The sequence below is a fragment of the Crinia signifera genome, chromosome 11, assembly GCF_055691185.1.
Source record: "Crinia signifera chromosome 11, ASM5569118v1, whole genome shotgun sequence".
Classification (NCBI taxonomy): Eukaryota; Metazoa; Chordata; class Amphibia; order Anura; family Myobatrachidae; genus Crinia; species Crinia signifera.
In genome coordinates, this window is record NC_139227.1 from 33,440,531 (window position 1) to 33,584,709 (window position 144,179).

The 144,179-nt window shown below is 46.9% G+C and overlaps 2 protein-coding genes across 5 annotated transcripts; one reads left to right on the forward strand and one right to left on the reverse strand.

The window, feature by feature from the left end:
* Window positions 1-13,391: 13,391 nt before the first annotated feature.
* Window positions 13,392-85,205, forward strand: LOC146045434 (hepatocyte nuclear factor 4-beta-like). Of its 4 annotated transcripts, none has more exons than XM_083164241.1 (10): window positions 13,392-13,422; window positions 56,177-56,348; window positions 59,675-59,787; window positions 71,607-71,713; window positions 73,919-74,074; window positions 75,958-76,045; window positions 77,090-77,242; window positions 80,460-80,696; window positions 81,650-81,772; window positions 82,912-85,205. In XM_083164241.1, exons 1-10 carry the CDS (start codon window positions 13,407-13,409, stop codon window positions 83,025-83,027), a joined length of 1,281 nt encoding a protein of 426 aa, XP_083020367.1. In that variant the 5' UTR covers window positions 13,392-13,406; the 3' UTR covers window positions 83,028-85,205. The 4 variants fall into 4 exon arrangements, with proteins under 4 accessions (XP_083020367.1, XP_083020366.1, XP_083020364.1 ...); XM_083164240.1 differs by lacking the exons at window positions 13,392-13,422; window positions 82,912-85,205 and adding exons at window positions 28,193-28,397; window positions 82,165-82,885; XM_083164238.1 differs by lacking the exon at window positions 13,392-13,422 and adding an exon at window positions 28,195-28,397.
* Window positions 85,206-89,042: 3,837 nt separating this feature from the next.
* On the reverse strand, window positions 89,043-113,714 carry ZDHHC7 (zDHHC palmitoyltransferase 7). The gene is made up of 8 exons (XM_083164242.1): window positions 113,556-113,714; window positions 104,233-104,313; window positions 96,770-97,090; window positions 95,058-95,182; window positions 94,655-94,751; window positions 92,761-92,842; window positions 91,328-91,458; window positions 89,043-89,568 (listed from the first exon to the last, which is right to left on the reverse strand). Exons 3-8 carry the CDS (start codon window positions 97,073-97,075, stop codon window positions 89,395-89,397), a joined length of 915 nt encoding a protein of 304 aa, XP_083020368.1. The 5' UTR covers window positions 97,076-97,090; window positions 104,233-104,313; window positions 113,556-113,714; the 3' UTR covers window positions 89,043-89,394.
* Between the last annotated feature and the right edge of the window lie 30,465 nt (window positions 113,715-144,179).

The following is a 144,179-nucleotide window of genomic DNA, read 5'->3' on the forward strand; positions in this document are numbered from 1 at the left end:
TGTTGCAGGTCACTAGATAATATATTTATATGTAATACACAGATTTGAAATGTTGGCATACTGTACATCTGCTTCTGACTGCTTGTAACGGAGTGCCATTGACTGTCTGTATACTTTTGTACACACATGTGTGAGTTTGGTATGACCAGCGATCGGTGATATCGGCTAGCGATGGTGATGTCCCAGTTTGCAGCCCTGTTGCATATGGAGGAAGATTGGCAACTATACATACCTTTATAGGCTTCATTACATCACCCAATTGTGATTTGGTTACGCTAATGTTCTCCCCTATATATGGTGGAGTGGATGCCTACATCTATCCCAGCACCTGTCTTGGATTTCCTACACGTAAGGGTGTTACTGTACTTTGGACATACTAAACCATGAGCCATTTCATATTTCCCATTTTTTTAAGGACAATTGATTGACAGACATAAATTAGATTTATGGACATTTTATATCTCTAGATTTATCAAGTTTGTATTATTTTAGGATCAAAATCAACATTTCCATGTAGGAACAAGGCCAAGCACCATATCTGTGGTTCTCTGTGTAATACAGTCATTCTATAGGAATTGGTGTCCTGAGTTACAGGTGGCAGCATAGGATTTTTCTTTGAGACTTGGGAATTTTCTCATTTATATTGTAATAATTTTGACTCTGTATCTGACTTTCTGGTTTGGCCCACATCAAGGGTATTTAACAAAATAGGACACGCCAGCTTTTGTGGAACCACACATCCCAGCATGGCCAGCAAGAGTTTTACATGCTCATACAGCAAAACTATGGCAGAACATGCTGGGATGTGTAGCCCTCTTCTTTTTATCCTCGTTTTTCTCAATGTCTCATTTCACAGTACCTCTAGTCCCCCCCTTACCTCCTTTTTATCATTCACAGATCCCGTTTATCAGGGTTACCACCTCATCCATTTAATTCGACACATTAATTACACATGTTCTGGGGCTGATAAAAAAAAAAACAGGTGAAATGGAGTCTTGTTGTCAGCCAGCCACAGAACCTGTGTAATTAATATGTGTCCGAAATGAAAGGGATGAGGTGGTTACCCTACTGTTTATATGTCTCAGCCCTCCTTCCAAATTTCTCTTTGAATAATTAGTGACTATGCCTGCCTTACAGTGAGAATGCTTATTTTTTTAGCCCATTTATTCCTGGTTAATAAACTATGGTAAAGCACATAAATCATTACATGCAGTGGGGGTAAGCAGCCAGAGTGAGGCTGATGATGTCACAGACAGCCTTTGTGATGTCACAGCCAGTGTGAAAGAAAAGGCCCTGCTTGGGGACAGAACAATCACTCATTGGATGAGAGTGAGCGGTGTTGGATGCTATACACCTGTGTAGCTGTATACACTAGTTTTCTCATTACTTTAAATTCAAGTGAATTCTTGGAACATTTACAGAAAATGTGGCTGCCTCATTTTGGGCTGACACAACAACACAGAAGTAAGATTCTGAAGGGCCGCAGTTTGACCGGCGGCCTTATTGAAACTGCTCAGCAAATACTGCGCCAGCAATTTCATGTACAAGGATTGCAATCAATTTTGAAAGGTGCGAATGAATCCTTTGATGCCATCTCGGGGTTTGCAGTACAATTACACGCAAATAGAGATAACCGCCACTGCTTTATGTCTTGTTTCCGGAATGGACAAATACAAGTTGCAGACAGCTTGGATTGGCAGCTTACCCCCTCTGCTAGCAGACAACTACAAGAACTCTATGGGAAGGTTGTTCAAAAGGACACCCTGAAAAACATCAAACTCCTGGATGTGGAGAAACAGGACCCATACTCAAGAGACTGTGTAGTATTTTCTATAGCGAATGCTGTGGAACTTCTCTTCACCGGCGATGTGAACATCTGCAGATACAACCGTCCATTAATGAGGCCACATCTCATACAGTGCCTGGAGGATGGAAAGTTCACACCTTTTCCAAAAATTGGGAAAAGAAGACGCATAGAAGAGGAGTATGGAAGTAATAAGCGGAGGAGACTGAATCTAGCTTTTACCAACTGCAGAGAAGAAACTGAAATAGTGCCACCACCTCCAAAAAGACAGAAAACAAAACATGCTGTCATCAGTATGAACAGAACAAACTGAGGTAACTCTTTCCGGCAGTTATTATCTGCAGGTCCACATCAAATCCCACATGGCATCATATTAGACTGAGCAGAAAGGAAAACTGGGGATTAGGGCTATTGGCGACACCCCAAAAACAAAAACGACACACAGCAGCCACCTCATGGGTGTGTTGGAAGAGCTGCTAAGCTGCTAATTATTATTATGTTGTCAGTTATATCAAACTCATTGATAACTTAATCACATGAAGATATAAAACCTGAATACTTTAGCTAGTAAACAAACAAAAAATCATGTTAACATAGGATGCTAGGTGCCACCTGTGACCTTATAATTTTCAGCGACCTTAAATATGCCAACCGTAACTAAAATCTGCAATCTCTCTCTTAATACTAGTACTTTTACTTATCTGTTCAAACATGCAATGGGAACTCCAATTCTGACCCCCTCCCCCCCACCACACATACAATTATGACCCAAACTCTCTTTCTCACTACCAGCATATATCTCTTTAATTATCCCAAAATATCTCCCATCTCGACCACTTCAATCTGCACAAGATCTGCGTCTCTCTTCTGCATGGATCACTAGCTCCCATTCACTATTACAGGACTTTATTGGGCTGCTCCCACCCTATGGAGTGCCCTTCCACGCACAGTAAGACTCTCCACTAGCCTCCAAACTTCCAAGCGTTACCTGAAAACTCACCTCTTCAGGCAAGCCTATCATATTTAAGTTCTACACGCATAACCCTCTGAGGCACTTATGTATTATATAGCTTCCCTTCTGGACTTGTAACTTGGTGGGACTGCTATGCTATTACTGGTGCCTGTCCTTGTGTTTCCCTCCTTTGTCCCTATAGATTGTAAGCTTGCAGCGGCGCCCTCTAACCTCCAAGTATGTCCGTTGTTACCCAGTTTGTTTTATCACTGTCTACATTGTAAAGCGCAACGGAATCTGCTGCGCTATATAAGAAACTAAACAAATAAACAAATAAAAAAACAGAGAAATACTGTAAGTGATCCCAGTGGATCATGTATGGCGGAAAGACAGAGTTGGTTTAGTGTTCATGTCGGAGATGAATACAGGACAAATACTAGAGGTGTTGATCACAATTCTGCGCGCCCCTGCTGCCTGTATAAGTTATGTACCTACGAAAGGCTCTCCTTAACCCTTCACCAAAGTGCACAAGATAATAAAGAAAGTTGGTACATATCCTTCCAGGCGCATATGGGTTCAAGTTCTCTCTATTCCTCGGAGTTGCTGGAACTGACAGGCAGTTCATAAGCGCATGTGTTATATGTCCCGGGGCAGGTAACACTGGTCAGCCTCCAACAGCTCCTTCATTCAGTCAGGTCCACACCTGGGGTCCACCCGCTCCACCAACGCGTTTCGACTCAGACCTGAGTCTTTTTCAAGGTTTGTGATAGCCACAAACCTTGAAAAAAAAAAAAAAAGACTCAGGTCTGAGTCGAAACGCGTTGGTGGAGCGGGTGGACCCCAGGTGTGGACCTGACTGAATGAAGGAGCTGTTGGAGGCTGACCAGTGTTACCTGCCCCGGGACATATAACACATGCGCTTATGAACTGCCTGTCAGTTCCAGCAACTCCGAGGAATAGAGAGAACTTGAACCCATATGCGCCTGGAAGGATATGTACCAACTTTCTTTATTATCTCATGAATACAGGACAAACTGCAGGAGGAAGTATTACAGCTCCAGTAGGATAATGTTTTATGTTGATAAATTTAATAATAATAATAATATTTATATAGCACTTTTCTCCCAATAGTGCTTTACCATTGTCTTTACCGCTCAGAATACAAAACAAGCTTAACAGTAGATATCAGTAAAATGCTTGAGCAAATAGGTAGGTTTTTAGTCTATTTTTAAAGGATTCTACAGTGGGGGCATCTCACACTGTGCGAGGAAGAGAGTTCCATAGAGTTGGAGCAACAAAGTTGAAAACTTTTAGTTACGCCACTGACAGCGCGCACTATATTTCAAATGTCCACTCCGCTGGAGGGGAGCAGGAGTGTGCTCTGCACTGCGCCCTGCTCCTCTCCCCATAGAAGCAGCTGCACCGCTCTCCATCTCTCCCTGCAGCAGCAGCAGCGAAGGCTGGGCCGGCTCCTCATATAAAAATTTACAGGGTACTTGTGTATTATCACGGCGCCCACGAAATCGGCCGCAAATCGCATGGAAAAATCGGAAGCGATTTTGCGGCCGATTTTCGACCGATTTTTCACTTTTTTCGGCCGATTTGCATGCTGTTCCATCATTGCACACCTTGCACACCCCCGATTTCCATCGTAGTGCATCGCACGCAATATAGTGGCATGTGATGCATGCCATGTGATGCATGTGAAGCGATTCCATTTGTAATTGTACAATCACCCTGATGGGTGCTTACAATGTTAAATGCACCGCTATTGTTAACGCCATCCCCACTATCAACGCCAACCCGAAGCGTGGCGAGCCCGCGAGGGGCAGCGGTACGCGTCCTCCGACCTTTTCATACGCCCACTATCCACGTCGGCGTGGAGTTGATTTTAGATAGTGTGGCGAGCGCAGCAAGCCACCGAGCCTGAAGCGTGGCGAGCAGACGCGGAATACATGTAAAGTATACATGTAAAGTAATCCGCGTCTCCTCGCTGGGCTCGCCACACTTAGGGTTCGGTGGCTCGCTGTGCTCGCCACACTATCTAAATTCAACTCCACGCCGACGTGGATAGTGGGGGTATGAAAAGGTCGGAGGACGCATACCCCCGCCCCTCGCGGGCTCGCTGCGCTCGCCACGCTTCGGGTTGGCGTTCATAGTGGGGGTGGCGTTAACAATGGGGGTGCATTTAACATTGCGAATCACATCGCATGCCACTTGCTGGCATGCGTTGCTGTGCGATATTTAATTGTACAATCAGGGGCATTTTCCCGAAAATCACATCGCATAGTACCTGGGGGTGTGCAAGGATGGAATAACATGCAAATCAGCAGGAAATGGCAAAAAATCGGCCGAAAATCGGACGCAAATCGGACGTAAAATCGCATCCCAGATCAAATCGGCCGATAAATCGGATGCGATATCGGATGCGTTTTAGATAAAATCGGGCGCCGTGATAATACACAAGTACCATTTTTGTCCATTGCTTAAGGGACACTACTAGTGGCGGCATGTGGGGGCATTACGCATAATGTGTGGCTTCATGTGTAAGGGACATTACGGTGTGCAGCATCATGTGGAAGGGGCATTATGTGTGCAGCATCATGTGTAAGGGGCATTATGTGTGCAGCATCATGTGTATGGGGCACTATGTGCGCAGCATCATGTGTAAGGGGCTTTACGGTGTGCAGCTTTATGTTTAATGGGCAATTCAGTGTGCAGCAAGTGTAATGAGTACTATGGTGTGTGGCATCATGTGTAATGGGTACTATGGTGGCATCAAGCAAGAACCCCCTAGCAATGAGCACGTAGGTAAGCGGCACTTGTGTGGCAAATATGTAATGTGCATTACAGTTTGTTATATAGTATGTAATGGGCATCATTATGTGTGGCACAATGTGTAATGGGTATTATGGTGTGTTGCCTTATGTGTAATTGGCATTATGGCGTGTGACTTTATGTGTAATGGGTATTATGGAGTTTGCTAAAATGTGTAATGGGAATTACTGTGTATGGTCTAAAGTGTTATACCACACCCCTTTTTGTGATGCCATGCCTCCTTCTCATGAGGCCACAACCCCTTTTTTTCCACGCAGCTTCGCCGCGCAAAGGTCCCCCTGCTTCTGTGTCTGAATTACCATAATTCTAGATTCGCCTATGTGTGCAGGGCCTGGTCAGTGCCCAGTGGGGGTCAACCGATGCCGCCAGTGGGGAGTTGTAGCTGCAGTGTACCTATGTATAAACAACTGTAAGCGGTTCCAAGGCTGGTGGTAGGACCTGATGGTGGCAGAAAAATCCCCTCCCCTCTGTGGGTACTTGTGTATTTTGGCGGCACCCATCGCATCGCATACCATAAGGCATACGATGGTATGCGATGCGACGCGATATTGTACAATGGCATACAATTTTAAAATTGTATGCCATTGTATATGGCATACAATGCCATGCGATGCGATTAAACATTGTATAAGCACCCTAATGGGTGCTTACAATGTTAAATGCACCCCCACGCCACCCCCGAGGGGCGGCGGTACGCGTTGTCCGACCTTTTCATACCCCCACTATCCACGTCGGCGTGGAGTTGAGAATAGAAAGTGTGGCGAGCGCACGCGGACACCTGTGAAGCCCGCGAGGGGACGCGGATACCTGTGAAGGTATCCTCTTCCCCTCGCTGGGCTCGCCACGCTTCGGGCTCAGCACTTTCTATTCTCAACTCCACACCGACGTGGATAGTGGGGGTATGAAAAGGTCGGAGGACGCGTACCGCCGCCCCTCGCGGGCTCGCTGCGCTTGCCATGCTTCGGGTTCACGTTTATAGTGGGGATACACATCGCGCGATGGAGATCGGGGGCGCCGCCAAAATACACAAGTACCCCTCTGTGTAAGTCAGTAACAGGTGGTTACTGATGATAAGAGGGAATCCCTTATTATTCCACGGCCTTTCAGACCCAAGACAAATCTTTAATCGCCTAGTGCAGGCAGCAAAGTTTCACCATTGACCATATTGAACATCCCCATATATTTATCTCATTAGAAATCAGTGGATTAGTATTAGGATGCATAAATCCTGACTAATATCCAGTGGAGCCCATTACTCAACAGTCCCTTCTTTTTCCTCCATTCGCTATGTAGTTATTCCATTAGCATATCGGGTTGCGAGGAGTTATGGAGGTTGCCATTACAAACATATGATATGACGGACAATCAAGGTTAGTTAGGGTTCCAGGACATTATATTTCTTTCATATGTCAGTAAAACTGCTGAGTTCTGGGCTTGTCTCTGGCCTGCAGACTTCCCCCATATATCCTGCAGGTGCTAAGTAGATTTTGGTTGTGACCTCCCGCATACCTCCCAACTTCGGAAGCTCAGCAGGCGGGACGCTGGTCGAAATTTTCGGGGCGTGGCCTAATTTGGGGCGTGGCCTATACCCGCGGCTCTTCCGCGAGGCCACGCCCCCATTTTGCTGCTATGGGGGCATGACCCAGAGGCTCTGTGAGCCTCTAGCCATGCCCCCAGCCCCCTGGCTGCGGGAATAGACACTGTGCGCATGCGCACAGCGTTTATTCCCCGCTGCTTAGCAGCTGACAGGGGGAACTCCCAACAGCCCCCCCACACTGTGGGACACTGCCGCCCGCGGGTGGGACAGCGGGACAGGCCCTGACAATCGGGACTGTCCCGATAAAATCGGGACTGTTGGGAGGTATGCTCCCGGCCAGCAGCAGCGCTAAGGGGAATCGGCAGATGAAAAGCTGGCGATACATCAGAAAGATCGATCTTAAGATCGATTGCGCTCATGATTGTGTACAATTTCCCTTGAAATCCCCGGCAGTCCTTGGTGGTTTTTGGACATACAATCTATTCACAATCCATCATACAATCCATCTGCTGCATGATTGTGTACAAGAGATGTGCACACAATCTGCACACAATCTGCATACAATCCATCTTACAATCAATTATGATTGGGTACAATATCTTTCTGATGTATGGCCACCTTAACGCTCATGTTTGGTGGCTGGGGTTCTGTGACGGATCAGTATCACAAATCAAAATCAGTATCCGAAATGTAATCACTTTGTACAGCTGCGTGTGCTGGTAATGGAACTGGATTAATTATCGCCAAATAAGATAAATCCAGCCATATACTCCCTGGGGGTGCACAAAGAAATGTGGGATTTAGGATATAGGAGCCTGCTGCATCTTCTAATACCCCCTTCACACTGGCCACTTGGCAATTACCCGGCATTTTTGCCATGGTGCAGTCTGACCCCAATTCACAGCACCCACAAATTACCTGGTTAAAGCTTTTCAACCCGGGAATTTGATGAAAAAACTCAGGTTTTTCTGTGGTGTGAAAGGGTCAACTCGGGTCTTAAATCCCGGCACACTGACTCTGGTCAAGAGCAGGGTCAGAGTGCCGGGTTTTAAGAGCCATGTTGAACCTTTCACACCACAGAACAACCCGGGTTTTTTCAGCAAATTCCCGGGTTGAAAAGCTTTAAGCCGGTAATTTGCTTCTGGTGTGAAAGGAGTATAAGGAGTCCAGGAAATTGTGCTTCCTCTGCCTTCCATATAAATATCTCCCCAACAGATGCCAATGGGCATTGTATTGGCCCATTACCACCTAGCTCTGTGGATTTATTCTGCACCGCTATAGAATTATGATGGAGTTTATATTGTTGTGTGAAGTCCTGCATATAAGTGGACTCATTCATTCTGTTGAAGGCACACATGTGGGAAAGTGACCTCATATCTAAGTAGGCACGAGCGGGCAGCTACATCTCTTCCAGCATCACTTTGTCCATCGTCCTCTGACCAGATTTACTGAATAATCATCGGAGAGGATAATGTGGGACACGCTGGAGTCGGCAGGCTAACAAACAAAGGTTTATAGCTTTATGGGGGTAAAATGAACAGAGCCAGTATATCTTAACCCAGTGAGCAGTGCCTGCTGAAGACCTCATGGTTCTGTAGGCGCCATTTTTAGTTTGGTTCCCCTGGCCAAGAAAATAAAATAAAAATAGGTTAAAGTAATCTCCTCTGTCCTTGGGTTACCAGGCCGGAGCCTAGTCACATAGTGGAAGATCCAGCTCTGCCAGAGTGTTAGGTTTAGTGTGAGACGATGGATTCTGGGGTACTTGTCTGTATCACCTGCTGTAGTCCCCCCAGGATGACGCGTTTCATCATGCAGTTTCCACCCTGAGGGAGTCTGATTCATTTATCAGATGAATGAATTATGTTTAGGAAATGACCAGCATCAGAGGATGCATCAGCCTCGCGGCACAAGCCTAGGTCACCTCTGCAGCTTACGTGCTTATTGGTCATATTCAACACATGAATTGTTATTGCAGAAATGGATATTGGCCAATGTGCCATTACCTTATTGGCTGAATGCCGGCATGAAGTCCAATCTCAGTGTCCGCCCAGTAATTGACTGTATGCCTGACTGTGACGATGACATCATAGGCCATTTTGGAGTGGTCCCTTCAGAAGTCTCTCTGTAAGGAGAACAGTATAAAGTCTGGTAATATCCTACCTGCAAAATACTAATGCATACCTCCCAACAGTCCCGATTTTATCGGGACAGTCCCGATTGTCAGGGCCTGTCCCGCTGTCCCACCCGCGGGCGGCAGTGTCCCGCGGTGTGGGGGGGCTGTTGGGAGTCCCCCCTGTCAGCTGCTAAGCAGCGGGGAATAAATGCTGTGCGCATGCAGCAAAATGGGGGCGTGGCCTCGCGGAAGAGCATAGGCCACTCCCCAAATTAGGCCACGCCCCGAAAAGTCCCGCCTGCTGGACGGCCAAAGTTGGGAGGTATGCTAATGTAATCTGAAAAACGACACAAGCACTAGGTCAACAATGAGACGGTCGACAGTCAAAAGGTCGACATGATTTTTTAAAAGTCTGTGTGCCGACATGCGGTATTTCATACCCTACCATCCCCTAGGGCGTGGAGGTAGAATATAATAGTGTGCCCAAAGCATGGCGAGCGCATCCGTAAACACTGATACAGTGTCAAAATTTGGGACACAAACCGTAAAAAACGCATGTCGACCCAATCACCCAGATCCCTATTGCATTGGATTGTAAGCTCTGATGACCAAAGCCTTCTCTACCCTGTCTTATGTCTGCTTCTTTGTTATTCTGACTGTCCAGGCTGCGAAACTACAGATAATTGTGGATGTTTATTGCTAATGAACCCTGAAATGGGGACATTAATGAACCCTGATAAATATATATACTGTATATCCTCCTTCATTTGTTGATATGTGAGTGGAGCATTGAGTTGGTTTTCATGTTAATGAAGGCTGCAGCGCCACCTTGTAACAGACTTGCTGTACTGCAGGCATGTGCAGTGACTATACTCTGTATTACCAACAATATTTTATTACAAGGTACTGTATTTATACAGTTTATCTATATTTGCCTCGAGATACACAGATCTTAGTTATATTGGCAAACAGGAAAGCATACCCATTTCAACAAAAATATAAATAGAATAACTATAATCAATGTACAGTAGTCATTGCAAATGTTTTCTGAATAAAGTGAAACTATTTTCTTACATTTTAGGAACCACGGCTTTTTGTGAACTCATTACTACAGTATGTTATACCACAGCAGAGTTAGCCTCCCACGTAGTAAGGTTGTTTGGTCACTAGGGGCGCTGTTGTGTGCTATGGATGAAACCTCTTCTTATAATAGTATACAATACATTGATACAGTAATATAATGTTGCTTGTGCTGAATGACTTCTATCATATATTTGGTTGCATTATCCCTGAAGGAAATACCGCACCTCATAACATGTAACAGGAGTGACAATCATTAGATCATGAGAAGCTCATTGTGTTCGGGCAGCAGGTTTATGAGTATATGGCAGTGATAGATAAGTAAGCTGGGGACTAACAGATAAGGGCCGGCACATACACTATCTACAGGTCCTGAGTATCTGTGTGGGAAGAGCTGACATGAAGGCGCGTCAACCCTAGGAAACTCCCTTATGGATTCCACATTCATCAGTGCTAGTCAGGTCCTACAATGGTCTTATTGTATTTCTGGGCTCTTACCAGACACAGACCTTATTCTCAATGATATTGATAGTGACATAATGCTACTGTACTCATATCCTCAGTGGTTTCACAACTGGGTGCCACAGGGAACTTGCAGGGGTGTCCTCGGTTGGTGATTCAGGAACAATTCAAATCATTTATGGACAATGTAACCAGTGCTTTTAGCTTCCAGTAATATACTATGGCCAAACAGAGGCGAGTCCTGTCCCTCACCACATAACGGACCCTAAGGATTTTATATAACTATATATATACAGTGTGTGTGTGTGTGTATATATATATATATCCAGGGGGTCAGATGACACTCACTACTAAAATCCATTAGTGCTGGGGTGTACACTCAAAACATCCTTTTGTGTCAAAAGGGCATTCAATATATACGTGGGTACAGACAGAGGCCACTCTCCAGACTGAAAGTAGATGCAAATAAATGCTTTTATTTGATTACGCTGCCATCACACTGGTCAACGTTTCGACCTGATACGGGTCGAAACGTTGACCAGTGTGATGGCAGCGTAATCAAATAAAAGCATTTATTTGCATCTACTTTCAGTCTGGAGAGTGGCCTCTCTCTGTACCCATGTAGATATATATATATATATATATATATATATATATATATTACACACACACATATCAAAAATAGATGAAAAAAACGCACACTCAAGAAGTTCAAAATTGCAGGTGCTGGCGCATACAGCATAAATATATCCAATTATCCAATCCAATTGCAGGTATGGAAACACGAGCCAGCACATGACCAGTTAAATGCAAATATCCTTTAGTGAAAAATATTTCAATTAAAATAGCCACAGATATTATTCCAAATACATAGTTACTTATCAGCTTCGGGGAGCCCGGTCCTGTACAGCTTAACCTCTCATAGCCCGACAGCTGTTTCGGAGCGTTACCTCCTTCATCAAGAGCATACAAACAACTAGTTCCTTCTGAGGCTGAAATAGGGAGTAAGGTGCCCGCCAAAACTGCACACATGCCCCTGTAGCTCACCTGTCTTTCTTAATCATACAGGACTTGTAGCGCCATTCCGGCTCCATGTAACCACGCTGAAACGCGGAAGTATGCCGGTGGACCGCATAGGTCACTTCCAGCACACGCTTTCCGCTCACTCCGTGCTGGCGTCTGCGGTTTGTCCCGGCAACCGTCGGGTAAGCATGTTCCCTACCACACCGACGTCATCGGGTTTAAGGGGGACACCACAGTCCTGGAGCCAATGAGTGAGTCACACCCACTGCCCCTGGGCGAGCGTACAACCCCACCTACCGCACGCTCAATGCACTAGTTAACCATGCATGTGCTGTAATTCATCAAATCATAGCAACAGCAGTATTATCTGCTGGTTTCACAAACAGTACCCGGTGCAAGCCAAGGTATAGTATGTCGTCTGACAGGCACCCATACCCCCTTTACATCCGTATCTGGAATCAGCTATGCACAATAAATGGTGGTACACTCTCAATCGACATTCTGTAACAGCTCATTACACTGATACATCAATTCATATCAGGGTAACAATAATCAAAAATTTACCAAAACACAAGTATATACATAAAGATGATGTCATCCCCATCATAAGAAGATATTGAGATTTAATTAAGATTTAATTTCATTAAGACCCAATGGAGCCAACGCATTTAATTTGTAGATGTATTCGCTCTCTTTCTGTAAGAGTTTGAGGTGTCGATCACCACCTCTCCTTAGGGGCTGGATACTGTCCACTGGCATAAACTAAATTTGAACTCCTTCATCAAGTGTCCAGCCTCAAAAAATGTTTTGCTACTGGTGGTGTGCTCAAGTCCCTAATAGTAAGTGCTCGTTTTACCGAAGAAAGGTGCATAGCTATGCGTTCTTTTAGCATTCTTATTGTCTTGCCCACATAGATTTTCTTGCAGGGGAAGACAATGATGTATATTAAAAATTTACTCTCGCATGTCAGTCTCTGTTTAATCGCATATTTGACCCCTGAGATTGGGTGAATGAATGAGTCTCCCATGATCAGATGCAGCAATTTCCAAAGTGTAGAAAGAATTTTATTGTAGCATAGCCTCAACGGCTTGTTTCAGGGTTACAATCCCTTTCTCAAGAGGCAAAAGCATATACAATGCATAACACAACAGGGCCGGCGCTGCCCGCTCAGCAGAGTCTGCAAAGCAGGGAGGCGCCAGACTATGTAGGCGCTCTCCCTACCCTGCGACTCTGCCACTGTGAGTGTGCAGTGCAGGCATGTGTGGTGCTGCTGGCTGCCGCTGTCAGTGTATGACAGGCAGCAGCAGCGCTGGCAGCACAGGGGAGAGAGGAGAGGAGGGGACACTGACTTACATCACATGCTGTGACTGTCGGAGTCTGTAGGTGGTAGAAGCAGCAGCAGCAGGGGAAGTCCGACTTCCTGCACTTCCCTCACTGCGGTGCCGAGATCCTCCCCCTCATCTCAGCATCAGGGGTCAGAACAGCTTGTGCCGAGCTGTGATTGGAGGAGCTCGGCACATGCTGATTAAAGGAGCCCCTGATTGGAGGAGCGACATGCTTCTTTGATCCCTGAAGCAAACACTGAGGATCTTACAGCATGGCTCCCTCTGTGAGTATGTATACCCTCTGCTTTGTCTATGTAGCTCCTGCCTCTCCCTGCAGCTTCTCCCATTTTCTTTCTCTCTTCTCATTATATGTGCCCCTCTCCCTGCCCATCAGCTGTCCCCCTCTCACTGCCCAGCATCAGTCCTGTCCCCCTTCCTACTCACCATCTGTCCCCTTCTCCCTGCCCATCACCTGTCCAGCTCTCCCTGCCCAGTACCTGCCCCCTCTCCCTGCCCACAGTATCTACCCCCTCTCCCTGCCCATTATCTGTCCCACTCCTCTCTGCCCAGTATCTGCTTTCCTCTCCCTGCCAAGCACCTGTCCTGTCTCCCCTCCTGCCAATCATCTATCCCCCTCTACCTGCCCAGTATTATTATTATAATTTTATTTATAAGGCGCCACAAGTGTTTCGCAGCGCCGTACAAAGGAACAATACAGGGAGACAAAGCTTGGCATAACATTGAATAAATAACAAAAATACAGTACAAATAAAGAGCGCCACAGTACACATTACAGCTTAAATATAAGTAGTGAGGACTCAATCAACATACAACTAGAGGCTTGAGGCCAATGATGGAGATGAGTATGCAGACGAAGATGGTCACTGAGGGCCTTATTTTGGTTCATTCTTTCTGACAAAATCCTTCTTAGATGGACAAAACCATGTGCACTGCAGGGGGGGGGGGGGGGCAGATGTTACTTGTGCAGAGAGAATTAGATTTGGGTGAGTAATATTGTTTCTGTGCAGGGAAAATACTGACTGCTTTATTTTTACACTGCAATATAGATCTCACTTTGAAGTAAAACCCCACCCAAATCTAATTCTCTCTGCACATGTTACATCTGCCCCACCTGCAGTGCACATGGTTTTGCCCATCTAAGAAGGATTTTGTCAGAAAGAATGAACCAAAATAAGGCCCTGAGTGTTGGAGTATAGGAGAGCTGTGAGTGAAATGTGAAGAGAAGTGGGCTTTGACAACAGGAGGGAAGAGGGCCCTACTCGGAGGAGTTTACAATCTAGTAGGAAGGGGAGACAGACAGATTACAAGAGGTGCAAGCGAGTGGGTGGTGGTTAGATAGCAGTATGTAAACAGGCAAGGGGTCGGAGAACCAGCTAGTTTATGCAGTGGAAGGGTATGCTTTGATGAATAGGTGAGTTTTCAGTGCCCGTTTGAAGCTTTGCAAGGTCGGGGAGAGTCTAATGGAGCGAGGGTGTGCGTTCCACTGAAGGGGTCCAGCACGGGCAAAGTCCTGTACTGTAGCATGGGAAGGCAGCATCTGCCTTCCTCTCCCTGCCCAATATACGCCCCCTCTCCAGTGGCGTAACTACCTATTTTGCGCGCGCCCCCCCCCCCCGCCACAAAATTTTGTGCGCCCCCACTCCCCCTCCCCTCGGCTTCCCCCCCATGCCTGTACCTGCCTGGCCGCATCTGCGGTCACGGTCCCGTCTCTCCCGGCACACCGGCTCATGCTGCTATAATGAAAAGTGACTCTTAGAAAATGGCTGCCCCCATACTGCAGACAGAAAACGGTCTGCAGTATGGGGGCAGCCATTTTCTAAGTGTCCATTTTCATTATAGCAGCAGGACTGGAGCCAGCGCTGGGAGAGACGGGACCGTGACGGCACGGCAGCAGGTACCGGCAGAGACAGCACAGCAGCTGGTAACTATAGCCCCGCAGACCCCCGGCGCACAAACTTTCTCTGCGCCTCCCCGCCACCGCGGGGGCTGCGGAGCTATAGTTAAGCCACTGCCCCTCTCCCTGTCCATTATCTGTCCCACCCCTCTCTGCCCAGTATCTACCTTCCTCTCCCTGCCCAGCATCTATCCTGTCCCCTCTCCTGCCCACTACTACTGAGGGCATTATGTGCATAAGGTGCTTTACTACTGTAGACTTTGTGTAATGGGCACTACTGTACTGTGCCCACACTACTTTTGTGGGCATTTTGTTTATAATTAAAACTACTATGGTAGTTATGTATAGGGGCAATACTATTGTGTTTTTTTAAGTGGCACCACAGTGGGCATTATGTTAAAGGAGCACTATTGTGGGCATTGTGTATAAGGAACACCTTCTGCGATGTAATGTGAATAAGATTTTGATACTATATGTTGTAATTGAATATGAGATGGAGGGCGCAAATATAGAGTTTGCAGGAGGGCGCCGGACAGCCTAGCACCGGCCCTGTAACACAACATCCTACCTTTAAACAGCAGTAGAATTGGCGCCAACAGCTCACATCGGTATTCACTGACAAGCCAGTCCACCTGTGCACGAGACACATAGCAATGATGCCCATGCCTCACACCCACGGCGTCATTGCCATGGTAACCTGAAGCACCGGCTGGCTGCCAGCGCCTTCTCCCAGCATCAGCATCCCTGCCCCACATGTCATCACACAGCGTCGGACGCGGCTCTCACCCGCGTCCTCGTCGCCATGGTCACCTGCCGGGACAGTTAGCTAAAGCCGGACAGAACATGGGCATGATGACTAATAAAACATTGTATGGTTGATGCCCTTTGATGAAGGTGGTTGGACACCGAAACTGCCCGCCAGGCTAAGCCTGTGGATATAAGTGTATTGCTGTCTTCGGCTACTGCCACGGATGTGTTGAGTATGATGAATCCCTGCACTCTGCTTCATTAAATTGATTTTACTGCATGTTACATGCTGAGGTGTGCTGGACCTGTCTGTCTCAAGATTGGATTGATCTGTCTGGGGACTGATATACAATATATATATATATATATATATATATATATATATATATATCTTATATATTTAGCCAGATCTGTCACTCATCCCCTGTGTATATAACGTTCCCGCCCCCCCCCCTAGAGAAAAGACCAGTGTTTTATGTGTATAACGTTTTCATGTGTATAACGTTCCACCCCCTTGACATCACCGCCCCCCGCCCAGCCAGTGCTACAGTACATGCCCACCATCCACCATAACTCCACAGCCATTATCCACCATTACTCCCGCACACCCCCCCCCTGTGATAGGACCCCCGCGACCCCCCTCCTGCGATTCGCGGGACTCCCGCGACCTCCCGCGATTCGTGACCCCCCCCCCGCGCGCGATTCGCGGGATCACTGCAACTTCCATGACTCGTGGGACCCCCGCAACCCCCTCCCGCGATTTGCGGACCACCGCTCCCGCCCCCCCCCCCCCCGCAATTTGCAGATCCCCTCCCGCGATTTGCGGACCCCCCTCCTGAGATTCATGCCCCCCCTCACGCAATTCACGGCACCCCCCCTCCTGCGATTTGCAGCCCCCCACGACCCCCCCTCCCACAATTCACGGACCGCCGCGCCACCCCCACTGCGCCCCCCCCTCCCTTGATTCACGGCACCCCCCACGCCCCTCCCGCGATTCACGGACCTCCACACCCCCCTCTCCCACAATTCACTGATCCCAACAACCCCCCTCCCGCAATTTACGGACCCCCCTTCCCGCAATTCAAGCCCCCCCCTGCGCCCCCTCCACGATTTGCGGTCCCCCAATCCCCGCACACACACCCCCCCCCCGCAATTTGCAGACCCTCTTGACCCCCTTCCGGCAATTCCACCCCCAGCGCCCCCTCCAAGATTTGCGATCCCCGCACCCCCCCCCCACCCACCCACTGCCGGGAGCTGCATACTGTCCCCCACCCCTCTCCAGTTCTAGGTATGCCCATCGACCATCAATGATTTCAAATTATCGATGGTTTATGGCCAATGTTGAATACTTTTGCCATCGATGTGGGAGGACCAGATGCTTTCCCTACATCGATGCCTCATAACCCAGCCTCCTGCTCTCATGCACCCTAACTCCCACCCAGTAGGTAGAGACACTGACTCAGGGGCACCGTCCTGTACTTCTGTGCTGCCACGCTGGACCCTCACCCACTGGCAGAAGCTGCACAGTGTCCCCCACCCTCTTTAGTCTCCCGTATGCCCACACACCCAGGGCCAGTGCAAACCTTGCCAGCTCCCTAGGCGACCCCCAAATCGCCCGCCCCCCTCCCCTCCTCCGCCCGCCCGCCGGGGGGGTTGTCTAGCGGGCACCAGACCCGCCACGCTCTGATACTGCAGAGGGGACTGGGGAGACCAGGAAGAAAGCAGCTGGCAAGTATGGGGGGATGGGGGATTGCGGGCATGGTAGTGGTGGAGGGGGGGTGGGGGGGGGGTCACCTGGGGCGCACTGCGGCTGAGCAGCAGGGGGGGCAGCACATTGCAGGGAGGGGGGGGCGGGGGGCGTAAGGACTCACCTGGCAGCTCCCTGCTTGGTTGAATTCCTGGCTGGGTGTCCCGCATGCTGCTGCAGCTTTCTTCCTGGTCTCCTTGGCGGGTCAGTACAGCCCTCCAGTGGCCTGCACACACCCCTATCACTACCCAGCCTCCTGTTTTCCTGTGTCGTGACCTCAAAAACACCCTACTATACTATTGCACACACACACACACCTAAGCAACACGCACGCACCCCCCCCACCCACAAATGTCACTGTACCCTCCACACTATCAATGTACATCTTACTCTGTAACCGCTTTTTAATTACACAAAACAATACACACCCCCTTCCACATCATATGCTCTCTATTTAACACATTTCACCTATAACTCAAGTTGCAATACAGGAATCTTTCATACAATTCTAACCATATGTCTCACAATACAAACGTTCACAAATTAAGGGGGCGCAGCCCCTTACGCCGGCGTGAAGAGCGCCCGTAGGGCGTGATGAATCACCTAGTGTATATATATATAGGCTCCCACAAGATGCCTCTGGTGTGGTTTTTTTCTGAGTGCCGCCGCCAGGACCATTGTACTAGTAGGATGTTCGCACCTACTTTTTCAGAAGGCACCAGCTTTTTTCGGTACTTGTTTCCTAGCACGGCGCCCATCGCATACCATTACATAAGGCAGGCTTTCCCAACCACGGTCCTCAAGGCACACCAACAGTGCAGGTTTTAGTGATATCCAGGCTTCAGCACAGATGGTTTAATCAGAATCACTCAGGTACTAATTAAGTCACCTGTGCTCAAGCCTGGATTTCTACAAAACCCGCACTATTGGTGTGCCTTGAGGACTGTTGTTGGGAAAGTCTGACATAAGGTATGTAAGTACCCTTTTTTCTATTGCATTTCTGCCTAGTCTGCTTTGCCTGCTTATAGAGTGCCACCTCAAGGAAATATATATTCACCAGTTGGCTGGCACTCTCATGTCCAAATTTATTGCTGGGGTGACATTCCATAAAGGGCCAAGGAGTAGTCCAGTGCAAATGTACAAGAAGTGAAGCAGCAGTCACTCTCCAGTCTTGCAGCTAGGAAGTTTTCCTAGCTGCAAGCATTTTCAGCTCCAGGCCCATAGACCTTAATCTGGCACTGCACATCACTTCTGTAATGACTTGTGGTAACTTTAGGGGTGGATAAAAGTGTCTATAGAAAGCAGATTTGGGTAGGACTAAACTTAGGAGAGAACCTTTCTTAACCTTTAATAATAATAAAAACTTTGCTATTATCTTTTAATTGAGCTACATTTATACTGTACCAATTTGTGTCAAGGCTGCTAAACTATAAAGTCCCTTATCACCTGTCATGTGCATCTCAAGGAACAGAACATGAGATAGGTTATCTAATTATACAGTGTGTAATGCTCAGTGTGTGGGTTACACTGCTATACATATGTGTGACAGTGTGTGTGATACTCAGTGTGTGGGTTACACTGCTATACACATGTGTTACAGTGTGTGTAATACTCAGTGTGTGGGTTACACTGCTATACACATGTGTGACAGTGTGTGTAATGCTCAGTGTGTGGGTTACACTGCTATACACATGTGTGACAGTGTGTGTGTAATACTCAGTGTGTGGGTTACACTGCTATACACATGTGTGACAGTGTGTGTATTACTCAGTGTGTGGGTTACACTGCTATACACATGTGTGACAGTGTGTGTGATACTCAGTGTGTGGGTTACACTGCTGTACACATGTGTGACAGTGTGTGTGATACTCAGTGTGTGGGTTACACTGCTGTACACATGTGAGACAGTGGGGGTTATTCTGTTTGGTACGGTGAAACGTACGTACGGTCCGTCACACCGTACGTTTTCCGTACACTCACGGTGAGCGTAAGTCCGCCCACAGAACAGCCGCACACAGACGGTCACAAACACCGACAATGGGGAGTGGCGTACACTTGCGCGTACGCCACCGTGTACAGACAGATCTCCCTCTTAGCCACCTCCCTCTTGGTGGATAGAGGACAAAGGAGAGTATTGCGTGATGATAGGATAGTGGGGTTCAGAAACCTGAGATTGCATATGTTGAGGAAGGGTCAGGGCGTGGGGTAGAGAGGAGGAGATGAGAGGGGGAAAGAGAGTAGGGGGTGGTCAGAGAGGTGGAAGGGAGAGTTGGAGAAGTCAGATGGGTCATACCGGTGAGTAAAGACCAGGTCAAGGGAGTGGCCGAGTCAGCGAGTGAGGGGTGATAGAGAGGGTGTACTGAGAGGCCAGGAGAAGGAGATATCAGGAAGGTAAGTGGATGCCAAGTTAGTAATGTCAATAGGGATGTTAAAGTTGCCAAGGATGATGGAAGGGAGGTAAGGGGAGAGGAAGTGGGTAAGTCAGGCCATGAAGATGTCTAGGAATGGGGAAGAACTTATGAAGAACGTGTGAGTTGTCGTTAGAGAAGGAGAACCAGGTTTCGCTGATGGCATGACAGTTAACAAAGTGGTAGATAAAGAGGTGGATAGCGGGCAGCTTGTTGCACATTAATCTGGCATTTCAGAGGGCACAGGAGAAAGGGAGAGAAGGAGCAGGTGACATGTGAATCAGGTTGGCACAGTTGCTGGTGTATGGGGGGTGGTAGATGTAAATACGGATATTACATTGATCAGAAAGCAATGAACATGAGCATAAGCTCTTCTGCCCCATACACACTTTACGAATTGCTGTACCGCCAATATCTTTAACCATATCGGCGGTGCTGCAAAACGAACTATCCGCAGGTTAAACACTGAATGATGTCATTAACACTATTGTTCAGTGAAGACTCTGGGACTCCGCCGAACATGCTGTCACTGCCAATAAAATATGCACAATGACATTGTTAACGTGCATATAATTAACGTAAATGGTGTATTGTGTACCCAGCCTTAGAGACACGCAGGCGGGGAGGTCAGTGACGGGCAGATGTTGGAGGTGGGGAATTAGTAACTCACTATTGTATGTTGATCCGTTTGGAGGAGGTTAGATGGTTGTCCTACTGTATCTCTGAAATTGATATTAGTATTTCACCACGCTACCACACTTCACAGCTACACATGACTTTACATCCATCCATGTCCATCCATCCATGTACCACACTTCACAGCTACACATGACTTTACATCCATCCATCCATGTACCACACTTCACAGCTACACATGACTTTCCATCCATCCATCCATCCATCCATGTACCACACTTCACAGCTACACATGACTTTACATCCATCCATCCATGTACCACACTTCACAGCTACACATGACTTTACATCCATCCATCCATCCATCCATCCATCCATCTACCACACTTCACAGCTACACATGACTTTACATCCATCCATCCATGTACCACACTTCACAGCTACACATGACTTTACATCCAGCCCTGTCCATCCATCCATGTACCACACTTCACAGCTACACATGACTTTACATCCATCCATCCATGTACCACACTTCACAGCTACACATGACTTTCCATCCATCCATCCATCCATGTACCACACTTCACAGCTACACATGACTTTACATCCATCCATCCATGTACCACACTTCACAGCTACACATGACTTTCCATCCATCCATCCATCCATCCATCTACCACACTTCACAGCTACACATGACTTTACATCCATCCATCTACCACACTTCACAGCTACACATGACTTTACATCCATCCATGTACATCCATCCATCCATCCATCCATGTACCACACTTCACAGCTACACATGACTTTACATACATCCATGTACGTACATCCATCCATCCATCCATGTACCACACTTCACAGCTACACATGACTTTACATCCAGCCCTTTACATACATCCATCCACCCATCCATGTACCACACTTCACAGCTACACATGACTTTACATCCATCCATGTACATCCATCCATGTACCACACTTCACAGCTACACATGACTTTACATCCAGCCCTGTGTATAGTGTATATCATGTCACACATACTGTACGTACAGGAGGTCATTCTGATTGTTTTGCATTTTGTTTCTGCGCATGTGCAGGCTCTGTGTGTGAACGGATGCGGCGACTGGCGTAGTTACCGGCCTGTTCGTAAGAAGCAGTGCGGGCGTGGGGCGACATGGGCATTCCCATGCTAATGGTGGCGTGATGTGGGTGCCGGGGGCTGGCAGCTGACGACACCACATGTCAGCTGCCCGTCCTGTTCACCTGGCTGGGAGCCGCAAATCAGAGTGAGAGTGACTTAGATTTGCGAGCGCATAAAAAATCATTCGATGGTTGGCAAACCCGCACGCAAGGCTGGGAATGGATGTTTATGCAAAACATCCATTCACATGCCTGCGGGGGAAGACTGGCGTGCAAGCAGGTGTGTGTGTAATTGTACACAGTGTAATATTCAGTGTGCGGGTTGTGTACAAGGTGTGTGTGAGCTAATCTATGAATCAGTTTCTAAAATGTATTGGATGAATGAAAGCATGTTATTGGTTGCTATGGGTAACAGTCCCCCAGGCTTGTTGCCAAGAAGTGGTGTCACATAGGAACAGTCTACACCACAATAAGAGTGACATTAGCGTCACATCTCACGTGCCCTGCTATAATTACCTGATGACTGAGCTGTTCGCGTTCCTGTAAGACGCAGGGCAGAGTCCAAGGATAAGTGTAATATCTCCTCTCCTTATCTGATCCGGGACTCATTTACCAACTGCGGCGCTTATTACACAATTTGTTGGTAGAGAAACGGTTTTATTTGTGGCATAAACGATAATGAAATATCCATTGTGGGCGATTTTATTTCCTTTAACTCCATGATTAGATAAATTTTAGGTCTGATTAGTCTGACCTTTAACACCTAAATATATAGGGCAAAGTGTATTGGATGATATCATATTACTAAAACAGAGCTAGCGAATTCATTTGTATAATAACCGCTGATAGTGCGGAATGATTGATTGAAAGATTGTTTGCTGGAAAGTGAACCTTTTACCTACACAAAATTGCACTATATACAGATATACAGATGCCATCCAACTATCTCACAGACACTAATATCCGTGAGGCTTTATAGTTATAAGCAGCACCCCCGCAACACCCTCCCTGAGCGCTAATCCTGGTGTATGGTTAGATGGAGGATAAAAAGCAGGTAATGGAACCATTCCTATGCTTCCACCATATAGTGCCAAGATGGCGTTGGCCTCTTCATCCTTATCCACCATCTCCAGAAGTATTGGGCAGCAGGGACAGTGTGATGGTTACTTCCTCACCGAACGTCATGGGTTTGATTCCCACCATTACCCTAACTGTGTGGAGTTTGTATTTTCTCCCTGTGCTTGCATGGGTTTCCTCCCACGATCCAAAAATATACAGGTAGGTTAATTGGCTTCCAACAAAATTAACCCTAGAATGTCTGTGTGTGCGTGTACATGTGGTAGGGAATATAGATTGTAAGCTCCACTGGGGCAGGGACTGATGTGAATGTTCAAATATTCTCTGTACAGCGCTGCGGAATATGTGTGCGCTATATAAATGACTGGTAATTAATAAATAAAAGCCTCAGAACCAATCTATTGAATCCTTTCTGCTGAAATTATCTTCTTCAGGAATTAATTATTAGCGGATCATTCACCTAGCAACTGCAAACCAATAAGCTTCTTTCACCTTCTTCCACCTAGCAACTGCAAACCAATAAGCTTCTTCCACTTCTATGTGGAACCATTAAGATTTTGATGATGACTTACTGTATACCACTTTAAGACATACAATCCTGGAATTTCTCTGCGTAGACCCTGGTCTTTCACTTCAACAAAATACGGGTTTTTGTCTGAGACACCCTTCCACACAACGGAGACCTGTGATTCCCAAGTCATCCCCTTTCAGACATACAGTAAGATGGGTCAGCTAGGCTGCTTTCACGTCACTCAATCATGTCATATGTACACGTCACACTCATGCACATACATATATTGCATGAGAAATCTAAATCAAACCAATATTTGGTGCGACCGCTCTTTGCCTTTAAAACTGCATCAATTCTTCTAGGTGCATTTGCATAAAGTCAGGGATTGTTAAATTGAGAAAAAGCAGTTGCTGCGATCAAATAGTCGCCACCCAGAAAGAAAGAAAAAATGCCCATTGCAGAAATTGCAAATACATTCATCCTCCGATCCATTTGCAAAAACATCGAAGAATACCTTTCATCTGCACCAGATTAAGGCATCCACAATTCATCTAAGCCTTAGAGTCTAATGTAGGGTACACACCAGGACGACCCGCTCACGATGCACATCGTGAGCGGGTCGTCAGTGTCTCGTCCGACCCGCTCATGGTGACGCGGGGGGGCACGACCCGCTCACGATGTGGACCGTGAGCGGGTCCGATGGCGACCCGCACCCGGCTGTATGGTCGTCATTGAGATCCTACCTGCAGCAGGTAGGATCTCAATAACGACCGACCCGCGGGACCACGCATCGGATCGGTATCGGTCCACACCAGGTCAGAAAAGGGCCCAATCAGCACACAATCTACATCCAATTGATCGGAATTGGATCTAGATTGTGGGGATCGGGCCCTAGTCGTCCTGGTGTGTACCCAGCATTAGGCAACAGGCTGGAAGTGGACATCGCAAATGTCAATGACCCACCCGAAAAACTCATTGGCGCTTGTATTTGGACGCAAACACCCCTAAATGCTGGCTTCTGTGTAGTCATTCGATGATCGACTGGATTGCGTTTTCTCAAGTTAGAGACCCATGCTGAATTATGTCCATAGTCAGGTGCCTGAGTAGCCAATCATAAGAAACAGGTGATAATGATCATCATTTCCATGTAGAAACACAGTCATTAACATGAATTCCCACCAAAATATCCATATACTAGTTTGTAGTAATAATTCTCCTGGCCTGGATAACCTCTTAGTACTGTACAATTATTTATGTGTAGACATCCATTAGGGTATAGTTGATAATGTGGACATCTTCCCCGCATTTTCTTTAAATATTGTGGTGGTTTAAGGTTAGGAGATGGTAGTTTGGATATCTGACATGCTAAAGATCTCTGGGGAAGGCAACGTGGAAAGCCATTGTGTGATCTGCTGGAGATCTGAGGAACTTTGTGAGAATGCCCAGTTTGTTTCTTCCTGGAGAACTGAGAATGTGTGTCACCAGAGAATTCAAGGGAATAATCAGTATTAAGCCATTTTATGTTTGGCTGGAGATCTGAAATGACGTGCCGAGACCGAGGACGTCTGGGGAATATTCAGTGCGAGGCCATTGTGTGTACTGCTGGAGACCTTAGAAGACATCACTGAGGAGCTCTGGGGAATGCTCAGTGTGAAGTGATCATGTGTCCTGCTTGGAACCTGAAACAATGCATCGCTGAGATGCTCGGGGGAAGGCCCAGTGTGAGGCTATTGTGTGTCCTGCTGTAGAGTTAAGAAGACATGTCACTGAGAAGCTCTAGGGAAAGGCTCAGTGTATGGCCATTGTTTTCTGCTGGAGACCTTGGATGACATCTCACTGAAGAGCTGCTGAAAAGAGCTACTGTGAGGCCATTGTGTGTCCTACTGGGATAATCTGTTACTGAGGAGCTCCGAGGACGGCTATTGTGAGTGTGGGGCTATTGTGTGTCCTGCTAGAGACCTGAGATGACGCATGACTGAGGAACTCTCAGTAAGTCCGATTGTGAGGCTATTGTGTACCCTGCAGGAGACCTGAGATGACATAGGACTGAGGAACTCTCGGTAAGTCCGACGGTGAGGCTATTGTGTGTCCTGCTGGAGACCTGAGGTGACATATGACTAAGGAACTCTCTGTAATTCCGAGTATGAGGCCTTTGTGTGTCCTGCTGGAGACCTGAGATGACACATGACTTAGGAACTCTGGGTAAGTCTGAGTGTGAGGCTATTGTGTGTCCTGCTGGAGACCTGAGATGACATATGACCTGAGGAACTCTGGGTAAGGCCGAGTGCAATGCTTTATTTGTGTCCTGCTGGAGACCTGAGATGATATAGGACTGAGGAACTCTCGGTAAGTTAGAGTGTGAGGCTATTATGTACCCTGCAGGAGACCTGAGATGACATAGGACTGAGGAACTCTCGGTAAGTCCAACGGTGAGGCTATTGTGTGTCCTGCTGGAGACCTGAGGTGACATATGACTGAGGAACTCTCTGTAATTCCGAGTGTGAGGCCTTTGTGTGTCCTGCTGGAGACCTGAGATGACACATGACTTAGGAACTCTGGGGAAGGCCGATTGCGAGGCTTTATTTGTGTCCTGCTGGAGACCTGAGATGACATATGACTGAGGAACTCTCGGTAAGTTTGAGTGTGAGGCTATTGTGTGTCCAGCTGGATACCTGAGATAACATAGGACTGAGGAACTCTCGGTAAGTCCGAGTGTGAGGCTATTGTGTGTCCAGCTGGATACCTGAGATAACATAGGACTGAGGAACTCTCGATAAGTCCGAGTGTGAGGCTATTGTGTGTCTTGCTGGAGACCTGAGATGACATATGACTGAGGAACTCTGGGTAAGGCCGAGTGTGAGGCTATTGTGTGTCCTGCTGGAGACCTGAGATGATATGTCATTGAGGGGGACCGTGGAAGACCCAGTGTGAGGCCAATGTGTGATCTACTGGAGACCTGTCACTGGCTTGATGCCATTATGTATCCTGTTGTCTTTTCTCCCCCTCTGCAATGTATGTGAGCCATGTGTCACCCTCCATGATGCACTTGGATGCTGTGGCACCCTCCACAATGCAGAGAATCTCTGTAGTGGCATCCTGTGAAATGGGTGTAGTATATTAGGTTCACAGTGTCGATATTGGAAAAAGGTCGACATAAGGTTTTAAAAAAATTGAAAAAATGCCCCGGGATTGGCATCCCTAACTGCAACCCTTATCTGGCTGCGGCGGATTGTTGGTGACAGGAAGAAACTTGAGCCGCCCTTTCATGGTAAACTATGGTGGCACCCACCCCACAGCAGTGCTGAGACCTGGGCCCCAGTCTGTTGGAGGTGCCTTTTGTGGCCCCCTTTTAGCTGGCAGCAACTCTTCTTAACCCAACACATGCTGCTGTGTGCTGGGGTGCAGTGAGGCCAGGGAGGTGGTTAAAGTGCTATTTTTTCTGTATTTTATGCTAAGGGTGCATGACGACACCCCCTGCAATTAGGCCACGCCCCCTGAAAAGTACCTGGGCCCAACCAAGCTCTCTACTGCCCAGATCCCCCAGGCTAAATAGGCCCCTCACTGTGCAGATAGAGTGGGGACATCTATATAAATTTTTAGAAGCAATTTTGTTTGTAGAGTAACGAGGCGCTATACAAGAGATCTGCCTGGTCTATACCTTAGGGTGTGTATCCCAAACGCCCCAGAATTAAACAGTGGGGAAAAAATGGATGGTGTACACACCTCGGCGCTCCCCTTTGGTTTGGACAAATAGTCTCACAATATATTTTTAGAAGGTTACTTCCCTTATGGTCTATGTCAGGGCTGGGCAACACCGGCCCTCCAGATGTTGATGAACTACATATCCCAGGATGCTTTACAGTAGTTTTGCTATGTGGCCATGCTGAAACTGATGCAATGCATGCTGGGATGTGTAGTTCATCAACATCTGGAGGGCCGGTGTTGCCCAGCCCTGGTCTATGTGGTATCTTTATCTTTGTTTTTCCGACCTTCGAGAATGACAAAACCAGAGGACAGAAGAAGAAACCACAAGAAAACATCACAGGAGACCACATAGACCATAAGGGAAGTAACCTACGCTGCGTATGTTTACAGCCTAGCAAACAGGTAAACGCCAATCCCCCCCCGCCGCACGAATCCCCTCTCTAACATGCAAGCTAATGTGTTCGCTAACAACATTCCCTCGCAAGCGGCCGAATGGCAGAGGAATCATTCGATGGTCACCATCGAATGATTTTTATCACCTTCGGAAATAAGTCAGTCTAGAATGACTTTTGTTCTAGCTGCTCTCCGCTAAATTTAGGGCGGACGTTGATGTCATGTGATGTCACCCTCTACCCCGAGCAGGCATCGCCACGCCTGCATTCGTAGGGGAACGCTAAGCGTTTTCATGGGGATGCCCGCAAAACACTGGGCATACCCCTGTTGCCGCCTACCTGCCCGCCCACGCCCTCCATTCCCCTCGCTCCCAGTGTTTGCATATGCGTATAATCGCACATTCGCAAACCTCGGGGACGGGGCTGATTCGGCCCCTGAATGTAGCTCTTCTCCGCAGGCTCTCTTCCTGCCAGTGCTGGCAATAGTGTACAGGCGCTTACAGCTGACCCCCAGCCATTTTCCCAGGAGAGTCACTGTAGTCATTACCTGGTGAAACCTCAGCCCACGGCTTTCCTGTGATAGTGATTAGTTTAATGGTGTTTGCATAAGGACTGTGGGGTGAGGATGGAATCTGAGTTGGTGCACCCAGGGCCTTATCTCTGTCATATAACCATATTGTGACACATGCTGGCTGTGACTGGCTGCGTTGGAGGAGAGGGCTAGAGGACAGTCTCTCTCTCTCTCTCTCTCTCTCTCTCTCTCTCTCTCTCTCTCCCATTCATCTCCCTGTGGAGAGGTCACCACCAAAGGTGATTGGCAGCTGGGCTGTTTGGATTGACCTGGCGCTGTTGATAGATAATAATGAAGCTTTCTGAAGCGATGATGGATTTGGAGCTGCCGGACTACTCGGAGACGCTGGACTCCACTTATACAATGCTGGAATTCGACAGTATCCGAGTGCTACCTAGTAATACAGGTGAGTTCCACCTGCTGTTCTCCGATCCAAGCACAGGGCGTATGTTTGTGGGGGGGTGATATTGTGGTACAGCAAGGAGGACATCTACGGCACTTCACATACAAAGGGTATTCCCGACTGGGCATGCTGAGGCTTGTAGTTCTGTTGCAGTCGCATGTTGCCTAATACGTATCAGACAGGAGACAGATAGAGCGGAACGATGTTCTGCAGGTCTCTAGACATGTGGAGGGTAATAATCTGCACGTTAATTCAAAATAATCAGCAAATAGATAAAGCTTCAGTCAGGAACATTTGTGTCATTATTGTGTGTATCACAGATTGGTGTTTTATAACCTATACATTGTTTTATTATACACAGTAGAATTTATTTAAACCATATGTAATAGGGGAGATATAAACTGTCGCACAGATGTCGGTGAACAGCGTGAGTGTAACACAAATGTAGATCCATAGTCGGATTTTTATGGCCTATGTGACACGCAGGGTAAAGGCTGCTGTGATTGTTATGCCGTAGGTGCCTGGTCATATATCCACCTGTCATATGAGGTATACAGAGTATATTATAACACATTCTGACTCTGTGGGCCTATTCGATACAGAGGTGCTCAACATGTGGCCCTCAAGCTGTTGTGGAACTACACCTCCCAGCATGCCCTGGGACAGTTCTGGCATTCGTTAATAGCAAAATATGCATCAGGGCATGCTGGGATATGGAGTTCCACAACATTTGGATGGCTGCATGTTGAATACCCTAGTTACAGGAAACTTTTTGTTATGTGTTTCACTGCTACATACGTGTGGAAATCATGGTTAAAGAAGTCAAGCGTGTATATGGTGTGTAGATGTGATTCAGAGAAACATCTACATTCATGGTATACACACCCAATGTTGGTGCCACCAGACACACCAGGATAATAGGCCATAATACGCCACTATTCAGTAATATGGCAATGTGTCCTTTCCTGTAAAGGATGTTGTGTAAACTTTACACACCTATAAGGTGTGTACACACACATCAATTTACTTTCGATTCAATTTGCTTTTGATTTGGCCTTTGCTTTACATTCTATTTTCCGAGCTTTTGCATTCAATATCGATATCGATTTGCATTCAAGGCACAGTGTACACATTTGATATTTCCTTGCCCGCACAGTCTATTTTTCTTTTTGATATAGAGAAAACGGGAGCGTGTAACGAATCGAATGTGGATCGAATACATCTCAAAAACCATTCGATTTTAATTCGATTTTGCTTCTGTAAGCAAACTCAAATCAATAACCTGTCAAAAACGAAGCGTATATGCACACCCCTATAGATGAATTTTATAGATTGGTGTAAGCAACTCTCCCAACTGTCCCGCTGTCCCTCCTGCAGGTCGTGGTGTCCCGCGGGAGCAGGGCAGGTTGGGGGAGCCGGGTAGGTAAGGCCTACCACCTGTCCCGATTTTTGTCCTGTTTTTTTGGGGACCGTCCAGCATCCAACCTGGGCCAGCAGTATCCCGCTGTGTTGGGGGGACGCTGTGTGCATTCTTTCAGCATTTATAGAGGGACAGGGGGTTTGGCCAGCAGCTCACAGCTGGCCATGCCCCCCAGAAATCTTTTTTTATGTAAAGCCATGCCCCTTTCCCCACTACCACACCTCTTTTCAGGAACATGCGACTAGACCAGTCATGTCCAAACTGTGGCCCTCCAGCTGTTGTGAAACTACAAATCCCAGCATGCCTTGCCATAGTTTTAGCATTCCCATTTAGCAAAACTGTGGCAAGGCATGATGGGACGTGTAATTTCACAACAACTGGAGGGCCACAGTTTGGACTAGACCATGTGTAGGAGTCTCGAACACCGCCACGCAAAAGTTGGGCGGTATGGGAAAGGTCTGGTGCAAGTTGGAGCTTTTGACATTTTTTAGAAGTAAGGGGTTTATTCAGTAAGGATATCAAAAGCAAAATCTTTCTCTAATAGGCAAATCCTGCAGGTGGGGCAGATGTAACACATGCAGAGACTTAAGGCCCATACACACTAGAAGATTATCTTTCCAATCTGGCTGGTAGGAATGAAAAATCTGGAAAATTATTGGAGCAAACGACGATTGACCATTTGCTCCTAAACATGGTAAACAGAAATTGGTCCTACAGACAAATTGGTCAATTTAAGACGCATACACACTAAAAGATGTCATCGCTAACAATGAATGGGGGGGCGCATTGTTAAAGATATTAGGCATACACACTAGAAGATATTGCCATCAATATCTTTCAAAAGCCCCTTTCTGAACGAGATTGGTGCCAATATCTTTTAGTGTGTATGGGCCTTTATGCAGATGACGGCTTTTGTCCATTTTCCAGCTTTTGGGAGCAAACGGTCAATTGTAATTTGTTCCCAGAAATCTCCAGATTTTCATTCCAACCAGCCAGATTGGAAAGATAATCTTCTACTGTGTATGGGCCTTTAGATTTGGGTGGGGTGTATCCAAACTGAAATCTAAAAATAGCCAGTATTTACTCTGCACTAAAGATGAGCGGGTTCGGTTTTACTTGATTCTGATCACCAAATTATCGGTTCCGATTGGCTGTTTTAGATAGCCGATAAGATTGAGATCCGAGTAAATCCGATGAAAACCGAACCCGCTCATCTCCAGTCTGCTCAGAAATATAACTCACCCAAATCAAACGCTCTCTGCACATGTTACATCTGCCCCACCTGCAGTGCAGCATGGTTTTGTCATTAGAGAAAGATTTTGCATCCCCCCTGGATAGAAATTGTTGCTCAGACAAGTTGATGAAATCAGTTTTATATAACCAGCTTGTTGGAACGAGTGTTGGTCTGTGTTCCGGGGTTTGGGAACAGACAGCTGATTGCTCCCATACAGTACCAAATACCTAATTGGAAGGTTGGAGAAAAGTTGGCCTAGTCCAAAGGTCCCTAAACTCTGTGTTAGAGGTGGATGGAAATGCAGGAGATGTCACAGGCTCTGATGCAGCACCATGATGGCCAGCTCAGCCAGTAGGCCTCATCTTGTGCAGTTGGCCAACAGAAGCAGGGTCTGCACGGCCGGCAAGTCTGCGCGATGACCCTTCCCTCTGCCCTCCCAGAAAATGGGGGAAAGGCTACATTCCTCAAATTGGGAATTCCCCCTTCTCCCGCCATCTCCTTCACACCGCTGCCTTTTACAATTGAAAAAAGTTCTGTATATAGCGCACACATATTCCGCAGCGCTTTACAGAGAATATTTGGCCATTCACAGCAGTCCCGACTTTTCAGCTGCCCTTTCCGGGAGAGGGCAGCCAGCTCTGGTAGGCAGGGGGGCGGGGCCACATCCGGGAGTGAAGAGGCGGTTCGGGGGTGTGGCCACACAGATGCTGCCTTGTTGGGGGCGTGCCTATAGTGTTGCGTCATTTTAGCCCCCCCCCCCCCCCCCCAATGCCGGTATTTCAGGCATTGCACGGCGGGGGGCGGGGCTAAAAAGCCGCAATCGCAGCATTTTACCCGAGGACCCCCCCCCCGCCGAGGGATACATCGCGGGAGCTGGGGGGGATATGCGGGAGGATTGCCACCCTTTCCTGGGGGGCCGGGAGGGGGACCCCCTGGCAACCCTGAGCAGTCCCTGCCCCAGTGGAGCTTACAATCTATATTCCCTACCACATGTACAGGCACACACGGACATTCTAGGGTTGTCTTGTAGTGATTATAGGAAACAAATGATGAACTGCGATGTATCTGCCTATGGTACTTTTGGTAGGAGTAAAATGTGTATTCATTTATTACGGCTGATGTAGGTAACAGAGGGCTGATTCAGACCTGTTCACACAATGAATTCGGCAAGCTGCCCCGGATGGTGAACAGAGGAAAAATCATTCAATGTTGAGAAACCATCAAATGATTTTTCCTCTGTGCGGCGGATGGGAGTGGATGTGTAAGAGTACACATCAGTACGCAGCATACCGGGCGGCGTTGTCCTGCCTGCTAGGCTCCAATGCTCCAAGTATATGCAGCCTAGCAAGCAGATCTGAATCGGGCCACAGAGTCTGTTTCTGTGCCCAGCCACTGTTATTCATTACCCTGCCTGCGGCCCCAGTGTATGCTGTCCCTGGCCTGTTATCTGTGCACAGGGAGGGTATGGAAGGTAAAATCACAGCTGCCAATCAGCAAGCAGATGTTATAGTGTGAGTCAGAGACTATAGGAAGGAAGCCTCTGATTGGTGGCTTTATTTCAGTAGAAGGTGCTTCCTCAGGCAATGAGCCCCATATGGATTTTGTGTGTTGCATTGTATTAGTTACAATGTAAGCGGGACATTTAGGAAGACAGAATTTTTGGGATCTGCTGGAATTGGCAGAGTACATTCCGGATAGATAGTGATAGCTGGGTCAGGTTTGTTTTGTACTATTTGTTCTGCAGTTAATCAGTTACCTCCTGCGCCATCCCGCCTGGAAAACAGCGTGTTTATCTCTGGTGATTACCGCAGGTTTACAGCACAGACACATAAATAAAGGAAGGTTATACAGAGATTTAAAGGGAATTTCTCATTGTTAAAATGAATTTTAACTGTGTCTGTGTCTCTTCCGTTGCGGATATACCATCGCTTTATGGTGCATAGTGACCCTGTGTGAGGCCGCTGTGTGCTAGGGTGACACCTGCTTAGTGTACACTGGTGACGGACCACCTAGTGGCAAGGCATGTCCCAACCAGGAGAGCCGCCGGTGCGTTCTCTCACATTCCTGTCCTGATGGGGTACAGACAATATTTTAGCGCCCAGGTTGCTGGCAGTCAAAAGAGCGACCCCAGGATCCTGATCAGGAGAATCCCAACCGGGGCTCTGTATGTATCCTGACCCTCTCCTTCCACCAGCCTAAGGGCAATTTCACACGCTCCGGCTCCTGCCTGCCGGCGAAATCCTGCACGGCCGGGAAGCCGTGCCGCACACAGTAATTTAAAATGGTGGGGATGCCACTGCCCGGCAGCCGTCCCTTCCAGTGGTGGGATCCGGCTGCAACTGGGCGGCCGGGCCGTGGCCGTCCTGTGTAAATGGATACATTTGTGTCCATTATTAACTGCTGTGCGCGGCACGGCTTCCTGGCAGGAGCCGGAGCATGTGAAATAGCCCTAACCCTAATCTTCCCTTATAGCAGCCTAACCTACCCCGCAGTGTGACCCTAACCCTCCCCGTTAGTGCCTAAACCAGTGGTTCACCAACTGTGTGCCTAGGCACCCTGGGGTGCCTCAGGACACTCACAGGGGTGCCTTGGGTTGGTGGACCAGGATTAATTCATATTAGTTATGTGCAATATATGAATGAACGGGTCCGATCCGATGGCGACCCGCACCCGGGAGTATGGTCGTTCTTCAGATCCTACCTGCAGCAGGTAGGATCTGAAGAATGGCGACCGACCCGCAGGACCGCGCAATGGATCGGTATCGGTCCACACCAGGACAGAAAAGGGCCCAGGCACCACACAATCTACATCCAATCGGACGGAATTGGATCTAGATTGATGGGATCGGACCCTTGTCGTCCTTGTGTGTACCCAGCATTAGAGGAGACTGAACGCTCCTGTAGAGAAGTGACAATTAAACAGAGCAGGAAGTATTCCGAGGGCTGTACGGTTACTAAGTTACCAAGAGGAAGGTCGACATGCATTGGGTCCACCACTGAAGGTAAACACGCATCAAGGTCGACATGTCTTAAGGCTGCTGAATATTTTAAAAAGGACTGGCTGGATGTTGATTGGCTGAGAGTCTCAGTAATGTGCTAATGAATATCACAGATGGGAGGGGTGCCAATTTCAAGCAGGTGGTGTCTCAGCATTCAAATGTACATTTATAGAGAAAAACAGGAAGGGGGCTTGGAACGTAAACCTTAATTTTAAACATTAGTAGGAGGTTTTATTTAAGCCTGCTCTAATGAATTTAGCAAGATGATTGTTATACTATACACTTATAAGACCATAAACGTATTATTTACACACAAAAATCAGAATGGTGCCAATCTATACTCAAAAATCAATTTTGACATGTGATTCGTTACATACGGATGTGACTCATGTTACATTTCTTTCCCCAGTCAATGGGCTGTGATGCACATGACTCAGACCTATGGAATCCAGGTGAATGAATCAGTGTAGGCATGTTTATTTGCCTGATAACTGTGAAGATTACTGTCACCTAAATGCATGAAGGAGCTTTTGGAGCAGTTATCGTGAAAAACTGCCCCAACACCTTTGCTTGACGTAATTTAATTAACCTGCTCTTATTTCCTCTGCTTATAATGCCAAATTTACAACAAAACAAATGTAATTGTGAAAAAATACCACAGTGAGCCCTGTGACAATAACACCAGCTGCAGCTAGCGTACTCACAGGCAGAGATGGAGCCAGTGTGATCATCTGTGTGCCCAACCTATCATGTCAAGGTGAACCTAATTAGATGGGTCCCTAAAGGGGCCTACACACAGGGAGATGCTGACGTGTTCTGAGTGATGCTAGAACGCTTCAGCAAGATCGTTCAGCACACAGCGATTTCACAGTGCCAAGTGAATTGGTGTGAAAATTGCCAAGCAAACATTTGTATTCATCATAATGACCTGTAATGTTTAACTTATATAGGAAATGCAATCTTGTTTTACACAACATTTTTTATTTAACAAATGTGGGAGACGCTGGTATTTTTATTTTTAGCAAATATTTTGTGTATCTCTTACAGAGATGTTGGCACTAAAAGGGTTAAGAGATTGCTGGACATTAACCGCCGGGCATAGGCGTGCGCAGCACATTTTATTAGGGGGTGCACTGTCAAAGTGGTGTGCCTAGCACCACCTATTAGGCATGTCTTACACCGCCATTGGGTCTGTCTAGCACCGCCAATCAGGCATGCACTCACTACAATATAAAACGTCTCTCAGCCACACCATTATATCCTACCTACAGTATTTCAGTTTTAATCTTCTAATTACTCAGTGTAACAGTACATGCAAATAAAGTCAAAATCATATCTGGATGACACAGATACTGTATGTAGTGATACTGTATGACAATGGTGTAATACAATTAATAATGCAAAACACACATACTGTAATTGATTGATGGGCGCTTGTTTTAATGGAATACAGTCTTTGGTAAAAGGTATTGCTGGTATTACTAGCAGCAAAGAGTGTGGGGGCACAGCATTAGGGGGTGTCTGTGCACCCTTAGCACTCAATGTGCGCACACCTATGTCGCCGGGCGACAGCGATGTGTGTAGGCCTCCGTAACATCCCAAATACTAATATATATATATATATATATATATATATATATATATATATATTTTTTTTTTACTATTCGTTATTTACCTCTGGTCTGTCTATAGTAAGGGTTTTAACAAGGTACAGGTGGGAGACATTCTTCACAGGAAGAGGAGCAGCAGAACACGAGGACATGCACTGACACTAGAGGGAGGAAGATTCAGGGGAAATTTGAGGAAGAATTACTTTACAGAAAGAGTAGTAGATAAGTGGAATAGCCTCCCATCAGAGGTGGTAGACGCAAATACAGTAGTACAATTTAAACATGCTTGGGATAGGCATATTGATATCCTTACAAAAAAGCGTCTCAGGGCTCCATGCGGGTTGGTAGGATTGGGTTCTACCATCTGTGCACCCCCAAGCGACACTGATGGTTTGCAGTTCCCTCCTCTCCCACCCCCTATGAAATTTCCACTAGACTAATCAAAGATTCACCCAGACCTCTGCACCACTGAATCTGAATTTCAAGTACCTGTAATGGAATTTAAAATATATCTAGAAATAGTTGACATCTTTTCTATCGACACATCCATATGTCATACCTCTGTATGCATAGGAGTGTAATTATAGAATATTTTGATTATATACTGATACAAAAATATATATCTCTATCTAACTCTATAATATGATATATAATAAAATCCACTACTCTAGCATTACATAATTATATTCTTTCTTCAAAATCTATATCTTTCTCTTTAATATGTATATGCATCCTATTGAATCCTTATATCTACATTTGTTTAACTTTTTGCGATATAAAATCTCTCTTAATAAGATATCTTCTTATATAACTTATTTTACCTATATTTTGATTAGTGCCGAATTTATATATAATTATATATGAGCCGATTATACAAATAGACTCCAACCGTTATCGAATATCGTGTATTCTCTTTATATGCTGTCACTCTCTATGTTCTAAATGGTTTTTATTTGTCTTGCTGACAGAAATAACCTATGGATTAGAACCAGGTGTATCGATGAATTAGATTGTATACTTATATTATGCCAAATAAGCGCTATGCTTTTTCTATTGCTCAAAATACAAATATGATACAAATGAAATTATAAGCAATATATTGTATTATAACTATCGGACACACTGCTCTGTATATATAGTTTTTATATATATATTATTTTTTCTTAATTGCACTTAAGTTAATAATTGGATAATCCAGAATCATGTGAGCCAATTCAGCCTTTAAATAGCCTCCCTACCAAGAAGTGTTACCTGTCTTAAGGTATCTACCGGCTTTTCGAGACAACAAACAGCCGGTGGACTTAACACCTTATCCCGCCCACCCAGGACCGGACTCAAACTTTCAGTAGGTGAGCACATTATCTGCAATCGACATTGAATTGTGGACATACGATCCATGACATAAACCATCTGTCCAAATTGTGCTATCAGCTCCATCTCTAAATTACTGAAAATCTGCGTGTTCTGCCTATATGCTAACAAGGATGGACTGTCTGCACTTCACATAAATTTTATGTTTGGACTGACGCTAAATCCTACTGATTTGCCCAGATTTATTTGCTGCTAACTAAAGCACTTTAGACCGGCATAAAAGTAACAACAGGAGACCCACATCATATATATACCCTCATCTATAGGGAATAATTATCATGATATTCGAATCTTATTATTGGCTGTCATTTTTATGGCATATTATGCTTTTCCTTTTTTTCTTTTATTAACTGTATGTATTGTGAATTTCTGTGTGCTTTTAATTTACTATAAAATTGTTACATTTGTAGCAGTGTGTCCGAACTCATTTCTTTTTAGTGGACAAAAATCAGCATTTACTCTTCCAACAGCGCAATAACATCCAACTGTAAATTTTCTAGTTTTCTCTATCATCCGGCAGGGGACACTGGCGTTCACGCTGGGTAATAGAGGTGGATGGCTGGGAACTGGCACACTGTAACTTTAAACAGCTGGCTCCTCCCCTCTAGTACCCACAATCCCCAGTTAGAAAAATTGTGCTCGGGAGCTGGCCACGCAGGAGTTCTCTCCTGTATTTGCATCTCTTTTGGGCATTTTTTTTCTGGCATTTTCCCTGCTAGGGAATTTATCTCAGTTTCTGAGTATTTTTCGCATCCCTGCTAGGGAGCTTGGCGCGCTGGTTAGCCAGCACTGACTGTCAGGGTCTCTGCTAAAAGACGCCTGCCAGCCTAACTGTGTTCCTGCGGTCCCCCACCAAAGGGACCGTCAGACACCTTCTGCCTGCCTGTGACGCCGGAGAGCCCCAGGACACAGTCACTAACAGTGAGTACCCTTTCAGCGGGGCGTGCTGTTTGTGTTTCACACAGCGCGCCGCATGTTAACCCGCTGTCGCGTCTCCCAGCAGGTGCAGAGGGGTTAAAACCTTGCTGGCTGGGAGGCTCAGCGTAGCGGGGATATAGCGGTATATCGCTGTGTGAGGCTGCTCAGACGCGGTACCGCACGCGGCGGGCGCCATTTTAAATGTAATGCCGCGGTGAGGGGGACTTGGCAGTGCTTAGTTTTACAAATGTGGGAATATTGCTGTGTCTAGCTATATTCTGAGGCATTGTTCTGCTTGTCACCTCTCTCCTGCTTAGGTGTACAAGACAGTGGGACGTTAACCCTTGTATCCCCTCTGGTGGCTTTATAGCTTTGTGTGGGGGGAAGGTTTTTTGGGTTGCTATCAAGGGGGCTTAGTCTTCCCTCTGGTACCTACAGTCCCTGGGTCCTTACACCCCTCCCTGTCTTATCTGTGTGTGAGGTGTGTGTAAGTGCTTTGAAAACATGACTGGCAAGGCATCCACTAAGGCTGCTCAGAAAGCCTTCATATGCATCGCTTGTGGTGTAAAGTTTACACAGTCCTCTGCTGAGGGTAAAGCTACTACTTGTGAAACATGCAGGGGCATATCACAGGGTCCTTCTGAGGTCCCTGTTGCTCCTCCTGCATGGGCTTCCACATTAGTGGGGGCCATGTCTCAGCTTTCCTCTGAACTGGCTGAATCCAGAGTGGCTCAGCCAGCCTGGGTCTCTTCTCTAACTAGATCCATGGATTCATTTGTTTCTTCTATGTCTGTTCCTTCTCTACAACAGAGGCGGCCAAAACGGCCGTTACTTCTGCGGGACTCTGATGATTCCGCGGAGGAACAGGAGTTTCTAGCAGACGACATAGATCCGGACCAGGATGATGATCAGGTCCAGCCTGCAGCTGAGCCAGAACAAGCCCCGGCAGGGGTGGAGGCGCTTATAGTTGCTGTTAAACGGGTCCTTAACTTCCCGGAGGAGCCGGAACCCGTGTCCCAGGATTTAGAGCTGTTTGAGGTACGTCCTAAGCAGCTGGTGGTTTTTCCTTTTCCTAAACAGGAACAACTTAATTCACCATGGCAGAACCCGGATAAACGGTTCCAGGTTCCGAAGAAATTTCTTTCCTTATACCCGTTTCAACCGTCTGCGCTAGCGCAGTGGGTGACGCCTCCTCCTGTGGATGCCTCCTTTTCGAGGTTGTCCAAGAAGACTACCCTGCCGGTTCCGGGGGCTACGTCCTTAAAGGACCCTGCGGATAGGAAGCTGGAAAATACGCTGAAGGCCATCTATGTGGCAGCAGGAACCCAGTTGCGACCAGCGGTGGTGTCAGCCTGGGTAAGTAAGGCCATTTCTAAATGGGCTGACCAGCTAGTTCAGGGTCTGGATGCGGGTGTTCCCCGCCAGGAACTGAAGGTACTGGCGGAACATATCCGCGAGTCGGCAGATTTTCTTACAGACGCATCCAAGGACATCACTACGGTTGCTACCAGGGTATCGGCCAACTCTATCGCCGCCAGAAGAGCCTTGTGGTTGAGGTCCTGGCAGGCGGACATGGAGTCAAAGAAGGCGGTAGAAGCTTTGCCTTTTACTGGGGACATGTTGTTCGGCCCTGAGTTGGACAAATGGATTTCCCAGGCCACGGGAGGTAAGTCGGCTTTTCTGCCATCTGCTCCTCCTCCGGCGAGACGTCAGTACGCGGGGCCCTCGTTCAATTCCTTTCGCCCGCAGCAGTCCTTTCGCGGCAGGGGAAGAGGTTCGTCCTCTTCCTTTCGTGGGTCCCGTGGAAAGACAAGAGGTCAGCCTGCGGCCAGGGCCCAGTTGCCCAAGCCCCAGGAGAAGCCTGCAGCGTGACTATCCTCCAGCCATGCTGGGGGATTCCCAGGTTGGGGCCCGTCTTTTGGAGTTTCGACAACAGTGGCTTGCCACCACGTCGGATCCTTGGGTCCGTCTGCTCATTTCAGACGGATACAGGATTCAGTTTGCGGGTCCCCCACCTTCAAGATTTTTCACAACTGCTCTGCCACGCGAGCAAGAGAAGAGAATACAGTTGCAAGGCGCTATGGAGAAGCTCTTGAAATCCAGAGTGATTATGCCGGTGCCGTTCGAGGAGAGGGAAAGAGGATTTTACTCAAATCTATTCACGGTTCCCAAGCCGGATGGATCCGCGAGACCCATCTTAAACCTCAAGGCACTCAATTTGTACGTCCAGTACCATCCTTTCAAGATGGAGTCAGTACACTCTGTTATAGCCTCTCTGGAGCCTCAGGAGTTCTTGCTTTCTTTGGACATAAAGGATGCGTACCTCCACGTCCCTATATGGATTCACCATCAATCTTTTCTCAGGTTCGCTGTTGGTCTGGAGCATTTCCAGTTCCGCGCCCTTCCGTTCGGGCTGTCCTCAGCCCCTCGAGTTTTTACGAAACTATTGTCAGTCCTGCTAGCCTGTCTGAGGCTTCAGGGCATCAATATTGTGCCGTACTTGGACGACCTACTGATAAAGGCAACATCTCCGTCTCTTCTGCAGGAGCATGCTCACAAAACAATTCTGTTCCTGACGCAGCACGGGTGGATAATGAACTATCCAAAGTCATCGTTAGTGCCGTCCCAACGCCTACAATTCCTGGGCCTGTTGCTAGATACCAGAGCACAGAGAATATTCCTACCAGAGGACAAGATTGCCTCCATCCGATTGTTGGTGCGTCAGATTCTACTCCACAAGAGAGTTCAGATCCTACTTTGCATTCGGCTGATAGGGAAGATGGTGGCAGCCTTTCCGGCGCTTCAATTCGGGAGATTCCACTCTCGAACCCTTCAGTTGGACTTGCTTCGTCAATGGTCAGGTTCTCACCTGTTCATACATCGGAGGGTACAACTATCCAGTCGAGCAAGGTCATCACTGCTGTGGTGGCTACACAGACAGAATTTGACTCGGGGCCGCCGGTTCGCCATATGGGACTGGCTAGTTCTGACAACAGACGCAAGTCTCACAGGCTGGGGCGCAGTCATTCTGGATCGTCGACTGCAAGGCCTCTGGAGTCAGTGGGAAACAAGTCTGCCCATAAACATCCTGGAGCTCAGGGCGATTCACAACGCTCTACTGGCTGTTCCAGACATTGTTCAGGGCAAGACAGTCAAGGTCCAGTCGGACAACGCGACGGCTGTCGCGTATCTCAACAGACAAGGAGGCACCAAGAGCAGGGGCGCCATGAAGGAGGCCGCAAGGATCCTAGACTGGGCGGAGAGACACGAAGTGATTCTGTCGGCAGTATACCTTCCAGGAGTCGACAATTGGGAGGCCGACTTTCTGAGCAGGCAGAAGTTCCATCCGGGAGAGTGGTCTCTGCATCCCGACGTGTTTCAGGAGCTGGTCAGGAGATGGGGTCTACCTCAGATAGATCTCATGGCCTCCAGGCAGAACCATCAACTTCCTCGTTATGTCTCACGAACAAGGGACGAAGGAGCTTGGGCAGTGGACGCTCTGGAGGTTCGGTGGCCCTTCAACTTCGTCTACCTGTTTCCTCCGATTCCGCTCCTAGGAAGGATCCTCAAAAAGATAAGAAGGGAAGGGGTCCGAGCCGTGTTGATTGCCCCGTTCTGGCCCAGACGCACTTGGTTCGCCGAGATTCAGTCGCTACTCATAGACCAGCCTTGGACACGACAGGCCGGATCTCCTCCAGCAGGGACCATTCCTGCACCCGGCGCTGAAGCCTCTCCGTTTAACGGCATGGCTATTGAAGAAGACATCTTAAGGAAGAAGGGGATACCGGCGTCGGTAATCCCTACGATGATGGCGGCCCGTAAGCCGGTATCTGCTAAGCATTATCATCGGATATGGCGTGCATATTCCACTTGGTGTTCCGCTCGGGGTTACCCGTTCAGGAGTTTCCATCTGCCTAGGATACTTCGATTTCTGCAGTCGGGGTTAGACTCAGGACTTCGTCTAGCCTCCCTGAAGGTACAAGTTTCTTCGCTGTCCATCCTGTTCCAGAAGAAGCTGGCCTCATTGTCAGAAATCAAGACGTTTTTACAAGGGGTGGCCAGAGTCCAGCCCCCCTTCGTTCCTCCTACACCACCGTGGGATCTGCCTTTAGTTCTGCGTTTCCTACAGTCCGATACTTTTGAGCCCTTGGAGCAGGTAGATTTAAAATTTTTGACATGGAAGACAGTTACACTATTGGCTCTGGCTTCGGCAAGGAGGGTCTCAGAGTTGGGTGCTCTGTCTTGCCGGGCACCTTTTCTTGTTTTTCATTCGGACAGGGCGGAGCTTCGTACAAGAGCATCCTTTCTGCCTAAGGTGGTTACTTCATTCCATGTGAATCAACCGATTGTCATCCCTGCCTTTACGGACTCCGACCCGCAATCGGTCTCCCTTGATGTGGTCCGAGCCTTGCGAGTTTATGTGTCTAGAACAGCGTTATTGAGGAAATCAGACGGCCTATTTGTCTTGTACGACGCCCTTAAACGGGGTTGGCCGGCGTCTAAGCAGACCATAGCTCGATGGATCAAGCTCACTATTAGGCAGGCCTATTTGGCTGAGGGTAGGGCTCCGCCTCCCTCTATCACAGCTCATTCCACCCGTTCGGTGGGTACTTCGTGGGCGGCGCGTCGAGGCGCGTCTTCAGTTCAACTATGTAGAGCGGCTACATGGTCGTCCTCTCACACCTTCATTAAGTTTTATAGGTTCGACACGTTCGCCTCTTCAGCGGCGGATTTTGGTCGGTTGGTTTTGCAGGCTCCTCCGAGTTCTCCCGCCCAAGGGGGAATCTTTGGAACCTCCCCAGCGTGAACGCCAGTGTCCCCTGCCGGATGATAGAGAAAAGAGGAATTTGGTACCTACCGGTAATTCCGTTTCTCTGAATCCGCAGGGGACACTGGCCTCCCTCCCTACTCTGGTCGCCTGCTGGTCATTGTTCTCAAGTGTGTACAGTTTTTGTGGTCTGTATATATGTATATGTTTGTATATATGTTGTGAACAGTTTAATGGTAAGCCTGGTGTCCTTCCTCTCGTTCCAATTTTCCTAACTGGGGATTGTGGGTACTAGAGGGGAGGAGCCAGCTGTTTAAAGTTACAGTGTGCCAGTTCCCAGCCATCCACCTCTATTACCCAGCGTGAACGCCAGTGTCCCCTGCGGATTCAGAGAAACGGAATTACCGGTAGGTACCAAATTCCTCTTTTTTCCTTTTCTGTGAGTCCTGGCTAACTCACTGGATGTATGCAGCAGTTGATTAGAAGATTAAATATTTTCTCAGAATACACTCTGGTTTATTTAAAAAAAAAATTGATCACTATGTATACGAGACTGCCGACGCCAAGTACTCCTCCTTCTCTAACTCAATAGTTATTAAATGGCTTGGCTGGTCCATGTATATGGAAAATTCCGGTCACACAACGGTACACATCAGTCCTCCTGATCTGAATATACTGTGCTCACAGTAGATGGGGCTAATTGAATTGAATTGCATTGAAATTGAAATGTAATGGATTAGCAATGTTTCCTTGAACATATGGATACAGACTGAACTATCAAAGTATTATCTTGATTTGATGCTATGTGTGAGACATGTACAACTTATTACTCAGTTTTTTTTGTCCCCCCCCCCCCAACTTTCCCTTCTGTACCCCCCTGTTATTTTATTGAAGAAATAAAAATAAAAATCTAATGATAAAAAAAAAAAAAAAATTGATATATACGGAGCGCCGGGTTCTGTGTGCCCAGGTGAGGATTATTCTTCATCAGGGACTACACTGCCCCTTTTTCTTCCATTTGACTGAATATGAGCAGATAATATTTCCCGAAACACTTCAGAATTCATCCTGCTGCTTCTGTCAGCAGTCACATTATCAATAAATAAAAGAGAACCAGTTCCATTGGCAGCTATGCATGCCCACGCTATGACACTAGCACCATCATGCTTCACTGATGAAGTGGTATGTTTTGGATCATGAGCAGTTCATTTCCTTCTCCATACTCTTCTCTTCCCATCACTCTGGTACAAGCTGATCTTTGTCTCATCTGTTCATAGGATGTTGTTCCAGAACTGTAAAGGCTTTTTTAGATGTTTTGCAAACTCTAATCTGGTCTTCCTGTTTTTGAGGCTCACCAATGGTTTACATCTTGTGGTGAACCCTCTATATTCACTCTTATGAAGTCTTCTCTTGATTGTTGACTTTGACACTTATACACCTACCTCTTGGAGAGTGCTCTTGATCTGACCAACTGTTTTGAAGGGTTCTGTCATCCACCACAGTTGTTTTCTGTGGTCTTCTGTGTCTTTTGGTCTTGCTGAGCTCTCCGGTGTGTTCTTTCTTTTTGAGAATGTTCCAAACAGTGATTTGGCCACACCGAATGTTTTTGTTATCTCTCTTATGGGTTTGTTTTGATTTTTCAGCCTAATGATGGCTTCACAGATAGTGACAGCTCTATGGATCTCATATTGACAGCAACAGATTCTAAATGCAAATGTCACACCTGGAATCAACTCCAGACATTTTACCTGCTTAATTGATGATGAAATAACGAGGGAATAGCCCATGAAATAGCTTTTGACTCAATTGTCCCATTACTTTTGGTCCCTTAAAAAGTGGGAGGCACATATAGAAACCGTTGTAATTCCTACACCATTCACCTGATTTGTATGTAACTACCCTCAAATTACAGCTGAAAGTCTGCAGTTAAAGCACATGGTTAATTTTAAATCCATCCAAAAGTCCAAGTGCGACAATATATATAGGCAAACATAAAGAGCTCTTTATGTTTGCATATATATATATATATATATATATATATATATATATATATATATATATATATATATTGTCGAACTTGCACTTTATTCTCTTGCTACACATTGTCTACTATTTGTCCTGATGACGGGGGTCCACCCCTGAAACGTTGATGACTTTTAGGGACCACTAATGGAATAAATTGGTCTTGTTTCCACCTGCTGAACGAAGTCCCTGAGTGCCCTTTCTTCACTTGGATACATATTGTGGGTGGCACACTGTTACCTCTCCCAGTTGGTTGGCACCAGGGCAAGTAACCCAGTACTGCAGCTCAGTTCAGTCCTGAGTGACGGCCCTACCTCCGATGCTATATATATATAGGATTAGGGGTTTGACTCTGAATTGCGCTATCTTATGTGCAGCACCACCAAAATTCCTCCTGTTAGTGAGGAACAAAAGACAAATGCAACAGAAAGATTGGGGTGCGCAACCTCATGCATAAAATGTACCTCCCAGTTAGTACTTAAATTAAAATCAGAAATACATTCTGAAGATCATTTCCATGCGTCCAATGTTGGATGTATTCGCAATAATTTTGCACAGTCCGTTTTAAGATGAATAGACTTTTATTGCAAGAAATACCCGACGCGTTTCGTCACAACAACTTCATCAGGGGTAAAACTGGTAATGGTACAGAAAGGAAATAAGGGGGATTTATAATTCATATGTAAAATACAGATTTGTTTTAAAAAACAATTGTTCTATGGTATATCAAGTTACATACCTGATGTAAAGGGGCAGACTAGATGGGCCAAATGGTTCTTATCTGCCGTCAAATTCTATGTTTCTATGTAAACAGTGATCCTAACAAGAATCCTAGTCAATATGATTTATAGTTCCACAATTTAAACCATCTAGAACAATGATAATAAATATTAGTCTAAAAAAAATAATCTATAATAAAAGATGAGTATAGGAAGAGGGGAGCTAGAGAATAGGAAGTCAGATGAGATTCAATTCAGCTTACCAATATGGTATAGTAGATTTGGTCAACCAGTTTGGGATGATTCTGGTTGTCAACCAGTTTGGGATGATTCTGGTTGTTATAGGTAATCTTCCAAAGTGAATTACCAATTTTGGTCTGTTTGAGAGAAAATATATGTGTATATATATATATACAAATACAGGGACTCAACACTCTCCATAATGAACTAACTCACCTTAGTATACAATTAATCAAATAAATAATGGGGTTTTAGTTCATGAATTGATCAATGCATTTAAGCTTGCAGCCCATCGCCAAGGGACCCCATTTCACTGCAAGTCCTACACTAGCAATTTTTTCTCAAGAGCCTGCCAACTGCTGACACATCATAGCTAAAGTCGACATGTGCTTTTTCCTGGTTTAAAGCTCACCTGCCAAGTGCCTTATGGCTTTTAAAGATGAGGCAGTCACCTAACACAACACCTGACTTAGAATTAAAGGGGCAGCTGTAACAGGTTACAGATAAATCAGCTCATCTGGGGTGAAAGAGAAAGCTATGATCACAGTAACAAAGGTTAATAAAAATTAACCCACATATATACACACATACAGAGTACCACAACACTCGCCATCCCTGCGAATGGGGTGCAAACAGCACTCGCCATTCCCAGGTTGGGGTGAAAGTGGCCTGTGACCACATGCTCTAATAAATACAAATACAGGGACTCAACACTCTCCATAATGAACTAACTCACCTTAGTATACAATTAATCAAATAAATAATGGGGTTTTAGTTCATGAATTGATCAATGCATTTAAGCTTGCAGCCCATCGCCAAGGGACCCCATTTCACTGCAAGTCCTACACTAGCAATTTTTTCTCAAGAGCCTGCCAACTGCTGACACATCATAGCTAAAGTCGACATGTGCTTTTTCCTGGTTTAAAGCTCACCTGCCAAGTGCCTTATGGCTTTTAAAGATGAGGCAGTCACCTAACACAACACCTGACTTAGAATTAAAGGGGCAGCTGTAACAGGTTACAGATAAATCAGCTCATCTGGGGTGAAAGAGAAAGCTATGATCACAGTAACAAAGGTTAATAAAAATTAACCCACATATATACACACATACAGAGTACCACAACACTCGCCATCCCTGCGAATGGGGTGCAAACAGCACTCGCCATTCCCAGGTTGGGGTGAAAGTGGCCTGTGACCACATGCTCTAATAAATACAAATACAGGGACTCAACACTCTCCATAATGAACTAACTCACCTTAGTATACAATTAATCAAATAAATAATGGGGTTTTAGTTCATGAATTGATCAATGCATTTAAGCTTGCAGCCCATCGCCAAGGGACCCCATTTCACTGCAAGTCCTACACTAGCAATTTTTTCTCAAGAGCCTGCCAACTGCTGACACATCATAGCTAAAGTCGACATGTGCTTTTTCCTGGCAGGTGAGCTTTAAACCAGGAAAAAGCACATGTCGACTTTAGCTATGATGTGTCAGCAGTTGGCAGGCTCTTGAGAAAAAATTGCTAGTGTAGGACTTGCAGTGAAATGGGGTCCCTTGGCGATGGGCTGCAAGCTTAAATGCATTGATCAATTCATGAACTAAAACCCCATTATTTATTTGATTAATTGTATACTAAGGTGAGTTAGTTCATTATGGAGAGTGTTGAGTCCCTGTATTTGTATTTATTAGAGCATGTGGTCACAGGCCACTTTCACCCCAACCTGGGAATGGCGAGTGCTGTTTGCACCCCATTCGCAGGGATGGCGAGTGTTGTGGTACTCTGTATGTGTGTATATATGTGGGTTAATTTTTATTAACCTTTGTTACTGTGATCATAGCTTTCTCTTTCACCCCAGATGAGCTGATTTATCTGTAACCTGTTACAGCTGCCCCTTTAATTCTAAGTCAGGTGTTGTGTTAGGTGACTGCCTCATCTTTAAAAGCCATAAGGCACTTGGCAGGTGAGCTTTAAACCAGGAAAAAGCACATGTCGACTTTAGCTATGATGTGTCAGCAGTTGGCAGGCTCTTGAGAAAAAATTGCTAGTGTAGGACTTGCAGTGAAATGGGGTCCCTTGGCGATGGGCTGCAAGCTTAAATGCATTGATCAATTCATGAACTAAAACCCCATTATTTATTTGATTAATTGTATACTAAGGTGAGTTAGTTCATTATGGAGAGTGTTGAGTCCCTGTATTTGTATTTATTAGAGCATGTGGTCACAGGCCACTTTCACCCCAACCTGGGAATGGCGAGTGCTGTTTGCACCCCATTCGCAGGGATGGCGAGTGTTGTGGTACTCTGTATGTGTGTATATATATATATATATATATATATATTATATATGCAGTGGTCGAAGTAATTCTTTTAAGTAATAGGAGTGTGCAGACTAGTGTCTGCACACTGCCTTTACCTCCGCCACCCGCCCGCCCCTCCATTATGCGCCCTGAGGTTAGGAGAGAGCATTTTTTCGTCTCTCCTACCCCTAACTGTGTGTCCCTGTGACTGCGGCGCCTGCCAATCAGAGCTCGCGGGCTGGCAGACAATCAGGAGCTGGCCCGCAAGCTTTGATTGGCGGACGGCGCAGCCACAAGGAAGTGAGGGGAAGGAGAGACACGTGGTGTGCTGTGCTCTCCTCCCCTGAAAAGGGAAGCAGCGGTGCCGACTCAGTTCTCTCCCCAGCGGCAGCAGCAGCAACAATGGTGAGTGTGCTGCTGCTGGGGAACACCTGGCACTGTGGGGGCATACTTATTGGCACTGTGGGGGCATACTTGCTGGCACTGTGGGGGGCATACTTGTTAGCACTGTGGGGGCATTGTTGGCACTGTGAAGGCATACTTGTTGGCACTGTAGGGGTATACTTATTGGCACTGTGGGGCCATAGCCGGCACTGTGGGGGCATGTGTATCTGACAATGTGACCACGGCCCTTTTCCAGTGATCAAGCCCCCTTTTTCCACACCCCCACTTTAAAATTTCCACTTCAAGCACTGTATATATGTATACACATACAGGAGTTTTGTGCCACATGCTGTGTCGGAAATGACTTCATCATGTCTGTTAATCCTGTATTACCGCAGCATGTATTTTAACATTGGCCACCACTGAATGATTTAGTTAATATTCCACTTTTATTGGAGCTATAAAGTCCATTATTGTATTTATGTAACTAAAACATTATTTAATTGTCTGTACACATTTAAATACATTCTCAATAAATAAATAGGTTAAGAATAGGCTCTAGGAGGAGGAGCAAGTAAACAATAAAGATTTTTTTTTTTTTTATTAAAGGAACCTTCGGTTGAAATAAAGGGGGAAATTTACTAATATGAAAAACCTAGTTTTTCGTATTAGTATTTTCCCTACGACTGCATGTTTCAGTCGTATGCAAAGTCGTGTTTCGGAGGGGGATTTACAAAGCAGTCATATACGACTGCTTTGTAACCCTCCAATGTCGTAGGAATTCGTATTAGCTGGCCGCTAATACGAATTTTTCTGGCAGTCTGCACGGATCAGTCAGATCCGTGCAGGCTGCAGTGTGTAAAAAAAAAAAAATAGAAAAAAAAAACAGCGTGGGGTCCACCCCACAGCTGTAACCAGCACCAGGCTGAAAGAGCCGGGGCCGGTAATTAAAAATCAGGGAACCCGACAAATAGGGGTTCCCCGATTTTTAACAACCAGCCCCAGGCTCCAGGTCCGTGGCTGGTTCCCAAAATACGGGGGACAAAATGACTAGGGGTCCCCCGTATTTTAAGAACCAGCCCCAGGCCAAACCAGCCAGCAGGGTAATGCCACAGCCGGGGGGGGACTTTTTATACAAGTCCCCCCGGCCAAAGCATTAACCCCCTGACCGGTCAGCCTGGCCAGGGGCCCTGGGGGAGTTGGGACCCCTACAATAAAGGGGTCCCCCCTCCAGGACTTACCTGACCAGGCTGAAGCCTGGTGCTGTCCCCGGTGGCCCTGTGCGGTGGCCATCGGGCTGATCTTGGTGTAAAAAAAATGAAGAATAAACTATTGTTTTAAACTGTGGAACTATGAGTCCCAGCAAGCCTCCCCCGCAAGCTGGGACTTGGAGAACCACAAGTCCCAGCCTGCGGGGCATTAAAGGGCCCGCTGGCACTTGTAGTTCCACAGTAAAAAAAATTGTTAAATAAATACACACTGACACCTGAAAAATAAAAGTTTAATACATACATTACACACACACTGATACTTACCTATCTTGATCCCGTAGGTAGGTCCCAGAGTCTTGATCCGGTGCCTTTTCCTGGTTCCGGATCCATGTCGGCATTCTTCACCATGTCGATCTTCATGTCGGCGTCCGGTCCGGGGTCCGAAGAAATCCATGGTGGACCTGTGGAAGGAAATCCTACTCACCCAGGTCCTCCATGGAAGTTCTTCTGGCTTGATCCGACGTAGTCCAGGGCTTCTTCCTTCTTCTTCCATCTTCTTGCTTCTTCTTCAAGCTGCCGGCGACTCCGGCAAGCTCCCCGACTGTCAGAGCCGCAGAGATCCTTCCTCCTCGGCGTCTGTACTCAGAATGAATTCTGGCCAATCAGGAGCCAGGAAAGTCGGCTCCTGGGAACCAGCCCCGGACCTGGAGCCTGGGGCTGGTTGTTAAAAATCGGGGAAACCCTATTTGTCAGGTTCCCTGATTTTTAATTACCGGCCCCGGCTCTTCCAGCCTGGTGCTGGTTACGGCTGTGGGGGGGACCCCACGCTGTTTTTTTTTTAATATTTATTTATTTTTTCTATTTTTTTACACTAAAGCCTGCACGGATCTGACTGATTCGTGCAGGCTTAAAGCAAATACGACAGGACAATCAAGGTGTATTTTCCTGTCGTATTTTCGTGCCTGTTTTACACCAATTAGCAGCCGTATTATCAATACGGCTGCTTAGTACATCAGGAACCACCATTCTTTTGAATGGTGATTCCTGTCGTATTCTATCGATGGTGTAGACATTCGTATTTGTAAATACAAATACGAATGTGCCATCTTTAGGAATACGAATTGTTGTATTTTCGGGATAGTAAATCCCGAAAATACAAATGTGTAAAAAATAGGTGTATTTCTGCCTACGAATACACCTATTTTTTACGAATCCATATTAGTAAATTTCCCCCAAAATGTCAGCTGCATTGTTCCATCATTATAGCCTGGTCTTTGTGTTTTTACCATGATTATATGGCCACTAGGGGTGCTGTTTCTTGAAAGTCTATGTACAGTATGATTTCTTTTTACCTTGGCCAAGAAAGCAATATGGCAGCTTACACTCATTATTATTCATTAGTTATATAGCGCCTACATATGATTTAGCATTGAACATACTGTAGAACGGTAATCTGGTATGTCCTGCCCTGACGCAGAGTCGAATAACTATAGGCGCACACATGCTGGGGACATTTACATTACTTGTACCAGTATATCATTGGGTCTGGGGAGGAGGCGGGGCACCAGATGAAGCCCACGCCATCTTAGGCAGAGTCTCCAAACTACAGACAATGTTCTGCCCACATTAATTACAGGCAAATGCTCTGTGACATAATGTTCTTCAGCTTTCATGGGAAGTGCCTTGCTATATGTATAGGACACTGTGCATACGTCTGGTGGCGGGCACACATGCAGCTGGTCTATGCATTATAGTCCATTCTTCTTTGTAGTATTTGTACACACAGAACAATATATAACCACACACGCACACTCCAGGGAAACTTGAGTAATACCATTTTCAGAGCGCCGCGGCCAAATAGCCCGGCAATTACCCAGCATTTGATGCGCTGAGTTATTTGGCCGTGTGCTGTCAGACTCCCATTCACACAGAAGAGCAGATCTCCGGGTCTAAATTTCTCTCAGTTACACAGGGTTTTCGCCTGTGTGAAAGTGACTGTCAACCCGGATCCTTAACTGCGGGTCTCCGACCCTGGTCATTTGCTGAGTCGGAGACCTGAAGTTTAAGATCCGGATTGACCCTTTCATACAGAAAATGTATTTCCTGAAATTCACGGGAGGAACTGCTTCACTCGGGAATTTCAAATTCTGTTTGAAAAGGGGATATGTTTCAGCAAAGAGCGAACTCCTTTCTGAGCATTCAGTTGGGGGTTACAAGACCCGGGCGGTGCACAGTTGTTTGTGGGCACCACACCTTAAAAAGGATGTTATGGAACTGGAGTCGGTTTAGAGAAGGGCATCTAAACTGATTAAGGATTTAAAGGCGTTGGACTACCAGGCAGTGGGGTAACTATAAATTTTGCAACCCCCAGCCAAAACATTTTCCGGCGCCCCCCTCCTATACTGCCCCTTTTACATTGTAAACATTATATAGCTGTGCTGGGGTGTATAGTAAGGTTTGGGCTACAGGGCGGTGTATAGTTCGGCTGTGGGGGTGGGGGTCTATAGTTAGTTAGGTGGTGGGGGGTGTATAGTTAGGTTGTGGGGGTGGGGAGTGTATAGTTAGGCTGAAGGGGGGTGTGTATATTTAGGTTTGGACTACAGGGCGGTGTATAGTAAGGCTGTGGGGGTGTATAGTTAGTTAGGCTGTGGGGGGTGTATAGTTTGGCTAAAGGGGGGGTATATTTAGGGTTGGGCTACAGGGGGGTATATAGTTAGGCTGTGGGGGTGCAGGGTGTATAGTTAGGTAGGCTACGGGGGTGGGGGGATGTATAGTTAGGGGTAGGCTACGGGGGTGGGGGGATGTATAGTTAGGGATGGGCTACAGGGGGTGTATAGTTAGGTAGGCTACTGGGGTGGGGGGATGTATAGTTAGGGATGGGCTACAGGGGGTGTATAGTTAGGTAGGCTACGGGGGTGGGGGGATGTATAGTTAGGGATGGGCTACAGGGGGTGTATAGTTAGGCTGTGGGGGTGCAGGGTGTATAGTTAGTTAGGATGTGGGGGTGCAGGGTGTATAGTTAGTTAGGCTGCGGGGGTGGGTGTATAGTTAGGGATGGGCTAAAGGGGTTGTATAGTTAGGCTGCGGGATGGTGGGGGATGTTAGTTAGGCTGTGGGGGTGCAGGGTGTATAGTTAGTTAGGCTGTGGGGGTGAAGGGTGTATAGTTAGTTAGGCTGTGGGGGTGCAGGGTGTATAGTTACTTAGGCTGCGGGGGTGGGTGTATAGTTAGGGATGGGCTAAAGGGGGTGTATAGTTAGGCTGCGGGATGGTGGGGGATGTTAGTTAGGCTGTGGGGGTGCTGAGTGTATAGCTAGTTAGGCTGCGGGGGTGGGTGTATAGCTAGGGATTGGCTACAGGGGGTGTATAGTTAGGCTGCGGGATGGTGGGGGATGTTAGTTAGGCTGTGGGGGTGCTGGGTGTATAGATAGAGCTAGGCTGTTGGGGTTGGGGGTGTATAGTTATGGTTAGGCAACAGGGGGTGTATAGTCAAAGTTGCCAGGCAGTGGAAGTGTCGAGAGAGAGAGAGATATAGATACCTGGCTTCAGCGGCGCAGGGCTGCAGTTCCCGGATCTTCAGCTGTAGATCATTTTATTTATTTAAACTTCTAAAAATAAAGAGGTGATTTTGCCCATAGCAACTAATAAGATTATAATTGTCTAGGATGCAATAGAGAAATGATAGAATTTTCACCTCTTTTTTTTTTCACTATTATAAGCTTTAATAATCCCCCCCCCCCCCAAGTGTCTATATACCATATTGCTTGAGCAGCTGTTCATTTATAAGAGAACTAATGTTAATAATTTCCATTTTCTATTAGTTTTGCATCTTCTACGCATCACAGATGCAGCGAAACACAGCATAGTAGCAGACAAACACCAGGAAAGCTGCATAGGATGCACCATAGCGCTTTGTGCACAAATTCATACGCCGGGCAGTCTCGCCTTGTAGTTTGTCGCTCCCAGGTGATTTATTCATGTGAATAAAATGGACATATTGAGAGAGTTGCGACTAAATCCACGTTCTATGTCAGCACACATAAACACTACACGCTCTGGTCTCCCTCTCATTAATGGCCGCAGTCATGGGAAATAAGCCTTTTTTTTTGGGGGGGGGGGGGGGTGTTTAGTCTCAGAAAAAGTGAAATGATACGTGAAACCCAGGTTCTGCAGTGGTGAATAGGTGAAAGTTCCAGAGTACAGTAAGCTGCAAGGCCATGGAAACCGTTTCATGTGTTGTGCAAGTGACTATTTGTGCTTGGTCCCTAGGTTTAGCTGAGTTTTATGGCCGTGTTTGCACGATAACTGGGCTGGTCTTATGGGACCATTAAGGAGCCAATCTGAAGTATGCAGATAACGTTACACACAGGATATTCCCCTATTCTCAGCTTCTCTCCGTCAGCAGAACATGTAGAGCCTGTAACAGAGACACTACAGCCGTGATACCACCCGTTACTGACATGTACACAGAGTAGTAAAAGAATCCCCCACAACCCCTGAGTAGTATAAAGCATTATACCATCATAGCATAACCTATTGTAATCAGTTATGTGGGGCTGTAGTCTCCTGTGGTGCCACAACCACTATCCATAGCATTAAGTAGTTGTATAGAACATATAAGCGGTCAAGGATGGAGACAATAAAGTGTAACGCAACGCTTTGCACGTATGGGGATGGAGAGTAACATGTATCTGACAGAACTCCTGCACCTAATGTGGGGCTGGTGCACTGATGATGGTTGTAGCAGCTGGCATGTAATCAGGGCATGACACGGCTTCCTGCCACATGGTCCCCTGCATTGTAAATGAAGATTCTTCGGCTGTCTGCAACTACAGAATCTTTGGACATTATTATGATTGGCTCACAAGGCTGCGAATTTTGCAGCCTTGCGATTCCATCAGACGCCGCCCACCCCCCGCACGGCTGCGAATGGATGATTTACATGGCCGACCATCTCATTATTTCACCAGCGCTCGCAGTTCAGACACTATAGTAAATCTAAACTGCGAGCGTCCTGTGCGAGGACAGGGCGGTGCGGCTGACATGTCCATCACGGCCTCATTAGCCTAAGAACGCCCAGTGTTCTCAAGGGAACGCCCATAAAATGCTGGGCGTTCCCATATGCTAATGAGGTTGGCCTGTGCCCTCCTGTGTAGGGTTCGTGCACCCGGCGAACCGAAAGTTTGCGTGGGTGCATGCACCCTGCGTCTGCACAGAAACGTGCCTGCGCATGAATAAGGTCCTTTGGGCGAGATGTAATAGGATGAGATTTTAAGTCATGTTCCAAAATTGCATGTTTAGAAATCGCAATTTTTTTTGGTACTTGTGTATTATCTGGGTACCCAATATTGTTAATTGCATGCCTTAACTTAAGGCATGCAATGCGATGCGATCAACGCGACTTTCCGCTATAAAATTGCGTCAATCGCATCGCATACAATGGTCATGAAAAAGTGTGAATTTTAGTCATGAAAATGTGGGAATTAATGCACATGTGCGATTTGTTAGATATGGTAATGTGTGGTTTTCGGTAAAAACAGGCGTTTTCCAAAAATCTAACCCTACTACAGTTGCGAGTTATATATTTTATAATAGGAAAACATCTGTACGCGAATTGAAGAGAAAAAATCGACAGTTCAAAATTTGCGATTTTCACAGCAATTCGCCTTCTATTACATGTACGAATTACACAAAACAGGCGAATTCGGCCATTTTTTGACAACAGATCTCAAAAGTCTAAAAATCTCATCCTATTACATCTTGCCGTTTGTGTGCAAAATCAGTCCCAATATGTCAGTACATGTCTCAAAAGGGTTGGGTGCGAATCCTACCACAGACCATAACTCACTCCTACAACAGCCTATCTCTAACCTCCCACTGTAGCCTAATCTCCCTTAGCTTAACCTTCCTGCAGCCTACCCCTAATTCCCCAGTCTCCCTCAGCCTAAAGCCTAACTGTAACCCCCCCCTCCCTGTCCCAGTCTACCCCTTATTCCCCACTTTCCCTCAGCCTAACCTCCCACCCTCCCGAAGTCTACCCCTAATTCCCCACTCTCCCTCAGCCTAAAGCCTAACTGTAACCCCCCTCCCTGTCCCAGTCTACCCCTTATTCCCCACTTTCCCTCAGCCTAACCACCCACCCTCCTGAAGCCTACCCCTAATTCCCCACTCTCCCTCAGCCTAACCCCCCAATCTCCCACAGGCTACCTCTAATTCTCCACTCTCCCTCAGCCTAACCCCCACCTTCCTGCAGACTACCCCTACTTCCCCAAGCTCCAGCAGGCTATGATAGATAGTATACAGAGAATAGATACACACATATTTTTATTGATACATTTTTATCATGAAAGTTGGATGCATGGCCTTCACTTCACACACATCTACGTGTTTTACATGATACTCTTCCTGCACAATGGTAACAGGAGACTCACATCACGTGGACGCAGAAGTCGGCCAATTTGAAATGCTCTGCCTTGCTCTTAGCATTCTAGTGACTGAAAATTGAACTGTAACCATGTTAGAGAAGTGATTATAAGTGTGCTGGTGCTTGCACCCATGTGTTTACTATGTGCTGCTTGTTTTGCTCCACAGAAATTGTTGCAGTGGAGTCGGCGAGCCCAGGTTCTATAAGTAATGGCATCAGCTCTCTCTGTGCTATTTGTGGAGATCGGGCTACTGGGAAACATTACGGAGCTTCCAGCTGTGATGGTTGCAAAGGATTCTTCAGGAGAAGTGTTCGCAAGAATCACGTGTACGCATGCAGGTAATACATAGCTTTATAGGTACCGCTGTACTGTAACCAGCCATTAGATGCATACACTGATGTATGGGTACCGCTGTACTGTAACCAGTCACCTAGATGCCTACACTAATGTATAGGTTCCGCTATACTGTAACCAGACACTAGATGCCTACACTGATGCATAGGTACCACTGTACTGTAACCAGACACTAGATGCCTACACTGATGCATAGGTACCACTGTACTGTAACCAGACACTAGATGCCTACACTGATGCATAGGTACCACTGTACTGTAACCAGACACTAGATGCCTACACTGATGTATAGGTACCACTGTACTATAACCAGACACTAGATGCCTACACTGATGTATAGGTACCACTGTACTGTAACCAGTCACTAGATGCCTACACTGATGTATAGGTACCGCTGTACTGTAACCAGTCACTAGATGCATACACTGATGTATAGGTATCGCTGTACTGCAACCAGTCACTAGATGCCTACACTGATGTAAAGGTACGACTGTACTATAACCAGACACTAGATGCCTACACTGATGTATAGGTACCGCTGTACTGTAACCAGACACTAGATGCCTACACTGATGTAAAGGTACCACTGTACTGTAACCAGACACTAGATGCCTACACTGATGTAAAGGTACCACTGTACTGTAACCAGTCACTAGATGCCTACACTGATGTATAGGTACCGCTGTACTGTAACCAGTCACTAGATGCATACACTGATGTATAGGTATCGCTGTACTGCAACCAGTCACTAGATGCCTACACTGATGTAAAGGTACCGCTGTACTGTAACCAATCACTAGGTACGTACACTGATGTATGGGTACCGCTGTACTGTAACCGGTCACTAGATGCATACACTGATGTACTGTATGGGTACCGCTGTACTGTAACCGGTCACTAGATGCATACACTGATGTATAGGTACCTCTGTACTGTAACCAGTCACTAGGTGCGTACACTGATGTATGGGTACCTCTGTACTGTAACCAGTCACTAGATGCCTACACTGATGTAAAGGTACCTCTGTACTGTAACCAGTCACTAGGTACGTACACTGCTGTACTGTAACCGGTCACTAGATGCATACACAGATGTTCTGTATGGGTACCGCTGTACTGTAACCGGTCACTAGATGCATACACTGATGTATAGGTACCTCTGTACTGTAACCAGTCACTAGGTGCGTACACTGATGTATGGGTACCGCTGTACGGTAACCAGTCACTAGATGCATACACTGATGTACTGTATGGGTACCACTGTATTGTAAGCGGTCACTAGATGCATACACTGATGTATGGGTACCGCTGTACTGTAACCGGTCACTAGATGCCTACACTGATGTATGGGTACCGCTGTACTGTAACCAGTCCCTAGATGCATACACTGATGTACTGTATGGGTACCGCTGTACTGTAACCAGTCACTAGGTGGGTACACTGATGTATGGGTACCGCTGTACTGTAACCAGTCACTAGATGCATACACTGATGTATGGGTACCGCTGTACTGTAACCGGTCACTAGATGCATACACTGATGTAAAGGTTCCTCTGTAGTATAAGCAGCCTTTTAGTCATACGCATTTAGCATACTTTGGTTTTCCACCACTGGGAGCACTATTTGGAATGCACAGTAAATGTAATAGATAGAGATTATGGGTGCAGACTCCAGGCTCTTGGCTCCCAGTCTGTACCGTCACTGTCATATAATGGTATATAATAGTTTAATAGTAGAAAACCATTAATTAGCATGGTAAATTGTGTGCTAATTAGAGCTGGCTGCAGAAAGTTAATGAGTGAAGATTTAATTGTCTTTAAATGACAGCTGGAGTAAATGGTAATTATACTGTTGTGCGATACCAGGCAGGAAGCTTACTGTCGCCTCATGTTCAGCGTATCAGTACAGAACCCCATCCTGCATCTGCTTTCATTCCCCCACCCCAACCCAGATCCCCCCCACCCACACTGTGTGTGCGCGCACACGCAGCGGAGTAGCTCTGGATTTAATCTGCGCTGCAATGAATGTGTGCAGGTCAGGGCCGGCGCTGACATCAGATGCCCTCCTCCAAACGCCGGCCACCTGTCAATTGGCCAGCATACAAGCTGCACAGTAAAAAGCTATGGGCACTACGATCCATATTGATTGATAATCGCTCAGGCCGCAAATTTGCAGCCCAGCGAATGGCCTGGAATCGGGCCCAATGTGTAAGAGAATAATGGTGATACAGTGAGAGACACTAGAACCATTAAGGGAACAGTGTGTGAGAGAATAATAGTGAGACACCAGGACTGGTATGGAACAATGGGGCAGCTGTATTACGCCTGATAGAGTGAACGGTGACTGCCATGCCGAGCTTTCCCGGCAGGCCTGGGTTGTCCGACCCGCTCCCACAGACACAGCCGTTGCATTGTTGCCTCCCTCTGATGGCCTGTGATCGCAGTTTCAGGGCTCTCTATCTCGCAGGCATGCACAGAAACCGCAGAATAGGGAGTTACGCACTTCTGTCAGGGTCTGAATCAGGCACATGGGGTGAGATTTAATAGGATGAGAAATTCAGAAAGTGAGAGATTTGGTGAGAAATCTCCAGTTGTTTTTAAAGCGGCAATCATTTACACTTCAAAATCAAACTGGTTTTGCAGTGTAAATGATTGCCGCTTTAAAAAAACTGGAGATTTCTCACCAAATCTCTCACTTTCTGAATCTCTCATCCTATTAAATCTCACCCTTTGTGTTTATTTTGTGTTTCTAGACGTTTTCGCACAGTTGCAAAGCTTTGCCCAACTATGAGAACATCGACCGTGTGGGCGGAGCCTAATCATTATTACCATTTTCCTTCAGAATTGTTCGTTTGATGATAAGTTCACTTTAGAAGATCTGTTTACAAATCACTGATATAAAATATCTAATCTGCCCCCATCATACTGTTCGACGGCCTTCACTGCATCCAGTGTAACCTTAAACCTCACCTACCTATTGGCTAATCTCTCCACCACCTCCTTTGCCTCCAATATCTTTTCTGCACCGCCACTCTTCACATCCCATTTAGAATGTAAACTGCAGGCAGGGCCCTCCATCCTCTGCCCATAATTGTGTAACTAAGCCATTAGGTATGTGCATGTAATTATTCTTCAATAATCTATTGTACTGTTATTATTTCTATAGCGCCAATCCTATATTGCAGTGATGTATACATTGTAATTGTAGATGCTACAGCGACCGGCCAATCAGACCTCAGCTGCTATTAGTCTCCTAGACCATAGAATGGTGACAAGGGATGGTAATGTTGTGGTGCCTCTCTCTCCTTCTAGGTTCAGCAGACAATGCATCGTAGACAAAGACAAGAGAAACCAATGTCGCTACTGCCGCCTGCGAAAGTGTTTCCGAGCGGGAATGAAAAAAGAAGGTTTGTACCCTGAGCTGGGTGAGCGCAGAATTATATTTATTATTGCACTTTGATTACTACGTTATGACTGTATATAGTGTGCCCAGTGGCATAGTGCCTGGTACTTCAGGTGGCAACTAAGATGACGGACCTGCAGCTATAAAGCAGACCTTTGTACTGTGTCTCCTGCTTATGCCGGGAAATAGAATCGTTCAGCAAAATAAATGTTACCTTAGAATTATCTCAGTGGTAACAACGTGACACCTCCTAGAGATCAGTAACACTATAATAATCTAGTGTGGTATGCTGGCGATTCTGTGTATCAGAGTGTTGTTATATTCTGTAGTAGTCGAACAGCCCTAAACCTGTCCCTTCAGTCACCCAAAGACTATAACCATAAGTTAGTATTGGTTTAGGAGTAAGTACTCCATTGTTAAATCTTGTTCCAGACCTTTTGACCACCAATCGGGTCATCAGTAAGGGAATTAGGGGCAGATGTATGAAGCCTTAACAAGAGATAAATGCAGGGGTGATAAAGAGAGATAAATGTCCAGCCAATCACCTGCTAACTGCCATGTTACAGGCTGTGTTTGAAAAAAGTCAGTAAGGAGCTGATTGGCTGGACGTTTATCTCTTTTGGGGCGGGATTCTCTAAAATCCGCAGCCCTCTTCGTCGGCCACCGCATTTCTAATGACCGCATATTCTCTAAAATATGCGGTCATTAACGCAAGGGACAGCTCTTGCGGTAAGAGCTGTCCCTTGCGATGCAGCGCCGTTGCTGGACTTCCTGGTCTATGACCCGGGAGTCCGTCTGCGCATGCGCAGACTGACGCGCCGGCCGCAGGGCATGCTGGGAGGGATCCGTGACGGATCCCTCACACACCGCTGCGGTAAGAAGCCCATAGGCTTCTGCAGGGAACCGCCAGCTTTTGCTGGCGATTCCCTCCGCAGCGGTGACACTGCGGAGGGAGGTTAGAGAATACAGAAATGCGGTAAAAACCCAGATAACGGGGTTTTTACTGCATTTCTGTAATAGAGAATCTCGCCCTTTATCATCCCTGCATTTATCTCTTGTTAAGGCTGCCGCTTAATACATCTGCCCCTTACTCACCTATATTGTACAATCACATAGTAAAAGGTGTGGCTATTAAATAAGGGGACAAACCGACCGTACTGCGCGAGTTATAAGAGAGTGGGGGAACATTGACCTCGGAGTTTTGCAAGTTTGGCCCCTCTCACACAGATAGTTACATACATAGTTACATAGTAGGTAAGGCTGAAAAAAGACTTGCATCCATCTAGTTCAACCTGGTATAGATATCCATTGCTGATTTGGTAGGTTCTGGTATTTTACAGACAAATTATATTTCTTATTTGTACCCATGGATAGTGTGCTGTCACACAAAGTTACAAGTTGTGTTTATCCCTTGTGTTGTAAAAATGCTTAATTCAAAAAGCAAAGTGTTCACTCTCACCCAACCTTGTCGTTTGGTAACCAAGGCTTACGGGGCAGATATTGGAGTACATTAAATGCCAAATGGCGAGCTATGACGATGAGCAGTGCCGATGACTCACCGTCATAGATTGCTGGTCAGTATTCAACTGAACCCCCTTCTCTCGCCGTTTCCACCTTGCTGGTTCTTCTTTCCAGCAAGGTGGCCATCAAAACGGCAAGGCTTACCGCTATAAGCAGCAGGCTTGCTACATTTGCGGCTAACCTTTCCCCGGAACATAGAATACGACAAGCATGGCTTTCATCGCCAAAAAAAGCCATCCTTGCCGTACAAACCCAGCTCGCCGATGGCATTGAATACCGCCCTTTGGGGGGTATGCAATGTGCCGCCGCTATTTCCGACGTGGGAAATAGCGGCGGCTCCCTATTCAATGCTGTCATTAACGACAGCATTGATGCAGAATCACGGCAGAACGGGCCCGACTTCAGAAGCTGTCGGGCCCGTTCTGCCGATAAGGCCGTGGATTGTCGTTACCTGGGCCTCAGATCGTTTTCGCGGCCATGCTTCCTTTGCGCCCATCGGCAGGCGGGACATTGATTCCCGCCTGTCGTTATGCGGTCGATCTGACCGCAAACGGGCCAGGATCACGGCTGTCGGCGGGGATCGACAGCCGTGATCCCAGAGTGCATACCCCCCTTAGTGTTACATGTGCATGTATTTGTTTACAAATGGATATCATTTTTTTTTTTATTGATCATATATTGATCTTCCGATGATAAAACATTGAAAAGAAACGGTCAGGCAAGTTCTGCATCTACTATGTTATATTAACTTTGGGTACTTATGTATTATCTGGGCTCCCATGTTAAATGCACCCCATTTTTTCATACCCCTACTATCCAACTACGCATGGAGTTGATTTTATATAGTGTGGCGAGCACAGCGAGCCACCGTGCCCGAAACGTGGTGAGCGCAGCGAGTCCCGCGAGGGGACGTAATCTCGTAAGAAAAACGGGAGCCCAGATATTACATAAGTACCTAACTTTGTGTAAAAGAATCCGAAGAAAGAGGCCAGATGTTGTGAAGAAAATGGTTTTCTCCTCCATGAGGACAACGCACCAGCCCACACAGCTCACCTTGTGAAGCAGTTTATGGCAGAGAAACAGAATGCAGTGCTAGAACACCCACTATACTCACCAGACATATAACCATGTGACTTCTTTCTTTTCACAAAATTCAAATCTCTACTCAAAGGAAGCCATTTTGTATCAGTTACTGAGGTAAAGAGGAAAAACAACAGAGCTGTTGAGACAGGTGACAGATAATGAGCTGCAGTATTCACCAATGGAAAATAAGAATGCATCGGTTTGTCGGTGCAGAAAGGAGTAAATACTGTAAAAGGGGAACTAAGATAAAATATACTTAATATAATTACATATATAATTAAACCTAATTTAAAACCTCAGTCTTATTATGTAATAACCACACCTCATACTCTCAGGTCTGTCTAACACAGGATATTGGATATTAGGGGGAATTTACTAAGCAAAATTCGGTAGGAATTGGTGTATTTTTATTCAGTCGTATTTGTATTTGGGCATATATTCGTATTTCTGAAATTTACTAATGTAGAAGTACAGTAATACTTTGCATTTTTACGGCTGATACTACCAGTCGTATTCATATTCCTGTAGTTAAACGAATAAATACGCAACCGAAAGAACACACACACAAGAACAAACAACACACTGAAAATTAAAAAGAGATGAGACACTTTCAGCCCAGCTGACTGGCTGCTCCCGCACCCACCTCCCATCGCCCCCGCCACCCTCCCCCTCCCCCCTGTTGCATACTCACCCCACCGCCATGCCCACGCCGCCGCTCAGCTTCTCCCCGGCCAGGCCACACAGCCCGGCGGAGCACTCCGCCCCCGGCTGACTGCTCTGCTCCACAGTGTGGAGTATATAAATGCCACTGGCGACCAATGTGTTTTTAAAGCCAGTAATATATAGATTGCAGGCACATGCCAGCAATTTATATATTTCTGGTACCACTGGGCCATTAATATATACATTGCTAGCACATGCCAGCAATGTATATACAGTATCACTGACACCACTGTAAGGGAATCTCTCAAAACAAAGGTGGTAGCCCTAATTTTATTATGGCAATAGAGTATACATTGTTCGCGCAGGTGAATGGATTTCTCCGGGTGGGGCGGCGTGTACTTGATCGCTGGGCTCTGAATATATGCAGCCCAGCGATCAGTTGTCAATCAGGCACCAAGTAAAAATAAGTATAAAATGGCCGCTGCTCCCACCCTTGGAATTCAAACCCCGTCTATTATGTAAATCGCCTTTTATATGAAAGATTTTCAGCAAAGTCTTTCACCTCCTGAAAATCTCTTGTTCTTTGGGAAAATAGCTCAGTGTGTACGCAAGTCTTTTGAAATGAAAATCTTCTAGTGTGTATGGGCCTTAAGGTCCATACACACTGGGCGACTATGCCCAGCGTCTATGGACAGCAATGATGTCAATCATCGCTGCGGGGAAAGCCGCTCAGTGCATACACAGTGAGTGGCTTTCCCCCTGCCCGGTGCCGACGGAGGGGGGAGGACGGCGTTGCATAGCGCAGCGCCATCCTGAAAGCCGCTCCTCTGCTGGTATAACCAGCAGAGGAGCGGCTTTCCCGGCGATGATGCGGGAGAACACAGCAGCGCTCACCGCTCATTGCTGGGGCATACACACTGGGCAGCTTTGAGCTGTAAGCCGCTCAAACTGGGTGTTTTGAGCGACTTTCAGCTCAAAGTCGCCTAGTGTGTATGGGCCTTTACACTGCAGTATCTGTGCACCTCGCATGTCCTGTTACACTGAAGTATCTGTGCTTACCCTGTGTCCTCTTACACTAGGGATGGCAATGGCAATTCGGCAACTGGCCATCGATAGTGCTATACTATGCAATGGATGACCATCGATATTTTTCCATATCGATGGTCATCTATTGTGTTTGATTAATTGGCAAAACATTGTTTTGCTGTTCCATCGATGGAGGGAAACCATCTGGTTCTCTCCCATCGATGGCAACAGTATTCGACATCAGCCATGAAGCATTGATGATTTCGAATCATCGATAGTCGATGGCCATCCCTATCTTACGTTGCAGTATCTGTGCTTACCCCGTGTCCTCTTACACTGCAGTGTCTTTGCTCTCTCCTCCCCTTTGTATCTTGTCACACTGCAGTATATCTGCACTCCCTCCTCACCTGTGTCTTGTCATGTTGCAGTATCTGCGCTCTCTCCTCCTCTGTGTCCTGTCACACTGCAGTATCTGCACTCTCTCCTCATCTGTGTTCTGTCACACTGCAGTATCTGCGCTCTCTCCTCCTCCGTGTCCTGTCACACTGCAGTATCTGCGCTTTCTCCTCCTCTGTGTCCTGTCACACTGCAGTATCTGCGCTCTATACCCCCTATGTGTCCTGTCACACTGCAGTATCTGCACTCTATCCTCCTCCGTGTTCTGTCACTGCAGTATCTGCGCTTTCTCCTCCTCTGTGTCCTGTCACACTGCAGTATCTGCACTGTCCACTCTCCTTGTCCGGTTACAATGCAGTATCCACACTCTCTCTCTCTCCTGGCTTTTGTGTCCTGTCACACTGTAGTTTGCACTCTCTTCCCGGTGTCCTGTTACACTGCAGTGTCTGTTTTCTACCCCCCTCCGTGTCCTGCTACAATGCAGTATCCACTCCCTCCTCACCTGTGTCATGTCACAGGGCAGAATCTGAGCTCTATCCCCCCACTGTATTCCATTACACTGTATCAACTGTGCTCCATCCTCACCCCTGTGTCCTTTTACACTGCAGTATCCGCTCTCTCTCCTCACTTTTGTGTCCTCTCACGTTGCAGTATCTGCACTCTTATCTCCTCTGTGTTCTGTCACACTGCAGTATCGGCTCTCTTCTCCCCTCTGTGTCCTGTTACATTGCAGTATCGGCTCTCTTCTCCCCTCTGTGTCCTGTTACATTGCAGTATCGGCTCTCTTCTCCCCTCTGTGTCCTGTTACATTGCCGTATTTGTGCTCCCCTCCCCTATGTGTTCTGTAAAGGATATAATAGTATGTGAATACTACCTGTGAGACAGATGGGTAATACTTGTGTGACAGGTGGTAGTATAGTAACTCCTGTAGAATAGACCCATGTGTTACAGGCATGGTAATATTCTGGAATCTATCACTGCAGTAGTGTCTGTGCACGCAGGTTACAGCCAGTGGTTGTGGTCATGTTAGAACATTTAGCGGTAACAGGTGCGATGGTTATATTTGGGCAAACCCCAGAGGCCTCCACATGATTTATGGCTGTTCTGCTTTTTGATGTGGAAATTAAACATTAAAGTAATTAGAAAATGCTGCCCATGACATGAGTGGAAGTGATGTGGGCAATTTAATGCCCCCCAACAGTGCTGCAGTTCTGTAGAGATGTCTCCTGTGATTTACACTGAGAGGGGTGGGGTGGGGGGTTGTTTAAATCTGTCTCGTTTACACCAGACCTGCACTCAGTACCATGTGCAATAACAGATGCATCACTAGAGGCCATTCTCTCAGTGATACATGGATGGCGATTTCTGCAGCACCTTTTGTGCTCTGCAGTGTGATGCTGCAGTTAGTACCATCCTCTGCAACATTGTTGTAGCACCTTTGCCATTCTGGTGCTGCATTTACTACCATCCTCTGTGACATTGCTGCAGCACCTCTCCCGTTCAGCACCTTTCCCGTTCTACAGCCTGATGCTGCAGTTACTACCATCCTCTGTAACATTGCTGCAGCACCTCTCCCGTTCTGCAGTGTGATGCTGCAGTCACTACTATCCTTTGTAACATTGCTGCAGCACCTCACCCGTTCTGCAGTGTAATGCTGCAATCACTATCATCCTTTATAACATTGCTGCAGCACCTTTCCCGTTCTACAGCCTGATGCTGCAGTTACTACCATCCTCTGTAACATTGCTGCAGCACCTCTCCCGTTCTGCAGTGTGATGCTGCAGTCACTACTATCCTCTGTAACATTGCTGCAGCACCTCACCCGTTCTGCAGTGTAATGCTTAAGTTACTTCCATCCTCTGTAACATTGCTGGAGCACCTTTCCTGTTCTACAGCCTGATGCTGCAGTTACTACCATCCTCTGTAACATTGCTGCAGCACCTCTCCCTCTCTGCAGTGTGATGCTGCAGATACTACCATCCTCTGTAACATTGTTGCAGCACCTTTCCCATTCTGCAGAGTGATGCTGCAGTTACTACCATCCTCTGTAACATTGTTGCAGTACCTCTCCCGTTCTGCAGAGTGATGCTGCAGTTACTATTATCCTCTACAACATTATTGTAGCACCTTTCCCATTCTGCAGTCTGGTGCTGCAGTTACTACCATCCTCTGTAACATTGCTGCAGCACCTCTCTCTCTGCAGTGTGATGCTGCAGCTATTGCCATCCTCTGTGACATTGCCGCAGAACCTTTCCCATTCTGTAGTGATGCTGCAATTACTACCATCCTTTGTAACATTGCTGCAGCACCTCTCCCTCTCTGCAGTGTGATGCTGCAGTCACTACCATCTACTGTCCTTTGTGCTGCCTTTGCTGTTGCACCTCAAACACTCTGTGGAACAATTATTACTGCTCTATTTGAGTTTGGTACTGCACCTTTCAGGGTTTGCAATGTGGTGTTATCATTATTACTGTACTCTGACATTGTTGCCGCATCACACACACGCTCTGCAATGCATTAGTACAATTACTACTGTCGTATGTGGCACTGCTGCAGCACCTAACATGCTCTGCAATGCCTTGGTACAATTACTACTGCCCTATATGGATTCCTTCCTTATTCAATAAAAACAGAGCTACCATATGTACAATTAATATCTACATTTCAAGCTGATACCAGCAACAGTTGGAAAAAGCGACTCCTGATTCATACCCGGTCCGCACACTCATTCTGTGTTACCAATAAAACTTTCAGCCAATCGCATAGTGATGAATGCTTGTGATGGCTGTGTGCTGCATCCTCTTTCATTTCCACAGACACAGAATCTCTGCACCACTTGACCATAAAACTGCTTTTACCAAAGTGATGGAACAGGTGCCAGTCTGGGCAGACACAGTAGTGCATTGGATCACACAAAGGGGCAGATACATCTGAATCATGTGCGGCAGTAATCACTATACACAGTGTGATGACCCCACATGCAGCTCAGTGAGGGCTCCCCTTGCCACGGGCATTAGTATGAGATTAGAGGGTAAGCGGATCCGGCAGTGTATATTGCACCATGTTACAGCTATGAGCGGGCAGCTCTGCTATCTAGATGGAAGATTGGAGCAGGGCCTGTTCTCAGTTTTACTGCGGCAATAATGATCTCTTCTCTCTTGTCACAGTTAAACATTATCTATGTGCTTCAAAGAATATGATCGGGTAAAACTAGACTTCAATAGCAGCACTTATTAAGAGCCTCTTAAACACACAGATTACATCTAATCCTAGTTACACAGGAGTGAGACGTGGCCATTTATGTAGAGAATGTGCAGATAAAACCTTTGATTACCCAGATAATCAGCAATGTGCCAGCCTGCGCCAGGAGGAGAGACTCTTCTACCTGTGCCAGTGTACACGACATAACAGAATAATGTATGGGTCCTCAAACTGCGGCCCTCCAGATGTTGTGAAACTACAAATCCCAGCATGCCTTGCCACAGTTTTAACACTCCCTTATAGCAAAACTGTGGCAAGGCATGCTGGGATTTGTAGTTTCACAACATCTGGAGGTCCGCAGTTTGTGGACCCATGGGTCTTCAACCTGTGGCCCTCCAGATGTGGTGAAACTACATGTTCCAGCATGCATAGCCACATTTTTTCCTATAAGAGCATGCCAAAACTGTCAGGGGATGCTGGGACATGTAGTTCTACAACATCTGGAAGGCCACAGGTTGAAGACATGTGATTTACACCTTCCTGTATCTTTAACTAATGGTTAATCGCTGCCTACAACTATTACTACTAGCTTCCTACACTCAGCTCTTCATCCAGACATGGTTTAGCAGCCGGCAGAATCGTACTCTAATACCCCTTTCACACCGCACTTGTAAAACGGTATATTGCCGTTTTTTTCACATTTGAACACGTTTAAGGCTGCAGTGGGAAAGCGCCAGAGTTAATTTACCGGTTAGAGATAACCGGTATTTCAAAACGTTTAAAAAGCAGAGTCCTACACGTTTCAGAGCCGTTTTGGTACTCTTTACCTAGCACGGCGCCCACGATTTTGATCGTGGGCATCGCAGGTAAAAAAATCGCGGGCATTGAATGCACTAAAAATCGGGTGCGACGCGATGCCCGCGATTTCCCATAGGGAACAATGTTAAATGTCTCAATTGACCCGATTTTACTGTTCAATGCCTCAATTGACCCGATTTTTTCCATAGGAAACAATGTTAAATGGCCCACAGAGGCCAAATAGCCACCCTGAAGTGTGAAATGGCCCCCACAATTGTTAACGCCACCCCACAATCAACGTCAACCCGAAGCGTGGCGAGCGCAGCGGTACGCGTCCTACGACCTTTTCATACCCCCACTATCCACGTCGGCGTGGAGTTGAGAATAGAATAGTGTGGCGAGCGCAGCGAGCCCGAAGCGTGGCGAGCGGACGCGGATACCTTCACAGGTAAACGCGTCCCTTCGCGGGCTTCACAGGTATCCGCGTCCCCTCGCGGGGCTCGCCACACTATTCTATTCTCAACTTCACGCCGACGTGGATAGTGGGGGTATGAAAAGGTCGTAGGACGCGTACCGCCGCCGCTCGCCACGCTTCGGGTTCACGTTGATCGTGGGGTGGCGTTAACAATTGTGGGGGCCATTTCATACTTCAGGGTGCCTATTTGGCCTCTGTGGGCCATTTAACATTGTTTCCTATGGAAAAATTGGGACAATTGAGGCATTGAACAGGAAAATCGGATCAATTGAGACATTTAACATTGTTCCCTATGGGAAATCGCGGGCATCGCGTCGGTCGCGTCGCACCCGATTTTTTAGTGCATTCAATGCCCGCAATGGCCGCGATGGGCGCCGTGCTAAGTAAAGAGTACCGCCGTTTTTTATGCAGTGAGAATGGCTCTGAAATGGTATTTAGCAAAAAACAACAGATTACAGACCTGTGATAGGCTGTCCCCTGCGTTCTGCCTTGAAACGTGTTCAGGGGATTAAAACTGGTTGAATGTGAATAGGGTACTTGTTTCCTAGCACGGCCACACCGATTTACATCGGGGTGGTCGTGTCGGAAAAATCGGGTCGATCGCATCGCATGCGATTTGGTCGCATGCGATGCGATCGTCGCGACCGACCGATTTTGGACCCGATTTTTTTTTTAATGAAATGTAAATCGGGTCCCTGGGACCCGATTTTACATTGTATTCAATGTAAAAATATTCCCAACCCCCCCAAATTTAACGGCGTACACCGTACCCCACAATAGACGCCAACCCGAAGCGTGGCGAGCGCAGCGAGCCCGCGAGGGGCGGCGGTGCGCGTCCTCCGACCTTTTCATTCCCCTACTATCCACGTCGGCGTGGAGTTGAGAATAGAATAGTGTGGCGAGCGCAGCGAGCCACCGAGCCCGAAGCGTGGCGAGCGCAGCGAGCCCCGCAAGGGGACGCGGATACCTTCACAGGTAAACGCGTCCCTTCGCGGACTTCACAGGTGTCCGCGTCGCCACGGACACCTGTGAAGCCCGCGAGGGGACGCGTATAACTGTGAAGGTATCCGCGTCCCCTCGCTGCGCTCGCCACACTATTCTATTCTCAACTCCACGCCGACGTGGATAGTAGGGGAATGAAAAGGTCGGAGGACGCGCACCGCCGCCCCTCGCGGGCTCGCTGCGCTCGCCACGCTTCGGGTTGGCGTCTATCGTGGGGTGACGACGGGGACATCTATAATGTGAAATGGGTCATATTGGCCCATTTCACATTTTTCACATTTTTTCACTATTTCAATGTCAAAAAATATTTTAACATTGAACCCGATGGAAAAATCGGGGGCATCGCGTCGTGACCATTGTTAATGGTCACGACCGACGCGATGCCCCCGATATTTTACCTTTCCCGACACGATTTCAATGTTAAAATATTTTTTAACATTGAAGCCTATGGGGAAATCGCGGGCATCGCGTCGGGACCATTGTTAACGGTCCCGACGCGACGCGATGCCCCCGATATTTTATCCTAGCCGGCCAAATGGACCTGATTTCAAAGGAAATCGGGTCCATCTTATGGATCGTGTACCTTAACTTAAGGTACACGATCCATAAGATTTGTGGCCGTGCTAGGAAACAAGTACCGTGAATAGTATTTAAAATGGTAATCTACTGCAATGTCAAGGCTCAGACCCATTTTAAATACCATTTTAAAATACTGTTTAGGCAGTGTGAAAGGTGCTATTATGTACTGACTGTATCCAGTCGTAACCAAGCTTTACTGCCAAAAAAATAAACATCTCTTCTGCCGGGTTGTATAAAACATGGCTGAAAGAACCTTTTGAGTGCCAAGTGAATTTGTCAAAATAGGTGTGAAAACATTTTAATTCATCATAATGACTTGTAATGTTTACCTTATATAGGAAATATGTTTTTACACATTTTATTATTTGAATTTATATAGCAAATGTGAGCGACACACTTTTTTTATTTTTTTTTTTTTTAGTGGATATTTAAAAAAAAAGTGTGAATTAGTCATCTCAATGTGGGAAGCCCCAATTTATAGGATTTTATGTTTCTACTACACATTGGCCCTCATTCAGATTTGATCTCAGTACAAATTTGTTCTGAAAATGGGCAAAACCATGTGCGCTCCAGGTGGGGCAGATGTAACATGTGCACAGAGAGTTAAATTTGGGTGGGGTGTGTTGAAAGTGAGATCTAAATTGCAGTGTAAAAATAATGCAGCCAGTATTTACCCTGCACAGAAACAAAATAACTCTCTGCACATGTTACATCTGCCCCACCTGCAGCGCACATGGTTTTGCCCATTTTCAGAACAAATTTGTACTGTGATCAGATCTGAATAAGGGCCATTGTCTTGTCTACTCTAATATAGATACCTGTGATGCTCAAATAATTAGTCAGCATCACATTTAAAGCCCAAACGGTGTGTTGTAACATTCCTGCAGCTACTTCTGAGTACATGAGCTGCTCTTTCAGCCTAGAAGGCGGCTTTAGGACCCAACAAGCACCAGCTGCTTCTGATAATTAGGAGAATACAACTTTGTACAGTGAAACGCGTTGGTTGGGTCTGTGATTACTGTTGTGTATTCCATGTGTGAAGGTGGCGCTCTGGCAGGTGCTGACAGAGTCAGATACTATGCTCACTGTTGTTGCAGCTGTGCAGAATGAGAGGGACCGGATCAGCATGCGGAGGAGCAGTTATGAGGACAACGGCTCGTTATCTATCAGCATCCTGACACAAGCAGAAGCCATGACACAACAGGTAGGTCACCTGCCCTCACGCCATCTAGGACTGTGTGTTATGGACATAGTAGGTCAGTGTGGAGATGGACAGCACGGCTTGGCCTGTGGCTACAACTAATGGGAACCCCGGCTGTGCGTCTATTCTAGGCCCCATCAGTGGTGCCCAGGGACATCTCAGAGCAGCGATTACTGGCACCAGCAAAGCACTGTGTGAGGTGGCAGGAAATGAGTGTGGATCAGCTCAAAGCAATAGGTCAACACGCACTAGATTGAAATGCACTAGGTCGACAGTGACGGTTGACAGATGTAACACTTGCCACAAGTTTTTTCACTTTTATTGTGGCAATGTTGACACCAGGGCATTTGAACCTCAATTAGTTTGATGCCCAACCCGGAATTACTGGACCCTATTGGAGTCCACGTGGATGGAAAAACCATGGAAAATCTGTTACCACGTTGACCTTTTGTCACTGTCGAGCTAGTGCATGTTGACCTATTGACTGCCTACCTCGACATTGCCTGTGAGCCTCCTGGGAACTGCAGGGGATGAGCAACGGTGCAACACCACCTGCTGGCTACAAGGTGAATTACGCCACACCTGTAATATATTCAGGCACAGACCCTATAGTTACATCCTGTACTCACTTGATCTGTATTAATTCCATTTTGTATTGTTTAATGCTGTCCACACTTTATCATGAACATCACCAGAGGGGAAAAAAGCACCTTTTGGTACTTGTTTCCTATCTGGGCGCCCAGGTTTTCTACGTACGGCACCGTACTGAAATCGGATCGCATCGCATCGTACACATACACGATATTGAACGATGCGATGCGATGCGATGCGATGCGATCCGATTTCCCATAGGAAACAATGTTAAATGGCTCAATTTAGCCAAATTATCATAGGAACAATAGTAAATGGGCCAAAAACACCCCTGAACATTGAAATGTCCCCCCAAAAGTAGTTGACGCCACCCCGCCATCAACGTGAACCCGAAGCGTGGCGAGCGCAGCGAGCCCGCGAGGGGCGGCGGTACGCGTCCTCCGACCTTTTCATGCCCTACTATCCACTAGGGCGTGGAGTGAGAATAGAATAGTGTGGCGAGCGCAGCGAGCCACCGAGCCCGAAGCGTGGCGAGCGCAGCGAGCCCCGCGAGGGGACGCGGATACCTTCACAGTTATACGCGTCCCCTCGCGGGCTTCCCAGGTGTCCATGGCGACGCGGACACCTGGGAAGCCCGCAAAGGGACGCGTTTACCTGTGAAGGTATCCGCGTCCCCTCGCGGGGCTCGCTGCGCTCGCCACGCTTCGGGCTCGGTGGCTCGCTGCGCTCGCCACACTATTCTATTCTCACTCCACGCCCTAGTGGATAGTAGGGCATGAAAAGGTCGGAGGACGCGTACCGCCGCCCCTCGCGGGCTCGCTGCGCTCGCCACGCTTCGGGTTCACGTTGATGGCGGGGTGGCGTCAACTACTTTTGGGGGGACATTTCAATGTTCAGGGGTGTTTTTGGCCCATTTACTATTGTTCCTATGATAATTTGGCTAAATTGAGCCATTTAACATTGTTTCCTATGGGAAATCGAATCGGATCGCATCGCATCGCATCGCATCGTTCAATATCGTGTATGTGTACGATGCGATGCGATCAGATTTCACTACGGAGAATAGCATGGTGCTCAATTAACTTAGTGGGCGCCCAGATAGGAAACAAGTACCCACCTTTTAGCTCTTTACAAGAACAGAAAGCCCTGGTCATGAGGATGAGCCTCAGTGAGGGTGACACAGTCTGACATGTTCCGAGGGCATATTGCATAAACCTTGCAAAGATTTATTAGAATGAAGCTTTTCCTTTTCCCTGTAATGTGATAGAGAATATGTATTTAGTGTACAGTATACTTCTACTGATTGTGATGCTGAGATATACTCACTGCAATGGCGCCACCTAAAGGACAAAACCAGAAACTGGAGGATGCATCTACACTTCCCAGTGGGAGAGCACACAGCAAGATGTAGCATTCCATATAAGAATGTCTGAGCCAATTAACCCATCAGCATATTTTTGGATTGTGGGAGGAGATTTGGTCCTTGACCACCAACCCGTGGCACTCAGGCAAGAGTTGGGAGACCACTGGCCCAGGAGAATCTTTAAAGGGCTATCTATCTAATTATCTATATATCATTCTCGCTCTAATCATTACACAATGTATTTTCCCCCACAGTTCTCATCGCTCAGTCCGACTCACGCCGTTGACATCTCACTGAAAAAAATAGCCACCATCAATGACGTCTGTGAGTCCATGAAGCAACAGCTCCTCCTACTGGTAGAATGGGCAAAGTACATCCCAGCCTTCTGCGAGCTGCCCCTGGATGACCAGGTAATATCTGCCACCTTATGTCTCATATAACATGTGTGTTACCAGGTCAGATACAAAATGACAGGACGGATACCTCCCCCCCTTATTATACACTGATGTAATAAGGTGGAGGCGGGCTGTGCCATTATTATTATTTGTTGTTACTGAAGTAAAACAAAATGTTTTTAAATGTGTTTTTAATAAATATTTGGACAAACTATCCCCAAATCTGCTAATAACTTAAATATATTGGTAATTTGGTTATGCCAACAATTAATGAGGACATTTTTACATGTGACTTGTTTTAATGCAAAAATAAAATAAAAATTGGTTTATGTATTGCTGAAATACGGGTCAAGACAACAGTATTGGTATCCAGTGGCAGGTATCCCATATCATAGTATACACATAAACTGGTCCATTACAGTCAGCAACTGTATGTATCATTGTGTGTACTGCTGTATGCCTTTCTGTCTGTGTATCTACCATTTCTGTCTCCAATGTGTGTGCCTATCTGACTACCTGGTCTGCCTGTGTCACCCGTGATAGGAACCCACTTGGCCCATCTAGTCTGTGTGTGTGTGTGCGCACGCACGCACACACACACACACACACACCATAGCTGCCTACCCTCCTGCATTCTGCAGGAGACTCCCTCTCTCCCTCATTAGTCTGGCAATTTTCCTCATGTCACCTAGCCCACATTACACTGTTACATTTTTAGGGAAAAATAAGGAATGAGAGATAGATACATTTACATTGAATCATCAGCACCATTTCCCAGCACTTTACCAAGTATAGTAGCTCTTACTAACTGCTTTGGGGCTCATCTAGATTTGGATATAAGTCATTTTAAAAGATTCCTCTCAGATGTAGCAAGTATGACACACACATATTCACAAGGATTACATTTTGTAATAAGCCAGTTAACCTACAGTAGTGGTATATTTTTTGGATTACTGAGACGATACCAGAGCCCTGGTCACACAGCAACACAGTAATTGCAACGCACCCACAGGTACAGTAATCACAGAGTGTCTCCCAGTTCCTTTGTGTAATAAGGGTCTGAGAGTCGGGAAGATCCTATTATACAGCTATAGAAATTAGTCTCCGCTTATAACGTCTGTTTCCTCAGGTGGTACTGCCGCAGATGCAGTTCCTATAGGTGCGCTGACAGTATATAACGTGAGTTTCCTCAGGTGGTACTGCCGCAGATGCAGTTCCTATAGGTGCGCTGACAGTATATAACGTGTGTTTCCTCAGGTGGTACCGCTGCAGATGCAGTTCCTATAGGTTCGCTGACAGTATATAACGTGTGTTTGCTCAGGTGGTACCGCTGCAGATGCAGTTCCTATAGGTTCGCTGACAGTATATAACGTGTGTTTCCTCAGGTTGTACCGCTGCAGATGCAGTTCCTATAGGTTCGCTGACAGTATATAACGTGTGTTTCCTCAGGTTGTACCGCTGCAGATGCAGTTCCTATAGGTTCGCTGACAGTATATAACGTGTGTTTCCTCAGGTGGTACCGCTGCAGATGCAGTTCCTACAGTTGCGCTGGCAGTATATAACGTGTATTTACTCAGGTGGTACTGGTACCGCTGCAGATGCAGTTCCTATAGGTGCGCTGACAGTATATAACGTGTGTTTCCTCAGGTGGTACTGCCCCAGATGCAGTTCCTATAGGTGCGCTGACAGTATATAACGTGTGTTTCCTCAGGTGGTACCGCTGCAGATGCAGTTCTTATAGGTGCGCTGACAGTATATAATGTGTGTTTCCTTAGGTGGTACCGCTGCAGATGCAGTTCCTATAGGTGCGCTGACAGTATATAAATGTGTGCTTCCTGAAGTGGTATTGCTGCAGATCATATATGTGCGCTGACAGTATATAATTTGTATTTCCTCAGGTGGTACTGCTCAGGGCGCATGCTGGTGCCCATCTCCTTCTGGGTGTAGCCAAACGCTCCCTCCCTTACAAAGACTTCCTGCTCTTAGGTGAGACACGCGACATTGTCATTTCCGACTCCTTAACATTCTGCCGATATTGGTTCTCTGTTAGGAGAAAAGCCGTAACTGCACCTCTGTGGAACCATGCTGCACTGCGGGGGCAGATGTAACCTATGCCAATGGATTGGTGTGTCCTAGTGATAATCGACATCCAGTGTAATAATAAAGCTGGCTAGCACTTGTTGGCTCCACGCAGAAGTAACCAGTACTTATTATTTATTTGTATAGCGCTCAAATATTCTGCAGCGCTTTACAGATAATATCTGACAATTCACATCAGTCCCTGCCCCAGTGGAGCTAACAATCTACCCTTTGGGCACATTAATACATGTATTTGCCCCCCTTGCATTGCAAAATAGATTGCTCCAGGTGCAAGAGATTTTTTTTTGTTGCTTTAATCCCAGTTTAAAGTCAGCCCCACTCTGCATTACACAAGGGAAGGTCCAAAGGCAGACAGTTTGTCCTGTCGACTTTAAGCCCTATCAACCATTGATCGTTTGTACCTATGGACCTTTGTCCTATCCATTGGTGCCGTTTTTTACTCAAATTTCTATATATTTTTTTTTCATTTAAAACCAAACTGTAAGTGGTTGGAATGTGATAACAGTAATTTCTGCCATGACGTCATCTGCCGGCAACATCTATAACAGCAGCACAAGAAGTTATTGTCTGTAACGCAGCTAAAGCCACAGGGAGATCACTACTTATATGCCTATTGCTGTAGTCTTGCCTCTAGAGTACACTATGTATTGCTGTGTGTACAACCAACTATACTAGTTGTTAGTTATATGGTTGCTATAGTGATTGGAATGGCCAATCGCCAGACCCGATTATTTTAGCAACCATTGCTCTATGGGGTAAGCAGATATTCATATGCACAGTGCCAGGAGATGTACACTACCCTTCAGAGCCACCTATGGCTGATAGCATGGAGCAATAGCTAACAGAAGCAAACTAATCACATACCATAAAGCAATGCACCAATTCTTCCATAATAGCCCAGTCATTCATGAGTTTACCTTTTTCCTACAGGTAACGATTTCATAATTCCCATGCAATGTCCTGATCTGGATATATCACGTGTAGCTGTGCGCATTCTGGATGAGTTGGTCAAACCCCTTCGAGAAATCCAGATAGATGACAATGAGTACGCATGCCTGAAAGCCATTATATTTTTTGACCCCGGTAAGTTACATAAATCTAAGTAATAGGCAACTGTATGTCCTTCAGACATCCTCAGAACCAGGATATATAACCACCCCCATCACTACATCACACTAATTACACCATTACCCATCTGACGCGGGTACCTGAGCTATACACACATCCTGTTACCCCCAGTATCCCCGTCCCATAACACCCCAACATTACATCACACTAATTACACCATTACCCATCTGATGCAGGATCCTGTTATCCTCAGTATCCCTGTCCCATAACACCCCCATCACTACATCACACTAATTACACCATTACCCATCTGACGCAGGTACCTGAGCTATGTACACATCCTGTTATCCTCAGTATCCCCTGTCCCATAACACCCCCATCACTACATCACACTAATTCCACCATTACCCATCTGACGCAGGTACCTGAGCTATGTACACATCCTGTTATCCTCAGTATCCCCTGTCCCATAACACCCCCATCACTACATCACACTAATTACACCATTACCCATCTGACGCAGGTACCTGAGCTATATATACATCCTGTTATCCTCACTATCCCCGTCCCATAACACCCCCATTACTACATCACACTAATTACACCATTACCCATCTGACGCAGGCACCTGAGCTATATACACATCCTGTTATCCTCAGTATCCCTGTCCCATAACACCCCCATCACTACATCACACCATTACCCATCTGACACAGGTACCTGAGCTATATACACAACCTGTTATCCTCAGTATCCCCGTCCCATAACACCCCCATCGCTACCTCACACTAATTACACCATTACCCATCTGATGCAGGCACCTGAGCTATATACACCTCCTGTTATCCTCAGTGTCCCCATCCTATAACACCCCATCACTACAACACACTCATTACCCCATTACCCATCTGACGCAGGTACCTGAGCTATATACACATCCTGTTACCCTCAGTATCCCCGTCCCATAACACCCCCATCACTACATCACACTAATTACACCATTACCCATCTGACGCAGGTACCTGAGCTATGTACATATCCTGTTATCCTCAGTATCCCCATCCCATAACACCCCCATCACTACATCACACTAATTACCCCATTACCCATCTGACGCAGGTACCTGAGCTATATACACATCCTGTTATCCTCAGTATCCCCTGTCCCATAACACCCCCATCACTACATCACACTAATTACACCATTACCCATCTGACGCAGGTACCTGAGCTATATACATATCCTGTTATCCTCAGTATCCCCGTCCTATAACACGCCCGTCACTACATCACACTAATTACACCCTTACCCATCTGACACAGGTACCTGAGCTATATACACATCCTGTTATCCTCACTATCCCCGTCCCATAACACCCCCATTACTACATTACACTAATTACACCATTACCCATCTGACGCAGGCACCTGAGCTATATACATATCCTGTTATCCTCAGTATCCCCGTCCTATAACACCTCCATCACTACATCACACTAATTACATCATTACCCATCTGACGCAGGTACCTGAGCTATATACACATCCTGTTATCCTCAGTATCCCCGTCCCATAACACCCCCATTACTACATCACACTAATTACACCATTACCCATCTGACGCAGGTACTGAGCTATATACACATCCTGTTATCCTCAGTATCCCCGTCCTATAACACCCCCATCACTACATCACACTAATTACACCATTACCCATCGGATGCAGGCACCTGAGCTATATATACATCCCGTTATCCTCAGTATCCCCGTCCCATAACACCCTATGGCCGGTTTCACACACTCCGGCTCCTGCCGGACGGTGAAATCCAGCACGGCCAGGGAGCCGTGCCGCACACATTAGTTGTGAATGGACACTATTGTGTCCATTCACACGGGACGGCCACGGCCCGGCCGCACGGTTGCAGCCGGATCCCGCCACTGGAAGGGACGGCTGCCGGGCTGTGGCCATCCCTTCCATGATAAACTAGTGTGTGCGGCACGGCTCCCTGGCCGTGCGGGATTTCACCGTTCCGGCAGGAGCCGGAGTGTGTGAAACCAGCCTATCACTACATGACACTAATTACACCATTACCCATCTGACGCAGGTACCTGAGCTATATACACATCCTGTTATCCTCAGTATCCCTGTCCCATAACACCCCCATCACTACATCACACTAATTACACTATTACCCATCTGACACAGGTACCTGAGCTATATACACATCCTGTTATCCTCAGTATCCCCGTCCCATAACACCCCATCACTACATCACACTAATTACACCATTACCCATCTGACGCAGGTACCTGAGCTATATACACATCCTGTTATCCTCAGTATCCCCGTCCCATAACACCCCCATCACTACATCACACTAATTACACCATTACCCATCTGATGCAGGTACCTGAGCTATATACACATCCTGTTATCCTCAGTATCCCCGTCCCATAACACCCCCATCACTACATCACACTAATTACACCATTACCCATCTGACGCAGGTACCTGAGCTATATACACATCCTGTTATCCTCAGTATCCCCGTCCCATAACACCCCATCACTACATCACACTAATTACACCATTTCCCATCTGACGCAGGTACCTGAGCTATATACACATCCTGTAATCCCCAGTGTCCCTGTCCCATAACACCCCATCACTACATCACACTAATTACACCATTACCCATACGCAGGCACCTGAGCTATATACACACCCTGTTATCCTCAGTATCCCCGTCCCATAACACTCCCATCACTACATCACACTAATTACACCATTACCCATCTGACGCAGGTACTGAGCTATATACACATCCTGTTATCCTCCGTATCCCCGTCCCATAACACCCCCATCACTACATCACACTAATTACACCATTACCCATCTGATGCAGGTACCTGAGCTATATACACACCCTGTTATCCTCAGTATCCCCGTCCCATAACACTCCCATCACTACATCACACTAATTACACCATTACCCATCTGACGCAGGTACTGAGCTATATACACATCCTGTTATCCTCCGTATCCCCGTCCCATAACACCCCCATCACTACATCACACTAATTACACCATTACCCATCTGATGCAGGTACCTGAGCTATATACACATCCTGTTATCCTCAGTATCCCCGTCACATGAGCATTATTATAGTATACCACCATCTTGTTACGCTGAATACTCATGCTTACAGAACCCACCTTTGTGTCCCCCCAGACTGTAAGGGGCTCAGTGACTCAGGCAAAGTTAAGAACATGAGGTTCCAGGTGCAGGTAAACCTGGAGGATTATATTAATGACCGGCAGTATGACTCCAGAGGAAGATTCAGCGACATCCTCCTCCTCCTCCCCCCGCTGCAGAGCATTACCTGGCAGATGATAGAGCAGGTGCAGTTCGCAAAGCTCTTCGGCATGGCGCAGATTGACAGCTTGCTGCAGGAGATGCTACTGGGAGGTAAGAGATCTCCAGGGTCTCAGCCCTGCATTATACAGAGCACACTATGGGCCCGATTCAGACCTGCCTATATTCGCAGCCTAGCGAGCAGGTAAACTCTGCCGGCTGAGTCTGTTCCCTACCATACGAGCATTGCGTTCACATAAAAATCTGCTCGGCTAATATGTGACGGGCGGCGGGGATTCAGGGGCGGAGGTGGGGGGGTTAACTTACAGTGGCCGGCCGGGATTCAGCGGTGGCCGGGAGGAGAGGGTAGATCCAGCCGGCGGTGCAGCAATGGCTGCCATTCAGTGTAGTCACCACTGGGGGAGCATCACATGGTTTCCCTGCACCCCCAGCGGCACTACGCTAAAAGTGTACATTGCTGGGGCCGGGGAGGAGTGTCATGGCGGCCGTCATGTGGGGAGCCGAGTGCTGGAAGCGCTGGGGACATCGTGGATGGTAAGTATAATGGACACTACACACACAACCATATCCCCATTATCCATGTCATACCCCCTGTGACCACGTGGGCGTGGAGTTCATTTTAGAAAGAGCCCAAAATGCGGCAAGCGCAGTGTGCCCCGCGAGGGGACATGTATCCGCGTCTGCTCGCCGCGCTTCGGGCTCGGTGACTCGCTGTGCTCGCCACACTTTCTAAAATTAACTTCATGCCCACGTGGACACGTGGGGTATGACGTGGATAGTGGGGATATGATCTTTTATGTATTAGCACAGCTCCAGTTATGTAATTTGCTTAAGTTACATAGTTTACGTAGCCAGCATAGTGGTGTATTGGCATTCTCAATACACCACTACGCAAACTACGTAATGGGCGCCCTGCTAATACATAAGTACCGATAATACTTTCCATTGTCTCGTTTTGGTATTTATAAAGGTATGTAGACAAGTGGTGCGGGGGAGCAGGTAGCCGCATGTCTGTGCAATCTCTACAGTGTCTCCTCCTGTTGTAGGATCAGCCATGGATGGCGGACATTACCTGCACTCAGCTCCGTCCAGCCTCAGTCTGGAACTGATTCCTGGCCACAGCATGCATGCCCATAATCTGCACTCAGTCATCCACATGGTGCCCTCAGGTAAGAAGCACAGACACTGCTGTAGTGGGGGTTATATACAGGAATGTGTGTAGCAGTGGCCAGGTGCCCAGAGATTGGATTCCTCAGGCAGAACCTTCGCTTAGGTAGTGAATTTGCCAATACTACGTGTATTCGTGGCAATTTTACCAATACAAGTGGTTTTAGCTGCATGAGTCACAATATTCAATCCCAGTACTGAAAAATCAGCACTGGGATTGTATAGGGCATATTGAATTTGCCCAAAAAACAGCTGGCAAAATTTTTGGTCAGGATTGCAAATAGGCCTTAACCCAGTTCGCTGTCACTACAGAGCTCCAATCGGTCTTCATTACAGTCCCAGTATAGCATCTCCTCCATCTGTCTAACCAGTTCCACTTCCTATTACATTGCAGCTGATAGAATCGGCCCAGGCTTCCGACACCCAGACATTAGCTCCCACTGACTAGCACACGTCTATAACAATAGTGCTGGGGACAGATGAGACAAGTACCCAGGTCACAGGAGAAGGGTGTCAGGTAGGTACAATAATTCTCAGGATTAATATATACATTACAGTACCCAGAACCTCTACCTTAATCTTATCTAACCAACAGCCAATACTCACAGAGCCTGTACATAACACATAATGTGCATCTTGCATTCTTGTGCGCCAACGCTCCCCACTGGGAATCCGCAACATCTTGGACCCCAGCCAACACTTCCCAATAATCATCAGCCTGTAAGGTACGCAGTGCAACCCATAGGGCTGCATCAAATGCCAATCAGGCGAGCTATGACTATTGCTCGCTGTCATAGCCCGTCCTCAGTTTTTAACCGACCCCCTGCACTCGCCATTTCTAAAAAACCGAGGTGGAAATGGCGTTCGGGGGAGTCCTCTGACTGCGATGATTCCCCCAGAACATAGAATAGGGCAAGCAGCTGGCGAGGGGGTTAAACAGCGAGGATGACTTGTTTTTGGCGTTTCTCAACAAAAACAAGCCATCCTCGCCATAAAAACCCCCTCACCGGCCGCAGTAAATATACCACATAGAGTAACAAACCAGTGCCTGACAGAGTGCACATACATGTACAACGTACTGTAACCACGTATTGCCTCCAAGGCCTCATCCTTCTGATTTACAGGATCTTTTTCCTCTTAGCCTCCCCAGAATCCTCACTACCGTCCCCTGCAACCAACAGCGGCAGCGAGGACTACAAGATGAATGCCGTGCCCGTGATGCAGCGCACCGTCATCGCTAAAAAGGAGATATTATAGAACATGGATCATTTCCGTTCTCATTAGCGGTAAGAGGATTGTTTGGGGCCTGTGAGAGCCTGTCACTAATGATTGAGATCAGGACTCAGTGAGAAGCGAGCGAGAGCCGCAGACACAGGAATGAGATTACTGCTCAGCCACTGCAAGTATTACAGTCACGGGACAATGGTGGGAAAGGCATCAGGACATAAGGGGCCTTCTACTGTCATCTGACACAGGATCCACAACACCGTCTACAGCTATGGTTTTCTTGCGCTCTCTAAACGAAAAAAAAAAAAAAGTGTTATTTTTCTAATTATTACTGATGGTGGTCATCAACTGCAGCAGGAAACCTATTAAGTTACCCAGATGTAAGATATACGTTGTGCCCTCCGATCTGCAAGCCAATGTGTAGCCAATAATGAAGCCCCAACCCCATCTCCAGTATCAATCCAGTCAGTAATGACCAGTCCGAAGCAATCCAGTCAGACAGTGGTGACCAGTCCCAATCAATCCAGTCAGACAGTGGTGACCAGTCAGAATCAATCCAGTCAGACAGTGGTGACCAGTCAGAATCAATCCAGTCGGACAGTGGTGACCAGTCAGAATCAATCCAGTCAGACAGTGGTGACCAGTCAGAATCAATCCAGTCAGACAGTGGTGACCAGTCAGAATCAATCCAGTCGGACAGTGGTGACCAGTCAGAATCAATCCAGTCAGACAGTGGTGACCAGTCCCAATCAATCCAGTCGGACAGTGTTGACCAGTCAGAATCAATCCAGTCAGACAGTGGTGACCAGTCAGAATCAATCCAGTCAGACAGTGGTGACCAGTCAGAATCAATCCAGTCGGACAGTGGTGACCAGTCAGAATCAATCCAGTCAGACAGTGGTGACCAGTCCCAATCAATCCAGTCGGACAGTGTTGACCAGTCAGAATCAATCCAGTCGGACAGTGGTGACCAGTCAGAATCAATCCAGTCAGATAGTGGTTACTGGTCTGTATATCTAGGTTTTTTTTCCCCCCTCAGACCTGGAAAAGTAATAAAGCATTATGGCACTAATATAAATTAGTTCTGGGCACGTTCAGTCGATTAAAAGTGTTAATGAGGGAGGGTGTGTGGTGGCGGGGGGGAGCGAAGGTGCAGCATTACAGAGATCCTGCGTCCCTTCAAAAATGGCCACCACCGCAGAGAAGAAACGCTAGAACAGCGATGTGTGTATGGGCGATCTGTGCAAACCAGTGTTCTCAGATTAGAACACTGGCGATTTGACTACATGTAGTCAAGATTTGAGCCGGCACCATCGCTATGGGGCATATACACATGGAGCAATCGGTGCTTATTTTCTAAACAATCTAGTGCTATAATTGCCCCGTGTGTATGCCCCATAAGACTAAAATTTAACCCTAGCAGAAAATAATGGGATCTGGCGATGAATGGAGCTGTAACAATGTATAACACGTGTCGCACATCCAGACATAACTGCACTGTATTTGTATATATCCCCGATGTGACACGGGAATGGCCATTCAGCCTAGTACCAACTTGCACAAATGATCTTTATCCAATAGGAAGAATAAATACAATACAATGACTAACGCATACTATTTAAGTGTAATTGAGCCTTAAGCAGCTTCATGGCTGGAATAATCCTGATTAATGACCTATAGCAGAGATATTCCAATCCTCTGTATCTCAGCATTACTGGAGTCTATAATTAGCGGGATCGTCCATCTGTATCATAGCATTAGCTGTAACCCAGTCATTCAACAAATGCAAATATTTATCTGATGAGAAATGCTCATGGCTTTCACAGATAAACTACTGGCCTGTATGTGCAATCATTCACTATGATTAATACGGAGTAAGTACTGCGCTCTTCAGGATTACTCCTTCTTAACCAGTTTCACATGGGAAATAGACCATGCATAACCTGCTAAATGTTTGTTACCACCTTCACTTTGCGACATCTTACAAATAATCTGTAATGTATATACATACACAAATAAATCCAGGGACTTCTCCCATGCTGCGTAGTCTCAGTCTCCCCCTGTATCGCTCAGATGTTTCCCGGACATTGCATGGTCAGTATTTGGATCACTGTCAGATCTCACACACTGTATTATTCTGTAATTCCGTTACCTGCCAAAACCTGGTTTGTTCAATTCACTCAGTAATTAAACACGGATTCTTATTTACCTACTTGTCTGTGTTACATTCTTTCTATTCTATATCTGGAAGAGGAATTAACGAGCCGGGTTCTCTGTCTAGTTTTCAGTTCTGCATTTACTGAGGGAATAAATCAGTTCTCTGCTGTGCACAGTACAGTAAGTTACCGTCGCTCATTCCCCTGGTACCACTATGGAGGGAAGGAACATCAGATACATGGCTGGGGGGGAGGGGAGGGGGGAAACAACACTACTAATTTACAAAACAATATAAACACCACAAATCAGTCACTGAATTTATTTTACATAGAAAATTACAATTTAACAAGAGCTTTAAAAAAATTAAATAAAATCTAAGCAGCACATCTGCTAATGACAAGATTTGTACAGGAGGCTGAATGCGAATGATTTATACAAAGGGTCTAGACTTTCCCAACATTGGACGCGCGTGGTCTGAGAATATACAGCATATAAAGCCCCCAAATATCCATGAGACCTGCTCCAGCCACAGCCCCAAAGGAAATACTGGCAAACACAGAGATGAGACTTACTTGTCACCTCCAGGGATTATGATGCATGATAATAGGGACCCGTGCCGTGGGAGTGCGTTCACTTCTATAAAGCTATTCCTTATATGGGGGTGGGGGTGGGGAAGCCATTCTGCATTACCCCAGCAAATGAGCAGCAATCTAGTGACATCACGGAGGTATGAGGCACATTGCATTGGCCTCAGGTGGAGCTAGGAAACGGCCACATTATAAGGTTATGTGATTATTTCCCGTACATACACTGATACTGGATTATAGAACACTGGGTTTAGCCAGTCATGGAACTAACTTTGGTCATTACTGTGACCTCACACATTGCCTGTCACATAAGACCAATGTGAAGACCAAGGGGGGACATTTACTAAAGCTTCTAAAAGAGGTGCTGTTGCCCATAGCAACAATCAGATTCAGTCTATCCAGAATCAAATTGGTTGCTGCGGCTATTGTGTTCATTCCAGCACCGTGCACTTTTCAAAACCTGTGCAGTTCCTCTTCCCTGTCTGGGGTGTCACTGTCTGTCATGGTGTGTCTAGCACAGTGTGGTCAGTATTTCAGCACTTATTCGCAGACCAATCCTGTAGCAGAAGCACCACAGCAGAGAGCAACACCCAGGCAGGGGTCCACACTTGCAAACATATCCTAGGTAGTGCTCATTCTAGCACCCGCCATCTTTGAAAACCCATGCAGTTCCTCTTCCCTGCCTGGGGTGTCACTGTATGCTGTAGTGCTTCTAGTACAGTGTGGTCTGTATATGAGAACTGATATGTAAACCAGACCTATGCTAGAAGCACCACAGCAGACAGCGACACCCCAGGCAGGGAACAGGAACTACATGAGTTTTCAAAGATGGCGGGTGCTAGAATGAACACTAGGTCCTATGTTAACGGCCAGTAGCAGCGTAGACTATGGGTGAGATTTAATAGGATGAGAGATTCAGAAAGAGAGAGATTTGAAAAGAAATCTCCAGTTTTTTTAAAGCGGCAATCATTTACACTGCAAAATCAAACTGGTTTTGCAGTGTAAATGATTGCCGCTTTAAAAAAACCTGGAGATTTCTTACCAAATCTCTCACTTTCTGAATCTCTCATCCTATTAAATCTCACCCCAGGTGCTGAATGAGCTGGTCATGAGACTAAATAACAACAATAGCAAAATATCCACTTATCTTCTGCAAATACAAATCTCTCCTCGCATTCTACAAATCCAGACCTATCAAAACGATTCCTCTGGATCTATGCCACATGTCTGGGAACTCTGCAGGCCAGGGAAATACACAGTTACTGATGCAGTAAAGGAGTTTCCACCTTCAGGTGACCATCACCCTCATTAAGTACATTGCTTCCTTACCAACTCCAGTGTTTATTTCTGTCGCCCTTCTTACTCTCTGGACATAAAGGTTAACAGCACATGACAGACCCAACTACCTCTGTGTAACAATCAGAACCAGCTCTCCGATGATAGAAAGACCAGCCTGAAGAGCACAGAGATATTGAGACAACACCAATAAATGTTGTAAATGCTGTGGGAAGGTGTGTACTGGATAAAACATAACACCTGAAGGCGGAACCTACTTTACCTCCTAAATATGAATCTCTTTTTCAACTTCAAGTAAAATTTGATCCTGCATACGCTGCTGCTGTGGCACTCCCATATGCAGCACCCCCTCATCCCCCAATACCTGTGGCTTGTAGACACATTTTTGTAGTGAATATCAGAACGCAGCTGAGACTCTGGCACGGTGCAAAAGGTTTTGCCCTGCCTTGTGCTGGATATAGGTATGTCACCAGCATCAGGAATAAGGGGAACCTCATGAGAACCGTACTGTCCTGGGAACATGGTCTGCGCCACAGAGCCTCCAGTGACCAATGTACTTATTATTACTGCCTGTCGCTGAGGGCCAGAGGCACCTGAGGACAAAGGGAACCTGTGACTAAATCAGAGCATGACCTCAATCCACAGTGTATCCTAACAGTGTCAGGCAAGGCTCTTCTATTACCATAGGATTACATGGGTGACTAATGGGAGGTACAGTCCTAGTTTACAGTAACAAGTACAATGATGGGAAAGTCAGATCGATAACACACTGCTTGTTCCAGACCTGGGACAATGAGAATGAATATAGCTGGGAACGTCTAGCCATGATTGAAAGATGCAGGTATGCTTGCTGCAAAACACCCAAGACAACCATCCTAAGGCTTACCAGCAGTTGTGGCACTACAGGTCCCAGACAGCCTGTCCTTGGTTTTGTAGTGAGGCACATTTACAGTGCATGGTACTGACCACACTGTAGACCAGGAATGCTAGTAACTCTCATGAGATTAAGCAGAGGTGGCAATAAGTGGCCCTGCAGCTATGAATGAACTACACGTGCTAGCCTCGTCCATCAGCAGCTGGAGAACTGGATTGGGGGGGGACACCTTTCCTACTGGACAAGGGGTTTACATCACTCCTGTACAGAAAGGATGGGGGAAGGGGGGGGGGGGGGGGGTGGGGGGGGGGGGGCATTGTACAGGAATCCGGAGAACATCAAATTAAATCTATACATTATTCCACAAATCAGTGCATAGGATTACTCCCATCGGCAACAGTGCCAGGTCAGACACACAGGATCAATCATATAGGTGGCGTCGCAATCAATCATAACCTAAGAGCCACCATGCAAAACATATTACACGCAGAGACAGCAGTCATATAGAGAACAGCGCTTTCTCCTCCCCACCATGACGTATATACCCGTCCAACAGTTCTCACTAGAACATGGGAAAGCCGGACCAGGTACATAGCCATCACAGGTAACCGGGTGCCACTGAACAGCAGCTAAGATGTTGGGGGGAGGGGGTCCAGTAACTACCAGGTAAAGCAGTAGAGAGTGAGCCCATAGACATTCTGTATTTTAACATTTCATTCATATCATAAGAAACAACCAAAAAAAATGAAGTAACTTCCATCAATCAGCCACAAATTGTACTGCACGTTCCTTATGTGCCAAGTGACCAGGAGTCACGGGCAGGTGGGAAGACATAAGGGAAAGCTGGAGGAGGAATGGAGAAACGAGAACAGTAAGGAAAACGAGACAACGGAGGAATGTAACGATAGGAAGAATACTAATAGGACACTGAGGATGAAGGTAAATCATTGAGTAATTCTGGGAATTGGGGAAGTAATGATACCAACATGCATACACCAAAGCCCAGCACGAGGACCGCATGCCGACACCTAGAGATGCGTGTAAGGGTGTAGTATGCTCCTCCCACTGCGACAGTTTTGAAGTCCCATCAACACTAAATAAAAGTTTCCATCGATCTTCTACGCATCCATCGATCTTCTACGCAGCGATGAAACATTCTGTAGAACTCACAAGTTTTATCCAGCTCATCGTTATAATAAAAAACGATATGCCATTATACGTTAATAAACTAAAACAAACAGATATAGATGTAGATGCAATCAGAATAAATTACAACCTTCCAGAAACAGCCGTCATCCGTTCCAGGTGACGCCATTGTAGCGCTTGTCTGTGGGACGCCCCAAAAAATTGTCTTCAATAGGAAAAATGCCATAATGATTATTGTCGTGTGTGTAAAAGTCTCTTCCTTTGGCTGTAGTAGGACCACTGGCAGCGAGGCCGCTCCGTGTGCAGCAAATAAATACCCCATTAGTAGGGATGATCCTCAGACAGAGAACTCGGTGCCCCCTTTGCGTGCCCGCAGGAAACGTCTGACTTGTAAGCCCGCAAAGGGGTTAATCCACAGGAAGGAGGGTTGTCCCCCAAACACAGACCTCATGCCGTCCCACCTTAGTCTTCGCTCCCACGTCGGCTTCTCACTCTTCAGTCGCTCAATCTCCTGCCAACAAAATTGTTTACAAAAAGTTGAGTATTCGCCATTGTGAGAAATCAGCCAAAGCTGATTCATATAGAACTAGGCTTCAGGTCCCCTAATTGCCTCAGCCCAATTAGCCTTCCATCTGTTCTATAACCATTAGTTCTTTCTATAGACTGTACATTACTTTTACAGCTTTCTTGTAACGTATTTTTCCCCATGGAAAAACAATATTAAATGTGGGCGAGAAGAGGATCCGGAGACAGCGCAATTCTACATGGGGTATTAATGGCAACAGTCGGGAGACATAAAAGGGAAGTGCGGGCCCCTCATCAGATGCGCTAATTACCCTACATCACCCCGATATAGCGCAACAGTGCACAGCACGAATCAGGAATCGGTTACCTGCCCAGCGCGGGGGATGAGGGATCGGTCCGTTATGTCTCACACCAATGACTTACCGGATATTAATCCTGGATTCTTTGTACAGTTGTAAATAACCATATATATCATGCAGATTACTTCGCTGTACTGTACATCATTGATATTAAGATAGGACTAATAATTCTGGTACTACTACTACTAATAATAATAATAAGAATGACTAAACTAATTTAACATAATTGTTATGGAGAATGAGAGCAGAGACCCAACATTAGGAGACTCTGTGATTTACATCAGTTTAGTGCTACGTCGGGATTACCTAGTTCTTAACCCTTTCATCACCTTTTTTGTTATATACATAGAACTAGGGACGCCAATCTAGAAGATTTTCAATCCCGGAATTGGAGTATGGATAACTGAACGGAGCAGGGAGAGCAGGTGTGGGGAGCAGCAAGTGAGGCTGAGTGTAGGAAACAGTGACAGTCAGTGTAGAGAGCAGTAAAGGAGGGTGGGAGTAAGGAGCAATGAGGTTGGGTGGGGGTAGGCAGCAGTGAGGGAGGCTGGGAGTAGGCAGCAGTGAGGGAGGCTGGGAGTAGGCAGCAGTGAGGGAGGCTGGGAGTAGGCAGCAGTGAGGGAGGCTGGGAGTAGGCAGCAGTGAGGGAGGCTGGGAGTAGGCAGCAGTGAGGGAGGCTGGGAGTAGGCAGCAGTGAGGGAGGCTGGGAGTAGGCAGCAGTGAGGGAGGCTGGGAGTAGGCAGCAGTGAGGGAGGCTGGGAGTAGGCAGCAGTGAGGGAGGCTGGGAGTAGGCAGCAGTGAGGGAGGCTGGGAGTAGGCAGCAGTGAGGGAGGCTGGGAGTAGGCAGCAGTGAGGGAGGCTGGGAGTAGGCAGCAGTGAGGGAGGCTGGGAGTAGGCAGCAGTGAGGGAGGCTGGGAGTAGGCAGCAGTGAGGGAGGCTGGGAGTAGGCAGCAGTGAGGGAGGCTGGGAGTAGGCAGCAGTGAGGGAGGCTGGGAGTAGGCAGCAGTGAGGGAGGCTGGGAGTAGGCAGCAGTGAGGGAGGCTGGGAGTAGGCAGCAGTGAGGGAGGCTGGGAGTAGACAGCAGTGAGGGAGGCTGAGAGTAGGCAGCAGTGAGGGAGGCTGGGAGTAGGCAGCAGTGAGGGAGGCTGGGAGCAGGCAGCAGTGAGGGAGGCTGGGAGTAGGCAGCAGCTAGCGCTCAGCACTGCCCCAACATAATCTTGGCCAAAATCCCAGGATCCCGCCAATTCCAATCCTACACTGAATGTATTATATAGTAAAACTATTGGGGGTGTATGTTATTATGTGGTTGAGCACACGGTGTCCCCCCATGATGATAACCCACCCACAGGCCCCCCAATAACAGTGTCTGCAGACATGGCGTCATACCGTTTCGTCATTGCATATTGAGTGAAGTTGGGTACCAAACATAACAGCGGTGAATGTGAGGAAGAGGAGGCCCTCCAGGCAGAGGAAGATCATGAGGATTACAGTGGCCGGAGGAGAGAAGCTGCTGCACTCTACAAGATAGAGAGGGAGGTTAGCTGACAGAGTAACATAACACCGAGGGATCTGCTGCTCGCACTGCACACCACACAAATACACAACACCGAGGGATCTGCTGCTCGCACTGCACACCGTACAAATATACACAACACCAAGGGATCTGCTGCTCACACTGCACACCGTACAAATATACACAACACCAAGGGATCTGCTGCTCGCACTGCACACTACACAAATACACAACACTGAGGGATCTGCTGCTCGCACTGCACACCACACAAATACACAACACCGAGGGATCTGCTGCTCGCACTGCACACCACACAAATATACACAACACCTAGGGATCTGCTGCTCGCACTGCACACCACACAAATATACACAACACCAAGGGATCTGCTGCTCGCACTGCACACCACACAAATATACACAACACCAAGGGATCTGCTGCTCGCACTGCACACCACACAAATATACACAACACCAAGGGATCTGCTGCTCGCACTGCACACCACACAAATATACACAACACCAAGGGATCTGCTGCTCGCACTGCACACCACACAAATATACACAACACCAAGGGATCTGCTGCTCGCACTGCACACCACACAAATACACAACACCGAGGGATCTGCTGCTCGCACTGCACACCGTACAAATATACACAACACCAAGGGATCTGCTGCTCACACTGCACACCGTACAAATATACACAACACCAAGGGATCTGCTGCTCGCACTGCACACCACACAAATATACACAACACCGAGGGATCTGCTGCTCGCACTGCACACCACACAAATATACACAACACTAAGGGATCTGCTGCTCGCACTGCGCACCACACAAATATACACAACACCGAGGGATCTGCTGCTCGCACTGCACACCACACAAATATACACAACACAGAGGGATCTGCTGCTCGCACTGCACACCACACAAATATACACAACACTGATCTGTTTTGTGTTTTCACATAAAATTGCCTGGAAAAGCCACAGAAATATATAACAGGAAATAATCAGATGGGAAAACATTGTTTTGTGGTTTATAAAGTATCTGTAAAATTCTAAATGTCCAATACAAAGAAAAGTGTTATAACAATATACCACTGTGGTTTCTTAGGGCTAATTACTGGCCAGCCTGGGCCCAGTGCACTGGTGACATCTGTGTGAGGGATACTCTCCTGAGGGTGACACTCCTGGGGGGGGGGGGGCAGCAGTTATTTGATGCCCATGTTTCTAGATCAGCCGTCTGGCAGGATGTAACCTTTTTGGTAGAAGCACAGAAGGTAGATACAGCCACTTACCCATCCACTGTACCCTGACGCAGGTGAAAAGCTGGAGGCCACAAAGGACCAGAGCATGGAGGGAGATCAGAGCTATGTACATCTGGAACCAGAGAAGGATTCGTGAGGTGACTGTGCCTTATGCTGGCCACACATCAGACCAACTTTCCTCCAACTAGTTGGTTGGACTGAAAATCTGGTACTGTATGGGGGCAAATGCCAATAAGCAATTTGCTAACAAACTCAAGGGAATGGACAAAAACATTCAGTGAAATTATTTAAATCAAATAGGTCCAACTACACCACATTGTCTGAGCGACAGTTGTTGTCCATTTTCAGATTTGGGAAACAAAGGACTTCATTACAAATGACATTTGCTCCGTCCAGGACCAGGTTTTTATTCCTTCCAACCAACTAGTTGGATGGTTGGAGGAAAGTTGGTCTGATGTGTGGCCAGTGTTAGGCAAAGGTTATGCGAGTCCAATACAAGATATTTCGGTACTCTTTACCTAACAAGGCGCCCACGATTTTGATCGTGGGCATCGCATGTAAAAAAATCGCGGGCATCGCGGCCATTGAATGCACTAAAAATCGGGTGCGAAGCGACCGACGCGATGCCCGCGATTTCCCATAGGGATCAATGTTAAATTTCTCAATTGACCCGATTTTACTGTTCAATGCCTCAATGGACCCGATTTTTCCATAGGAAACAATGTTAAATGGCCCACAGAGGCCAAATAGCCACCCTGAAGTGTGAAATGGCCCCCACAATTGTTAACGCCACCCCACGATCAACGTCAACCCGAAGCGTGGCGAGCGCAGCGAGCCCGCGAGGGGCGGCGGTACGCGTCCTACGACCTTTTCATACCCCCACTATCCACGTCGGCGTGGAGTTGAGAATAGAATAGTGTGGCGAGCGCAGCGAGCCACCGAGCCCGAATCGTGGCGAGCCCCGCGAGGGGACGCGGATACCTTCACAGGTAAACGCGTCCCTTTGCGGGTTTCACAGGTATCCGCGTCCGCTCGCCGCGCTTCGGGCTCGGTGGCTCGCTGCGCTCGCCACACTATTCTATTCTCAACTCCACGCCGACGTGGATAGTGGGGGTATGAAAAGGTCGTAGGACGCGTACCGCTGCGCTCGCCACGCTTCGGGTTCACGTTGATCGTGGGGTGGCGTTAACAATTGTGGGGGCCATTTCACACTTTAGGGTGCCTATTTGGCCTCTGTGGGCCATTTAACATTGTTTCCTATGGAAAAATCGGGTCAATTGAGGCATTGAACAGAAAAATCGGGTCAATTGAGAAATTTAACATTGTTCCCGATGGGAAATCGCGGGCATCGCGTCGGTCGCGGCGCACCCGATTTTTAAGTGCATTCAATGCCCGCGATGGCCGCCGTGCTAGGTAAAGAGTACCGATATTTCATATACATTGTGATATTGCCCTTGTGCTCTTCCTCCTTATAGTAGTAGCCCACACATGGGTCCCCCTCCCTCCCTACACTAGCCCAGCTGCAGGGTCCCCCCTCTCTCACTACAGTAGCCCAGCCCCGGGGTCCCCCACCCTCCTTACAGTCACCTAGCATGGGGATCCCCCACCCTCCTTACAGTCACCTAGCATGGGGGATCCCCCACCCTCCTTACAGTCACCCAGCAGTGGGGTCCCCCACCCTCCTTACAGTCACCCAGCAGTGGGGTCCCCCACCCTCCTTCCAGAAGCTCACAACTAGGGTCCCCCTCCCTCCCTCCATACAGTATCGGCTGACCAATAAGAGTATTGCGGTCTCATGAATGAAAGAGCACCAGCACAGGGTCAGCTGGTCTCATCATACTGTGGCTGGGGAGACACTGTCTGACCACATTACACCAGCAGCACATTGCAGGAGCCGAAGCATGAAACATTGAGAAGGGCTCACCGTGAACAGCACGAAGAACCTCTGGTTCTTTTCCCCCACGCAGTTATTCACCCACGGGCAGTGGTGATCCATCTTCCGGATGCATCGCTTGCAAATACTGGGACAGGCAGAGAAATGGCCGTTACACGGTCTGTGCTTTATCCATAGACGCGTCATACAACAATACAGACAGACTACTGTACATAACAGCTTTACATCCCACAGAAAGCTCAGGCCTGAAGGTATAAGGGGAAACCATGCACCATTCCCGGGTTAGTGGCCCCACTAGGGCCCCCAGTGTATATCAGTAACAAGAGACAGAATATAGGAACATTAGTTGGATATACGCCAACATATGTGAGCGCAGAAAGTGGTAGTAACCACTGCAGTATGTGTGACAGTCATAGTGATGCTGGGGGATTACCTGCAGTGGTGAGCACGCTCCGGTTTGATACTGCAACATTTTGGACATTTATAAATCACTTCCCCAGGCTTCAGCTGCAAGCTCTCCATATACTCCTTAGTGGCGTTTCCTTTGGGCACCGCCCCCTACAGGCACCAGGGAAAGTGTGAGAAAGGCAGGTTATCACTGCATGGAATAAACACCGCTGCACTCAGGAAACACATCAGGGGTTAATTAACACTTAATACTAAGCAACTGATACACATATGGAAAACTCCTGTACATTAGCATTATCACAGCATGGTGTCTATATTACTGCAGTTATGACAGAGCAGAGATAATGCACTATAGGTGCCTGATGCATACAGTGTACAAGAGTACAGGCTCAGCGGCACCTAGCACACAGGCAGGCGCCTGATGCATACAGTGTACAAGAGTACAGGCTCAGCGGCACCTAGCACACAGGCAGGCGCCTGATGCGTACAGTGTACAAGAGTACAGGCTCAGCGGCACCTAGCACACAGGCAGGCGCCTGATGCGTACAGTGTACAAGAGTACAGGCTCAGCGGCACCTAGCACAAAGGCAGGCGCCTGATGCGTACAGTGTACAAGAGTACAGGCTCAGCGGCACCTAGCACACAGGCAGGCACCTGATGCATACAGTGTACAAGAGTACAGGCTCAGCGGCACCTAGCACACAGGCAGGCCTGATGCGTACAGTGTACAAGAGTACAGGCTCAGCGGCACCTAGCACACAGGCAGGCGCCTGATGCATACAGTGTACAAGTGTACAGGCACAGCGGCACCTAGCACACAGCCAGGCGAGCTCAGCGGCACCTAGCACACAGCCAGGCGAGCTCAGCGGCACCTAGCACACAGCCAGGCGAGCTCAGCGGCACCTAGCACACAGCCAGGCGAGCTCAGCGGCACCTAGCACACAGCCAGGCGAGCTCAGCGGCACCTAGCACACAGCCAGGCGAGCTCAGCGGCACCTAGCACACAGCCAGGCGAGCTCAGCGGCACCTAGCACACAGCCAGGCGAGCTCAGCGGCACCTAGCACACAGCCAGGCGAGCTCAGCGGCACCTAGCACACAGCCAGGCGAGCTCAGCGGCACCTAGCACACAGCCAGGCGAGCTCAGCGGCACCTAGCACACAGCCAGGCGAGCTCAGCGGCACCTAGCACACAGCCAGGCGAGCTCAGCGGCACCTAGCACACAGCCAGGCGAGCTCAGCGGCACCTAGCACACAGCCAGGCGAGCTCAGCGGCACCTAGCACACAGCCAGGCGAGCTCAGCGGCACCTAGCACACAGCCAGGCGAGCTCAGCGGCACCTAGCACACAGCCAGGCAAGCTCAGCGGCACCTAGCACACAGCCAGGCAAGCTCAGCGGCACCTAGCACACAGCCAGGCAAGCTCAGCGGCACCTAGCACGCAGCCAGGCGAGCTCAGCGGCACCTAGCACGCAGCCAGGCGAGCTCAGCGGCACCTAGCACGCAGCCAGGCGAGCTCAGCAGCACCTAGCACACAGCCAGGCAAGCTCAGCGGCACCTAGCACACAGCCAGGCGAGCTCAGCGGAACCTAGCACACAGCCCGGCGAGCTCAGCGGCACCTAGCACACAGCCAGGTGAGCTCAGTGGCACCTAGAATACAGTCAGGCAAGCTCAGCGGCATCTAGCACACAGGCAATCGGGCTCAGCGGCACCAAAAGGATGAGGGTGACTGGTACTCACCGGGTCAGTCAGCATTGTCCTCATGTGGGAAGTCAGCGCCAGTACCGCGAGGCAGTTGAAGATTGTCCCATTAATCACAGAATACCAAAAGTCTCTGGAGGGCAGCAACATAACAAAAGTCACCACAAAGTCTGCATAGAACACCAGCATCCACGTGATCACGGCACAGACCATGCCGCAACCGTCACGTATAAACCATAGCTTGTCCGCTAACTCGGCCTCTGATGGGGATGTGTTATAGCCATCACTCTCGTTAAGAAGAGGATGGTGCTCCACGTCACGGAAGCGGTGTCCTGAGGACTGCATGTCTGACAGGTCGCCCTGGGAGAGAAGACAAGACAAGGTCACAGATCCACAGATACAACCACAACCCAGCGGAACATTCTGGACAAACATTATATTGTGCATGGCTCTGTGCTCAGAGATGTGTAATACATGAAACTTTCGTACTGCATGTGACGGAAAACATACAATGCCATTCATTCACTCCGCACACTTATGTGCAATGTAAAGAATGTTCATGGCTTTAATACGATTAGTTCCACAATATATCAGTTTTTAACCGTGAAGCCCTTTACTCCACCCCAATCAGCCCTAAATATTCATTTCCTATATATATATATATATATATATATATATATATATATATATATATATATATATATATATATATATATATATATATATATATATATATATATATATATATATATATATATATATATATATATATATGTCAGGGCAAAAAGGGCAAGCAGCAGTACACAGCAAACTAAGGCTCTGTTCCAGCCCATATTAATAACAGGAGAAGAGAAGGTGACAGATAGGAATACACGTACCTGCCAGAGATGCAGGGTGGGTACGCTTACCCTATATGCATATCACGGCTATACCTCAATATGAGGACACAACAGCGAGTAGCCGGTTGCTGCTTCTTCTCAGTATCAAAGGCCACACTCTGAGGCCAAAGCACTCACTGAAGGGACACAACCAGACCTCCATCTGACCCAACCTAAATGCCAGGTACACAGAACACCCTCTGTCAGGGTGACTGGATGTCGCGTACAATGAAATAACATCTATGTATTAAGAGTTGCTGATGAGAATAAGATTTAAGGCTCGGGAGAGGTCAGGCAGCTCATATTCAGTATAAGTATTACACGCCTCTGGGATGGTGCCAGACTGATATTGATTGCGACTTGGAGGACAAATGCTCCTAAAAGTATTATTGATTGTGAGTAAATGGAAGGGGGCGGGACGCTCTGCCTACAGTAATAGATGCCCAAAAACAAGAAGCTAGATGCAGGCGACACACATGGTAACATTATTACTTACACAGCTGACAAAGGGGGAAGGAGAAATATACACGGACACACATAAGGAATGGAATAAAGATGGCTATTAAGTGGAGGCGAGGCATTACTGCACCTCATCTGAGGCAGTCCATTGCTTTTTATCGGCATGCTATGTATATAGGTAATGGCAATTTGTAAAACGAAAAAAAAAAAATGCAAAAAGATCTAGTACTAGATCACCGTAATATTGTACAGGGCAGGGGTACAGCACGATGTACCTGAGCGCCATAGTACTAGATCACCGTAATATTGTACAGGGCAGGGGTACAGCACGATGCACCTGAGCGCCATAGTACTAGATCACCGTAATATTGTACAGGGCAGGGGTACAGCACGATGTACCTGAGCGCCATAGTACTAGATCACTGTAATATTGTACAGGGCAGGGGTACAGCACGATGTACCTGAGCGCCATAGTACTAGATCACCGTAATATTGTACAGGGCAGGGGTACAGCACGATGTACCTGAGCGCCATAGTACTAGATCACCGTAATATTGTACAGGGCAGGGGTACAGCACGATGTACCTGAGCGCCATAGTACTAGATCACTGTAATATTGTACAGGGCAGGGGTACAGCACGATGCACCTGAGCGCCATCTTACTAGATCACCGTAATATTGTACAGGGCAGGGGTACAGCACGATGTACCTGAGCGCCATAGTACTAGATCACCGTAATATTGTACAGGGCAGGGGTACAGCACGATGTACCCGAGCGCCATAGTACTAGATCACCGTAATATTGTACAGGGCAGGGGTACAGCACGATGCACCTGAGCGCCATCTTACTAGATCACCGTAATATTGTACAGGGCAGGGGTACAGCACGATGTACCCGAGCGCCATAGTACTAGATCACCGTAATATTGTACAGGGCAGGGGTACAGCACGATGTACCCGAGCGCCATAGTACTAGATCACCGTAATATTGTACAGGGCAGGGGTACAGCACGATGTACCCGAGCGCCATAGTACTAGATCACCGTAATATTGTACAGGGCAGGGGTACAGCACGATGTACCCGAGCGCCATAGTACTAGATCACCGTAATATTGTACAGGGCAGGGGTACAGCACGATGTACCCGAGCGCCATAGTACTAGATCACCGTAATATTGTACAGGGCAGGGGTACAGCACGATGTACCTGAGCGCCATAGTACTAGATCACTGTAATATTGTACAGGGCAGGGGTACAGCACGATGTACCTGAGCGCCATAGTACTAGATCACTGTAATATTGTACAGGGCAGGGGTACAGCACGATGTACCTGAGCGCCATAGTACTAGATCACCGTAATATTGTACAGGGCAGGGGTACAGCACGATGTACCCGAGCGCCATAGTACTAGATCACTGTAATATTGTACAGGGCAGGGGTACAGCAGGATGTACCTGAGCGCCATAGTACTAGATCACTGTAATATTGTACAGGGCAGGGGTACAGCACGATGTACCTGAGCGCCATAGTACTAGATCACTGTAATATTGTACAGGGCAGGGGTACAGCACGATGTACCTGAGCGCCATAGTACTAGAACACCGTAATATTGTACAGGGCAGGGGTACAGCACGATGTACCTGAGCGCCATAGTACTAGATCACCGTAATATTGTACAGGGCAGGGGTACAGCACGATGTACCTGAGCGCCATAGTACTAGATCACCGTAATATTGTACAGGGCAGGGGTACAGCACGATGTACCTGAGCGCCATAGTACTAGATCACTGTAATATTGTACAGGGCAGGGGTACAGCACGATGTACCTGAGCGCCATAGTACTAGATCACTGTAATATTGTACAGGGCAGGGGTACAGCACGATGTACCTGAGCGCCATAGTACTAGATCACCGTAATATTGTACAGGGCAGGGGTACAGCACGATGTACCCGAGCGCCATAGTACTAGATCACTGTAATATTGTACAGGGCAGGGGTACAGCACGATGTACCTGAGCGCCATAGTACTAGATCACTGTAATATTGTACAGGGCAGGGGTACAGCACGATGTACCTGAGCGCCATAGTACTAGATCACTGTAATATTGTACAGGGCAGGGGTACAGCACGATGTACCTGAGCGCCATAGTACTAGAACACCGTAATATTGTACAGGGCAGGGGTACAGCACGATGTACCTGAGCGCCATAGTACTAGATCACCGTAATATTGTACAGGGCAGGGGTACAGCACGATGTACCTGAGCGCCATAGTACTAGATCACCGTAATATTGTACAGGGCAGGGGTACAGCACGATGTACCCAAGCGCCATCTTACTAGCTTTATTTAAAGAAGAACATTTATTTATGGTGCTGCTAGGATTCATCAGGGAGACAGTACGGAGGCCACGTCTGCGTCCGCACCCCAAGAGATATTTCCAATACACAATCGTAAAGCTGAGGATAACCTGTCATCCTGACAGATTCATTCCCAGTGTGATTCCGCGCTGCCCCACAGGCCCTGTCACACTCAGTATTCCTCATTCCCCCCTCTAATCACATCGCTCCCCAGACGGTTCTGACAATCACCTGATGCACAGACAGCCGGAACCGGATAAACGCGTCAGGTCTAATAAGTAAACTATTACATGGAAAATCATATGTCCATAGGAATATATTGTATTGAGTAAAATAATCCCAGAGAATGTATGTCAAATCCCCCCCCCTCCCACCCCCCAAAATAAATACATCCCAAAACATGTCCGTGTCCACATGAATTGGGATTACATGTAGCATACAGGTCAGCACGGATGGGGTATTCATTAGCATTACTGCCTCACAGCGCCGAGGTCACGGGTCAGATTCCCACCATGGCTATAACTGTGTGGAGTTTTTATATTCTCCCTGTACTTGTGTGGGTTTCCTTCCACAATCCAAATATATACTGGTAGGTTCATTAGCTCGCAACAAATGAATCCTAGAATGTCTGTGTGTGCGTGTACATGTGGTTGGGAATATAGATTGTAAGCTCCACTGGGGCAGGGACTGATGTGACTGTTCAAATATTCTCTGTAAAGTGTATAAATAACTGGTAATAAATAATAAATACAGGGAACAGATGTACTGAACCATGGGCTGCTCATGTTGGGTTTATTACAGAGCATTTACATTACAACACCAAGAAGTATATTTACTAAGGTACTTGTGTATTATAACGGCGCCCATCGCATCGCATAGCACTAATTAAGGTATGTGATGGGACCCGATTTTCGGGTCCAAAGACCCGCATTGTACAATAAAATATCGCAATGCGTGGCATGCGATGCAATTTTTAATTGTACAAGCACCCTGATGGGTGATTACTATGTTAAATGCACCCCCATTGTTAACGTAACCCCCACTATCAACGCCAACCCGAAGCGTGGCAGGTGCAGCGGCACGCGTCCTCCGACCTTTTCATACCCCCACTATCCACGTTGGCGTGGAGTTGATTTTAGACAGTGTTGTGAGCGCAGCGAGCCACCGAGCCCAAAGCGTGGCGAGGGGATGCGGAAAACATGTGAAGTAATCCGCGTCCGCTCGCCACACTATCTAAAATCAACTCCACACCGACATGGATAGTGGGGGTATGAAAAGGTCGGAGGACGCGTACCGCCGCCCCTCCCGGGCTCGCTGCGCCTGCCACACTTCGGGTTAGCGTTGATAGTGGAGGTTGCATTAACAATGGGGGTGCATTTAACATAGTAATCGCCCATCAGGGTGCCTGTACAATTGAAAATCGGGTCGCACCGCATGCAATGCGATCAATACGATGCCCTACGATGGAAATCTTGGGCGCCGTGATAATACACAAGTACCTTTACTAATGTACAGGTTTATAACAGTAGAGATGTCCTTAGCAACCAATCAGATTAATGAGACTATCTTCTAAAAGGATTTAGATCTATGATAAGTAGAATCGGATTGATTGCTATGGGCTACGTCTCTACTACTACAAAGCCAAACCCAACAACTGTTCTGACGTTGTTTCTGGTTAGTGACAGAACTCTGTATAATGCACAGTTTAAAGTTTTGCGTTACATTGATACAGTGGGATACGGTCACTACGGTAGCCAGGCACCATGCCCTAAGCATACTGAGCGCAGCGAGCCATGCGAGGGGACGTGGTGGTACTTTTCAGTGTCCATGTCAACACAACATGTGCCGACAGGCGGAGTCTCATGCCCTACCATACACTAGGACATAAGGGTAAAAGAACAAAAAACAAAACATGTCAACCTAATGACCCATGTCGACCTAATGACTTTCTAACAACTTGCTGGTGACCAACTAATCCACACCCGTGAGGCACCGTTCCCGAAGCATGGCGAGCGGACGCGGTGTCCATGTCAATACGACGTGTGCCGACAGGCGGTGTTTCATGCCCTACCAGACTAGGACATAAGGGTAAAAAAAAACATGTTGACTTTTTCACTGTCGACCTAGACGCATGTGTAACAACTTGCTGGTGACCAACGGATCCACACCCTATACAGTTATATTTATATATATTGCACTACAACACAGTTTCCAAAACTCCGCCACTACAGTCCAGGTTTTTGAAGGATTTCCATGCTTGAGTCTAGATCACGGGTGTCAAACACAAATCCGGCCCGCCAGACCTCGTCATGTGGCCCGCGCGAGGAGATAGCACGCAGGGGCAGTGTGTCTAAAACAGGAGTGCTGCGGGCCGCGTCCACGTCCACGGCCGCCTTACCTGTTCCTCCACTGTCGGCGGCCATGTTCCTGTAGGCACAAATGTATGCGGCTACAGAAACATGGCCGCCGGCCTCCACGGCTACGTGGAGGAGGGCCCGGCCGCCTGTTCCCTCTGATGCCCGGCAGTGACAGACACTGGGTGGGGACGTCATGACGATGACGCCGCCCGCTCATGCGTCTGTAGAGAAGTAGGAGAAGGCAGGGAAGCTGGACCGGGAGTCGGGGACAGTGTGGCCGCAGCAAGCAGTGAAGAAAAGCTGGAAGCCGCAGCAGCTGCAGGACAGACGGAGAAACAGTAAGTGAGGATGAGGATCACACTCACAATAAAATAAAAATATATATCTGCTGTTTCCTGAGGTGTCCCCGTGTATAATAATAATAATAATAATGCCATGACACCACAGGCTGCTCCTCCTGTATAATCATTTATGTGTCATGGCATTACTTTTATTATATTATACAGGGGGAGCAGTCTGTGGTGTCATGGCATTATTATTATACAGGGGGAGCAGCCTGTGGTGTCATGGCAATCATTTTATATTATACAGGGGGAGCAGCCTGTGGTGTCATGGCATTCATTTTATATTATACAGGGGGAGCAGCCTGTGGTGTCATGGCATTCATTTTATATTATACAGGGGGAGCAGCCTGTGGTGTCATGGCATTCATTTTATATTATACAGGGGGAGCAGCCTGTGGTGTCATGGCATTATAATTATACAGGGGGACCTACAGATACAACCGGCCCTTTGAGGGTGACCAAACTGCTGATGTGGCCCCCGATGAATTTGAGTTTGACACCCCTGATCTAGATGGTTAAATCAAGTTTGGGAAATTCTGGGCCGAGTTTGGGAAATTCTGCATTATACAACAGCATGTACTTTTACATATACAATTTTATATAAAAAAATAATCCATCCCACCCACAAAGGAGGGGCACTGGGTACAAAGTCCCACACTACACTTCACCTGAATAATGAAACCGAGGGCTTGTTTAGTACAGTATATATACCATACCGCTGTACCCAAATGCCTGGACTGCCGGTACAATGTCGTCTCAAGATTGAGTGGGCCTCTATGTAATAGAGCATACACATGGTGAGATATGCACTATTTTTCTATTCCATATTGCTTATAGAAGCAAAATCGAATAGGCACGGAATGGTTTTTCTACATTCGATCCCAATGTGCGCTCCCGTGTAGTGTAAATCGAATAGAAAAATAGTCATGGCAGCCAAGACTATATAGTACAGCAATGTCCTATATAAGCAAATCAAAAGCATTTTGCGTACCATTCGATCCCGATCGAATCGCAAGCACCCACTATAAAAGGCGCCAGGGGGAATGTTTCTGAATAACCAAGCCCGCCATTAACAATAAAGGCAATTAGTGAGTCCCCACAACTCACCTCACAGCTGTCATAGATGTTATTCGGACATCATAGGCCACTCCTGGTGTTCCGAGATCCAACCAATCATGTCCAAGAGACCTAGGAGGACACAGGCGGATTAGCGCATGAGGTGGAGAAGAAGCGTCAACAGGATCATTGTGTCACTAGGGGACACTGAAACAGAACCACGCTGTGGCGTTACTTGCTTGATGTTTAATGTGAATCCACGTAAACCAACAACACGGGGGTCCCTATCCTCAGCAGCTGGCAATAACAGCTCCCAGACAGACGCAGCTGAACCACATCCCTCTGCAGTAGAACCAAAGATTATACTGCACAATGTGCGTGAGAAATGCTTCAGAGCACAGTGGAAACCCTGTCATATGTCATTTCAGAGTGACATCACATACCAGGAGCAGGTTATTCCAGCTGGGGAGTATACGCAGAATGCCAGGAAGACCAGGAGCTGGGCCACAAAGTGGGTGAAGCTACACTATTTTTATAGGTGCCACCATGCTGCCCTGAGGAATGCATGTGATGAAAAGGAAATTAGATGTAATCACCAGAACACTTACACTCCTTAATTAATTATACACTTCTAGAGCACAGACAGAGTTCAGTACTGCGCGGCCAAACCAGTTCCGGAGAATGTAACTGGACGGGTTCTGTTCACCATGCGAACTCAGAATAAGTGCAGAAGCTGCTGCTGTGTGTGTGTGTGTGTGTGTGTGTGTGTGTGTGTGTGTGTAGGGGGGGGGGGGGGGAATGAAACCCACATTTAGGTTACAGCTAATAGAATGAAAAAAGCTATCTATCTATAGAACATGTGGAATATGTCCATATAGGTTTATTGCGCCTCGCCCCATCATGACCCTGGGGTGGGCTGACAAAGGATAGCCTCATCGCCAATGTTCCCTCTAATTTTACGAAAGCTGTGTGCGGCTAAAGATTTTGGCTGTGCAACTTTGGAATGAAATTTACATTTTTGTGCGTCACTTATATATAACTGGAAAATGACGTTCAACATTTGTGTTAACTTTACTTCAAAATTATATTAAACATTGAAACATTCAAAATACAGCACACAATGTAGTTAATGGGTGAAACACACATTAATTGAGTCCACAACTGCAAAAAGGGACCACTGCTGCTTTGTGCGCTCAGTTGTAATGTCTGTGCGCATGCTCGTCAAGATGTGTGCGCGCGCACGTGCGCACAGCTTAGAGGGAACACTGCTCATCGCACATGATTCCAAGAGAAACAAAACATAAGGCTAAATAAAAAGTGCAATAAGTGAAGAAAACAAGCACATTAACTATAACAGTATATTACCAAAACGTGCAATATGCGTATATACACACACACACACACACACTAGTGAGCAAGGCCATGCAGTGCAGTCACATTGAGAAAAATGCGACTGCAGTTCACGGGGGGCGACGAGGTGGCGACACACCATTACGGGGGCTGCGGCGTGGCATTTTCGGGGGCGTGGTCTGGAGAATGCAGGCGTGTCGGGACCAATCAGGAGGGTGGGGTGGCGGCTGCGTGACATCACACATAGCCGCGGCGACCCAAATGTATTACAAATGCGACTGTTGGTAAATGGGCCCCTGAAGCTCCAAACACACTAGATGGGAAGGGCCCTTCTGAAAAATATATATTTTTTTAAATGTCTAGTGTGTATGCTCATTACCGTTAATGATGCACGCTCCCACGCACCGTTAATAAAACATCCCCCCACATAAACACCCGGTAACGTGACTGAACGATATTGTTTACAGATATCGTTCAGTGTGTACACACACCATCTGCTATAAAGCCAACAACCTTCATGTTCAGTGCGACCCGGTAACGTGACTGAACAATATTGTTTACAGATATCGTTCAGTGTGTACACTCACTATCGTTTGATCAGCAGCATAACCACCGATACAGTTTATATAGACGGTGCCCTTAGTCGTCTAGTGTGTATGGGGCTGTAGAATTAATTATAAGTACCTCACTCATTACTTCTTGTAAGGGTGGCCTCAGGGGATTGTGGAAGCCCGACTAGAAGGGATATTTGCATATAACGGATCTTAATTATTCATTAGAATTTCTATTTCATCTTTATTTAATTAAGGTAAGGGATGTGGCCCAACCGCCAGCAGAGATTTAGGTGCCCCGTCACTCCTGCATGCATCACCATCGAAAAAGCATTTGCCACGAATATTGCAGACACAATGGGCCTTATTCGGATCTGAGCTCAGTACAATTTTTGGGGAAAATGGGCAAAACCATGTGCACTGCAGGTGGGGCAGATGTAACATGTATAGAGAGACTTAAATTTGGGTGTGGTGTGTTGAAACTGAAATCTAAATTGCCATGTAAAAATAATGCAGCCAGTATTTACCCTGCACAGAAACAAAATAACTCACACAAATCTAACTCTCTCTGCACATGTTACATCTGCCCCACCTGCAGTGCACATGGTTTTGCCCATTTCCCAAACAAATTTGTACTGAGCTCAGATCTGAATAAGGCCCAATGGGTGAGATTTAATAGGATGAGAGAATCAGAAAGTGAGAGTTTTGGTAAGAAATCTCCAGTTTTTTTAAAGTGGCAATCATTTACACTGCAAAATCAAACTGGTTTTGCAGTGTAAATCATCCTATTAAATGTCACCCAATGTATTATGTACAAATACAATTATTCAATTAAAATTTTTGTTGCATAATAATAATACACTCTGTTCTAATTCTCCAAATTGTCATGTCTATATACTGAATGAATCTTTGTGAGCTTTTGTGTCATTGGATGCATCGTTAAATGAGTTTATATTCCTTATTTTCTGACAAGGGCAATCATAAAACTTCATATTGGAAACTAAGACACAATTGGGGGACTAAAGCGGTTTGCGGGTTCTGTGATCACATAGCACTTTCATACAATTACACCTCTGTGTTTGTTCTGGAAAAGAAAATAATCAGCCTTAAAAACTGCTTTGTGCTGCTTTGTTTACATAAAAGTACAGAAGGTTGCACCTTGAGGTGCGTACACATGGTGTGATTTGGTTGCTGAGTGATTTTGGCTTAATATCGCTCAGCGATCATATCGCTCAGCGTATCGTTTTTATCAGCAACAAGCTAATTTGCCAGAAAAGTAAAAATTGAAAAGTCAAAATACTAGTACAGGGCTGGTTGCGGGAGCGCGCTCCTAGCGAGATCGCCCTGTACACCCTCAAAAGCACAGGCAATATGGTCACTCAGCCACCATTTAGCTAGCAATTCTAGTGTTCATTCTAGCACCTGCTATCTTTGAAAATCCATGCAGTTCCTCTTCCCTGCCTGGGGTGTCGCTGTCTGCTGTGGTGTTTCTAGCAGTGTGGTCTGTATATCAGCACTGATAAGCAAACCATACCTGTGCTAGAAACACCATAGCAGACAGTGACAGCCCAGGCAGGGAAAAGGAACTGCATGGGTTTTCAAAGATAGCGGGTGCTAGAATGGACACTAAATTCTGGCTTATATCACCCCGTGTGTACAGGGCTTAACTGTGATCCCATTCATCCCAAGTGCTGTGTGTCAGGGTACAAGCTGCTTATCCAGTGCACACTCAGCTTCGGCCACTAGGGGAACACATGACACAGGTGCAAAGTACCTAGTAGTAGTAGTAGTACGTTTATTTATAAGGCGCCACAAAGTGTCCGCAGCGCCGTACATAGCAAACAAAAAAAAACAAATTACAAGGTAACGTACAGGGTGTGTAGAAAGATACAGTATAAATAGGGGTATAGCTGGTAGAACTAAAATCAGCATCAGTTCAGAAGTAGGTGTCAAAATAGTCAAGGAGACCGAAGATGAAGTAGAGGAAGGGAAGAACAGGACAGGAGCACAGGTGAGGTAATGAGGTAGGGTGAGTACGTGAGGAAGGAGGGCCCTGCTCATAAGAGTTAACATACTAAAAATAGGTGGGTGGACGAACGAAATACAATAGGATAAGTAGGAACGGAGGGGAACGGAGGCAGGATAGGAGGATCAAAAGAGGTTAGGAGGAGGGATAGGCTAGTCGAAAAAAGTGGGTTTTGAGGGAGCGCTTGAAGGAGGTAAGGGAATCAGATAGCCTGATGGGTGGCGGGAGGTTGTTCCAGTGCAGGGGGGCAGCGCGAGAGAAATCTTGGACACGGGAGTGGGAGGAGGTGATTAGGTGAGAGGTCAGTCGGCGGTCAGCGATGGAGCGAAGAGGACGGGAGGGAGTGTGGATAGAGATCAGTGAAGAGAGGTAGGGAGCTGTGGAGGAGGAGAGAGCCTTGTAGGTGGTGGTGAGGAGTTTAAAGAGAACTCGGAAAGGAATGGGGAGCCAGTGAAGAGATAAACAGAGGGGGGAGGCGGAGGTAGAGCGGCGGGAGAGGAAGATGAGCCTAGCAGCAGCGTTAAGAATGGATTGGAGAGGTGCGAGGCGGGTGAGAGGTAGCCCAGAGAGAAGGATGTTGCAGTAGTCAAGGCGGGAGATGACAAGAGAGTGAATGAGAATTTTGGTCGCGTCAGTGGAGAGGAATGGTCTGATGCGTGAGATGTTGCGTAGGTGAAAGCGGCAAGACTGTGAGAGAGCACGAATGTGGGGGGTGAAAGAGAGGGAGGAGTCAATGATGACACCGAGGCAGCGCGTTTGGTCGGTGGACGTGATCTCGGTTTCACCAATGCTGATGGAGATAGTGGGAGAAGAGGGGATGTTCGGGGGATGGAAGATTAGAAGTTCAGTTTTAGCCATGCCTACTTTCCTGACCAAGTACTGACTCCACATGGCCCGAGATGGTGCCAGAGTAGTCACCTGACATTCCATAGGGATAGCTACATGTGTAATGCCCTCAGTCACTGCTAGACATCTGCGACGGGAAAAAGAACTTGTCACTCATATTCCAATAAATTGTTACTTTAAAAAACCCTACAGTCCAAAGTAATATGTATGCATTGTGTCATTAGATCGACGTCGGAATTCTGACTTGTTACTCCGACAGCGGGGCGAACACAAACAAGCCCCTTGCGGGCTCGATGGCTTGCTGCGCTCAGGACAAGTTATATTCTACCTCTATGGGGGCCATGGACCCCCCACATGGGAGAATAGCTCCTGTAAGTCGGGTCCTGACTGTCAGGAGGTCATCCGCCACCCTCTGGCATTTTATCAAGTTCCTGATTGTACTCCCAGATACAGTTCCAGGGTCCCACTTGCTACCCCTAATCTGCAAAAAGTGCCGCCTACCATCCTTATCCTTAGTAATAAAGCAAAAGTCAAAAATTAAACAAAGATGGGGGAAAAAACTAATTCAAACTACCGTATCCTCAGATTTCCCCACTCCCCGGAGACCCCCCCAAAAACTCCCTTTACGGAAGCAGCCACCCTAAAATACCACATCTAACCATTTGCCCTACAATGACCCAATGTTATTATGTAATAGTAGGCAGCAGCAGACTATTCACACCGAGGGTGCGGGTCATAGGTTCCACATACATTAGGCCTATCGCTGAAAGTCAACAGGGCTTAAGGTTAACACCTCAAATAGGTTGACAGTCAAAAAAGTCGACATGAGTTTTTCAAGGGCTTTTGTCCGGAATGTCGACATGAACACGTCTAAGTGTATCGCATCCTCTCGCATGGGTCTGTGCATTCACCATGCTTCAGGCACGGCACTATTATATTCTCCCATCACTCCATAGTGGATGGTAGGGTATGAAATACCGCCTGTCGACAAAATTTTTTTTGACTGTTGACCTTCCCATTGTCGACCTTATCCATGATGTGAATTGTGTAACGGAGTGATGTAGCAATGGAGCGAATTGTGTCCACCTAAGCCCTGTCGACTTCAGTGGTCGACCTAATGTATGTCAACCTATAGAATGCTCAGCCAGACCGCTCCGCACACAGTGCTGTGTGCTGATCAATCTGTCAGGCCCAGTGTTCTCCGGTGAGGACACTGGGCGTGACCGGCGATCATGCTGGATCTTCATCGCCAGGCAATAGCTATGGCCTTACACACTGAGCGATGTAGGGACACGGTGGAGGCGATCTAGTGATATCGCTTAGTAAATGCCCAGATTATTTCCTAGCTGTGTCATTTCAAGCATTAAATGATACATACTTGCTGGCTCTCTGTACCGCCCCACAGGGTAGATGCAGGCGGCCAGCGTTGCGAGTGCTGCAAAGCCTACATCACTCTGTTACACAATTTGCAGCAATTCCACCAGACTGCAATGTGCAGTTAGTAAGTATTGCATTGCTTAAGGTGCCCATACACGAAGCGACGGGGCGGTGAGATGCGCTTGCCCGCGCACATTCCATCGCACAGCACATAAAGTATGTGCTGCCCGTACTTTTTGAACTAGATTGCAATGCATCTAGTTGAAACCTCGCGGTGCTTCAACCCCTAGTTCATAATGCACAGAAGTTATCGCTCCATGTATGGGCACCTTTAGGGCTGAGTTGTTATATACAGGCAACAGGGTCATATCTCAAAGGGAAAAGGTCAACAGCAATCAGATGATAAGAGAAGCTGTGCTATGGAATCGCTCTGCGCTCTCTTATCATGAGCACATAATACACTGTCAAGGACAGAACAGGCTGTGCTGAAATACAATGAGATCCCTTTAGAGGCCTGGATATTCAGTAGGTAGGATAATATGAGCAGTGAAAGTGAGATGATATGCCAGATGGAATAGCAAATATTGTGTGTGGTATCTTACACCACAATGAACATGGTACCGGTTGATATGTCGACACAGGAAAAAGGTAGACATGGTCTGGGACGACTTGCAAAAGATCGACACAAGCAAAAGGACTACAAGTTTTTCATGATTTTTTTTAAACCAACTTATTACTTCTCCATCCATGGCGGCATAGGGGGAGAATATACTTGTGTGCCGAGCGCAGAAAGGTGCCGTGTCCAAAGCACGCAGTACACTAATACAGATGTTAACAGACGGTGAACAATGTGTGTCAACTTTATACTGTGTTGAACTTTTGCTTGTGCCGACCAATAGTGGTCATCCTATTCACCTAATAATCCACACCCCACTAAACAACATCACCAGACTGGTGCCTGCGGGCAGTAACGTCTAGTGTTCATTCTAGCACCTGTCACACCCAAGCAGTACTGCACTCCTGCCTGGACTGACACTCTATGCTCAGCTCTGGTTCTTCTAGCACAATCTGCTCTGTATATCAGCACTTGAAGTACAAAAGCAGAGAGCAACTCCCCAGACAGGAAAGAGGAACTGCAGGGGTTATATCAGTTTCAGGGTGCTTAAACACTAATTGATGCGGTTACTGGAGATACAGGGGTCACATCTATATGTGCCCTGTACAACAGGCTCAGAGCACCTCTCTCCTACACAGGGCAAGTCATGTGTGGGATGTGTGCCGTATGACTACGCAGGTCTCATGCACATCCGTGGTGATATGTAGTGAGGAACTGTATGTGGAACATGGCATTGGCATATTATTACAGGTTGAGTATCCCTTATCCGAAATGCTCGGGACCACGAGCATTCCGAATAAAGGATTTTTCCGGTTTTGGGAATTTTTTTTTTTTTTACATACTTACCTGTCCCCTGGTGGGTCCCCGATGGTCCCTCGGCGTCCATGGAGTCCTCCAGTGTCCACAGCAGGCCTTCAGCTTAATCTCCGGCATATCCAGTGGTCCCAGGAATGCAATGCGCGAGTTCTCAGGCGTGCCGGTGCCATCACCGGCGCGTGGGAACTCGCGCAATGCACTCCTGGGACTGCTGGAGATGCCGAAGATGAAGCTGAAGGCCTGCCGGGGGACTAGGTAAGTCTAAAAAAGGGTCAGGGGGGGAATTCGAACTATTAAAAAAAAACACGGTTTTTGGAATAATTCGGATAACGGATATTCGGATAAAGGATACTCAACCTGTATTATTATTATTAGCAGTTTCGTATATTGTGCAGCAAAATACTGTTGTGCTTTACAAATGGAAACAACAGTGATTAAATAAACTGAGTAGTTACAGTCAGAGGTAGGAGGGCCCTGCTCGTAAGCTAAAGCCCTGTACACACGGAGCGACGGGAGCCCTGTGCTTAAGCACAGATCGCTCAGCACACATCGCTGACACACATGTGATGCACCAGCGATGTGTGCTGAGCAGTTCTCTGCTGAGAACATTGGCGATATGACTCCATTTTGACTGCATGCTGTCAAAATCTAGTCAGGCGATGGACGGGACCGCACATCGCCGTCGCTATGGGCTGTATACATGGGGCGATGTGTGCTTAATTTCTAAGCAATCCAGACAAGTCGAGAAAATCGCCCCATGTGTGGGGGCCTTTACACTGTATATTACATACAAGCCAGGTACCCAGATCATGTTAAACCAGCCCCACGTTAAGATTCCTTCATGCTGGTCCTAGAAAAAATGTAATTGGAGTTGATTTTATAGAACTTTACATAATTAATAATTTCCTCTCTGATAACAGATTTCCATTCACAATCCAGTTCCTGCAATGTTGTACAAGAAATCACAAATAAAGACACAAATATCCAATGAGCGCGCTCAGCCTAGACACGTGTGTGTGTGTCAAGGGAGGAAATATATACACAATTACTTCTCACACACACACACTATTGTCTGTCATTTCCTTCCTCGGCCCCAGAGAGAGGAACTTACACCACCCTGCCTCCGTGTATAGGATATAGTTACACAGGAGTACGCTGCAACTGTACACATGCTGTAAATCCAAAGCACAGCTCCTTCCAGTGCATGTCAGTCATTCCCAGATCTACATGTGCAATCCCTATGTACACACATAAATTATCCTCACAGAACATAGATTGTAGATGGATAGGAGAACAGACCAGCTGTCACTCACAGATATCCCCAAGGGGCACAGTGGTGTACATATGTATGTGTGGACTATGTAAAATGTGTATCAGTGCAGATACTTGTACAGTATGTATGTGTGTAGCAGTGACCCATGCTACTGTATGTGTATATATGTATGCATACCATTGATTGATGTGGAATATATATATATATATAGTATGTATATGTATGGGTGTGTACCCGTGACTTGTGCCGTCTAGAGTGTGTGTAAATATGTTTGTGCACAAATGCATATATGTACATGTGAGAATACATAGTGTGTGAGTATACACTCAGGAATTAATGAATGCCTTTATCTATATGCTACATAGAGTCCATCACACTGGCTGGTCCCCACCTTCCCCCTGGCAGCCATTCCTCGGGTTGTGCAACGCTGGGAGCGGATAATGATGATACATTGCTGCAGGCTGTGCGATACAATGTGGACCCGGAGGACTGCGTCAGACCCCGGGCTTCCCGTCTTACCTAGCTGTCGCCCGGCTCCATTGTCCCCTCGGATGCTGCCGGCCACCGCTGCCCCTCTCTGACTACCAACCCCAGCTGCTACTTCCGGGGTCGGTGGGTTCGGCTCTCTCCGGAGGCACCTGAACGGGCTCTCGGCAGATTCCGGAGCTCTACGACGCGCAAGCGTAAACCAGCTAAAAGCATCAGGCGCGGTCATGTTGCTTAAGGGAACATCCCTTGCCTACCATGTAGGCGCCATCTTGGTTGTGGCAAAATAAAATATTTTTACATTTAAATATTGCAGTTTTCTCCTGTGGAATGTAGCAAAATTATACCGGCAGAAGATTATTGTAAATTCTCCCCTATGGGCTCACAGAAGGAAGTTATGAGTATATATTGAGGCATACCCTCCAACATATAAAAGTTAGAAATCGGTACACATTGTTAAAGGGGCGTGTCCAATGGTAAACAGAGCATGTCCATGGGTTAAGGGGGAGTGTCCACGCCCCCCTTTTCGAATGTGATTGTGTACTCTACTGGGCATATATAAATATATATTACCATTGCATACCTCCCAACTGTCACGATTTTAGAGGGAGGGTCCCGATGTCCCACCCGCGGCAGGCATTGTCCCGCTGCGGGGGGTGGCAGTTGGGAGACCCCCCAATCTAGTAGAATAGACGCTGTACGCATGCGCACAGCGTCTATTCTCGTATGAAAATGAGGTTGCGGCTAATTAGCATAAGCCACGCCCTCATTTGCATACACTCCACCCCCTTTTTGGACGCTCGCACTGCTTCGCCGCGTGAGTGTCCCTATTTCTTCAGGTCAAAAGTTGGGAGGTATGCCATTGTCGCCGGGTTCTTAATATTTTTTTCACAACACTTATCCCCTATAGACGGTCCACCACCGCCTTTTTAGGCCCCGTGCAGACAACCCATAGCAAACAGGTAAGGTAATTTATTACTATAGAGAGAAACACACCCTCCTCCTTTCTCAACCCTTTAACTTGGCGCTGATTTTCCTTCTTTTCTCTATCCATATATATAATTATATATATATATATTCTGGATGTACTCTTGTCTCTACAATAAAACTTTTCTGCTGAAATAAGACCTTGGTGAGTGCCCATTTCATCTACTACTATACCTTTTGATGTTCATTCATCTGTTGGAGCACCCCCTTTGAAAACTTGCAACATTGAGTGCGGACCCTGTCAATATATATATATATATATATATATATTCACTGGTTACCATAACGACCGGACATGCGTCTGTAAGACAATAACAAAATGCTAAAACAGCAGGAATAGCAACAATCACAGTGCATAAAAAAATAGAAAAATACATGTTGGCATATTATAAATAACATACAAATGCATAGTACAATAAATACATTGAACTATACAAAAAACTCAGTCCGAACCTGTAACAAAAAGGACAGGATCATTATAGTCGGACATGAACCAAATATATGGAAAGTCAAAAGAAGTCATAAAAGTATATAACACGGGGGACACTTAAATGTCAGATGAAGCAGTGTAAGCCAGCTGATTCATTAAGACCCCTCGGCGCCAGTGTACCCAATCTGTGGATCCACTGTGCCTCGCACCTGAGGAGCTTCAATGATCTATTGCCACCTCTAATACTAGCAGGCACATGATCAATAATAACATATCTAAGCATGGGAATAGTACGTCTAGCACCAAGAAAATGTCTGGCCACAGGCTGGTCACTATGACCTTTGGCAAGAGCTGCCTTGATCGATGACCTGTGGCCAGCCATCCTCTCCCTTAGTGTCCGCTCTGTCTTGCCGACATAGTTTAACCCGCACGGACACATGATCATGTAGACAATGAACCGTGTCGTGCAGGTCACCCTATGTCGGATGACATAACGTTTGCCACTGTGTGGGTGGCAGAAGGAGTCAGTCCTCGTGAGAGAATGGCATGTGGTGCATCCCAAGCACCGATAGCATCCTGGATGCTGTACTAAAAACTGTTCACTGCTGGATGCTTTCAACCGAGTCACATCAGACTTCACCAAATAGTCCCTGATGTTTTTGCCCCTAGTATAACAGGGCATCACTTGGGTACCTGAAAGATGGAGCGCTTGGTCTGTTTGAATAATGGGCCAATTGCGTTTAACAATTTTGTTAATACCGGTACTAGCTGTGTTAAAATGATTGACCCATGGCAGTTTGCTGGTTGCCTCTTTCTTAGATTTAGGCACCAAGAGTTCAGATCTGGGGACAGCAAGAGCTTTATTCTTAGCTGCCAATATTATTTTTTTTTTGGTACTCTTTACCTAGAACGGCGCCCGCGATTAGCATCGCGGGCGTCGGGGGTAAAAAATCGCGGGCATTGCGGGTACATAAAAAACGGGTGCGACGCGATGCCCGCGATTTTCCCATAGGGATCAATGTTAAAAGTCAGATTGGACGCGATTTTAGTGTTAAATGCCTCAATGCCCGCGATTTTTACATAGGAAACAATGTTAAATGGGCCACAGAGCCCTAATAGTCCCCCTGAAGTCTTAAATGGCCCCCACAATTTTTAACGCCACCCCACGATCAACGTGAACCCGAAGCGTGGCGAGCGCAGCGAGCCCGCGAGGGGTGGCGGAACGCGTCCTCCGACCTTTTCATACCCCCACTATCCACGTCGGCGTGGAGTTGAGAATAGAATAGTGTGGCGAGCGCAGCGAGCCCCGCGAGGGGACGCGGATACCTTCACAGTTATACGCGTCCCCTCGCGGGCTTCACAGGTGTCCGTGGCGACGCGTTTACCTGTGAAGCCCGCGAGGGGACGCGTTTACCTGTGAAGGTATCCGCGTCCGCTCGCCACGCTTCGGGCTCGGTGGCTCGCTGCGCTCGCCACACTATTCTATTCTCAACTCCATGCCGACGTGGATAGTGGGGGTATGAAAAGGTCGGAGGACGCGTACCGCCGCCCCTCGCCACGCTTCGGGTTGACGTTGATCGTGGGGTGCCGTTAAAAATTGTGGGGGCCATTTCAGACTTCAGGGGGACTATTAGGGCTCTGTGGCCCATTTAACATTGTTTCCTATGGAAAAATCGCGGGCATTGAGGCATTGAACACTAAAATCGCGTCCAATCTCAATTTTAACATTGGTCCCTATGGGAAATTGCGGCCATCGCGGGCATCGCATCGCACCCGTTTTTTAGTGCATTCGATGGTCGCGATGGTCGTGATGGGCGCCGTTCTAGGTAAAGAGTACCTTTTTTTTTATCATATCCCCTCTCAAGAAAGCGCGCCACCATAAAATCAATCTGTTGCTCAGCCTCAGATCTCTCACTACAAATTCTCACAGCTCTAATAAACTGGGAATAGGGGAGCCCGAACTTCAGGGATTTTGGATGAAAACTACTGGCATGAAGCACAGTATTACGGTCCGTTGCTTTACGGAACAGATTAGTAGTTATTCTATCCCCACAAACAGTCACCATAACATCGAGAAATGCCACAGATTGAGTATTAGTTGAGAAAGTAAATTTGATACTGCTATCGGTCGCATTGTGTTGTTCAATTACATTGCTGAACTGCTCCTCGCTGCCACTCCACACGATGAACAAGTCATCTATGTATCTGGTATAAAAAATTATCATGCCAGATACATTAGTGTCAGAAAAAAAGATGTCTTTCTCGGCCATTAACATATATGCGTTAGCATATGCCGGCGCAAAATTACTGCCCATAGAGCAACCGCTTACTTGAATGTAAAATCTATCATTATACAAGAAAAAATTGTGTGTGAGAAGCAGTTCAAGCAAGTCAAGCACAAATTGTATGTCAGGACCAATATATACTGGATTGTCTGTCAGCAATCTCCGTACCGCAGTCAAACCACCACAATTGGGAATCACAGTATACAAGCTGGTCACGTCAATACTGCATAAAAGGCTCCCAACTGGTACTGTTGCAATCTCAGCTAAACGATTAATAAATGATGTAGTGTCCAAAAGATACCCAGGACTAGCCTGCACACAAGGCTGTAACAGACAGTCGATATATGTAGCCGCATTCTGAAATAAAGAGCCCCTGGCGGCAATAATTGGCCGACCAGGTGGTGCCACCAATCTTTTATGTATTTTGGGCAAAGATAGATCAGCGGTACAGTGGGGTGGCTCACCCTCAGAGCTGTTGCCAACTCCAAGGAAATGTGCCCCGCACCGACCGCTTTACCCAATAGCCTATCCAATTTGGACGCAAAAAGCAGAGTAGGGTCACTATCCAGCCTTCTGTAAACAGCAGAGTCAGTTAGCTGTCTTTCAATCTCCTGCTGATAATCACATAAATCCTGTATGACCACGGCCCCGCCCTTTTCGGCGGGCCGGATCATGATGTCGGTATAGGATGACAAATCTTTCAAGGCTTTATGTTCACCTCTAGTAAGATTAGAACGCGGTAGCTTTTTGAGCAATCTGGCAAACACTTCACTCTCCACCTGTGTGTCAACCATCCGTGAAAAAGTTTTTAAAGAAGCATTGTTGGAGAACGGTTCAAAGGATGATCGTCACTGTAACCTCTTTACTTGTGCTGGAATGTCGTCAGAAGTTGTACTAGTCTGTCTAGTAGCTGATTGGTTGCCAAAATGTTCTTTTAATTTAATTTGACGTGTTAACTTGTACTTTTCAATGTCCCATTTCATGGTATCAAGGGGTACTGTTGGAACAAAAGATAAGCCCCGGCATAGTACCTTGTTCTCATCTTCAGTTAACACGTGTGTCGACAGGTTAAAGACTACTTGTTCACAGGAGGTCTCCCCCGACTTCCTCTTGTGGTACCCTCCACGATGGGTCCTAGATCTTTTATTGCGGGTCTCCTTACCAGGGAACGTACCCCTAAAGGGGCCTGTGTGGATGGACCCCCAGCTGCTGAGGTAGAATCAGAATCACTGGTGGTACGTTGGTCAGAGTGCTGACGACCTGGATGAAGGGCAACGTCATGACGCAATTACGCGCGGATGTATGCGACCAGTCCGGTCTTGATGACGTCACCTCATGGCGGTCGTCCCGGGCACCGTACGACGGTGGGCGGTCTGGTATGTATGTATATATATGTTCTTTTTCACTGTGGTTATTTGTATTCTGGTCCTGAGGAAGAAGCGTCTAATTAAAGGCTTCGAAACGTTGACCTAAACAAGGGGGTCCGTGTTTGTTTACTACTTACCTGAGTGCCACCTCTACGCTGTGTGTATTATTACCCACATTCCAGTGGGTTGTGGCGAGCACCGGACACTATCGTGTGGATGAGGAGTGCTACTCCATATTGGATTATATATATATATATATATATATATATATATATTTTTTTTTTAAATGAACACTCCCCTTACATACTGTATATAAAAAAATTAAAGCTCCCCTCACCTCCCGTCGTGGTTGCTGCACAGTTTTTCACAGAGGTAGTGTCTAGATCCCCTTCAGTTTTTTTCCCATCATGCCCTGGGTCCACGTATACCTGGAGGCGGAATACAAATCTGTGGCAAGCGAAGCGAGCCACCGTGACCGAAGCGTAGCGAGCCCTCGAAGGTACAATGCAACTAAGATAAAACAAAATAACCTAAACCTGTGTGAATTACAGATAAAATAAAAAACGTTGTGAGGGCATCTAACAACTTCCGCCCTCACTGAACATCACATCCTGTAATCAAAACTGAAGGGGATCTAGTCTCTACCAATTCAGCTCAGGCTGCATCTGCCTTCAGCTGCAGCATCTTCAGCCCCTGAGTGCGGGAGGGGTCGCAGGACTGGTGACATTCATGGCGCATGCTGCCAGGACCCGCCACAATGCACTACTGGGAACTGAGATTGCCAGAGAGGGGCCAGGATCGGCAGAATAATTCTTCTTTCCTTCCTTGCCAGGCCCGATCAAGGAGAGAAGGAGGAGCTGCCTGAACCTATCAGAAAACCGGTACAATCGGTACACTCTGATTTAGCTGGTACAGACTTAAAAACCGGTACTGTACCGGTTAAATTGGTACAGTTGGAGGGTATGTTGAGGTCAATCTAATTTCCTAATAAGATAGTGACATAGCAAATTTAGCATTCATGTAGTGCTAACTTCAGGTGCTTTCACCTCTATAACTCAAAAAGTTCAGTAATAAGTAAAAAAGGGGCCAATCCCTTTGTGGAGATAATGTCTGTGCTGTTTATTGTGGACCATGGTAGCCAACTCCAGTACTCGAGAGCTACCAACAACTAACGTTTTCCATGTCTCCTCACAGAATCACAAGTGAAGTATTAAGCTCCACATGTGGATCTTTTAAAATCTGTTAGTCAGTAATGACTGCAACTGTGTACCTGCAAGGTGAGCTTGAAAACATTAACTGTTGGTAGCTCTCAAGGACTGGAGTTGGCTACACCTGATGTAGACTTTTTCACATACCTCCCAACATGACCCTCTCCAGGAGGGACACATTGCTCTGCTCCTGAACTTCCCTCTTAATGTAAGATTACCCTCATATGTGTTAAGTATGTAAATTGCTAAGAAAGGTGCTTCAACACAGGTGATGGCAACCATACATTAAGAGGGAAGTGCAGGAGCAGAGCAATGTGTCCCTCCTGGAGAGGATCATGTTGGGAGGTACGTTCTCATAACCTGTGTAGACTGGCAGGTGTATAATTTCTTTATAGGCCTGAGTAATTCTAGTGGGCAAGATGCCATAAAGGCAAGGAGGCTTCACCCTAGGCTAGGAGGGGCCAACCAATCTTTATGAGGATTGTGTCTCTGAAGCCATGGATATCCCTATACCACAGCATGTGACGAGTTAGAGATGATATTGAACTTCAATTCCTCAGAATGTAAGACCTCTTTCTGAGAAAAAAAGCAGCTGTCTGATGGACAATTAATCCACCTGGTAAATGACTTCCAACAATGGCAGTGTCAAGACAAAAAGCATCTTGAGGGACCCTTCTCACCCGAGTGGCAATTCGTTTTCTTTACTTCCTCTAAACAAGCGATATCGTTTAGTTTTGTGTAAAACTAAACGATATAGAGAGAGTTTTTTCCCGGTGGCAATCCGTACTTTAACTACTTAGTGCCAATTCTGAATCATGCACAATCCTGTACTCCAATGCTACTTTGTTTTATTGTCTTTATTCTGTATTGCTTAAGAGCCCCTTACACTTGTGAGATTTTGTCAGATTTGACCCAATTCAGGTGGATTGGGTCAATTTATCTGACAAAATCTGATGTGCCTGTCTGAAAAAATCTTATGTGCCTGATGTGTAGGACCCAATGCACAATCCTGTGCCATTGGGTATAAGTAAAGCTGGGTACACATCTATACAATCCCTGTTTTCTTGCGACCGTTCGACCGACCGTAGACGCGTCGGACCGTCCACAAACAACAGCCGATACAGCCTGTACAATTTTACTTGTGACGTCCGATATACTCCTGTCCAAACAGTCGCAAGAAAAAGATTGTACCACCGTACACACTCTCTCGATTTGGGCTTTTGACACGATATATATAAACAAAAATTATCATAATGGGCTGGATTAAGGGCGGGATGCAGTTAAAATCCCGGCGTTCAGAATCCCGACGCCGGAATCCCGACCGCCGAAATGCCAACACATTCTCCCTCCTGGGGTGTCCACGACACCCCTGGAGGGAGAATAAATTAGTGTGCCGAGCGTAGCGCGGCACCGGGCCCGCTGCGTGGCGAGCACAGCGAGCCCGCAAGGGGGGGCGATCCACGTCCCCCCCTTGTCGGCATTTCGGCTGTCGGGATTCCGGCGTCGGGATTCTGAACGCCGGGATCCCGACCGCCGGGATTCAATACTGAATCCATTAAGGGCATACCAAAACAAAAAGGCGTGATTACAGAACCTAAACAAAAGTGGGTACTTATGTAGTATCTGGGCGTCCGATTTAGAAATCGGATCGGATCGCATCGCATGCGACCAACGTATGCGATGCGATGGTCAAGATTTTTCCATAGGATTCAATGTTAAAATGGTCTGAGTCCATTTTAACATAGAATTCAATGGGAAAAAGGAGTCCTTTTCCTTTCCCCACTATCCAAGTGGGCATGGAGTTGGATATAAACCTGTGGCGAGCGTAGCGAGCCACCGAGCCCGAAGCGTGGCGAGCGTAGCGAGCCCCGCGAGGGGACACAGAATACTTTTTAAGAAATATGCGTTCGCTCGCCACGCTTCGGGCTCGGTGGCTCGCTGCGCTCGACCTTCTTAACATTGAATCCTATGCAAAATCGCATTGCATCTGATTGTATGCCTTAAGGTAAGGCATACAATCACAAAATCGGCAGCCCAGATACTACATAAGTACCCAAAAGTGATTTTTTTTTTTACATCAGTGCTAACTGTCCAGAGAACACGTACGTTCGTTCATTCGTTCCGTTTGTTTTCTACCACTTTCATCAAGAGCTTGAGGAAAATAAAGGTTCGTGCTTGCATTCTTGCTGCTATGGCCACAACATTACAGTCTTTAAAAAAAAAAAAAAGAGGAGCAAGAATCGCAGCTGCTGGACCAGAGACTGGCTTCTGAGGCGAGACCCATATGCCATTGGTACAGGAGATACGGGAAAAAACCCAGATGACTTCAGGAATTATCTTCGTATGGATGATGGAGCTGCTGGAACTAGTCACCCCTTTAATCCAAAAAGAGGACACCTATTTCAGGAGGCCTATTTCAGCTGAGCAGAGACTGGTGGCAACGCTACATTTCCTGGCTACTGGGAGGACCCTTGCAGATCTGAGGTACAGCACCGCTATATCCTCTCAAGCTCTGGGACTAATAATACCTGAGACCTGTGATGCCAAGTTCTACAGGAGCAACACATGAAGGTCAATATATGCCAAATAATATACATGCACCCCATCTTTATAGCAGTTCCCCGTATGTCTTTCCCTAGGCACCCTGCCGGCTGACTAAAATTTAGACGCTTACCACCCGTATCTGACCATAGTCACCCTGCCTGTTGAGTACAGTTTAGACGCTTACCACCCATATCTGACCATAGTCACCCTGCCTGTTGAGTACAATTTAGATGCTTACCACCCATATCTGACCATAGTCACCCTTCCTGTTAAGTACAATTTAGACATTTACCACCCATATCTGACCATCGTCACCCTGCCGGCTGGATTTTAGACACGAACACCAAATATTTTTAAAGTAACATCTTTTATTATAAACTTAACAAACTTGGAAACATTTAGAATATAAATAGAAAAACGTTATAATAAATATAGAAAAACAAGTATAAACTATCCATTTTTTTTTTAAAAGTGGCTGGTAATGGATGGGATCAGGATGATAAGTATCTGTATCCATCACTGTTTGGGAGGCAGATGGTGTTTCCTCCATACCCTGGAAGGGACCACTGGATGAAACTGGTGGTATTGGCACTGGTGAAGGTACTCCTGTTTGTTGCTGCCATGGTTGCCCAAAAGTGTGATACTGGGGATAGTGGGGATAATTACCTGGCTGGTACATTTGGTGGTGTGGTACTGGGGCAGGGTTGATGGGTTGGAATGACATAGGGGGCTCATCAGTAAGCCGAGTTTGTTGGGTAAGGGTCCCGACACTGGCCCGGTACAGGGTGTCGCTGATGATCAGCTCAGCCTCTGCCCTTGTTGCAGGATCTAGTTTTCACAGTTTTTTGGCAACTGCGTTCCCCACGTGGTCCTGATCATCTTCATCCAATGCCATGAGTCGATTGGCAGACTCCAGAATCTGCCGAGTCATGACCTCAGGCATATCCGCAGTCTGCCTTGGCCTTTTACGGCCTCACCTTGATGGACATTCAGGCTGCTGCGTGGCTTGCTGTGTCCTGGTTGTGGGTGTAGGCATAGAGCAGAGGAGGGGTGAAGGCAGCTGTGACGCCACATCTACCCCATATGATCTATCAGATCTGACCCAACAGCAGCATCCCATCAGGGTCATAGGTGTGTGCCCGCAGTGCCACACAGCTGGCACACCCCTATAGTCTGCACAGCGGGGAAGCGCTGGGCAGTAGATGCGCTCTCCCCGCCTCCAAAAACCCCCCAATCCTCCCCACGCTGCTGGCAGCCGGAGAGAGAGGCTGCTGTAGCGGTGGGCGGGAAGGAGATTTCAAAACTCCTATTCAAATGAATGGGTAGCCACTGATTGGCTGAGAGAGCTCTCTCAGCCAATCAGAGGCCGTTCAATCGGATTCAGTATTGAATCCCGGCGGTCGGGATCCCGGCGTTCAGAATCCCGACAGCCGAAATGCCGACAAGGGGGGGACATGGATCGCCCCCCTTGCGGGCTCGCTGCGCTCGCCACGCAGCGGGCCCGGTGCCTCGCTACGCTCGGCACACTAATTTATTATCCCTCCAGGGGTGTCGTGGACACCCCAGGAGGGAGAAAGTGTCGGCAATTCGGCGGTCGGGATTCCGGCGTCGGGATTCTGAATGCCGGGATCCCGACCACCGGGATTGTAACTGCATCACGTTCAATCATTTAACTGGAAGTTTTGAAATCTCCTGTCCCTCACCGACAGCTCCCAGCGAGTCCTTACATGCGTTAAATTAAATGCGTTAAATCGCATGCAACCACTAATTACAACGAAGGCCATTGTGCGGCTTCAGACACCTCTGAAATTGAACACCTCATGGATATTACATACGTTTTTGATGGTTCCTTCAACCATGAAAAGGATTTTATTTAACTGGACTCATTTATTGTCAATTATGTAAATTCTGACCTGAATGGGATCTGCAATACTAAGAGCTCTCAGTGGTCAATGCTGCCCCTTTATCTAGGTATAACCAACTTCTCCCAACCCATCAGGGGTTCCCTAGGTTCACCTGGATGTGGCAGCCCCCCAAGTGGCAATATAAATCAAGTAAGAGATGCAGCAAAATAATGCTTTATTCAAATAGATAAAAAACATATTTTGGAATTTTGTTAAAATATTTGTTAGTTTTAATATATTTTTTTTTTAACTTTTTTAAACATTTAAAAACATTTAAATCTCACCAATCCCTACAATGATGTTAAGGGAGATCCACATGGCCAACCAGGACAATGCAAGCAGAATATAGACATGTCAGGTGTATGACACTTTCAGTCCTTAGAGCACGGGTGTCAAACACAAGGCCCGCGGGCCAAATCCGGCCCACCAGACCTCGTCATGTGGCCCGCGCGAGGAGATAGCACGCAGGGCAGTGTGTCCCAGCTCCTGCCTAGGCCACCTCCTCTCACCCACCCCACCGGGGCCGCCTTACCTGTTCCTCCACTGTCGGCGGCCATGTTCCTGTAGGCACATATGTATGCGGCTACAGAAACATGGCCGCTGGCCTCCACGGCTACGTGGAGGAGGGCCCGGCCGCCTGTTCCCTCTGATGCCCGGCAGTGACAGACACTGGGTGGGGACGTCATGACGATGACGCCGCCCGCCCATGCGTCTGTAGAGAAGTAGGAGCAGGCAGGGAAGCTGGACCGGGAGTCGGGGACAGTGTGGCCGCAGCAAGCAGTGAAGAAAAGCTGGAAGCCGCAGCAGCTGCAGGACAGACGGAGAAACAGTAAGTGAGGATGAGGATCACACTCACAAAAAAAAATATATATATATCTGCTGTTTCCTGAGGTGTCCCCGTGTATAATAATAATAATGCTATGACACCACAGGCTGCTCCTCCTGTATAATCATTTATGTGTCATGGCATTACTTTTATTATATTATACAGGGGGAGCAGTCTGTGGTGTTATGGCATTATTATTATACAGGGGGAGCAGCCTGTGGTGTCATGGCATTCATTTTATATTATACAGGGGGAGCAGCCTGTGGTGTCATGGCATTATAATTATACAGGGGGACCTACAGATACAACCGGCCCTTTGAGGGTGACCAAACTGCTGATGCGGCCCCCGATGAATTTGAGTTTGACACCCCTGCCTTAGAGTAACCACAGCACAGTCTACTGACCATCTTCGCTCTGGTTCTGGCTACAGAAATATGAGCACCTCGCCACCATCCTGCTTGGTGGAGAGGCGGGGGCTCACCCTGGAATGTAAGGAGACGTACGCTACATGGACAATTTAATTTAATGGTTTATTACATACAACTTTCCTGTGCATGTCACGCGCCATGTGTCTCAGAGAGGAGAGCCTGTGTGCTTTATAACAGTACATCTGGTTGGCTGTATGTATCAGATGATATATGACACGACATATGTTACTTATGGTTCATGTCAGTCACATTTATAGTTATTTACTTAAGATTTATTGCTGCTGATTACAAGCTCTTCTGTGCACATAGTTCATGAATATACTGCTGAATTATGAACTCATTAGAAAACTAATAACACAACCAGGAATCTTACAAGCCAGATGTGACCAACAATCAGTAATGCCCCCGTAGCCCAGCAATGCTTTTATTTAATGTAATGTAGCATAACATGAACTGGTGACACTCTCATAATGTGAATTGGGGATGCTATGTGGCATAATAAGTACTGGCAGACCTACAGTGTGACATAATGTAATCTAGGCAACTCATATGGTTCATAAAATAAACTAGGGCACTACAATGGGAAATAATATTATTTATAGCCTGCTATGGTTTGTAAAATAAACTAGGGCACTACAATGAGGCATAATAACCATGGCACTGCTATGGCTCATAAAATAAACTAGGGCACTACAATGGGGAATGATATTACTTATGGCAATGCTATGGTTCATAAAATAAACTAGGGCACTACAATGGGGCATAATATTAACCATGGCACTGCTATGGTTCATAAAATAATCTAGAGCACTACAATGGGGAATAATATTACCTATGGCCTGCTATGGTTCGTAAAATAAACTAGGGCACTACAATGAGGCATAATAACCATGGCACTGCTATGGCTCATAAAATAAACTAGAGCACTACAATGGGGAATGATTTCACTTATGGCAATGCTGTGGTTCATAAAATAAACTAGGGCACTACAATGGGGCAAAATATTAACCATGGCACTGCTATGGTTCATAAAATAATCTAGAGCACTACAATGGGGAATAATATTACCTTTGGCCTGCTATGGTTCGTAAAATAAACCAGAGTACTACAATGGGGAATGATATTACTTATGGCACTGCTATGGTTCATAAAATAAACTAGGGTACTACAATGGGGCATAATATTACCTATGGCCTGCTATGGTTCGTAAAATAAACTAGGGCACTACAATGGGGAATGATATTACTTATGGCAATGCTATGGTTCATAAAATAAACTAGGGCACTACAATGGGGCATAATATTAACCATGGCACTGCTATGGTTCATAAAATAATCTAGAGCACTACAATGGGGAATAATATTACCTATGGCCTGCTATGGTTCGTAAAAAATAAACTAGGGCACTACAATGGGGCATAATTTTAACAATGTCTCTGCTACGGTTCATAAAAAAAAATGCGCCATGTGTCTCAGAGAGGAGAGCCTGTGTGCTTTATAACAGTACATCTGGTTGGCTGTATGTATCAGATGATATATGACACGACATATGTTACTTATGGTTCATGTCAGTCACATTTATAGTTATTTACTTAAGATTTATTGCTGCTGATTACAAGCTCTTCTGCGCACATAGTTCATGAATATACTGCTGAATTATGAACTCATTAGAAAACTAATAACACAACCAGGAATCTTACAAGCCAGATGTGACCAACAATCAGTAATGCCCCCGTAGCCCAGCAATGCTTTTATTTAATGTAATGTAGCATAACATGAACTGGTGACACTCTCATAATGTGAATTGGGGATGCTATGTGGCATAATAAGTACTGGCAGACCTACAGTGTGACATAATGTAATCTAGGCAACTCATATGGTTCATAAAATAAACTAGGGCACTACAATGGGAAATAATATTATTTATAGCCTGCTATGGTTTGTAAAATAAACTAGGGCACTACAATGAGGCATAATAACCATGGCACTGCTATGGCTCATAAAATAAACTAGGGTACTACAATGGGGAATGATATTACTTATGGCAATGCTATGGTTCATAAAATAAACTAGGGCACTACAATGGGGCATAATATTAACCATGGCACTGCTATGGTTCATAAAATAATCTAGAGCACTACAATGGGGAATAATATTACCTATGGCCTGCTATGGTTCGTAAAATAAACTAGGGCACTACAATGAGGCATAATAACCATGGCACTGCTATGGCTCATAAAATAAACTAGAGCACTACAATGGGGAATGATTTCACTTATGGCAATGCTGTGGTTCATAAAATAAACTAGGGCACTACAATGGGGCAAAATATTAACCATGGCACTGCTATGGTTCATAAAATAATCTAGAGCACTACAATGGGGAATAATATTACCTTTGGCCTGCTATGGTTCGTAAAATAAACTAGGGCACTACAATGAGGCATAATAACCATGGCACTGCTATGGCTCATAAAATAAACTAGAGCACTACAATGGGGAATGATTTTACTTATGGCACTGCTATGGTTCATAAAATAAACTAGGGTACTACAATGGGGCATAATATTACCTATGGCCTGCTATGGTTCGTAAAATAAACTAGGGCACTACAATGGGGAATGATATTACTTATGGCAATGCTATGGTTCATAAAATAAACTAGGGCACTACAATGGGGCATAATATTAACCATGGCACTGCTATGGTTCATAAAATAATCTAGAGCACTACAATGGGGAATAATATTACCTATGGCCTGCTATGGTTCGTAAAAAATAAACTAGGGCACTACAATGGGGCATAATTTTAACAATGTCTCTGCTACGGTTCATAAAATAAACAGGATGGGGTGGCTGACTGATGATAAGTGTGGGAGCGTGGCCAACACGTTTGCGTCCTCGGAGCCATGCCCCCCCATTGTGCATCATGCCGGTACTTCATTCATTGCACAGCGGGGGGTGGGGCTACAAAGACGCAAATGGCATCATTTGCTCCCATGGACCCAGGAGGGGGGGTTGTGTTTGCAGGAGGCTGTCCGGATTCTGGGAGGCTTGCTTACCTTTCCAGGCGGGGGGGGGGGGGGGGGGGGAGTCGCTTTGCTGCTCCCTGACACGTCATCAGTGACTTGGAATGTGGGGCATAAATTCGCCAACATATCACAGCATGCATTAAGCAATTTGTGAATGATATCTACCATATAGGAGGTATAGACGGAGGAGAGATGTTTTTTTCTCTCTCAAACATATCAGAATATCTGTCCAGTTTCATAACAATAGCAATATTGAATACATTTTTTTAATTAATGACAAAAAAGAAAAACATGAATCATATGAATGATAAGATAATTGTGTTTCGGTAGCTGAGCTGCCCAAGCGTTTCCATGAAAACTAGGTGTATGTTAAAGGTCGTTCTATATTCTCTTGAAAAATGTTCTGCTTCACAAAGGAGGCTGTATGAGAACATCCAATAGAATAGGTATTAGTGACAGGATTTTTCCCTCTAGGTTCCAATATCAATGAGCTTGTGCTGTGCAAATTCTCAAAGTTGATGATAATGGAAAGACTTCGCATGTGCATGGTCCATAGTACGCATGCGTGACCCCTGCTAGTGAAGGAATCCTGATACTTTTTTTCTCCGCTAGTTGTTCTCAAGGTGATTGACAGGAAGAAGGTGCCTGCGGGTTGTAACTGAGCGTTCAGTGGGAATGATGAGAAGAATGCAGGCGTGGCTAGGAATAATGGTCATTTTCACTTGGCTGCAAAATCTTTGCTAGCCGCACACATCTACTCCTACAGCGAGCATATTAATCCGCAAGGCGGGATTTCACTATAGCAGGGCAGCATCCAGGGGCGGATTGGCCCACGGGGAAACCGGGCCATTTCCCGGTGGGCCGGCCCAAAAGTCATTAAAAGGGGCCAGCCACACTCCCCCATGGGCTGGCTGGACCGCGGGCAGCGGCCGCAGCACTTTGCCCAACTCCAAAATGGCTGTACCTCCCAGGCTCCCACCTCCCGTTCCCAACAGCAGCAGGTGAGCCGAATCACCCCCACCCACCCCACCCATCCCGCCACCGCCAGCACCCCCTCCTCCTCCCCCCTGGGCATACTGCCACCGCCAGCACCACCCCCTCTGTACCCAACCCCCGAGCATACAGCCGCCGCCGTCCCCCCCCCCGGGCCAGTTTCAAGAGCCAATGTGCCCCTGGCACCATCTACCTAATTCGCTCAGCAGTGATCAGGTCCCACATTATATACATTTCCCTTTGTTGCAGATCTAACTAGCAATTGGGGAAAGAGCTGACAATCAACAGCCATGAGGAGATAGCAAGGGGGGGGGGGGGGAATGTAATAGGACGAGAGATTCAGAAAGTGAGAGATTTGGTAAGAAATCTCGGTACTCTTTACCTAGAAGGGCGCCCATCGCGGCCATCACATGCACTAAAAAATCGCATGCGATGCGACCGACGCGATGCCCGCGATTTCCCATAGGGAACAATGTTAAATGTCCCAATTGACCCGATTTTCCTGTTCAATGTCTCAATTGACCCGATTTTTCCATAGGAAACAATGTTAAATGGACCACAGAGGCCAAATAGGCACCCTGAAGTGTGAAATGGCCCCCACAATTGTTAACGCCACCCCACGGCGGTACGCGTCCTACGACCTTTTCATACCCCCACTATCCACGTCGGTGTGGAGCTGAGAATAGAAAGTGTGGCGAGCGCAGCGAGCCACCGAGCCCGAAGCGTGGCGAGCGCACCAGGTATACGCGTCTACTCGCGGGCTTCACAGCTGTCCGCGTCCCCTCGCCACACTTTCTATTCTCAACTCCACGCCGACATGGATAGTGGGGGTATGAAAAGGTCGTAGGACGCGTACCGCCGCCCCTCGCGGGCTCGCTGCGCTCGCCACGCTTCGGGTTCACGTTGATCGTGGGGTGGCGTTAACAATTGTGGGGGCCATTTCACACTTCAGGGTGCCTATTTGGCCTCTGTGGCCCATTTAATATTGTTTCCTATGGAAAATCGGGTCAATTGAGACATTGAACAGGAAAATCGGGTCAATTGGGACATTTAACATTGTTCCCTAAGGGAAATCGCGGGCATCGCGTCGGTCGCATCGCATGCGATTTTTTGGTCGCATGCGATGCGACCAACGCGATTTTTTTTTTACTAACGATGCCCACAATCAAAATCGTGGGCGCCCTTCTAGGTAAAGAGTACCGAAATCTCCATTAATATTTTTTTTGGTACTCTTTACCTAGAAGGGCGCCAGCGAGTGAAATCGCGGTGATCGGGGGTAAAAATCGCGGTGATCGCGGGCATCGCGGGTAAATCGGGATGACCGCGATGCCCGCGATGACCGCGATTTTCCCATAAGGAACAATGTTAAAACGGCTGATTGACCGCGATTTTACTGTTAAATGCCTCAATGGACCCGATTTGGGGCCAAATAGGCCAAATTAACCGTTAAATGTCCCCCCAAATGTTTAACGCCACCCCACGATCCACGCCAACCCGAAGCGTGGCGAGCGCAGCGAGCCCGCGAGGGGCGGCGGTACGCGTCCTCCGACCTTTTCATGCCCTACTATCCACTAGGGCGTGGTGTGAGAATATAATAGTGTGGCGAGCGCAGCGAGCCACCGAGCCCGAAGCGTGGCGAGCGCAGCGAGCCCCGCGAGGGGACGCGGATACCTTCACAGGTAGACGCGTCCCCTCGCGGGCTTCACAGGTGTCCGCGTCGCCACGGACACCTGTGAAGCCCGCGAGGGGACGCGCATAACTGTGAAGGTATCCGCGTCCGCTCGCCACGCTTCGGGCTCGGTGGCTCGCTGCGCTCGCCACACTATTATATTCTCACACCACGCCCTAGTGGATAGTAGGGCATGAAAAGGTCGGAGGACGCGTACCGCCGCCCCTCGCGGGCTCGCTGCGCTCGCCACGCTTCGGGTTGGCGTGGATCGTGGGGTGGCGTTAAAAATTTGGGGGGGCATTTAAGGGTTAATGGGCTCTGTGGCCCATTTAACATTGATTCCTATGGCCAAATCGGGTGGATTGAGCCATTTAACAGTAAAATCGGGTCCATCGCGCCTTTTAACATTGATTCCTATGGGAAATCGGGAGCATCGCGTCGCGGGCATCGCGGGTACATTTATGTGCGGCCGCGACGCGACCGACACGATTTCAAAGTTTAACATTGGTTTCAATGGGAAATCGCGGGCATCGCGTCGGTCGCGTCGCGGCCGCACATAAATGTACCCGCGATGCCCGCGACGGGCGCCCTTCTAGGTAAAGAGTACCTTTTTTTTAAAGCGGCAATCATTTACACTGCAAATTCAAACTGGTATTGCAGTGTAAATGATTGCTGCTTTAAAAAACCTGGAGATTTCTTACTAAAGCTCTCACTTTCTGAATCTCCGTTTTGCTTGACCAATTATCGAGTATTTATATACAGAAATATTTTGTTGTATTCCTGTTTTGTATAACTGTTTTTTTTTGTATAAAGTTACAGTACATTGTTCACAAATCTTTCCAAAGGTTTAAAATAAACAAAACACCATAATATTGCAGTACACAAGCTGCTATGAGCTCACTTAGAACGTGGTGCCATCTAGTGGGTAACAGAGAAATAACACACAACTTGACTTTGGGCCTGATGCAGAGGTGGGCGCAGCTGCAGCCATGACAGCATATTTTGCTGCAGGGTGACTGGACTTTTATGCCAATACTGCGGCTGATGGTCTTCCTACTGAGACGCCCACCGGCTCCGGCACTAATCCATCACTGTGTAAATTCAGATTGGTTACAGCAGCCCTATGAAGGCGTGGAATCAGTGGCGTAACTATTAATTATGCGCCCCCCTGCCGAAAATTTTGCCAGCGCCCCCCCCCAGTAGTGTTAACAAGAGCCAGGATCCGCAAGACAGAATTGGCGGTGGCAGGGGCAGACGGCAGCGGCTAACTGCAGACCATTTTTAAGGTTACTAGAGGAGGCCGCCACAAAGTCGTCACTTTGCACACATCTGTCTGAATCAGGTCCTTCCCCTCTTACACAATTAGATAAAGATCTGTCTGGAGCTGATTGGCAAGGACTTTGCAGCATTATATATATATATATATTTATAAAGTCAATACAACGGCACTCCCCCTTGGCTTTTTCACAGTACTTGCCCAGGTGCCTTCCTCGGATTTCGTCCTGGACGGCAACTCCCCAATATTAGCATATAGAAGGAGGCACTCTGAGTCGATCACAAGTGGTAAAAAACAACCTCTAGTGTTTATTACAAGTGGGCAATGTTTCCGGGCTGCGCCCCTTTACAAGCCAAAACAAGTCTTATATATATATATAAGGGCGCGGCACTCATGACTCCGTTGACAGTTCAAACGCCAAATGTGATCAACATTTCAATTTTAGTAAATTGTCATCAGGATAACATACAAAAAGACACATACAGTACCTATTTTATAGACATTACACCAGTGCAGGTCAGACTGGACAGAGCGGGACCACGCACCCGCCCTTCCGCTGGTCGGAGCCAACATCACAAACAATGGATGTAAGGCTGCAGCGAGCATACCATCACCATAACAACCAGAGGCACAAAATAAACTAGGAAAACTCATAATCAACAAAATATACAAACAATACTGCCATATATTTAGATGATTTTTTGCAACCATTAATACAATTACAACCTACTTTTCTTTTGGACACAATGTCTTTTTAGAACAACTTCAGCGCTTTGAGACTCTCCCTTGCTGGTTGGCTACTATTGACGTGGTTAACCTTTATACGATAATCAACAAAATATACAAACAATATACATACAGAAATAGCAAATATAGAATGCAGCATCCAATAGGGTGTGGTATATGGTCCCGACAGTCATTAGCCCGACGTCGGGATCCCGACTGCCCAGACTCAGACAGCGGGGCGAGCGCAACCAAGCCCCTTGCGGTCACGGTGGCTAGCGTACCTATTCTCCCTCTATGGGGGTCGTCAGGAACCCGAGTGTTGGGGTTTTGACTGTCGGGATCCCGACGTTGGGGTAATGACTGTCAGGATCCTGACTGTCGGGAAATTGTCCGGCACCCCATCCAATATATGTCTGAAAATAAATGCAACAAGTGGCTATATTAACAGATACTGAATTAACGGAACACAGAGAATGAAATCTGTTCATTCAAGCCGCGAGGTGTGATAACATCTAAACGATTAATCCACCTAGATTCGCATTGTAGCAATCGGAGACCATGATTTCCCCCTCTAATAGATGCTGGCACACAGTCGATCATTCGATATTGAAGACTGTTAAGCGAATGCTTGTGTTCCAAAAAATGTTGCGCTACTGGTTGATCGCTCCTACCAGATGCTAGCGCTTGACGAATAGCACAGCGGTGCATTGTAATTCTTTCCTCGAAATTACGCTCAGCCTTACTGATATATTGGAGGCTGCCAGAACAAATAATTTGGTATACCACATATGAGGAAGAACAGGTAAAATGATGGTCAATTTTAAAAGTTTGGCCAGTATGTGAATGATTGAAGGAGTCAGAGATGCCGAGGGGGGGGGACACTACTAATTACCCGGGCCTGGCGGGGGCCCTGGTCCGAACCCCCCCCATGCCTTCCAACTCTCCCATACCTTCCCCCTCTGTTCCTCCCGTGCAGCAACACACACCTACAGCAGGCTCAGCATGAGCGTCTCACTGACAGCGTGAGAGCTCATGATGACTCCAAACCTGCTGTCAGCACAGCACATGCTGTAGGTGTGCTGATGCTGAGGTGGTGGGGTGGGTGGGGTGCAATAACACCCCCCCCCCCTTGACTTTGGAGTGTTTTTTCACCCACCTTAAACATTTTGGTGGCGTGACCTAATTGTGGGAGGTGGCCACGCCTCCCATGATTAGGCCTCACACCCAACATTTTACCGGGGCCCAGGATACCTCTCGGCGACCCTGGAAGGAGTCACCTGTCAGCAAAAACTGACAAGTGACACAAGTACACTTGAAACAACCCGTATGTATGGTTCCCAAGGAAGAGGATTCTGATATCTGTGGTTGAGTAACATTAGTTTTAACCAACATATCTTTTAAATTAGACCCATGGGAAAAGCAGGGCATAAGGCGATAGTTATTAAAAGGCAAAGATTTATCATGTTAGACAATAGGCCAGTATGATTGACAGTTTTATTTATGGATCCAAAAGCAGTATTATAATGGTTAACCCAAGGTATCACTTCCTAGGATGAAGCAGACTTGCATTTGGGATACAATAAGGAATTTCTATCAATTTTTAGGACTCGCGCCTTACAAGCGATAAGTTCCTGTTTGTGATAACCGCGTGTGACAAATGTATCAATAAGTTCATCTAATTGCGTCTTCATTAATGCGTCTGTACTTAATTATTTGTGAGAAGGGGAACACACTCAATGAATTAGGATGACAACTTTGCTGTTGCAGCTTGGTGTTCCTGTCAGCTTCCTTAACAAAAACGCTAGTAATTAATTTATTGAGAGAACAACTAATGTTTACATCCAAAAAATGCACATTTTCCTGGTTAATCTCGTATGTAAATTTGATAGCACTTTCTGAATCATTATGTGTCTTGATAAGATCACAAAAGGAAGCTTTGTCACCGCTCCAAGTAACAAATAAATCGTAAATGAAACATGGTGGGAAATAGACAAATCTGAAACAAAGACATCAGCTTCAACAGAACACACAAATACCCCTTTCACACTGCACTTGTTAAACGGTATATTGCAATTTTTTTTTCCATTTTAAAACATTTAAGGCTGCAGTGGGAAAGCACCAGAGTTGATTTACCGGTTAAAGATAACCTGTATTTCAAAACGTTTAAAAAGCAGAGTCCTACACGTTTCAGAGCCGTTTTGTATGCAGTGAGAATGGCTCTGAAACGGTATTTAGTAAAAACAACAGATTCCAGACCTGTAATAGGCTGTCCCCTGCATTCTGCCTTGAAACGTGTTCAGGGGATAAAATGGGTTGACTGATGTGAATGGTACTTGAACGGTATTTAAAATGATAATCTATAGCAATTTTAAGGCTCGGACCCGTTTTAAATACCGTTTAAAAATACAGTTTTTTAAAACGTTTTGGCAGTGTGAAAGCGGTTAAAGATATTAGCGTATGAAGGTCCTACTGATGTGCCCATAGAACAACCACGTACCTGTAAATAAAACCCGTTATTGTAAACAAAAAAATTGTTGTTCCGAATAAACTCCAGTAACAAAATTATGAATTCTATCTTATCAATACTGAAATCACTGTGAAACTCAAGAAAAGTTCTCATAGCTGTGAGACCTAAAGAATGCGGAATAACCGTATAAAGGTTAACCACGTCAATAGTAGCCAACCAGCATTTTTCAGGGGGGGTCACAAAGCGCTGAAGTTGTTCTAAAATAAATATAAATAATAAGTAAATTTACCCAGGTAAATAATTGAACTGGTGGGAGGTGTTTTTGATTGGTGTAAACTAAGCAGCTGCCAATAGGTGGTTATAGTGAACCACTAGGGAATAGGTAACAAAACAATAGAAAAATGGCAGCGGTGCATATCTAATTAACACATATAGGGATTGCCTGTTAATATTTCATTTATTAATGGCACAATATTTAAAACATATAATAAAAAACAAATATTAAAAGATAATTGATACCCTCCTCTGGCCACTATAAGGTTTGATAAAGAGTGGTCAGTCCTCTTTTGGATTAAGCAAATAATGGCAGTTTATGGCAATTTGTTTCAGCAAAAAAAAAGTCTCACCACTTGGGTATGGGATTATTTCCTGGCTTGGGTCCGTGGTCCTCACTAGTATGCGGAAATGTTGAATGTTTGTAGATCAAAACAGCCGCTTGAAGAACTTCAAGAACCTTGTGGAGCTTCCCAATAGGTGGTGTCCTTTACCAGGATTAGATGTGCTGTAAGTTTGCCAATGGAATCGCCATTGCAGGATTTTGCTGTGCTGGAGGCCGCCAAGATGTGAATGGTGGAATTTTTTAAAGTGCCAGAGAGGGGTACAGTGGCCCAAAGGAGAACTGACCACTCTTTATCAAACCTTATAGTGCCCAGAGGAGGGTATCAATTATCTTTTAATATTTTTTTTTTTATTATGTTTTAAAGGTACTCTTTACTTAGTTGGGCGCCAGCGATTGAAATCGCGGGCGTCGGGGGTAAAAATCGCGGTGATCGCGGTCATCGGGGGTAAATCGGGATGGCCGTGATGCCCGCGATCACCGCGATTTTCCCATAGGGAACAATGTTAAAACGGCAGATTGACCGCGATTTTACTGTTAAATGCCTCAATGGACCCGATTTGGGGCCAAATAGGCCAAATTAACCCTTAAATGTCCCCCCAAATTTTTAACGCCACCCCACGATCCACGCCAACCCGAAGCGTGGCGAGCGCAGCGAGCCCGCGAGGGGCGGCGGTACGCGTCCTCCGACCTTTTCATGCCCTACTATCCACTAGGGCGTGGTGTGAGAATATAATAGTGTGGCGAGCGCAGCGAGCCCGAAGCGTGGTGAGCAATGTTCCCTCTAATGTTACGAAGGCTGCGTGCGGCTAAAGTTTTTGGCTGTGCAACTTTGGAATGAAATTTACATTTTTGTGCGTCACTTATATATAACTGGAAAATGATGTTCAGCATTTGTGTTAACTTTACTTCAAAAGGATATTAAACATTTAAACATTCAAAATACAGCACATAATGTAGTAAATGGGTGAAGCACACATTAATTGAGTCCACAACTGCAAAAAGGGACCACTGCTACTTTGTGCGCTCAGTTGTAATGTCTGTGCGCACGCTCGTCGAGGTGTGTGCGCGCGCACATGCGCACAGCTTAGAGGGAACACTGGTGGTGAGTGCAGCGAGCCCCGCGAGGAGACGCGGATACCTTCACAGGTAGACGCGTCCCCTCGCGGGCTTCACAGGTGTCCGCCTCGCCACGGACACCTGTGAAGCCCGCGAGGAGACGCGCATAACTGTGAAGGTATCCGCGTCCCCTCGCGGGGCTCGCTGCGCTCGCCACGCTTCGGGCTCGGTGGCTCGCTGCGCTCGCCACACTATTATATTCCCACACCACGCCCTAGTGGATAGTAGGGCATGAAAAGGTCGGAGGACGCGTACCGCCGCCCCTCGCGGGCTCGCTGCGCTCGCCACGCTTCGGGTTGGCGTGGATCGTGGGGTGGCGTTAAAAATTTGGGGGGACATTTAAGGGTTAATGGGCTCTGTGGCCCATTTAACATTGATTCCTATGGCCAAATCGGGTGGATTGAGCCATTTAACAGTAAAATCGGGTCCATCGTGCGTTTTAACATTGATTCCTATGGTAAATCGTGAGCATCGCGTCGCGGGCATCGCGGGTACATTTATAGCCGGCCGCGACGCGACCGACACGATTTCCATGTTTAACATTGGTTTCAATGGGAAATCGCGGGCATCGCGTCGGTCGCGTCGCGGCCAGACATAAATGTACCCGCGATGGGCGCCCATCTAGGTAAAGAGTACCGTTTTAAATTTTGTGTCATTAATAAATTAAATATTAACAGGCAATCCCCTATATGTGTTAATTATATATGCAGTGCTGCCATTTTTCTATTGTTTTATAATTGTATTAATGGTTGCAAAACATCATCCAAATACGTAGCAGTATTGTTTGTATGTTTTGTGACTCTGGTTGCTAAGGTGATGGTATGCACGCTACAGCCTTACGTCCATTGTTTGTGACATTGGCTCCGACCAGCGGAAGGGCGGGTGCGTGGTCCCGCTCTGTCCAGTCTGACCTGCACTGCTGTAATTTATCAATTATTTATTAACAGTTATTTATATAGCACACACATATTCCGCAGCGCTTTACAGTTGAACATTCACATCAGTCCCTGCCCCAGTGGAGCTTACAATCTATATTTCCTACCACATGTACACGCACACACAGACATTCTAGGGCTATGGTGGGAATCGAACCCATGATCGAAGCCAGGCATGTCCAAACTATGGTCCTCCAGCTGTTGTGAAACTACAAGTTCTGTCATACTTTTGCTATTAGGGAATGCTTAAACTATTGCAAGGCGTGCTGGGATGTGTAGTTTCACAACAGCTGGAGGGCCATAGTTTGGACATGCCTGATCTAAGCGCTGTGAGGAAGTAATGCTAACCATTACACCATCCGTATATATAAACAGTAGTAAGATGGCTCCCCTTGAGTTGATCTTATGATTAGACCAGCAGAGCCTTAGGAGTTAGCTTTTCTCAAAAGCATATAAAGGAAGTCCGTATATTTCAAATATTTATTAAAAAAGTCTCTTTTTCAAACGTGAAAAGTAGTTTTCCAGATAATGTTAGTATTCTTTCTGTTATGTCAAACAGTTGCAGACAGAAGCACCCAACACGTTTCGTCCCATCCCGGGACTTCATCAGGGGTTTGCGGATATAAAGAACTTTTTCGGATAATTCTCACAGGATGAGTGCAATCACAATATGTTGATTACAGAGTCCTTACAAAAGTGAAGTACCTTATAGGGCAAACTAAGAACGTTTTCGTGATAAATGATTTGTAGAAATCAGAGGAATATAAGACCTCTCATTCTCCCTGCAGTGCTGTGCCTTTACTTGACTGAAACTGTGTACACAGCACCAGGGCCGCTGAGAGGGGGCACTAATTACCAGGGCCCATTATACACACACTCACAGAATGATTGACACATGTGGCTAAATATATAAGAGATATGTGTGTGTGTGTGTGTGTGTGTTTATACTGCTATACACTGAGCATGAGAATCATGTCAAATTATTTACATTGGTTTGTCCTCATATTATTTACATTGGTTTGTCCTTATTTGGACGCATAGTTATTACAAGGACACACCCTTTATTAGCCTAATCTGAGGACGAGCTGTTACCTGTAGGGTTCTGGTCTGTAGCACAATTGTGGAACCAAGTAATTACATTTAGCAATGATTAGATACAGCAGTGGTAACACCATGGCTTATTCACTAAAAAAAAAGCATTATTATATAGCAACCAATCCCACATTGCCTTTTATTTTATACTTTGTACAGGTCAGGCAAAAGCTGATTTACTATTGGCTGCTATAAATTCCCAATATGCACCTCAGCATTTTACTTCATGATGCCATATATAATTAACTATGTTCCGTAGGGGGGACATTTAATGGGGTGAGATGTTTGAGGAAATGTGCGATTTTGTGTAAAAAAAAAACCAAAAAAAAATGTCGTGAGGTGCCCCCTCCTGAGCATAACCAGCCCCAAGCTCATTGAGCTGGTTCCAAAAATACGGGGGACAAAGAATGTAGGAGTCCCCGTATTTCTGAAACCAGCTGATAACCATGCTGTTATGTGCCACATGGTACTGTAAGTGACGGATCTGGGAGTTATATATAGATGTGCCAGCGCTGGCTGTACCAATAATTAGACAAGACGGTTCTCAAAAAATTATTAAACAATTTATTAATAAAAATACATAGTCAAAATAAATGGTACTTGTTTCCTAGCATGGCCACACCGATTTACATCGGGGTGGTCGTGTCGGAAAAATCGGGTCGATCGCATCGCATGCGATTTGGTCGCATGCGATGCGATCGTCGCGACAGACCGATTTTGGAACCGATTTTTTTTTTTTAATTAAATGTAAATCGGGTCCCTGGGACCCGATTTTACATTGGATTCAATGTAAAATATTCCCAACCCCCCCAAATGTCACGGCGTACACCCCACCCCACGATAGACGCCAACCCGAAGCGTGGCGAGCGCAGCGAGCCCGCGAGGGGCGGCGGTGCGCGTCCTCCGACCTTTTCATTCCCTTACTATCCACGTCGGCGTGGAGAATAGAATAGTGTGGCGAGCGCAGCGAGCCACCGAGCCCGAAGCGTGGCGAGCGCAGCGAGCCCCGCGAGGGGACGCGGATACCTTCACAGGTAAACGCGTCCCTTCGCGGACTTCACAGGTGTCCGCGTCGCCACGGACACCGGTGAAGCCCGCGAGGGGACGCGTATAACTGTGAAGGTATCCGCGTCTCCTCGCGGGGCTCGCTGCGCTCGCCACACTTCGGGCTCGGTGGCTCGCTGCGCTCGCCACACTATTCAATTCTCAACTCCACGCCGACGTGGATAGTAGGGGAATGAAAAGGTCGGAGGACGCGCACCGCCACCCCTCGCGGGCTCGCTGCGCTCGCCACGCTTCGGGTTGGCGTCTATCGTGGGGTGACGACGGGGACATCTAAAATGTGAAATGGGTCATATTGGCCCATTTCACATTTTTCACATTTTTTCAGGATTTCAATGTTAAAAAATCTTTTAACATTGAAGCCTATGTAAAAATCGGGGGCATCGCGTCGGGACCTATGTTAATGGTCCCGACCGACGCGATGCCCCCGATATTTTACCTTTCCCGACACGATTTCAATGTTAAAATATTTTTTAACATTGAAGCCTATGGGGAAATCGCGGGCATCGCGTCGGTCGCGCCGGGACCATTGTTAACGGTCCCGACCGACGCGATGCCCCCGATATTTTGTCCTAGCTGGCCAAATGGACCTGATTTCAAAGGAAATCGGGTCCATCGTATGGATCGTGTACCTTAACTAAAGGTACACGATCCATAAGATATGTGGCCGTGCTAGGAAACAAGTACCAAATAAATAAAATATGAATCGTTCAGAGCAATGTGCACAATTGAAATTATATCTCAGGGATATTTGGTATATTAGAGCGTCTATATCACATGGATATTGGAGCATATGGTTTTCAATTAATAGAGGCTGACAAAGATGTTTATATTACCATCCAATTTTCCTGGTAGATGTTTGTGTCCAGGGTATGGTGACCCAGTAGTCCTTATTTGCCCTATAATTTCAAGGGCTCAGGCTTCCCAATCGGATGGATCCAGATATTCTTATGAGGGGGTGGACAGGTCACAAAGATGGTGAGGATGGTGTCAGCAAATAAGGTATCAGCAGCTCAACGCGTTTCCCCGGATTATGGGTGGATGTATTAAAATACATCGCCGCCCCCCCCCCCCCCGCCGCAATGCTGCCGAATATGTACTAACATATGCGGCTGGCATCGCGGTGCGGTGACGGAGGCCCCCCGCGATACCTGTACTCTGGTGTGCGGGGGGTCTCCGTCATCTCCCTGCCGCCACGCTCTCCCCTCACGCCGGGGACAGCTAAGCATGCTGTTCCCGGCGCCTCCTCCTCCCCCCTGCAGCCGGAAGGATGTCCGGCTGCTTCACTAGGGGGAGAAGGGGTTTACCTTCCAGGGTCCAGGAGGACCCTTCAGGAAGGTAAGCCAGAGGGGGGGTCGGCGAGGCGGCGGGTTTGCCTCGGCGGCGGCGGACGGCGAAAAGAAGTCTATAGGCTTCTATAGGGTATCGCCACCCAAAGGTGGCGATACCCTTCAATGCGGTATCATTTTTGATACATTGGAAAATGCGGTAAAACCGGGGTTTTACCGCATTTTCCATTTGATACATCTCGCCCTATGTACCTCTGGCTTCTGAAGGTGACCGCAGTTACATTACTATTCTATCTTCCTTACATGATGATTAACTACATTATATTGTGTTCATACAAGGTAATACAATTTATGTCCTTCCCCACTTATTGTTGCCTCCGCTTCCTTCTTATAATCATCTTCTGCTTCATTACTGTTAAACTTGACGTTTCTATCAGAATGATTGATGGTTAATAAGACTTATGTATTTACAAGTAATACTGTTATGCTGCCTCTCTACTCTATAGTGGGTGGGTTTAACTAGTTTATTAATGAATAAAGGAAGTTGCATCTGTTGAACTGGTGATGCTAGTGGTTCCAGATTACTTTTGAAAGCCATCACTACTAAGCGATGCTGAAGGTATTATGATTCTAGAACATCTTACTGGAGGCTAAGCACAGATGATGTTCTGCCTACTGATAGGCGGAGACAATGTGTGCTCCACCCGCTGCTTGTGTACAGTCCCGCCCACTGGTGTAATGCTTTGCCTACTTGTGTGTGAGCTATAATTGCAACTCTAGGCAAAACTTCTACTCCCAACCAATGTTCCCTCTAATTTTACGAAGGCTGTGTGCGGCTAAAGATTTTGGCTGTGCAACTTTGGAATGAAATTTACATTTTTGTGCGTCACTTACATATAACTGGAAAATGACGTTCAGCATTTGTGTTAACTTTACTTAAAAATGATATTAAACATTTAAACCTTCAAAATACAGCACACAATGTAGTTAATGGGTGAAACACACATTAATTGAGTCCACAACTGCAAAAAGGGACCACTGCTGCTTTGTGCACTCTGTTGTAATGTCTGTGCGCACGCTCGTCAAGTTGTGTGCGCGCGCACGTGCGCACAGCTTAGAGGGAACACTGCTCCCAGCCCATCCCCATACTGCCACCAATACCCACATTCCAGCCCCTCAAGTGAAAGTATGGAGGTGGCTTCTTAGAAGTTTCACAGATGTCACCTGCATTAAGTAGGTCAAGGATGTCTTGCTCCTGAAAAAGGTGCTGTTCCTCTCCGCCCTTTGGACAGCATAGCAGTTGCCCCATGGCCCATACATCTGGCTAGAAGGGTGGTGTTCTAGCCAGAGCATCCAAAGGGTGCCCCGTGCCTGCTATCACTGGTATTGGCACTTAAACCTGCCTGTTGCTAGGTGCAAGTGATCTGAGCGGAAATGTACGCATGGCTGGGAATAGGATGCAACACTGGCTATATGCCCGCGACACACTTGCACCATCCGTCACAGATCAGCCAATTATTTAAGTCTTAAGTAGCCCTATAGTAGCCAGGGACATTGCAGCTACATACCAGATCGCAGTCGCAGCCTCAAACATGCATTTTTTTGCTGCCAATTTCCAGTTCCCCCAAACGTTCCCCAAAGTCAATCACTTTGCAAATGAATCCTCTCTGTGAGCGCTTAACACTCCCCACTAGAACCCTAACCACCCTACCTTGGGGCCTAAGCCTAACTCCATGCAGCCTAACCCTAACACACCCCCCCCCCCCCTTCTAATACTCCTTTTACATCTAACAGCCGGGTTGCACCCGGGTTTTTGGACCGGCTTTTGACCCCTTTCACATCCCCATTCCCACCCGGCATAATGACGTCACCATAGGCGGGGCCTGAGCCGGCGCAAGGAGATGAGAGCCTCTCCCAGTGCTGGCTTTTCCATTGCAGCGAATGGGTCCTGGGTCGCCACAACCCGGGTTTACTCGTTTATACTGCACTGCGGACCATTTGCTGAGTTGAAATCCCAAACGCCGCAAACCCCCCTACTTTCCCCCTACTTCTTATTTATTTGGCACCTTCTAGAAGATAACAGATAGAATCTGATTGGTTGCAACATCCCATCTTCAATAGAACTCCTATCTTAGTAAATTAACCCGTGTGTGTGGGTGTGTGCATGTGTGTGTGTGTGTGTGTGTGTGTGTGTGTGAGAACATTGCTTAGCATCCTGGCAATAAACTACCAGCTTATTACACCAAATCCTTGGACAATATTTTTGGGGGAAATTCCCCGTGACCCCCAGCACCGACCCTTCTACAGCAAACACTCCTGGTATTGGCTAGAAATGGATTCTGTATTGTAGCGTTCACCTTCTCCACCTGGGCAGGGAATCTGTGTGATGCAACCAATTTTCCACA

Bases quoted from the DNA above. Each gene is read 5' to 3' on its own strand.
- ZDHHC7 (XM_083164242.1), bottom strand. From the start codon at position 97,075: ATGCAGTCCTCAGGACACCGCTTCCGTGACGTGGAGCACCATCCTCTT. The intron at 94,752-95,057 runs GTAATCCCCCAG...TGCCTGTCCCAG, and splicing joins GAGCGTGCTCACCACTGCAG to TATTTGCAAGCGATGCATCC. The intron at 91,459-92,760 runs GTAAGTGGCTGT...TCTATCTTGTAG, and splicing joins CGTCAGGGTACAGTGGATGG to AGTGCAGCAGCTTCTCTCCT.
- LOC146045434 (XM_083164238.1), top strand. From the start codon at position 28,283: ATGAAGCTTTCTGAAGCGATGATGGATTTGGAGCTGCCGGACTACTCG. The intron at 28,398-56,176 runs GTGAGTTCCACC...TTTGCTCCACAG, and splicing joins AGTGCTACCTAGTAATACAG to AAATTGTTGCAGTGGAGTCG. The intron at 59,788-71,606 runs GTGAGCGCAGAA...CTGTTGTTGCAG, and splicing joins AGGTTTGTACCCTGAGCTGG to CTGTGCAGAATGAGAGGGAC.